The sequence below is a fragment of the Patella vulgata genome, chromosome 6 (assembly GCF_932274485.2).
Source record: "Patella vulgata chromosome 6, xgPatVulg1.2, whole genome shotgun sequence".
Classification (NCBI taxonomy): Eukaryota; Metazoa; Mollusca; class Gastropoda; family Patellidae; genus Patella; species Patella vulgata.
Window position 1 is genome coordinate 53,752,688 of NC_065884.2, and position 144,179 is coordinate 53,896,866.

A 144,179-nucleotide genomic window follows, 5' to 3' on the forward strand; every position below is an offset into this window, starting at 1 on the left:
CAAATGCCCTACGTACATATAGCGTATTGATCACTACGTTGTCACCCGCTCAAAACTTTGATCATGTTTTCAAATTTTCCCAGATCCCAGCGCACCTCTGCGAACCGCTAACAAACACAACTTATGCCATACGTGTCACGAATGCGTGTCAACTTACATGAACGTACACCGGAATTTCCAAACACACGTTAGCTCTATTCGCAACAGTGTGACATGGGCTTTACACATTCTCTCAATTTACGTTTTTTAACTAGCATCATGGAAGTTGGTGAAGCAGGACTATTTATATATGAAACAAAATGTATTCTGTTAATCCAGGTATTTAACAAAAGGTATTCTTTTTCTGGGCATGTTACTAGTTATGTAGCCGATGAAGAAGATCCTTAATGACTGGCCAATCCCCATGCTCGAAAGATTTGCATTCTTGTGCAAGTCCGTGTTTGTAACAATTCAAAACGTCTTGTTATTTGCCCTTATTTAATCCAATCCTCGATGCTGCACCATATGAATGCAATAAAGCTAAATAAAGGAATATAGATTCGGACACCGAGCACTAAACCACGCCCAGTGGTCACTTCACAAGTTTATACTATATTGCGCGTGTTTACCAACACAAATATAAAGAAAAGGGAAAATGAACATTTCTGGCAAACCCTTATCAGAATTTGGCGATTGTTCCCCATAAAGGTCTGTAGATATGTTTAAATTATAACCAAACAAAATGTCCTGTTCTGACTCCTCCTTTCTATTCTTTGAAATACGATGATAGATTCGACTGTGTGGTAAATTAATGTATACCGATATTACAAATGTCAGTTATTGTACTATTAATTCCGAAGAGGCTTGTAAAGTGTCTTTACGCTCATTCAGTCTCGATATTTTTGTCGCAGGACAAAGCATAAGACAACAAAGTGGACAGGATTATATAATATAATAAGTCAACTTTTACATATATGATTGTTAAAATGTACCCAAATCTGCATAAAAACAACCGAGATTTCCAGGCAATGTTTCAAAGAAACATACATGCACACCCATAATATGCAAAATTATATGGCCATGCTCGTTACATAACACAATTCTAATATCGGCTTTATATCTATCTAAGATGTATAAAACTAACCTGACTGCTAATGCCTAGTAGAAACGGGGACTTAATAGTAATTATCTTGAATGGTTTTAAGCAAATAGTCTTTGCCTTTTTCCTGGACATTCCGTTTTATCGACTTCATATTTATCAGATGAAACGGCTAATAATGAAAATAAAGATTTTCATCCTTTGAATGTGAGAAGGGAGGGGGCGGGGGGGGGTGAGTGGTTTAACACGTGGACGTTAGACCATAAGGTATGTCATTGAGTCAAAGGGCGTGGATTCGATACCGTACTTCTACGTGACAAGAAGTGTGGTCGCCTGCCTAACCTTTTGGGTTCCCTCCGGCTTCTCCAGTTTACCCCGCATGACCTCGTTTGTGTTGTTGAAACCATAGTGTTGTTGAAATGAACGTTCAGTAGAATTCATTCTCGTGTGAAATTTCCTCCATTTCTAGCGGAAAGTAAGCAATTAAGCAAACGGTAATTATTATTTAAAATCATAAAGATATTGTACATAGGTAGGTAAATATCAAACATAACTTTAGTTCTATGGATTCGGCATGGGACAAAGTATGTTATTTATTTCCTCCACAACAATTGTAGGTATACCCATATACACGCGCACATACTCGATATATGTATAAACTATATACTCCCTAAACACATACAAGAGAAGAGTGTAGATACCTGCCATAATACGTCACCTGACCGGTAATACGGTACTGCAGCAGATACCCGTGCCAATAGCAGACGATATTATAACATGCGCGAGCGTGGCGAGTCGGGATACAGTTTTACGAGTTCCTCTCGTCAATACACATCAGTTTCCTAGAATGGAACGGAACCAAGGATTGAATTCCGTATCGTATTATTTGGAAAATATTATGAGTGTGATATGAGTGTGATAGACGGAGTGTAAGGAAACTCGACGGGAAGCTTGAGAAAACTTACGGATAGTTGTTTTATGTGGTTTCGATCGCAATAGGATAGGATAGTATGTGCGTATCCCGGATGAAAAAAGTTACGTGTGTGGATTGAGCAATAGTTACCTATATCGATTTCATACCCTGTATTGTTTTAGAGAGTTGCTTTGCGTTGTGTGCATTTTTTGATGTTTTTTATATATTTTTTTAATCCGCAAAAGTGATAATCGTTTTTACAATGGATACGTTTTAATAAATATTTGAGTTAATGAGAAAAGGTAATGAGTTTTTCATGTGTGCAATAATGACCCTCTTTCCATAAAAATGAACTAAGTGACTATGATGGAAGAGGAAAGCGTCGATACAACAGCAAGTCCTGATGGGACCAGACCCGATGATGCGACTGAATCAACCGAAACTGTCGCGAAGGCTGCTGCCCCCGTGGATATTGATCGAAAGGATGTGAAAAGACGTGAAAAATCGAGGGGTAGATTTAGACGAAAGAGGCATTCCAAAACGCAGTCAGTCCCTGATCTTGATACAAAACTAAGACAAGACGGCACTGCACAGTTCTTGGAAAGCAAAAAGGCTGGAAATGATGGAAAATATAATTCAATGCCGAGGAAATCGCGTTCGCGGAGTGGATCTGCCAATCGATTTTCTGGGTTGTTCAAACGGAAAAGTAGATCAGCTAGTGAGGGACGAAGTAGATCCGAGACCGATATAGTCGGAAATTTAGAACATGAAGCTACAAATAAAGTGGAAACGAATGACGACGGCAACGAAGAAAAAGAAATAAAAAACAATTATGAAGAATACGTTTCTTATGTACGATATTCCCCAACTAAACAACCGAGGAATCGTTTAAAACGAATGACAGTGCGGGATGCCGTTGTGGAGAGGCGACTTCGAAATACTTTGTTTGTGCTTAACCAGAAGAGTAACGAAGAGGGGAATACACTTTCCAACTCCCTTCCCGATGTGAGTAACATTGACTCGAACGATAGTAGTTTGTTAATTCAAGCAGTCGGAGACGATACTGACGATACATTTAATAAAAAGAGTGTGACTTTACCGAGGGACAAAAAACATAAAATTCGCAAAAATATAGATACTTCCAAAAGTGTCTTTGATGACAGAACTTTACTGATTCATTGTGATATTAATGGCAATGGGGCTGGTTCGTCTCCGGAGACCGTGTCTTCACCTAGCAGGGTTGAAATTCGAAATGTTACGGGCACTAAGGAGTCTTCTAAAGAATCTGAAACTAAGTGTGACTCGGACAATGATTCTGACGAATTCTTTGAGTGTAGCGACTCTATCGCTAGTCCAGCAGTGGACGATAAAATTGAAAGATCAGAAGCTCAAAATTCATACCGATCTAGCTTGTCAACACAGGACGTGGAATCCGAAACGAATGCCAAAGCTGTCGCTGATATTGTTTACAAATCATCAAACGAGAACATTCAAAAACTCAGAGAAGAATCTCGATCTTTGTTTCTAGAACTAAGTCGAAACATTTCAGCACGCAAAGATAGCCTAGTCACCAGTCGTGATGCATCGCCGCATGCCAGATTAACCGATAAACGGAAATATAGCAATGTGGCAAGTCTGTCACAAGATGAGAAGAGGGGTTCATTAATTGGCCATAAAGAACCCATTACAAAACACTTGCTGCCTGACATATCAGTTCAAAATAAAGATCCATCGCTCCTTACTAAAGATACTACCAAGTCAAAGCCAGGTGAAAAAACCGTTAGATATGCTGATCAAATACCTGACGAGTCTCCCGATGTCAAAGACCCCGAAAAGAAAACAAATTCCGGGGAACCAAGAACAACTGATTCCCTGTCTTCAAATTGTTCAGATACATTTGGGAATTTCACGTTGATATATCAACCTGTTTTAGCGGGTTACAAAATGTCCCCGGGTATAAAAGCTGTTGATATCAAGCCAAAAAAAGGCAAAAAGAAGAAAGCAGGAAAGGGAAAACAAAGTAAAGATGAAGCCCTACCAGAGGTAGCACCCGATCTAAAACCCGCTACCATTGAAAATGAAGATGACAGAAATATGAATCCGGAATTAAAAGACAATAACACAGAAGTCGGAAATATCCAAAATGAAACCATGAGCTCTAACGAAGTTAATGTAAAAGGCCATGACGAAAGCGACTTTCAAGCAGCCCCAGATCTGAATAACCTTACTATAGAACAGGGACCAAATGCAAAACGGTCATCTGATTCACACGAGTCGGTAATTGATGAACGGATCGACAATGAGACACCCGAAAATAGTACTAACATGACTCTAGACACCAAATCCTTGGTGGATAAAAATATTGAAACAAACATGACACCCGATCTTGTTTCAGCGTCCTCACCAATACCAGTAGAAGCCAATCCTCCACCACAACCGTTAATAGACAGGGAAAACCTTTTGAATATTCCAAAACCCCGCACGGACAGATCACTGAGTGACGGAATCGTGGATTATAGCAACGGTGAACGAAAATCCCCAAGAACCTTTCAAAGAAGTTCTTCAGCAAAAAGTCCACCCCCAACGTCAGCCGAGTATCAAGTTTCGGAAAGCGAACATAAAAATGTGCCAATCATGGGTACAAGTTTATCTAGGAAATACCGCAGAACATTTTCCCCGCAAAGGGGAAACACCGACTTTCTCCAGTTACCAAAAGGCATAACATTATTAGACCCATCCACGTCTCCTAATGTCTCTTCGATGAATCGTGAGAGTCTTTCTGAAATAAATAAATCGAAATCTAGTTCTCCAGACGAAGGGATTAGTTTGCATGGTGATGATGACGGTGATATCAGTATGGTTACTGGGGTAGTGCATAGAGGGGTTACTGATCAAGATAACCAATTTTCTACCCAGAAGAAAGCGAAGATAGGACGCACATTTCGTACATCGGAGGAAATGGGGGGACAGAAATCACCAGACACTAAGACTGTAGACGAAAAACAATCTGCAAAAATACAGAAGAGTCCTGAAAACGTTTCTGATGATCGATTTGTGGAGATTAGCACCCAGACTAACGAAGATGACATCCGAGCTGCCATAAAGCTTATGATTAAACAAGCAAAAGAGCAGAAAAAGCGAGAAAAGGCTTTTGCCAAACGGAAAAAGGATTTCGTTTCTATAGTCGACGAGCCTAAACGGGAAAGAGAACAACAACAGCAAAGTGTAGATCCAGAATCGTCTAATGCCAAAGAGGCTATTTTCGAGGTTAAAACAGCTTTACCAACTCCAGAAATACGAGTGGCCGATGATGATAATATAACAGTATCGCCATCACTATCTGCAATAGAATCTCCGGTATGTCCAACTGGAGAAACACCAGTTGCACATGACGTAATAGATACAGAAGAAATTCCAAAAGAGACAAAGGACGTAAAAGGGGGTAAAGGTTCTAATAAAAAGAAAAAGGTTAAGCATAAGTCTATACTGAAAAACCGTTTCTCGAAAAAATATAAAAAGAAGAAAAAGAGTACAGATAGTAAGGAAGTCCAAGAGGAAAAATACGTAGATGCTCCAACTACAAAGCTGGAAGATGATACATTTATTTTTATTGAAAATGAAATTAATCTGAGTAAACTTGCTGAAATTAAAGAAACTGACATCTTGGATGATGACATAATAGAGCCGGATGAAAGTATTCAAATACCCACAAAACATTTAAGGTTTGACACCATTAATATACAGCCTATACAAGGAGAAGAACCCCTTCCACCCCTTTCCCAATCTGGGCGCTTATCGCGACGTAGGGATAGTACTATGCGAGAAAAGCGAAAGAAATGTTTGAACGCATTTAAGACATTTGTTGCCTTTTTATTTTCCCATATAGGATTGTGCTCATTAGTTGTTGGCTATACTATTATGGGGGGCTTCGTGTTTAAGGCCATCGAAGGGCCGTATGAACGCTCTATAAAAACGGGGATCCGCGAACAACGAGTGAAATTAATTGACAAACTCATTCAACATGCGTTTGAATTACAAATGTCTAAGTCCGGTCGGGACGATTTTATGGAAGCTGTGAACAAGGAATTACTGAAATTTCAGACTAAAATTCACAGAGAGACTAAAGAAAATGGTTGGGATGGGAATGATGCCAAGGAATTCTCGGATATGCAATGGTCTTTTGCTAGTGCTTTGTTATACGCCATTACAGTTATGACGACAATAGGTAAGCTACTTTTATTTTTTTATATATTTTATTAATATTTTGTAAAATCATTCACTATCAGAATGAATACATGATGCAAGGCGAGCCCCATGCCATTTAGAGATTAGAGAATTAATAAAAGTATATTTTATTCTCCCGAGAATAGGTTACACAAGACGTCCTTCTTGATATGTATTTTTCTATGACAAGTGTTGCTGGTGGTGGGGGGGGGGGCGATTCCTTGGCTGTACGTGACAAGGAGTAGGCTCGCCTGTCCAACTGCGTGGGTTTTCTTCTGATTCTTCTGTCTCCCCCACTGCTAAAGACCACTACGCACCAGCGAATTATTGAAATATGTTAGTCCCGAAATGACCTAGTTTGTGTCGAGTGGACGTTAATCTCTCCCCCCCCCCTCTCTCTCTCTGCAAATCAAAATATGTTAGTCCTGAAATGACCTAGTTTGTGTCGAATAGACGTTAATCTCTCCCCCACTCTCTCTCTCTCTCTCTCTCTCTCTGCTAATCAAAATTCCGTTTCTCATTTTATCTTGCTCAACAGACTTTGAGGGGTGTGAAATAAATCATTCATAATTCCCGTTTAACCTCGCAAATCATAAACTATGTGTAAACTGTTATATCTTGGGCAAAAGCACTAATACATTTATATCTTTGACTTTCATAAAATCCAGTTTTTCCTCCGATAATTTTAAAATATATCAAACTTAGCCGATAAGATAAGTCGGGTTTATAGAGATAATTTGTGAATCAAATGAAGTTGTGAAATCTAAATTGGATTTCCCATAAACTTAAGCTATAAATATAACGTGGTAATTCGAATTGTTTAGCTTCATTCCCCGGTTTCCGATAGCTATAAATATGTATTTAAGACGCCAAATAGCCTGTCAGCGTAGCGAGTTGAAATCGAACATCAAGGGGCTGTCATCGCGACAATTTTGTAACATAATGAACACATAATATTGCAGGCTAATTATAGGGATTTCGGGTTTCCACGGCCCTGGCATGCGTGCGTACAGTGACCTACTGTCTTCACAGATCTTGCATGATTTGCGTGATTGGGTTCCAAGGGACAAAGGCACACACGTTTCAAATGTTTGGTACATTTCTATATAAATAACAACTGCAGAATCGGTTCATTTAATTTCGGTAAGGAGAGATATCCCTCTAAGCTCTAACAATATGCCTTTTAGAGTTTAAGGGTACAGCACTAACCGGATATACACTAGGTCAGCACCTGCCCCGTAGAAAGCTTCAAATTTGAAGCATTATGGAGATATTAGAATTAGTCAGAAATATAGATCAGTATGTTGTAAATATTCTCTAATAGCGATTACACAAATTGCGTTATTTTACGTCATGATTTACTTCTAAACACGATACATAAAGGCCACTATTGGCTTATATGTAAAACTTGACCATGAACATTCTGGTTACAAATACTAGCTGTAGGGTATATCCAAAATATCAGTATGATCGTGCTGTGTGGATACTTATATGTTAGATGTTCTTCCACTGACTGGTGTACCATTTTTATTGAATTTATATTCGAAATAAAATGGGGTTTAACGACCTACTTCTCTGCACCGACTGTGCTAATTAAGACAGGTAAACGCCATACAGTGTGCTTTCAGGGAAATTTTACCCGGACAGCTGCGGAACTGCCTCTTCTTATTTCGAATTCCATCGTCAGGTTTTTCGTCCCACCTGAACGACTAGGCGCTCTCCTTGCAAGGCCCTCCGTATTACGCCAGGGGAAACCACACTGGAAAACTTCCGAGGAACTTTTTCGGCCAAAACCTGGAGCGAACCCAAAACTTCCTGGTTAGCGTGCAAGCGTTTTATTCATTGAGCCACCGCGGCTCTCCGAATTTATATTTACGTGAAAGTAAGGTTTTCGCATATTACAGCATTACAGTGTTTTCGATAAGGGACAGCTTGGAGAGAAACGTTTTGTTTTTTTTACTGTATCATATTATATTTAAATTATTGTACGTCATCATATCAATATGTGAATTTCACAGAGTATCATTACGATTTCAGAGCAGAATATGTCAATTCATGAAGATGTTTCTACCAATCGTTTCGCTGAATTAAAGGAGAATGCTATAGTAAAAGTTTAATTTTATCATTTATTAAGTTCACGATGTTACGCATTTCAGAATTATTAAAAAACAAAAAAAAACCAAAAAAAACCCCGATCTTTTAGTAACAAATAACGTTGAAAAACCACTTTCGGAAACATCCGACAGTTAATAGAAACCTTTGGCAAGCTGAATTTTCCCCACAGGTCAAGTGCCTAGCCTACATATCCAGAAGTGAGTCAAGTCGCTCGACAGTCGCTGATGTGTTCAATAAAATTTAATGTCGAAGCTTATTTAAATTCTTCGAATTGATTTCACGAATGGTATCATTTCACCACAGAATCACATCGTTTTAAAATTTACATGGTCCCGCCTCCCTAAATTTAGCATGTAGATCAACCAGCATGCAAACATACAGGAAAACTACAAAAATTCCGGAAAAAAATCAACAAAAATAATGATTAAATTCAAAGTCTTTATCATGGTTAAAATCAGATCAAATATACGCCTTCGTCTTATAGGATACACATAGATCCATACAAACGCCATGGCACAGCATTTCAGCGTCTAAAAGTAGCAAAAAAGACGGTAAAAAGAAGACGATGTTTTACGGACCTTTTCCGTATGAAAGCTGTGTGCTGTCGTATCCGCGTGCCGTATCACGTATGAGAAATACACAAACATTGATGACGTCACACGGAAAATCGATCCACGATACGGACCAGGAATTCTTGCCAAAAGTCTAATGAGCTGAAGCGAAATCCCGTACAGCACACGTCTAGCAGTGGGTGCTTTTTCCATATTATCCGAAATGGCATCGGCAGAAAGTGAGAGCATGTCAGACATTGATTTCGCTCTAAATGTTCTTCCATATCAGAACATTCTAGCGAAGAAGAACAATCGCTGCAGGCGCAGGCTGTCGATGATGTAAATGTAGAGAGAATAGGAAATACCTGAAAGTTGATTTATTTTTACTTTTGTAGTATACAATATGGATTGTTTGCAACCCGTAAACAGTCATATTATTGTATTATTCTTTTACACCGAATTCGAATCGTAGCCTTTTGATGAATAAAACAAATTTACATATGCCTACCATGAAACCATTTCTTGTTTATTTCTAAATTCCGATTTTCATTATACTGTTACTATGCCCAATTCACTCGAAAACGGCAATTCAGATATGTGTATTTTTGTAGAGGTGCGGCTATGTTCCCATGACGACTGGACGTGAGAGCAAGTGCAACTTTTTTCCACCGACAAATTAAATTCTAAAACATTTTTTGATGTATTAGAAAAATAAATAAAGACGTTTGACGTATTTGTAAGTAAAAATTATTTCCTATTTAGTGTAAATGGTATTAAAATGACTAAAAGGTAGCATTCTGCCCGAAGCAGTAACGTCTTATGTAAACAATGCACGCGCCATTCAGCCAATGATTGACGCCGCGTGCTGTGACGGCACGTGTTAAAGGTTTCATCTTTTACGGAGATATTAGAGAAGACTCGTAATTCTCTGTGAAACAGATTGAGGAAATCCATGAAGCGGTGCATACGAATGGATGATAACAGCCCTTGTAAGGAATAACATGCTAATATTATCAGAGAAAAACTATGATGTCCAATAAGATAATCATAGCCTAGATACGGTATTATAATTATCTGTGTCCTAGCCTACTTTCTCTGTGCAACAAAAAGGGGGGCCACGTATCGCTGAAAAATGTTTCTGTCACTCAAAATATTAACCACAAAAAGGCATTTACAAAGTTAAATCTGACGGACATTCGACATCTATCTATGACCAACTGCAAAAATTTCGACATAGTTGATATTCCCTGGATTGTTTACATTTCGTTGCTATGGTAATATCAGTCATTTATATTGCTAGATTTTCCAAGCTTATCGGTTTCACACACTGAGCTTTTATGGGCATGGGGACACAAAGCGTAGCATGCAGTTTTAACATACCAACATAGCTATTGAAAGATAACTTGATCGACATAATTCCTTAGCGGATGACTGATGACTCGAAATGCTCCCAACAGAGAGAAGCATGTTTCGATGGAAACCCGTTGATATCGCTGTGTCCAGACTTTTCTGCGTGTTGCCTCTCTTGAAAATTTTTAAAAAATGACACGCCCTTCCACTTAGTGTTGTTAGTAGTAGTAATTCCCAAGCAACGCAATTGATCAGGTCTATTTCCCCCTTTAGTCAAATTGATGGAATGCAGTGCTTAGTTTCACTGCAAAAATCAAAACGAGGCTGCAGATATGTATAATGTCAGTAATAGGATTCTTGGTACGTTTTTCCTTTGTAAAAATATTCGTAATGACTTTTAATTTTTTGCGGGGCCGAAAATATGCTAATATTAAGTTTTAATTTTTCACATTAAAACACTCATGGGGATGGATGGCCGAAAGGCTAACACATGCGCGCTGTATCATAAGGTCTGTCATTGAGTCAACTGGCGTGGTTTTGATTCCTCGGTTGTACGTGATAAGGAGTAGGGTCGCCTGTCCAACCTTGTGGGTTTTCTCCGGGCCCTCTGGTTTCCTCCCACTGCTAAAACCCCCTAAACGCAAGCGAATTATTGAAATAAAATTGAACCATGTGTTAGTCTCGAAATGACCTAGTTTGTGTCTAGTGGACGTTAAACCCCAAAGTGACTCAGTATTTGTATTACACTTCGCGATAAACTTACTGTTTTGTACTTAACTGCAACTTATCCTGTGAAAGCGAAAAAATGAGAAATCAGAAGCACTTCATTTCAATGTTCATGGGAATCATTGTATTGTAACTCAAGAATAATCTAATATCTTTACAGGGGAAATAGAAACACTCCATTGCTATGTTCATGGGAGGCCCTAATAAAATACATCTATACGAATCTTAAGTCGCAAATTTGAATGGCATGTACATATCTTTTACTCTTGCACCTGACCATTTGAAGGTGAAAACTTGCTCACATTCGCATGTTAGTAATTACTTCACTAATCAGCCCATAAACCAGTGCCAACAATTAACTAAGTTACACCAGTATATACACCAAACATTTATAAAAAAGTGTTATCACGTCATTAAATTCTTTGTTTTACCTGAATCACAGAAATACATGTATATCTTTAACGCCACCTGCAAGAATTTAGTAATAATTACTTAACTGGCATCGAGGCCATAAAATTTCAACATTTATTACGGCATAAATTGCAAGTCTCTTTTTAATGTCTGTCACCATTTCAACAGTAATTATAGTATTCGTCTCCATCTACATTTCGGCCAAATGAAACTGTCAGTGTTGCCCAATCTTGTTCCCCATCCGTTCTATTAAGAAGTTATGTGCAGGTTTAAAGTGACGTGGGTGGGTAGTAAATTACATTGACATAATTGCGAAGATAAAGTGGGTGTACTCCACACACTTTAAAACGAGAGATAATAATTGGTGTTCGCATTGCCAAATACAGTTGGGCAAATCTTGAAACCGGTATTTGCCCCACTATCTCATTAACGATGGCTATTGTGTTAAGACAGCCTACTGTTTAATGGGTACATCTTATAGGCTTTTTAGTTACTAATTAATGCCATTTGTGCTTTATAATAATAGAATTGGGGGGATACTTTCGACCCGAAGTAAGTAAAAGGGTGGGATTATTTGCCAGTAATTATCATAATAACAACGCGATAGAATTGTACAGTTATTGTCGGACATGTATATTTTAAAATCAAATAACCGCTTATATAAAGTCCACCACCGATTAGTCAGTTTTAATAGAAAGGTTACATGAAACAACTTACCTGTAAACATACGTAATGTGTATTACAATACGACATTATTATATGATTATGGTAGTATGAAAGCAATAACAATGTCTAAATCGGGCAGACCATATGCCATATCATATTTATTTACTATAATATATAATATTTATTCAATATAGCTAATGGCATATTCAAATAACACCTGTCGATATTGTGCACGATGGTTTGAGCATCCATGAATACATATACCAAGACAATTCTAAAAGAAATGTGTATTTACAATTGACATCTATTAGAAATATTTTAATAAATTAGTTGTATGAATAGGTCCTTGGTTAAAGGAGCTAAACTTCTAGATGAATGTTATCCATATATTCCAAATTAAAAACACAAATTAAAATTCAATATTGGTCCATTTCAATCAATATTATTATCATACCGTGAAATTATGGGATCCGAATATTCAATATTTAGGACATATGGGCATTTCAAAATCAATACCCGACGTCGTGTACTCTATTGTTTTGAGCGTCATTTGTAATGAACAAAGAAAAACATATACGGTAAGACCATTTGAAATGTTGAATGCAAAAGCCCTAATATCAACTCATATTATATTAATGTGTGCTTTTAGAGCTAGTCTCGTATATTTTAAGGTTCGAAAGAACAGAGCCATACCCCGTTAAATGTTAAATATGTATTATTAGAATTAAATTATGTTGGCCTTTGAATACATATCTTAAAACAAACAAATAGATAACTTAAACGTTCAAAATACACCAGTCAATGAATGTCTAAATCAAAAAATGTTTAATGACTAGTGAACAGTTTAGTGTTGAATCAAATTAAGTTATAATGGACGATGAATACATCAATAAGGAATGATGAACAAATAAATAAATAAATAAACGGTGGACAAATTGGGTTATAGGTATATTAATACCGATACATAGATAATTAAATAAATCAATAATGCATGTCTGAAAAAAATCAATACAACAATATCGAATATATTAAATTGCAAAGTAGATTGAAAATTGAACGATGAATAAATCATTAATAAATGAATAGATGAGAAATCAATAGATCAATAAATGATTAATAATGCATTTACATAATTAAAAATCAATAATAAATAAATGATGAATATACCGATGATAGATAAACAATAAGTAAATGATTGGTGCACTAAATGATGATTTTAAAATCGATATTGGATATGAATAAATGTCCAGCAATGGTTAATGAATTTATGATCAATAAATTAAAAATTGAAAGCTAAAGAATAAATTATTCGAAGACTTTGCTGAAATTTGATATTTAGAAAATAAAGTGGTATTCATTTTAATTCCATAAATATTCTATGCGCATCAAAATTATTAAAGAATGTATATATTTATTCTGCAAGTTGGCATGAGGGGTATATATGTCGGTGATTCATGGATACATAATTGCATAGTGCATACCTCGTGTCAGTCATCATAGACCATAGTGCATGGGGAAAACATGATAATGCCATGCCCTTCATAGTAAGTATTGGTTAGATATTAGGAGAAAACTCTGTTTATTGTGCTAAGGTATTGTGCTGTACATGAAAATACGTCCGACTCTGTACATGTGTGTATTAAGACCACGGGAAAAAAGGTATATCCATAACGCACATCAAACATCGCTCCTTGACGTAATCACTCCACGAATGCAGCCACAAATATAACGCTAATTAGACACAAATTACACGCATGTGTTTGCTTAATAGCCGAATCACAGAGATACAAGAATAATGATGTCGGTTAAGAACGCGTCTTTTAGCAAGCGGATTCTTACACAATAGGCTACCTTGAGCTTCGGTTTCTTCAAACGTTCAGAACTAAACCACGTTTGCCAAATATTTCTTCCAAGTACGCTAAAGGCAAGCGGTAATACATATAAAGGTATATATTATTTGTTGTTCGGTTTTTCCAAATCAACAAGAAATAAACCAGTTTTAAAACGACGGCGATTGTTAAGCTAGTAAAGATAGGGAAAATAAACCAGTTTTTAAACGCCGGCGATTATTAAGCCAGTAAAGACGGGACAAAAAAAAAGTTTTAAAACGCCGGCGGTTGTTAAGCTAGTAATGATGGGGAAAATAAACCAGTTTTAAAACGCCGGCGATTGTTGAGCTAGTAAAGATGGGGCAAATAAACCAGTTTTAAAATGCCGCCGATTGTTCAGCTAGTACATATCAGCCAAGTAGACCAGTTTTAAAACACCGGCGATTATTAAGCTAATAAAGATGGGAAAAATAAACCAGTTTTAAAATAGTTAAGATGGGACAAATAACCAGTTTTTAAACGCCGGCGATTATGAAGCTAATAAAGATGGGACAAATAAACCGGTTTTAAAAAACCAGCTGTTTCACCTGTCTTCAAGAGGTTTGCCTTATCATTGTCGTATGAATGACTTGGTTTACAAATTGCCGGCCACTCTAAACAATAGCCATAGAGATTATATCCTCCACTTCTATACATTCATCCTCATGATTACCAGACTACGAAAATGAATTTGATAATAAATAAAGTAGCGAGCAATACAGTCTTCATTTTCTTTCAGTGGGTTGGGTGCCAAGCAAACCATAAATTTGTAACGAAAATGTGGCATACGAATTTCATTACTGTTTGAAGGAATTTGCGGTTGCATGTAGGATGTACGCGTGCGCAATTAACTATAACCTCTAACTGTGGTTGTTCGCTTATAATAATCTATATAATAATCCATGTGACCTTTCTACTCTCCTGCTAGCTTATATATATAGCCATCGGAACTTCACTTACGAGCATCGTAAAATTGATACACACGTGATTCAGCGGTCTTGATGAAGTTGTCCTAGTGTGGGTTTAACTATTAAAATAATCACAAAAGTATGGCATATTTATCCACTCTGAATGTTTTAGCTCAAAATATTGAGTCGATTTGGAAAAGTTACCAAAATTACTAAACGGTGTTAATTATCAGATTTGGATTATTATTTACGTGTAATCAATGGTCTAATGGCGACTACCATTATTCGACAACTTATCCAGACATTAGGCCAACTTTTAGCAAGAAAACGTAATGCCAGATTGACCATAGGTATTTTTTTCGAAAAATTACCAAGGTGCTTAAATATTTTCTTAGAATAGGATATTATACTTTTCTAATCATCTTAAATATATAGTTATTTTAGCAGTGTTAACTGGACTATATCTTGGAAGGTTCTTTTAAAGATACATTATGTAAGATTTAGATAAAGAGCTAGCCATTCTTGCTATATACTCTTGGTATGAACATTTAAAGTTTATATACTCTTCAAAAAAAAGTAGGGGATATTCAGAAACAATACAAAACTGCGGAAATACACTGCTGTTTTTATTAGAGGTAACCAGTGTATGTTAATAACAGGCCAATTGTCTACACATGAACATAAACAGTTCATGTGGGCAGCTTATCTGACGGCCCCATTTCACTCGCAAAGAGATACACCGTCAAAAGTGAAAATGGACGTTTTTGATTTTTGTCCTAATGAGTAATTGCTCCACCAATCCTCAGACATTCAGCCAATCGTCGTGGCATGCTCCTAATCAACCGTCCAATCACGATTTGGGGCAATCTGACCCAGTCCTCTTGCAGTGCCACGTCCAGTTCTTGCAGTGTTGTCGGTTGACTTTGACGTCGACGAAACGTCTCCCGATCAAATTAAACGTAACACACTAAACAGTAAATCTTATGCAAGAACCGATAGGAAAGCAAACATGGATTGGATAAACCAGCAAGCGGCAGTTTTCATCAACCCTTCCTTGAAGTGTCAAATTTGACAATGAATCCCTCCCACGTGTATGGCGTTATTGCCTGTCGCATGTGCAGCTCAGTGGTTCTGTTGGGGGATAGTTCTTCATCTGTGAACATACTCTCAAAGCATGTCAAGAGTCCATGACTATTTATCATATCACAACCTGCACAGGTATTTCCATTTCAATATCCCCTACTTTTTTGAAGAGTATAGTTTGAAAATAGGTAATGTAAAATGAATAATTAGTCTTTGAAGGTTTGACAAGACGTGTGGAATAATTTCAACCACCGTCTTGGCTGTTCGAAGCTAAGTCTCGCTCCTCCATCGAGAGTTGATTATGGCATGGATAAGTTAATTAATGTCTAATTAATAATTTAGAAAACATTTCAGGCATTAATAAAGACTAGCAATAGGCAGATTTAGCTCTTGCATAATTAATGTTTAACTGAACACTGGCTGTACATGATTATTGCTGGATATTTAAAAAAAAACCGAAAGTAACATTTTCATGAATATACATATAATCTAGTTATGGTGGCTCTTCATTATGTATGAACTTTGACCGTGGTAAGCTGTTTTCTTCATTAGGATACCGGGGTGGTTGATCTACTAACAAACATCATCCTGTAAGGAATAAAGCCCAGATTGTCTCTCAGCGGCCTTGTAGCAAAACACATATTCTTTAAGCACTAGAAAATTATTTGATAAACATATTCCCGTCTGCTAAATACAATAATTAACATGTACACCTTTCATCACATTTGGTTACGTCCCGTTTGGAATTCCGTAAAATCTTAAATAATAATTCTATGCGATGAATTTATGTAGCATAATCTATACCATAATTCTGTCGACTTCACTACAGAAATTGATTGAACGTATATTCTGCCCTACAACGGAAGAGAAGATCTGGTGGGTTTTGCAAAATTCATCTACATAGACAAATATTAAAATGAATTTAAAAATCAAAGATGTCTTTGTTTGAAACCAATGATGTTGAGAGAAAACGGGTTGACATAAATCAGGATTGTAAAAAAAATCCTTCTCTATATTAAATAATTCCATAATATGTTATTTAATGCTTGAATTTGAATTATCTCTGGAGCGTGTATTTGAATTCTGAGTAACCAAAATGAATATTGCATTTTTGTGCAATGTATCGCATCTGGCCTGCATCTGATGCTTTTAGCACCTTTCTCTTATAGACCTGTTTACCTGAACTTAGTAATTTTCGAGCTCCAAATCGATGTTGCGGAGGATTTCAGCTATAAATAAATATGTTGATAATATGGGTAAGTGTGTTTAATAGTCACATATACTGTTATTTCTCTGACACATGCTGCCAAGGACAGGGGATTATCTATAGCGTTATTAAAACTGGTTTCAATGTAGTTGTCTTCCTAGAGATATATGTCAGTTATCATGTACAATTACTTTATGGTTTTATATGAAGATTTAGAATATTCTCGATAAATTATTTCATTTGCATTTAATAACTGGGAAAAAAAATTATGTATTAATATAATGCAAAATGCCCACGGTGAGTGTTTCTTTAACACAATCTTACCAATATTCCGGCGTCCACAAATTACTGTTTTTCATTCTAATTTGTAAGGAAATCCGCACTCCATGTTATATGTATTAACAATTACCAGGATTTGTGACATATTTTACTGATCAGTGGCATGATTCTGGAATGCGGTACCATTTAAATATCGGGCCGGGGAGCTTAGTTGCTCTTCAAGTGCAGAATGTCCATACATACACTGAATTAAACTTTATCGCCTTGTTTTAAAGAAAAAATATTGTAAAGGCGAAACAACCTTTTGTTGCTACAGAGGGAAGTTCACATTCTGTGTCACTAATCCTGTTGAAATCGTTTAATTATTATGTATTGCTCTATCTTACCCCACGTCAAGTATAACTCCAGAAAACAAGGTTTGCAAAAGCTATTGTGTTATGGACTGAATAGTTCATAGACTTCTGACGTTTTCTTCATTTTATTAGTAACTTATGTCCCTAAAATATTTACGTAACTTGTCTGTTGCCCCGCGACAAAATAGAGCTGTGGCAGCTGAGATCCGGCCCACGGATCCATTCACTTGATTTTGTAGTTACATAATGACGTAAGTCTGTTTTCATGTTCGTGTGTTTGACCCGTGGGCTTCTATTTAATTGTTATGTGTGATGTAGTCCTAAAAGATACGAAAGGCCGGATTTAAAGTTAACTCATCTTGGAAGAATTACCATGGATATCTGGCTACCATAGGAGCAAAGGTGCTATAAATGGTTTTCATGTATGTGTACTACGAGTTATATAAAGACAGTGGTTTGGGTTATGAACTGAATATAGATATATACCAAAACGTACTACACCGGGTACCAATTGGTACGTTAAGGGAACACCCAGCTTCTTACAACTATATGATCTATGAGTATGAAATGTATCCACAAAACCCCTCGAGGCAATGTCGGTTGAGATGGTTAAATGTGATGACGGCATGGTACAGAAATAGTGTTGATAGACTAGGTGTTGGGAATGCCAGTCCAGTATAATATGTCTGTCGACAGGTAGCATTTCACCTGTAGATCGGCTCCTCTTTCACTCAGTAAGCCATCTTTAAATATATTACTTTGTTTGTATCCGTTGTGTTGAATGATGGATAGATGTAGAAGATTGTTTGTTTTCTAAAAACACGAAACATTATGGTTGAGCTATGGTAGTGCTGTGGCCAATCAAACAATTTATCTGGTCACCTTAGTGTTAATTCTAACTGATTAATAACCATGTTAATCTCAAATCAACAACAATAGGAAAGCACATATCCTATACTATCAAGTGGACATAGTCAAAAATCCAGTGAATGACATAGAAAAACGGAATATACCAGAGAAGAACTTTTGTTCAATTTAACTATTTATTACTAGATGAACAGATTAAGGGTTCTTCAATTTTAACTATAACGCCCAAAACTTGATTGACGTTATCATGTGTTCATTTATTTGAAACAGGAAAAAAATCGAAGAAATTAAAAGAGTAAAATTAGTTATATACGCCCATTTCTACGTTTGATGAAGACGACTTGATAAGCTAATCGTTATTTAGACAGTATAAACTTCATTTGATATTTTTAATTCACTGGAAACGTATTGATATAGGCTAAAAATTTATACTGATAAATTTATTTGGCACAATCTTCTTTTGGAATATTTTTGGTTTTGTTTTTCAAATTGTAAACCAGATTGATATTACTGATTATTTGAAATGTATTATGTATAGATAAGAATGTTAAATGTTCGCAAACATATACGGCTACAGATCACCAATTATTTCCCCTTTGACTTTAATGTTAATTCGCGTCTCTTTGACTGGCTCTGACTTTTCCCAAATGGTTGCTGGGTTGAGCACTTTCTACCACAGATGGAGCAACATGTGGCAACCTCTTGCTCAAAAGTGGGTGTGGGGTTCACCATGAAAAACTTAAGATACACAAACTGGAAGTAGCATACAAGTAACATGCAACTGTCCTCCCTGCATTTCAACCTAACCAACTGTATATTCAAACCTTTTTTTTTCGATCCTATACCAAAACGTCAACTAATATCGCCAGGGGAATGGGAGATAAAGATTAAAAATTACTTTGGCCCTTTCCTTTGTCATTGGTGCAGGATGGAGGGTTGACACGGACGAGAAGAAAATCTGTGTCCAGTGCACACATTGGAGTGCACATTACAGATAGATATCTTGACAGTTTTAATTTTATATAAGAGTATGCTGTGGCGCCACTGTCTGGATTTTCCTCATAGCACAATGCATGGCGTATGTCCGTCTTCGTTAATCCGAATGGAGCATAAACGTAGAACTTTAACCCCCATTTAATTTCATTTGTTTGGCAATTTGACATGCTTCTCAAATTATTTTGTATGCTTGTATATTTTATGTATTTTTTTTTTTGTATAACAATTTACGCGGATGACCATTGTTGACAAGGCTACCTTTTACTAAGACGCTTTAGCTTCTGGGGTCCTATAGGATTGGTGTTCAGATGAAGGTCTGCTTCCTCTTGCTGCATTATCTGATGCCACATCTCATTTATTTGTGGAAGTTCACATACTTTATAAATAATTATGAAAAGCATTAAGTCACCAAGTGCCAACAAAATTGGTGTATAGTAAGGTAGATTTTTGTATCTACATTGAACTACTAGAAAAAAGACCATTGTGTAACATGTTACAATAGTACGAATGATACCGGTAATATGGGAGGTCATCATTTTAAATAAACTGTGTTATAATCTATAACCGTTGTGAAGTAACAGAACCAACATTTTATGCTATATAATAAAATTATCTCTTAAAGTCGTAGATAAATGCTTTTTGTTTTATCATACATGCATGTATTACACGTTGTATTGTACATTATAAGGTGTTTTATAATCTTCTAAGTGCCAAGAAAATGGTGATAAGAACATGGATTCCCCTCTCAATATCTCTCTCATAACAAGATAACTTAGTGGTTTAACATGAACTGGCTAGACTCTTTACTGATAGAACAATTCACAATTATAAAATAATCTGTGTTTATCTAATATTGTATATTTGTAATACCTACCGGGATTCTAAATGCTACATTCTAGCTGGGGAAAATTGTCTTAAATATCCCTGACGTGGCTTGATACAATTATCTACAGATGGTTTGAGGATAATTACGTCCAGTTCTTTAATTTTAAGTAGCCGTGGTGTTTAGACAATGGTTTATTAGCGTAAATCAAAGTAAGAATTGGAAAATTTAATGATACATTAGTTAAAGAGTTTAATAAAGAGTTGGTTATTCTTGCTATAGTAATTTAAAAAAAGATGATAAAAAAAAATATTGAAAATTTCAGCCAAATTACTTTATTTTTAGCCAAATTATCACTGTTTATTGTTTTGACAAGATATGTGCATAGTGGTAACTAGCGCACTGGTATATTCGCGACTTAGCCTTCCCATTTTTAAATTAAATTTTCAAAAGGCGAACCGTTCTAATCTAGTAAAAATCGCAAGTATCCGATGCCATCGAGAGTTGATGAATTTATTTGTTAATAAATGTGTAATTAATAGTTTAAATAAAATTTCAGGCCTAAAGGAAGACCTGCAATAGGGAGATTTACCTCTTGCATAATGTATGTTTAAGTAAAATGCTAAGTTTAGCATATTTCCAGTATTTGAAGAGTGTTTATATTAATTAAAACATAAATAGTGTATGTCTAATAACTCACCATTGAGATGATTACTGATGAAATATTTAATATTCTCGTTTCTCCTTTTTTAAACCCCAAAAGAGCTTTGTCGAGTTATTATGGGGCGATAATACATTAATAATGACAAACGCCAATGTATTGACGGTCATAAATCATACTGCACTAAATGCCAACCACTAGAAAATACATTCTTTAGACATATCTTGACTGTTAACCTTGGCACGGAACTATCATCATCAATATGCTATAAGCACATGAATCATTGGCTTCAATCAGTAACACTTCTACTAATATTCTCATTTGTGTACGTATTCGTCAGGGTTGACTACTCTAACAAATACTATTAATATATTGTGGTAAAGATATCCAGATAATAATACAATGTATTTTGATATTAGTGAACCTTCAGAATAAGATGCCTTACCGATGCACAATGTCCATTATGGTTAAATATCTGTTACATGGTTGATCCCTTAAGTGAATTTCTAAATTTGTGGCTTATTACTATTAGATAATTTTCCGTCAAAACATTTTTCTAAAAGAAAACAAAAAACAAAAAATCCCCCAAAAGACCAACCTCGAAATATTGTGTATACATAGCCAGAATAGCCAGAATACATATATCATGTATGTTTATTCCCGGAGATGTGTTATATTTGGCAATGTTCTGCCACTAATTGGCCACTTTGGGTCGATTTTGAAATCAGTGCATTAACTGAAAATATTAATAAAAATGTCAACGCCCCCAGGAAAGAACGTTATTAAAATAACTTATACACCAACTGAAAAAACTAGCCAAAGATGCAGAGATTATTTTTTTTCATTATATTATCATCTAATCTGATATGTATTACTTATATTAACTACGATATCAAAAATGTATTAATTAATAGCGAATATTTATTACTACCGAGAGTGTTTAGCAGTGCTTAAGGTTTGACGGGGTGAATTAATTTAATTACTATTTTTGACAAGTTAGAAACCCCTGAATGGGCTTTCCGATAAGGTCACTAAATCCTGGTTTGCAATTGAAGTCCAACATTCAGTTGGATAAGAAAATCAAAAGATTTCTTAAAAATTCTTCAAACATGTACAGGCTTGAAATAACTTATTCATTAGAAGCGTACACGAATAATAATTATGCTAACGTTACTAAAGTAAGTCTGAGAAATCGATGAGAAATACTTCTCGATTTCCGTAGCTCGGACAAATTCGAGGGATATTATTTGATGAATTCATGCAACTCAAAGTTATAAAACTGTTAAATAATGTTAACGTATGTACCTAGTAACTCAATATTCGAAAAAGACATAATTTGTTTGCCAGGTTTAGGTATATTGTGGTCGAGATTTTTACAGGAAGCAAACTTGATTTTTGGTGACCAGTTGTATGGAATTCACCCCAGCGATACCGACAATAAAATGTTTGGATTGTACAGGAAATTCAGGTATTGTGTACATGTATCTATTGCACTTCAAATATTCACTGGGCGACGATTAGACAGAAACGTCTCCCTTTTGTGCAGGTTTCTTCACACATCAGTATTATGTTATTCTCCACACAACCGATATGCTATTTTGACAGTTAAAGTAAAATCTAAGCCATACTCTGTCCTGTTTCCTACAGAATGTGGTTGAGGTTTCCGTGAAGTAACTATGTATACGTATCCATAGAAATATGCGTGGAGAGGCCGATGGGTTTAGGACACTGAACTACAATAAAAATTGTCCCGGTTCCAAACCACAGCGTGAAGGAGAATCTTCAGGGTTTTTCATTTCGCAGTTGTCAGTGATGGCTCCTGTATGCCTAACAAGTAAAGTGTTCTAGTCTTTCGCATATGCGGAAATGCATTATTGTTATAATAGACGTTAAACCCCGTTACATTCTATTCCCGCCCATGTGAGTTATCACTGATGGAGGCAGTGTTTCAATTACCTATTAAATAAACACAGTTATGTATTTAACACCAAATGCACCTCTTTACTGCAGACTAAACACGAAATTATGAAATTAAACTACTATTAATAACTCTTTTTCTTTTTACTACACGAACGTTTTCATGTAGTTCGTGTTAATTTTATGAAGTACACATGCACCTTGCTGCTTATGAGACAAATATTAGCTTTAAAAATAGAAATTAGAACAGGTGAATGACAAATGGAATCAACAGCTTTGGTCAGGTGTTTTCATGAAAATAGACTAGCTTGATAGAAACAAACAGAATTTCTTGGAAATTAATTTATTGCTTAAGGCTCTGAACACACTCTTCTACAATGATGTACGATTTAAAATGAACATAAAGATCGTGAGCTGCCAAATTTGATCAGCAGTTGCTTCTCATTTTACAGATATCCTAGATTCTGAAAACATTTAATACTAAAAACACAATTTGAAATTCTACCGAAATGTTAACGGGCCTATCTCGATTATATTCTGGATACGTTTTCAAACAACTTAAGGACGTTGCCATGTCTAAGATTCGCACTAACTTTTCAAACCCATTTCTCAGTGGTACTTTAGTACCTGTTTCCTTTTCCCCTAAAAACACAAATCGTCAACAGACGATTGTTGGTCAAAGGGAGGAATCCCTGACCCTGGTTGATCTAAAAATAGTATCCGAATTTGTTTTGAACGTTTCGGTAAGTATAGTAGCTCGTCTTTCTTTGTTTCTGCATAGAAATATGCTTCTGTAGACTGGTTTTGGGCATTTCTGATACACAGAAACTGGACTAGGGGGAAGTCATTCGATCTCGAATAACCAGTCTTTTTGACAGCTAGGTGTCAATAACGAAAAAATGGCTCCATTCGTTTTCTTTGTTTTGTGGGACAAAGATCTCATATTATTTTTCATAAACTACACAGACAGGAGCGGCAAAGTCTACTCATTGCTAATTCATTATATTTTGTCCAATTTTTTACAAATAGTATTATTTATTACACGAGTGCGTCACGATTCGAAATGACCTTTTTTTGTAACCAATGAAAACTGAAGCTTACATTCGGAGGAACATTTCTATGCGACCAATTGAGATTATATGAAATAGATTTTATTTCAGACCAGTTTATATAACGACCTATATTTTTTTTTGATTTTCTGGAATTTTGGCATTATTATTGGCACCATGAAAAAACACTCCCGTAATTTTATTAAACACTATGTTTTAAAATCAATTCGCGACGTCGGGTTTTCTGTGACCTCTTGTGCGATTTGTAATGGAACTTTATGAACAAAGCAAAACACATATACGTTAATGCGGAAATAATTAAAAATAACTGCCCCACAAAGGACAAAAACACATGTCCGACATTCAATTTGAACTGCTCACGTAGTTCGCGAACACAACTGATTACAATAATATATATTTTTGAATAAATGTAAATCAGTTCATATACATTAAAATTGATATTACATTAATATTTGCTTTTTTAAAGCTAGTTCCCAACATTTTAAGTTCCAATTAATAGATTTATGGTTATGCCTGTCCATGTATACTCCCCAGACTAATATTTATTAAAGAAGGCTAAATCTCTGCTCTCGAAACGACTGCAATATCAAATACTGTTACTTTTCATTTGAAACATTATTGCTGGCACAGTTTCTTGTATGATGCACTTTGTAAACCACAGCTTAACAACTGTAGGAATATTGGCCATTTTTTTCACCATTAAATTAAAATGAATAGCCTGAAGAAATACACGTGTATCGGTAAATCAAGTTTTCAGACTGTGTGTAGGTGTTAGTTAACATATATTCTGCTGATATAAATTGCATTTCTTAAGTTTAAATAAGCTGTGTGCTTAGAAGTTTTAATATGGCTGTTTTACTCTTTATTCCATGACATATTTGGGCTTAGTTTTTGCGTATTTTAAACATTAATTATAAAGTCTGATGCGAAAGAATACCTGGAAGAAGAGGTTGGTTGTTCCATAGTTAATGCAAGATATTATATTCTTCTGTTCTAAAAACCTCGTCTTCTACAAAATATCGTTCTTTCATTACCCATAAAGTAACGGCCAATGTTGGTATTTTTAAAAATTTAAAAAAAAAAAAAATAAAAAAAAATGGATAAACATGTACATATGATACTACATGACGTATCGACAATCAAAACGCAAACAAAGACTTCAATCATTAGGTAACTTCTGAGATTACAAATTAGTACACTTTTAGTTTTATCATAGCAAATAAACAAAATCGTCCATTACTAGTTATGCTACAACAGGAGACACAGCATGATGAAATGCATTATGTATGTGTATAATTTACCTCTTAAGACTGGTTCAGTTGGCGGCGGCGTCACTTTAATACTACTGAATAAAGCTAAGAACGGTATTTTTAAGTACCTGGTATTTGGATTATAAAATACATTTAACAGATAGCAGTACGTACACCTTCGTTCATTCACGTTTATCGTTGAATTGAAGATAAAAGCACATTAATAACATGTACATTAAAATCTATGAATGGAATTCTTATTTTGAAAAAGCTATTGACGTGTTATAAATGAATTAAGATAAGATTTAAGTAGCCCAAAAGGGAATATAAAAACACATAGCTGTATCAGGATCATAAAGAAAAAAAAAACTACTGAAAAAACAAAATTTTACTAGCGGTAACAGAAACAACTCTACCTGAACAAAATGGTATATTATTTAAGTCGTTTGAATAGTCTATCAATAATCCATTGACGTCTACCTGAAACATGACAGAACAGGTGAACCAATACTTGTCTTGGGGAAAACACGGTTCACCACGCGTCCTATCCTTCAAAGTATTATCTCATGCGATTGATCGGCACTCGGCGGCATTCTATTCGTTCATTTCTGATGTTGCAAGAGAACACTTTAAGACAGTTTTGAACTGAAGGTGATTTTAATTCTTGCCAAACTTTTCTTATACTAGACGTACTACCTCTTTTATTATTCTATACACTATCGTCATCAAGTTCAACCATTCAAATGTTATTTACGGTTACTAAATATTGTACTGACGAAAAGTTTAAACTAACGAACAGTTAGATCTAATTGATAAGGCCAACATCATGTTTGGTCAAAGGTCACGAGATGCAAGCAGGGCTAGCGCTAGTGCTTATGTGGAGACTTAACCTCTCCCCCAAATTCTTATACCTAACCTACAATCTCGCCAGAAATCACGTGCCCTAACCTTATTTACATCTCAGCGACCTTGACGAAAATTGAGCTGGCCTTAACAAATACATTTAGCCCCGGGCACGCTTACTCTTCCCGACCCATTCTAACAGCTTCCCGCGGTAAATCATGAGAACTATCAATTGCTCTAATTAAGCATTATGTTTTGGAGTATTTTGATTTTGACAGCCCTTTATAATCTATTGAACTTGATTTCATTAATACAAATACTTGCAAATCTTGTTTTCTTAAACAAATATATAAATATCTTAAATTGCTCACCAATGCTTTAATAAAATGATCGACAATCATCTTGACGTTCAATTTGAACCAATATTTTCTTTTAAAAAATCCACAACTTGTATTTTGTAAAATATATACACACATCTGAAGATTAATATACATTTATATAACTAAGTAATTGGCTCTGTCTAGATATATAGAATTAACACAAACCATATGTTATATATCTAATGTTGACAATAATAATTGTCATGTTTAGATTGTAAAACGATCTTATCCATACTAGCAGTTTTTCGTTCATGTTTCGCTATTATATAATATAATAAGTACCATTAACGATAACTTCTGATATGATTTCTAATTAGTTTAGAATACCCTATCTGTTTAATTATTTATTTGGCTAGATTCATAATAACTATCGATGATAGAGCCAAGTGTTACATGCATGTGTGATGTAGACCTGCCAATAACTGCGGTCTACCATGCAATTAGGAATAATTGTCAGCATGTTCTGAGACGAATGCTCTGTTTTGCACTTAACGGGGCTAACAAAGACAGTCTGTCTCGTAATTCGGATTGGTTAAAAACATGCCTGGTGCACAAATTAGTAGTGTACTTGAAAGGCCGCAGTTTAAATGAATTCGATGACGAGCATGCGGGAATTCCCCCTCTTAGTAAGATGTAACATTACCGGATATTAGTCTCAACATGATGCCGACACGTTACGCCCATAAACCTGAAAAATACACATTTCTTAACTGCAGAATGCACGGATTGGTGAAGAATTATATGGAAATTGGGTAGTCCATTTAAAGGAACAGTCGCACAAAACAAGCGCATCCGCTTATACACACCGGTGAAAATATGCAAGTTAAGCTAAAACAAAATATGTTACGTTTCTAATTAATTGTTGAACAGTGTAATAATTTTCTGCAATGTTACTTATCATAATCGAGAATTCAGGTAAAGAATTTTTGCATATGGCTTATGTGTGACCAGATAAATGCGATAACCACTATTAATAAGAATTAAGACTAGTAATGCTTCGCCTGTTGAGTTTTACTTTTAGAATTGAAGAAAAGTGGTTGAATTTACATTAATTTCTGCCAGGTGTTGGTGAATGTTTAAGATATTGGGGCGGAAGGATCAGAGAGTAAACAGCCATGAATTGCGTCACTTCCTATAGATTCCTTTGACCAGAACTAGCAAAAATCGAAATGTACAACCCCTTTCAAAATTTTTTATCGGATTATTGTGACATGTTACGCTCTTTGTGGTTATAAAGACTAAGATAATCAGAATCTTTTAAATAAAATGTTATAGGCCAAGAAATGTCATGGATTTAACATTAAAGTCTGGGAAAACAATTACTAGCCTGACTTCACACGACAGCCATATTATATTTATGTTGCTGTAAAGAGCTTTGCCATTAACTTTGCCATTTTGAATTATCATTGTTGCTTTGTGGTTTTGTTGAACAGTGAGTGATCCACCGTTTACTAAGCACGATTAACCAGGTACTACCGCGACTATATGTTTGGAAATAAAACCCACCAAAAAGAAAAAGAACCAACGCTTGTCACCTGGGCCCGGTTCCTAGAAAATTCTTAAAGTAAGCACAAAGTCATGCTTCACTTTTTCTTACGTAAGAAACTTATAAAAAATACCGTCCCTAGAAAATTCTCAAGACCATTCTTACGTAAGCACAAGTCAAGTATAAGTCTAAGCACATTGGACTGGTAAAGTTTACCATAAACTGAGACTACGATGCTCTTTAACGTCATAAAAACAATTTGGTATACGAATTACGTCATAAATTTGTCGTCTGCTTCATTGACGTCATATATATATATATGGTTGATTTAGATGCATTTGACATGTCCCCTATACACATATAAAATGTGCCACAAGATAAAAAAAACGCAGACACATACAAATTAACTGAATAATTGTGAGAGTGCCTGATCTTAAAGTAGCCTGTGTGTTTGTAGCCTATTGTTTACTAATTGGCAAATAAATAAAATGGTTTCAGGGTAGAAGCGAAATTTTCTATAAGCCCCCTAGCATTCTTAATTTCTTCTGGAGAAGGATTTTCTCTGTCTTGTAATTATCTCTTTGGTATCAAAGGGTGTCGGAAATGCCGTCGAATAACTCTACGGTCAGCCATCTTTTTCAAACAGAAACAGACTTAAGGTTGGTAAGCAAGCCGTATACCCTGCTTGGGACTTGTGTTTAGATTGACTATGTTTAAGAACGAAGTTGTGCTTAAGTTTTTTCTTGGAACGCATAAAAACCTACTTGTGCTTACAATGAAGTCTACTTAAAATCTAAGCACAAGAACGTTCTTAAGAATTTTCTGGGAACACAAAATAAGGTAAGTTTACTTAAATGCAAAGTCTACTTAAAACCTAAGCACAAGAACGTGCTTAAGAATTTTCTAGAAATCGGGCCCAGTCTCCGTAAGACCGTGTATGCTTTCGATCATATAGTCCCTTTTTACCAGTATTTATTCACGGACCGGCTTAGCCCATCAACATATCTCCACAGAACTAACACACTACATCTATTCAATTCTGTCTTGGAATTGCATAGTTTGGTATCTGTAAGCTACCCCCCCCCCACCCAGACGACTAATTATATTGTTTCAGCATGGATAAGGTCCATGGTTTCAGGTAACCGAGTATGGCTATAGTCCACAGACATCACATGAGCAATCTGGGCCTATAACATTTTATATAAAAAAACACCATAGGGTAGAACCGTTATGTCTCAATCATATTATCAAACTCACGAAGGAGGTTAACTGGCTCGATTTATTTTTTTTTTTTTTACTTGGGCAGGTGTAATAAACCTATTGTGAAACCTATAGATTTCCCCAAAATGGCAGTTTATTTACCTCTCACCCTTCCACCATAATATCATAACCAATCACTAAAACCTGGGACTAAATCAAAATTCAAACCCTTTATATCAGGTTTAGATGGGCATACAAACAGGGAGAAACAGGCGGAGAAAAGATTTGTCTACAAATAAGTCGCACTATATTCGTGAAACTTCAAAATACACGTAATCCGATGCCTGACTCCCTATCAGAGGACATAAAATCGCAATTTTAGAAGTCCATTAGAAAACTATCTTTTAAAGCCAAAATCGATCAAACTCTCTTCATATGGAAAACGGTATTTTTTTGATAAAGCTCCAAAACCTCCGAAGCTTGGAAATAAAATCCCACTTGCTATTACAGTACGGAAGCCCATTAGGGGTCAATCAAATGAAAAACAATTCTGATTATCTTGTAATTACAAGATAGGCTATGCCATTTCAATTCCTCTGAGCACTTTATAAATATTATATAATGATAATAAGTTAGGAAATAACTGTTGTGTACAAGGCCGTTTAAATTACACATTAATTATTTTACGGTACATCATTTACGTAGATGTATTACACCATTTGGTTTTTACTGTCAACAAGGCTGGCACTATTATCAACATGCATGTTATGTAGCACAATTTGTTCCGCCTAAAATATATGTTAGATTATTCTGCCAAAAAGATATCTCTGGTTCTGGCATAAACCGTCAAGTCTCTCGGGTGTTACAAAAGTGAAGATCCCGTGAACCAATTGACAGTGAGCTTAAGCAGTTTAATTTGCGAAAATTATCCCGGATAATTATCTCTCACGATTCATACATAAAGGTTATTTAATTGGTCCGAGTAATCAAAATAGAGATTGTACGAAAGGTCTATCAATTTCCGTATAATAAAAAGTCTTTTTATATTATTTTGTTGAGATAAGGGTCCTTTACAATGTCTCATATAAAACGTAAGTATAACCTATCTTGTACACGGCACTCGTCACTACTTTGAGTACTTAGATTTCAGATGCCAATCCCCCTTGGTAAAAAGGTAACATTTGGCCAGTGGTAACCAATTCATAATATGACGAGAGTACATAAAATTCGTAATACATTTAGTAGCCACTGTCGTCGTGCACGATGTAGAGTATTCTTGTTTCAGTAGCCCCTGTAGATCACATTAGTAACATAATCAAATGGTGACGTCATGGGTCACTTAGCTTCGCCATTTTCGTTGTTGGGTAGCTATAATTAGAACATGATGGATACTGTATGTTGATTTACATTGCCAGAAAGTAATGAACATAAAAAAACATTAATTAGTCAACATTCTTTCGCACTAAGCAACGTAATGGCTTCCATGATGTTATAACGCCTAAACACATGTATTCACTATAGAACGAAAGGCCAACCACGTGCAGGATGAAATTCTTAGAATATAAAAACAAATATTATTTTATTTTATGGTCAGGTGGATGTATATTATGTATATATATGTACTACTTAGCGCGAGCATTTAAACTATCATAAAGGAGCTAAATCTTTAATTCGATATTTTCCATACTATTCGAAATCAGAATTAAATATTGGTCAATTTTAATCAATATTAATGTTGTTATCTTGCAGTGAAAATATAGAATCCTAAATCCAATGTTAAAGACATCATTAACATTTTATAATCTGTACACGAGGCGTGTATCCCATGGTTTCGGGTGCCATTTTGTAATGACAAATAAAAACATATCCTACAAGACTGTGAAAGTAATTAGTAAAGGCTGATTCAGTAAACGGCAAAATAATAATAAAACAAACATGTAGAATGGACTAAGCAGACATAATCGACTGCCGTTCAATTTGAACTGTTCACGTATTTCACCGAACATAATTGATTTAAAAAAAATTCAAAACTTGAATATAAATCACTTTACATACATTTATATAACATTAATAAGTGCTTTTCGAACCATTTTCGAAAATTTCCGAACCAATCTAAATAATATTCGCTCCTTTAGTTTCCTTATTTTATCTGATGTTATTTTACTTTTACTTCCGGACGGAAGTTGTGTTGCTGACTGGTTTAAAGTGTGTGTTTTAGTTCATAAGGTCCGTCATTGTGTCAAGTGGCGTGGTTTCGATTTCCCGCTTGTACGTGACAAGGGGTGTGGTCGCCTCTCCAACCGGGTCCCCCGGTTTACTCCCATTGCTAAAGACACATACGCACAAGCGAGTTAGTGAAATAACATTGAACCATATGTTAGTCCCAAAGAGGCCTAGTTTGTGTCGAGTGGACGTAAACCCTAATTTTTTTCTCTCTCCATTCTAAAAGGATCTCGAAAAAATTGTGTTGAGTCGACTAGATATAACCCTTTGACCTATTGCAAGATGTTCTTGCGGTGGAAGCCGGTTCGTTTTCCGGAACACATGACTACGATTTCAATGCGTTAAGATTACGAGGAAATCGAATGTGCCAACGGTAGAAAAAAATGATGCAATTACAAAACACATAGCAATTTGGACTTTGTGGTAAAAACAAATTCAGATAAACTTCCAACACTTTTCGCGATTGCAATATTGTTCAAACATAAAATACAACAAGGAGAAAAAAAAAATTGCATAGTGTTACCAAGATGTTGGCATAAGCGACATTATTACCAAATAGTTATCTTTGACCCTCTAACACATGCCTACATGCCTTAAGGGCTGATATTTTGCATCACGGCAGATTGGCATGTAGAGCATCACGGTGGAAAATGTCACTATCTTGCCAACACCTGTATAATTATTTAGGTGAGCGGGTTAATGAATTTCACGAGAAACAGTATAAACAAAATTAATTCGTTTCGGAGTATTGACGTCATACCGAAAATAAACGAACGATGTAAATAAATACGTTACCGATTGTTAATATATGGGAACATGAAAATATTATCATGTCACTAAGTTTAGACATGAAAACTAGTGCACGTGATTGAATGTTATCAAATGGGGTCGTACTTAACAATTTACAATTTTAAACACTCAATTTAAATAGGAGCACCTCCTATCGAGTTATTAATATTATTAAATCAATTCGTGCATACGTGAATAATTAATTCAAACATCTAAACCATTTAGCTAGATATTTCATGCATTTATACATTTATATAGATTTTAATTGCAATAGGTGTTTTAAGTCTGGATTAAATTACATCTACTTATGTCTTCTAAAAACACATTAATAGTTAAGATTTGTAAGGTCAGTAGTTCAGAATGTATACAGAACATGAAATAAAATAAACTTCCTAACCCTATTAGATGTAGAAGTGCTTGATTCCTATTAAAGAGGATGTTATAGTTGCTACGATGATAGTAAAGAACATTACCATTACGTTTATGGGCTATAACACTATGAAGAATAAGTAGGTATATTTATTTTATCGTCAACGCACCAATACTAATGTTCATTACCTGAAACGAAATAATTTTTTATCCCTCCTTTTTTTATCTGCCTGTCGACGCGTTTTAACTCAATCGCTGAATTTTGATATTATACCGGTTTTAGTGAATATTTATGATTATTGCGGCGGAAAGGTCTAGAAGGTAACTGGCGTCCATTCAGGAAATCCCCTTTGAAAAGTAACAGTTACGCTACAGTAGACCTATGTAGTAAAAATCGAGTCGGTTTAATTAACAATTGACGTCAACGTGGAAATCTAAACTATCGTTTCAAATAATTATAAGTAGTGACTGTGGTAGTGCACGAGGCAGAGTATGCCCACCTGGCAGTGATAATTTGATATACATGTGTATAAACCATACTCTGATGTAGGAAGCTTCACATCCTATGTAGGCTACCCATTGGATGTTTGATAAATTGTCCGGCTTGATTGAAATATTTCAATATACCTGAACTTTTATCTAAAAATAGTCCACAAATTCATGAAACCATTAATGGAATGCACTGGAATGGAAATTAATCAACGTAATACTCTTATCAGATTGACAATAACATATCATAACATCTTAATTTGCTTCCTCTTCTTCGAATTTCATGTGTCAATTAGGGATGCTTTACGTTCACGTGGATGGATTCCAGTTTTTTATTCATTGGATTGCTTGTCAACACCACAAACGCCACTTCCGGCGTTTCTTCTCGGCTCATTTTGGGATTTGAACTCACAAGTCCTAGTGGAGAGTTATAACCGCTTGACACATAAACTCGTTTCAGGGTTTTTTTTTTCAATTTGATTTGTGTACTTTAATTTACTATCAAATGGCGGCAATCCGTGTTTTTCTCATTGCCTTGGGTAGACGTGTATTAGATATTTGTGGGAGTAAGATCTAGTTCTTGCACCAGAACGAACTACAAAACCATTAAATCATTTGTCTGTATTCCAGAAATACGGACGTAATATTACGTCAGAAAAGCCACCTAAGACTCGTAAAACACACCACGTGCCTTTCAGTGTAACAGATAAAAAATACAATGATAAAAGTCATTATGAAAACATAAAAAAAACATATTTATATACATGTATCTTCTTTAGTGGGTGACTGTGCGTTTTTTCTGTAGCATGCAGCCACTCCTTATCTTGTTAAATGAAACTTCTGTAACCACGCCCTAGTTATACGTGGTATAAAACAATCTATATTAATATATAATCTTGTCAAAAATGGCAATGAAATACCCCTTCCTTAATAATACATGCTGTTTTTGATAATAAAAAGCCACAAAGCATGTTTCGGAAATCTGAAAAGAGACAATGCCAACAGATAGCCAATCTGATTAGTGCCAGATATTGTGTATTCGTTCTGGTGGGTCGATTTTAAGGAATCATAAATGCAACCAATTCCAGACCAGATCTGCATTTTATCTTATCTATTCCGTGTATAAGTTATATTTGATTAATAAATAGCATACATATGTATCTGGAATCAGTTACAAGACACGGGTCCAACTACTCCATCTCTATAATCTATGACTCAGGTCTCTATTGGTTAATGGTTTATTAAACATTTTGGCATCGGTTTCACCTAGGTAAAGAAGTAAAAATATTGTTTCTTGGTCAACACTTGAAAGTATTTCTTATTTGTTTGAGTAATTAAGAATTTTTGCCAACATATTTAAGCAATTTGGCTGTGGGCTTATTTCCGGCCTATCAATATATCGTTCGTACCCACGGGGCAATCGTCTATTTAGCCATGGTATTCTTACCCACTGTAGTGTGTGCAACACTTGAATGCATTGGATGTTTTTCTTACGGCGTTGTTGTCAAATTGGGTTACCCTGAAATACTCCGTTATTGCATGGGTAACAGGGTCTATTATCTGTGCAATTCGCCTGGGAGACAAAAACCTTTAAGTTATGGGCTGAATATCATGTCGACATATTTCTTTTCATTTTTATTCAGACTCGCAAACGTTTTGGCAATGTGAATAGGACAAAGCACCTGGATAATCGATCGGAATTGGCTTTTATCTCCCAGGCAAAATGCATCGTTATACAGTACCGTAATATATGGGCATTATCTCTTTACGGATACAAATAAAGCTAATTCATATACTGAAGTGCCAATTCAACTTAAACGCAACAAGTGCCAATCCAACACCGTAATGTTATTTCTCGCAGTAACTAATGAAAACCTAGAGACGGATTGACAGGTGGTCTTAAACTGTTTCTTTTAGTCACAAGTTTTATTATTTTTTTATGTTTAGCACGCTAGAGTTGAATAGTTATAATAATTAAACTGATGACAGAACCGTATTCTTACCTAAATATAGCCGACCCAGCGAATATAACCGTGTTCAGTTACGTAAAGGTAGTGTGAGGATCTGAGCGAAGAATTGAGCCAATCAGAGAAATTGAGACTAATCCTGTGGGGAATAGTCAGTTCTCTGTACCAGGTACAATGTTTGCTTTTGATTTTTTGTTTTGTTATTTTATCGTACACAACACCCATCCCCTTTGGAGATCAACAACCGCACTAAATTGCACGAATGGTTTGTTTATATGTTGGTTAATTAAAGCCACCTCGTTCATGGCCTCTCCTAGATCATTAAGAAAATATGGAAAACCTATAGATATGTATCATTCGATCTAAACAGATGGTGTAATAAGAAAAATAGATCTTTAAGTATGTGTAAACATGGAACCCAGAGTGAGCACTGATTCATAATATTAAAACAGATATTGATAACCGGAAGTCAAATTCTGTCGACAGTAAGCCAAAATGAAACTAAACAACTGAACTTAACTGTATGAGCTTGTCGATCGACCTAATGCTGTATTTCATTCTGACCTAAATATTGATATCAGTGGCGTTGAACGCAAAATCTCAAACTGATGACGCAATGACTCTAATCGAGTTTGGCTCCATTTAATTGTTAAAAAGCGCAAGACGGAAATGAGTTTAAGGGCTTCCTTCTGATTTAAAGTGCTAGACGATTAGAAGAATGAGACTTAACAAATCAGTAAAACAAAACATTTTACATTTCATTATTTCATGAAATATAGAAAAAAATAGTAGACGGTTACTTAATAATCGACATCGTTATCCAGTAGAAACTAGAACTGTATTTACGAAAACTAAAGTGTTTCAAGGATGCTAAATACCCATTGGACTAGAGATACCATTTGTATTACGATTTGAACTCTAAACCAGGGTTTTCTTTCTAAATAGGTACCTTGTTTCGGAAATACTATTATACTAACGTAATTGAGCCAAGGTTTCAGATTCTCTTAACATCTGTTAGTTCGTTTACCCTTGTGAACACAGTATACTAGATGTCACTTTAAAATAATGTTTAAGGCATGATTCATAGACTGTTGTCATTTACCATTTAAATACAGCTGGTTTAAAGGAGCTAATTCTCTATTCGTTGGAAACTCGAAATAGACACAATTGGGTCGCAACGCATATAATAATGTAATATGAATGTATATAAACTGATTTACATTCAATCGTTTCTGTCTTTACTGTTATTTCTAATCAGCTATGTTCAGCGAAATACAAGAAGAGCCGAAAATTGAATGACAGTCTTTGGCGTCTTGTTATTCCAGTCTACATAGGTAGTATTCCCCTCTGGGATATATTTAGCCTCGTTCATCGAGTCACTTCATTACAAAGCATTGAATCAGTGGAATGAACATTATTTATATAAAAAAAAAATTTTCATTTTTTTAGAATTTATTTACGTCGGGCTGAGTTGTATGTGAGACCACCATCTTTAATTTTCTTTTGTTTGATTATTATCTATGTTTTTCTCATAAAAGTGTTTAAAGATGTGCAATTTATCATTGTCAACACCCTAATACTGACTGCAATGATTAGATAAGAACCAGTGTATTCATTTAGCTCTTCAATTAAATTGTTTGACATCTTGCAATCAGGTTGTGTAGTATGTGGCATGGGAATATCTCAACAAACATATGTAAGACCCCACGGGGTGAAATATGTGTTCAAACAATAAAAGTTTTAATAAAGTGGTTCCACAATTATGCGAACGCTAGCGATCAAACACCCCTGAGTGTTCACTGGAATTTATCATTGGCACGTTTTAGTACTATGCACAGTGACGGATTTAGATGAAGACATGCCCTAGGCAACTTCCAGTGCCCCATCATCAAGAACATGGGAGCGTGTTTTAAACAAAATTAAGCAAAGCCGAGCCTGGTGACAAATGTTTAAGATTACCATGCATGCCAGAAAGGTATATGATAGTGTCAAAAATATGTTCTATTAGACTGGAGGCCCCCTAGATGTCGAGAGCCTAGGCATTGTCTATGCACGACTATGAGAGGGATTCTTATTGCCGAATTAATTTTGACCCGTTCACTGCTGGTAGGTTGAATGTGTTTGAAACCTGGACAAAATGTGTTACAGAAGAATTGGTTATGATATTAATTATAATGTTGATAAAAATCGTTTACATCTTACACATGTTTGATCAAATTATAGTCCACTGAATCCGGGGGTGGGTGGGTCCGAAAGATCTAACGCGTGCGCGCTCCTAATCCTAAGGTCTGTCATAGAGAAAGGGGGCGTGGTTTTCATGCTTAGCTTGTACGTGACAGTTGTAGGGTCCACTGCCCAACATCGGGGGTCTTATCAGGGTCCGTCGGCTTCCACAAACAGCTTATGATCCTTTACGCACAGGTGAATAATTGAAATTAAATTGAAGCATGTGTTAATCGCAAAATGATCTCTTTGTGTTGAGATGACGCTAAGCATTATTTCCCTCTATCTCTATTTCAATCCTATGTATTTCAGTGTATACCGAGTATACGGTCATGAAACTCATCAAACCCAGAAAACGTGATGATAAACTCTTGCAATGCCACTTAACATTTTTAGATTACGACAAAAATGCGTGAAGAACCGTGATAATCTTTATACCAAGAACAAGATCTCTGTTTTTGAGTCGATCGGCAATAGTCTGTGATCAGTAGGAATCAAGATACGGTCTACTTCATCCGACACTTGTTTTCCCGGTTGCTTTTCTCATCAGATAGACGCGTGAACTTTATAAACTTAAGACCGTATGTCTTCAGGTTATTCCATTCTAATATTGGCAATGAGGGTCTGATCAGAGAATGCAGATTAGTTAAAAATAGGGTTTAACGTCTCACTGTTCTGCACCCACTGGGCTAACGAAAACGGTCATACACCATAGAATGGGTTAATGAGGGAAATTTTGCCTGGGCAGTGGTACTACGGCCTATTCGTACATCGAATTCCATCTGTCATGGTTTCATTTACGTGCAAGTGAATGTGTACAGTTGTTCGTCCCATCCAGCACTACTGACAAGGGGAACCACGCTGGAACTTCGTGATGAACTTTCTAGTCGGCCACCGGATCACCAAGTTAGAGTGGCAGCCCACAGACTACAGTGAATTTTGAACACCTGGAGCATCTTTTGAGCACCGAAGCATCGGTTTCCTATGTTATGTTTCTGTAGCAATTAAGATATCTCAATATTTCTTGATAAACATTTACAAACACTGCGTGTTCTGACCAGATACAAACTGTTATGGTGGTATGCATTAGACCTTGATAAACACTACAGTATTTCAGTTATGCAATCGTTGTTTAGTGATCTTCATAATAAGCCACCGCCACCACTGTGATTTTTGGTCATCTCACTACAAGGTAGAGCTAAATCAGTCCCAGTTTAATATTGTATCATTTTGCCCCAATGGTCTTTGTGTGGAGTCCCCAGAAGTATATTAACCAAATATATGTTAATGTCAAAACGGTTGCCGGGACCATTCTAATTCAATTTATCTTTCATAGTCTGATCATCATTTAATAAGTTCTGTTAATAAATCTTTATATTGGTTATTTGAGCATCCCAAGGTTTAATAGGCGATTGCCTGTAAAGCCTAAACTGTCCCATGAATTGGAAAAAGCGTCACAAAATGAAGTGATTATTTGTGTGTAGCAAATACACATATATACTCTATGACTTGGTTATTTGAGATTTCTTGATGGCAGAAAACAGAACGGAAGTTTGAACTACTTTAGAAGGCAGTTGTAGGTTTTTTTACTATTCTGATAATGTTATGTCGGGGAATCTTGGCTACTGTTCTATTTGGCTAGCTGTACAGGAGAACGTTTTGTATGTAAAATTCTTTTGATGATAGAATAATACACGTGTATCGACACACTATTGTCTGTCTGCATATTATTGGACAGTGAAGGGCTTTGAAAAGTACCTATTTTTTTCTCTACTAAATATATTGTTCCAGCAATAAATATCTAGATCTAAAAAAAGTATCATTTATTTATATCCAAAGAACGAGTATATACCTATTTTAGGGTGAATGAGAGAACATATCTAAATAGTAGTAAGTGCAGGAGAATCGCACTACACGCCAAAACAATTAAGACCGATAAGAAAGACCTCCGGACAAGACAAACTACACAGGCATTGCAAGCAATAAACAACAAATCTCAATTCAAGTAGGGGCAAGTCGTTAGTGTCAACTGCGCTGTAGAGTCCCGGGCCTGTAAGTAAGTAAAGTGTTCCTTTTTTAGAAATAAACAATAATTAAATACAAATTAAAACAAGGGAAATACAAGCGCAATTATTATTTTTCAAAGTAAGCATGTTTTGTGAAAGCATCCTAGAACAAATATAAATAAAAGTTGCAAATAAGAACTTATAAAAACTCATTTTATATAAATTTCTTATGCAACTAAAAACAAATATACAAGTTTGAAACAAAGAACGATTAATCATACTTTTTTGTAAATACATGGGGGAACATTCAAACAAGGTAAAGTCTTGTAAAAGATGAAAATTATGGACACATTTAGCGAAGAAAGATAGGCAAAATAGAGTTCATAAACCGAGTGAAGAGAAAACTTTAGTTGAAATTAGCGTAGGAAATTAATTTCATCCAAACAATTTGAGGAACACGTAATATCAAGACTTAACATACACATAGCGTGGAATTCCTAATGTCAGTCACGACAATCTGTTCATAAGACAAAACCCGTCTTCATTAGCCCAGTATAGGAGCAGAAAAGTAGGACGTTAAACCCCATTTCATTTCATTTCATTTCATAAGACAAAAAAAAAACATTTGTGAATTCCAACAAGAACGTAAAACTTAAAACTCATATATGCCAATTTATTTTTACTTTATTTATGTATATTGAGTTACGGTTGTATTTTAAAACAGAAATACATTGATGGATTTCCCCCCGAATTATCTTGATTCTGGAATATGCCGACTAGATTATAAATGCACTTAAAAAATATGGACTACGCAGAGGGACATTGGAAAACACGAAGGACAATTTAGACAACGTATGTAAGTAACACAACACATATATAAACATCTGGTATCAAGATGAACTAATAGACAGCATATCTGTTGAACTGAAAACTTCAATAAATAGGATTTATTTTGTACATAGACATATTTTGTATAGATAACCAATATGGACATTTTTGTATAGATAATTAAGCATTTTTTGGATATAAAACAATAAGGACATTATATATAATATATAGGGATATTTTGTGCATGCATAATAAAGACATCTTTTGTCAGGATCTACTAAAAGTGAATTGTATGTCTGGGACTGTTCAAAGTCCAAAAACATTGATCTGTTTTGTAAAGCTAAAACTAAACGTTGTAGACATATTTTGCTTAGAAAAACAATATATACATGTTTAAAGATAGACAATATAGACATTTTTGTAAGAGCAGGATAGACATCTTTTGATAAGAATAACACAGAGTAAAGAATAAGGATATAGACCTTACATTCTGTTGTCAGTAGTAATGTTTAGTGTTAACAAGTTCTTGACTAATGAACTGACAAAATGACAAGAAGCCAAGATTAACATATGTAAAAACTATCAGTATATACTTACCATAGACCACAATTTCAAGGTGAAATTACAACAGAATTAGTATTCTCAGCTTGGCGAACTTTGAAAATAATGATTAAGTTATATAAAGAATGGTGTATTCAGTATCTTTCTAGAATATGATACATATGTAATAAATATGAGATTGGTATGCACATAAAAGAACCCTTGGCAGTTAAAATTGGTTAAAGAGTAGGTCAGGACGCTGATGATCACCCCATGATCATACCGTATGTTAGTCCCAAAATGACTGCAGTATTGTGTTGAGAAGTTAAGCTCAGTCCAATTCATAAGAATCTGATAAATACTATATAGACAACAAAAACCTATCAAGTAAAGAAATTACTAATATATTTTGGTAATATATTTCCACATGTTTTGATTTATGTTCTTCATCCACCCGGTTACTTAAATGGGTAAACAATAATATTGTACTTAAACATCGATGAAGATAAGATGGGTTTCTAAAAGTAGCAAGTCGCAAGCAGATCTATCTCATCAAGCACACATAACTCACATTCATAATTTTAGAGAGGTACACGTAGAATGGACTTAAAATAGCCGTAAAACAATCTAAGATAATTGTCGAAAACCTCTTAAACGTATAGAAATAGCCAGAAACTAATTGATATAGATAACTTTCTCCGCATCGTAAGCTTTCTTTATATCTTAAAGGCCAGATAATATTCTTAACAGCGTATGGATACTGGTATTATCTTGTCGGTATTTTAAGTATACCCACCAAACATGTGCCTTTTATTTTTGCCAAATGAATATCATAGGCGATATAAGTAGTTCTACATCTTTACAGCTTGGATGCGGCAGGGCGTAGCTAGCCGTCAGATTACATATCAAGATTAAGATACTGCTGACCTTTCGCTTGATGACATGGTAAACTTAAATCGTTTAGCCCAGCCACTTGAAACCTAAGAAATCGATTAGCGCCATATTCTAAACTACGATTGTGCAATGACGTCTGCTTCTTAAAAATATGTATGCTTTAGTTTATACTACCGTTTATATGAGTGGGTGCAAGATATCGTGGTTCAGTATTCGCGTTATGAATAACATTTTTACTCGTATGTGACCTTTTGTGTGATGATATGGTAGAGTTAAATTTTTTTAGCTCCGCTATTTGAAACCTAGAATCTAGATTTGTACTATTTTCTCAACCATGATTGCGCAGTGGTATCTGGTTTTTTTTTAAAGAAAAAGAATTACATTTGATTTAATTCTACTATTTCTATCAAATATAGGTGAATGGAAAATCACGGGATTCTTTATTTGAGGCAATAATGTTACAGCGGTCATAGGTAGATTTTAAGACCGTGGTCCAACAAGCGCCATGATGTACGTCATTGAAGCAGCAGGTGTGGCTGCGGGTTGGGGTGAGGTAAATTGTATTAATAGCTTCTGACTTTAATTTTCACCCCAACCAAAAACAAAACAAAAACAAAAGAACAAAATAAAATAAACGAAAAATAAAACTTGCAGAAACCTATTCACAAATCAAACTTCGGTATCTCCTGCGAACATTTACGCTGTTTAAACATTCATTATGCAAGAGCTAAATCTGCCAATTGCAGGTCTTTCTTTAGGCCTGAAATGTTATCTAAATTATTAATTAGACATTAATTAACTTATCCAAACCATAATCAACTCTCGATGTCATTGCTAATATGCGATGTTTATTGGATTAGATTCTGATTTGCTGTTCGACTTCCATTCAAGATTTAATCACGAAATGGATAATCGAGACTATGTTTTTTTTATCGTACCGACTTTAGTTATGATGATCAAGGCTAGGCCGAAAATTCAATCGCTAAAATCTCGGTTCAGAGTGGATCAATCTGATTGAAATTTTCAGCAAATTCCCTTTACATTATCTAGTTTATAACTATTATAGTGAGAACTGCCAGCTCATTATCTAATCTCCCGTAATGCATCTTCAATAGTAGGATTCTGACTTAAACTATGTATAGAGTAACGGGATAGTGAACGTTTTCGTATACTGGTATTGTCTTATTCTTTCAGAAGTTGAAAACGTTTAACACCTCTAAGTACTTTATTCAAAAGGTTTTGATAAATTCTATAGTAAACCATGGTATCAATTACAGATATGCTTAATTAAAACATCTGCTGTGATTTTTGTGAAAAAATCCCATGGTTCTGGCAGGATCCACTAAGATACCGCTGTGCATTTAGATTTATCAAGTTAGGCCTTTTGAGATTGTGAAGGAGTTGACATTACTGTTATATAATACGATAATGATTAACTATTGGTTAAAATAAGAATTAAAATGGCTAACCACGTCATCTGCCCACATCAACAATAAAATTGAATGAATTCATATTGTTGAAGGAACTGACTTGGAATCTGATCCTCAAGTCTTCTCTATCTGAAAATTGAGTTGACGACTGAAGTTCGGTAAGAAAAAATACAGCAAAATATATGTAAATACACTGATGGAATACAACGGACCTAAAGCATGGCCAATTTCACCCCGTAAGTTAGGCGTAACCCTGAACATGCATTGAAAAGCCAAAGAAGAGAAATTCCAATTTGTATTTTCTGATGAAGAGCACTAAAGTCGCATCGTACCAGATGGCTTAAGTAAGCTGTTTTCTGATTTGGGCTCATTAGCTGCAAGCCAGTTATTTCACAGAAACCCTTCATTATACTTCACCTTAATTCAATTTACCTGAAATGTCTGCTTTTATCCTTAAAAGAAATTTATGACGCAGAGAGCGAGTGGTTGGAGAGGCGCCAAAATATATACATTTTCTGTTCATCTTCGACTATTTCAGGATATCCCTCCTTAAAATCCACATGATTCCAATCAAAAGCTTATTGGCAGAAATAATGGTGAAATATTTCTGATGTTAATCCGTTATAAACTACATTTTAGTTAGCTGTTTGTGTATTTAGTCCTAGCAAAACCAAATGATGTGGAACAATAAATAAAGTAGATGTTTCTACATGCAATATGCATATTTAAAGGGATATCTCCCAAATTGTTAAACCACGTACTCATCTTGCTGCTCTTTCGAAAAAAAAAAACTACGGCCCCGCCAATTCAAATATGATCGACGTGAAACTTGCATTCCGGTTCCTTACACAATTGAGCATCGATTTACGGCCTTTGATTTTTGATATGACGTCACAATTTCAACATGTCTGCGATGACACCCTATTCGGTTCCGTGTAAATAGTACGCTATTGCTGGTTTTTTATCTTATTAAGATCTTCGTTTTTAATGAATGTACGTGCATTTTGTTTCGTGAGTCTTAAACCTCATCTAATGGAATTCAAACTCTCCATTCAACGATTATTAGGTATTGTTTACATAATTTATTTTCTCTTTCTTCTTAGTATTCAAATTATGTTTAGAATTTACGGAAATCCAAAACAATATGCTAAATACAGCCTGTTATATTAAAATTTACATTCCAGCAATAAGGAAGAGTGTTTCTAATTTCTATTTCAAAGGTGTGGAATTGAAGAAGCATGCAATCAGTGTTTATTATTAACAAATTAAATTACTTCTCTGTCTGCACTTGATGCATTATAAAGTAAATTATTTGAGTGTAAAGGGTACAGTAACGATACTGTAGTCTGTATATAGCATGGATTTATAAAGTTTCATTTTCGATCATTAACGTACAATTAGCTTGTATTAAGCGTGGAAAATGTCATTGTGATAACTTTATGATAAGGGTTGAAAACGTCGAAGTATCATTGTAATAACTTTGAAGTTTCATTGTGATAACTTTGAAGTTTCAGTGTGATAACTTTGAAGTTTCGTTGTGATAAGGGTGGAAAATATTGCAGTTTTATTGTGATAGTATGATAAGAGTGGAAAATGTTGAAGTTCCATTTTATTAAGATTGAAAACATTAATGTTTCATTGCGATACGGGTTGAAAACATTAAGTTTTACTGTAATAAAGTTTGAAAATTTTGCTATGATAGAGAACCATTAAGCTTTATCGTTATAAAGTTGGATAATATGAATAAGGCAATTCGTTGCTTTAGTCAATATCCTTAAATACAACTGAAGATATAATAACAATGTAGTCGAAAGTTTTGTTTATAACAAATTCACAAGGGCTCCATGATCATTCGTCCATAAGGGAATACGCTTTTTTGTGCTCCTATTTGATATTTTACTGTCAGAGTCAACACTATACATAAGTGATTGTCAAAATAACATTTATTTAAGTGAGCTAACAGAGATATAAGTATGAGTGGTACTTGCCAATATTTAGTATGATGAACAATCTGTTCCCGGTAGAACCAGTTTATTGTAATTATGTATCCCGACATTACATGGTTTTGTGAGGGATAGACCGAGACCGCTTTAGTTATATTCTTTAAAGGGTTGTGGTTCTATTTTTGGAACCTTAAAATAGACGACATGGGTCTAAAAGCATATCAATGTATATAAAGTGACTTATAATTTCTAATCAATTGTGTACGGTGAACTACTTCAACAGTCGAAATTGAAAGACAGTTATTTACGCCTGCTATGTCCATTCTACACGTTTTTTTTTAGTATTATGTTGTCGTTTGTGAATCCGCTATCACTAATTACTTCTGTATTGTCTTGTAGGCTATTTTTGCTTTGTCCATTACAATTGGCCCCGGAAAACATAAAATACACGACTCGTGTACTGATTATACAATGATCATTGTGTCTTAAATATTGGATATTAGGATCCATATTTTCACGGAAAGATAACACCATCAATATTCATTAAAATGGACGAATGTTGAATTATAATTCGTGTTTTTTAATTTCGAATAGTATGGAAAAAAGTGAGATTAGACAGCAGCGAGGTACAATATTTAACATAAAATATATGTACCATCGATCAAAGTGGATTCAACTTCAAGGTACATAAATCTTCTGTAAATATGCAATATATTTACATTACATATCATAGGCAAAACGATTATTAGGGCATGCTAGACTGACATTTAATAATTGTTTTGTTATTCTACAAAGGACAGTGTTACAGCAAAAAGAGATATAGGAAATACAATCGGGTTTTTGTATCAACCGCGATAATTAAGACAGGTGTGCTGTAGGGGAGATTATGTGTTGACTATGTCGGTTTCCAATCCAACTGTCCAGGGTTTTTACTTTTACGTACACGACAATGCGTACATGGGACTAGAGGAATGTTCCTACCACTGACAAGGGGAAGGCACGTAGAAAACACTGGGATCGAACCTGTGATTGTTCTAGATATGAGGCGGGGCATTTCATATCTATTGTTATCTCTAAGTTGTTTTGTTTTAACCTACGACAATACCGGTGACTTGAAATAATAATCTGAGATATCTGTAGTTTCGGAGGACTTTTGATTTATAAAATCTTGCTGCGCTGATAGTAAATCTAGTCCACCATCATGATAATTTACACCCAAAACATTTCTTGGCATAGTAATAAATTAACAAAACCTGTTGATCAAGTGAATTAATGCCTGATGGAAAAGTTAAAATGATAGAACGTTGCAGATCGTTTCTTCACCCTACAGGTATCAGAGACAGCTGTGTGGACTGGGAATTGTGTATGTAAGTGTTGCCAGATTCTACTATTTCACCTGTTTTCAATATTTGCACTGAACAGGCGACGTTTATAAACTTTATTTTCCATTACAGAGATCTAATACTCGTTAGCATAAAACGCCGCCCCAATAAAAAATGATAATAAAAAATTACAATATAGATTATTTAAAGAAACTATATTAAAATTGTTAAAAAAAAATAATAAAAAATTACTATATAAATTTTCAAGACATAAACAACTATATAAAAATTTAAAAAAAAAGAAATTAGCCAAAAATTTGAAATAAGTGCTCTTTTGGTGAACAGTAATTTGCCAAATATACATTTAGTATAAGTGTAAGGGATACAGGCAAACGGCCAATTAATTATAGCTAGTAATAGAAGAAAATGGAAAACCTAAATGCACATATCCCGTCCTCCCAGATTTGCCTCGAAATGTTCCCTTGTCGTTTTGTAAAAGTATCTGACCTTTTCTTTTTGGCCAACTTTTATGTTGATGGGAGAATGAAAACCAATGTTGATGATAATTCTGCAATTCATATTTATTATTATTCAAGTGATATCTATCTATATAATGTGTGCTTTCATATTCCAGTAGATATCACACGTACAAAACATAGCACGCATACATAAACACAAATCTTACATTATACTTGCTTATTTATAAGAGAGATAGATATTATACTTACTTATACTTGCTTATTTATAAGAGAGAGAGAGAGAGAGAGAGAGAGAGATTATACTACGTCGTTTCAGGACTAACGTATGGTAAAAACATATTCCAACAATTCGCTTGCGCGTATGGATCTTTAGCAGTGAGGGGAAACGGGAAAACGAGGATGGCCAAGCTTGGGATTGAAACTTCGCTACTTGACTCAATGACAGACCAATCGACCACCCACCCCCAGCTTATTTATATAGTAATTGTAGTCAATCCAAATAATTCAGAATCGTTAATGTTTCATTTTAGATGTCTTATATTACTTAGTCTTGTCAAATTATATTGTTTATTTCGTAAAATGTTTGTATATTCAAGAAGCTCAATTTAATGGTATTTAAAGCATTATTACTAACCTGGCTTGTCAGTTTATCGATTCAAGTTGTCAGTTAGTGTTTCCAAGTTAAATATAACGAGATAACTAGGTAGTATTGCCAATAAGTATTTTGCCACAACTTTAAGAAGATAATTTACAATATTAATATACACTGACGTAAAACAATGTGTATATATCATCATTAAACGATAAGTAAATGTAGATATTTACATAACAAATGGTGATGTGTTACCTACATGTTTAGGTATAATATACACGATATTATGTTTTTTCTTGTCGATGGAAAACTTTACTGGAAGTGATGAAGTGTTTCAGTGGGATTTAGTAATTAAACTTATAATACACTGGTCACAATGCTGTGGAATACAATTATTAATTATTAGTGAGCGAACGGTTGCACAGCAATAATCAGTATTTGTATTCAATACAATTGTGAACTGTATTTCATTCAACGCCCGCTTTCACCTAAGTGATATCGCCGACAATGAGTCTGGAATACTCTATATTTATATTAAATACAAAATATGTCTTATTGAAATTCAGATGAATTCTCTACTTAGTCATTTTCACAAGAATACTGAAAGAATACGATATGTTTGCAGTAACTGTTGGTCGTATTAGAGTGCTTTGGAATTGTTAGAAAAATTATTAGTTTAAACTCTGCTGTGCTGATCAGAGTTTTATTTTAACATTAATTTAATTTAACAACCATCAGATAACATTTTATGGATGCTTACATCCATTACGTCAATTGGTCTGGGCTGAAAAGACATCTGGCATCTTATTTTCTGTAACAAGACGCAAGTTGGATTTACGAGCAATCTGACTGTCGGAGATAATTCAGCCTACACTCGATGGGCGCAACATCCGGAAAATGTTTTCAAAGAGCATGAAAATGGTCTTAAAAATGAATGCAAATGTATAATTTGATTATTTACCGATAAGTTCTCCAATCTTTTGCGATGCATCAGTGACTATATTTTAGATGTCGACTGTTCTTTAATTGTTCTTGGGGCCGATGCTCTTCGAAAATCGCAAAATGCTCCGCCAATTCAAGTACGATCGACATGAAACTGGACTGAACCTGAAGCGCTACTCATTTATTTCTCTCTTCGACATTAAACGTGCCATACTTGTTTCTTTGACCATGGCACATTGATGGACGGATTCGAGTTTTGGTGATGTCTTGCTCGATTCCTCGTCCATATAATTTCTATCGTACTTGTTATTTAAAGACTCGCTCGTTCATGCTTCTAAATTTATTTTACAGTTACCATCAATCAAGTATTTATACTTTAAGTAAAATACCTTGATTTTGTTGTTAAATAGAGAGAATGTTTAGTATTTTTACATGTGGATAAAAAGAGCAATAATTCACAGTCTGTTCCATACAACTGTGTAAATGTAAAAACTGTTAAATGATGAAAACCTCTACTTAAACCTGTCTTTTAAATTTATTTTCTAATAACAAAGTCTTTATGGTGTAAGAGAAAACTTTGTTAATGTTTGTACCAAATGTACACTGCTTCACCACTGAAAGAGGTTTATGGAAATATTCGTAAAGGAATTGGCACATGCTAAGAGAAATGGTCTGGCACATGCCTGGGTATCGACCAATAATTTGGGGATGTTAATTCATCATAGAATTATAGATAGATAATCCCGGGTTTAATTATGCTTAGGAGGCTGATTTTACATAATGCGAGTACCAAATGTATATTTTCTTCAGCCAGCTTTGGTAAACCAGAAGACGTATTGTTACTTCTTGAGACCACTTAAAACTAGCGCACTAAGGACGATTTTATGCTCTCGAACACAAAACTACTGTTTTAAGGCAAACATAGCCCCGTGTTCGCTTACCAACCCGGAAATATATGTCGCCAAAAGCCAAGGACTTTTGTCGTTTGGATCAAACATATTTCAGTCTCAACAATAACAAAACTGGCTCCTATTTGCAGGTACTCAACAACAAAAGATTGGCAATAATTTTGTGTTCAATCAATCGCAATTGACAACCTCAACCCGGTAAGTCACACCATGTCACCCAGAACGAAGATGTTTCCTCGAGAGAAGAATGTAGATTTTGTATTTCAACACTACAGTCGTCCTGTGTGCGCTAGGTTTGAGGAAATTTTCCGTAAAATATGAGCCATACCACAAAACTGCTTAAGAAATTAAAAAGACACGTGCGAAGCAGTATTGACATTAATGCGAAGTTTCCGGAAACCGCGAACGTTTGTTTAAATCAACGAAAGAACTAAGATTATATATATATATATATATGTATAAAATGATATTTTTACTTATCTAAACAATTGTATGTAAAGATGCCTCTTTCCTCATGGCTAGCACCTTCTGGCAACAACCTGGCCAGATAGGTAAAGATTAAAACCTAATGACTATCACATTTTAAGAGTTTGCTGTCAAGATGAACTACATATAGATGCCAAGAAAATCGTTTCTAAATCTCTATATTGTAGATATAGTCTGCGTGGTAAACGAAGTAATAGTGATGTCGAAAAAAAGAAGTATATTTCTCATGAACATAATGAATCTATTTTGATTTTAGCAAGCTGATTTTCTAACACGATAGTTCCTCTCGGGTACCAAGATGTATGTCTTTATAGTAATGAATTTGCAGAACGATTGAAATCCATTACCAAAAACGCTATGAGACACGAAAACAGATTCTGAACTTCAAGTATGTTTGTTGATGCGGCAGAACCGCCCGCACAATGAAGGTTTCATTTAATATGAAGATACACAAACATCAATACATGATGTCGGTAGTGAAGGGAGATTCCAGCTACCTCCCTTTAACGATTCTCTCCGAATACAGCGTTTAGACAAATTTAAAGAGAAAATTAAATCTCAATAACAAAATAACTAATTAACCGCTTCTTATTTGAAGCGTCGTTAAATAGCTAACTCAATTGTGGGTTACTATTGTAATTACATCACTGGACTGAGCTCCGAGGTGATCTTCCACCAGTAACAGCTAGTCGGCTTCTGCAATTTAAGTCGCGTATGAGGCAAGTCATTTTCTAGAATATCAAATAATTTTGGGAGGTTTACATAGCTATAGCACACGTTGTATTTTTGTAATGACATGAAATAAAGTGAAATGGGGTTTAACGTCCTACTGTTCTGCTCTTAAACTGGGCTAATGAAGACGGTTTGTAATTAAACAAAATCATAGAATAAGCCCAGTAGTTGAACAAATTTATCAACGTATTCTGAATTGGCAGTTGGATTGGAATTCGATTTAAGAGTAGGCTGTAGCTCCGCTGTCTGGGCAAAATGTCCTTCATAGCAAACTGCCCACTCATTAGCCCACTCGGAGCAGAATAATGGGACTTTAAACCCCATTTCATTTAATTTTTATATGCGACATAAGATAATGTTAATGGATCAATCGATTCACCTTCGATAGACACAATTCCCAATCTTCATTTACACTTAAAGCAATTCAAAATGATATTTACTTTTATACAAGTTGGGCTTATTTAACAAAGTACACCAAATCAATAATGGCGGGAAAAAGACCCTTTTGACAAATTTTCATTTTATGGTTAGCTTAGAATTCATATTGTATCAGATTATACTTGCAATCTGATTAGAACATATCAAATTTCGTTTCGTTTTTTTTTAGTTCAATAGTTCGTTTTACATACCAGCGAAAGTATAAAAAAAAAAATGAAACGAAATATTGATGTCACTGTTCTCGCATATTTATATATTTATAAGCATATGCGATTTTCTTGGCAAATCCATTCACTCATTTGACACTGATGGTCTTTAAATGGTAAAGAACCTGAACAGACGGAGATTACAACTCGCTGTTCTAGGCATGTGGTGATATGGAGCGTTAATAATTGCAACGTACATAATGTTATTGCCATTATTTTAAGAGGTTTTTTTCTGCATGTTTGCCATTGTCATTATATTATTCTAGCATACGGTTTTGTTGGCATATGTCTTCAACCATTTCACAGGGATGCTCCTAAAATGGCAAAAACCTGGCGATTTGAGATTTACGGCCCGACGTGGTAGACATATGGAGTGTTAATAAGTACAACGCACACCATGTTACTGCCATTCTTTCTTACTTTTTTTCTTACGTGCTTTGTTCGGCATCGTTATTGTGTGGTGTGCACAGATGTATATCATAATGACGTGAACTCAGAACATCTTCATATGCTGCACACTTATTACAAAACACCAGAGAAAATGAGGAATTTCTTTATATGCCTTTGCACTTATTTCCACACAAACAAAGAAATATGCGGTGAACGCTTTGCTGAAGAAAAATAATATGATGCTGTTAACGAAGGATGTTATAAATTGTCTAAAAATCGCATTTTCCTTATGCTATTTATTTAATGTATTTACATTTAAACATTAGAGATGTCTGCTGTTCGATGGGTTTAAATATTATTGAGCAACATGTGTTTTAAAACAATCGAATAGAAACCAGTTCATAGTTTCGGGGGAAACCGATCCTTTGATAGAATGCCACCAAAGAACAGCGTGTATAGCTTCTTGCTATATAGCCTTGGCCGATATCTACCACCAAGGGAGCTTTCAGAGATACATGTAGACATCGTTGTATTACGACATGTAGAGTATCGGAATATTACAGTTTAATGTTTTACAAAACAAAATTTTTAAAAAAATACCAGAAAATAATTTTAAATTTTATTTTTAGTTTCTGCATACCTGTTAGAAGACATTTTGGCATTCGGGGTGAGATGGAGTGCCATTTTGACAATCATTCGATGAAGTTTAATTTTTCATTTAATGGAACTGACATTGACACAGTAGATTCTTACAAGCTTGGCATTGGCGATGCCCTGCTTTAAAATTAACTACACAGATGATTTGAATAATGTAATGCAGTCTGGCTTGGATTGTGCTTTTTCTTTAAAACCTTAATTTCTGCTACACCATGCCATAAAACTTACGTACAGCGTTTAGGACTGTAACTTAAATATGTAAGTCTTATAACATTAAACTATAGTACTTCCGGTCTGAAGCCAGCCAATCAAATGCCTAATTTGACATCGATTCCAATACGATTATAACAGCCTCAATATTATCAAGTGTAGCCACATTAATGCTGACGAAACAAACGGGTGAAGTCAAGATGCAAATGAAATGGGGTGGGCAGAAGAAGACTGGGGTCAAGATGCACAACACCCCCACCCCTCCCCGACATACCCTTCCCACACACAAACATGCACAATATAAATATATATATTTGTGAAATCTTATCTAAACAGCGCATGGAATACTTCTTTTGAAACAATTCCTTATCTCTAATCTTGACACCCACGTTAAGAAAAGATTGGAATTCTCGGATAAATATTTGTGTTCATTCTATTCTTATGCCAATCAAAATAATTTAAGTATAAGTGGTAATTTGCCAAGAAAATATGTGTTTTATTCTCTACAGGTTTATTTATGCATAAGTTTTAAGAACTGTGATGATTTATATATCGGGATCAAGACACAAAGACAAGATACGACAAAATATCTTAGTTTTTGTAATCATTCGACTCTAATATCTCTAACATCAATTCTGGAGAATGGGTGGAATGACAAAAGAAATTCGCAAAGAAAAAATTATATAAAATCAGACAAATATTGTTATGACAATATGAAACATCGCTCAAGCGTTGTTTTCAATAAACCATATATTTCGTATGAAATAGTGATATATTTTGTAAACACAGTAGCGTGTTTCGGATTTATTTTTTGTGGGGGGATTCCCCAGAGACGTTTACTATGACGTATGTAACATTAATATTGTTTTCACAGTATACCGGCCCAGTAATCTGAGTTAGGATGTTCTGAAAGTCAACACTACACTGGCACCTCCAATAAATAACACGGACCTTAAAATAAACTGTTTGTTTTTAAAACATCTTATGGGACATATGTAAATTCCATAATCCGACTACTGTGACATTTACTTTGTTGAAGTTGGTCGATGATAACTAAGCTTAGAGCAAGTTTCAAGTTTTTATTCACATAGCTGTAAGTCATTGACTTTTAGCTTTTAAACATAGTGCAGCAATGGTAACACATAAAATAGAAAAATTCATAACATGAGATTATATAGAAGTAACAGCTCACAGGGTGAGTAATGATTTCCGAAATTTGAAGGCTTCGAAGACATATTTACATAATTTAACTTGAAGATTTCCATTATTTGTAGACATTAATTCATTAAATTTATAAACAGTAGGGTGAAGTGAATAAAATTTAGGGATATATTTTGTTCTTAGGTGATTTAAAGATTTACAACACAGTGTAAAGTGAAATTCATCTTCTACAGACTCATGGCATAATTCACATATTCTATTTTGTGCTAATATTTTAAAATATCGACCTTTCTCAATAAATAGGTCATGTGAAGTACACCTAAGCCTGCAAAGGGATATACGATACTTTGATATACAATAATTTAAATAGCTTTCAAAACAAAAATCATTTTTAAATAGGTTATAATACTTTAGTTTAGATAGGTTCCTACGGCTCCCATTCCAGGATTGTATATATTGATCACGTATGCGAAGCATTATAGGTCCAGGTTTGGGTAAACAACACAAATGGTTAGTCCAGATGTAAGATAAACCTAGATTGTCGAGTAATGATTTAACTTGATGAGCCCAATTATTCACATTTTTGCGTTTAGTTGAAAATCCGGGACAAAGACACAGATCAGAATACACTTTATAAACAAGCGAGTCGTGGTCTGTAATGACATGGCACCAGTATTTAATAATTTCTTGAAGACGACGGATTTTTAAAGGGGACCTACCCAGCTCACCATAAACAACTGGGGTTGGTGTGGATTTACGAATAGCAAGAACTCTTTTACAGAATTGCAAGTGTAACCTCTCGATATCTAGGGAACTATTAAGACCCCAAACTGCGGATGAATACGAGAGAATAGATTCTACATAACAATCAAATAAAAACAACTGCTGTCTGACGTTAACATTAACTTGATCAAAAACATTATAGAGGCTATACAAGGCTTTTGACCCTGCTTTTGCCACTAATTCTTGATGAATGTCCCATTTGCCATCAGAGGAGAATGTGACTCCTAAATATTTGAAGGAGCATACGCATTCCACAACACTATCATTATATACAAAGTTATAATTAGATAAGGTTTCATCTTACTTACTTCGCTGATCAGCATAAGGTATACCAAATCAGTCAAAATGTATAATCCATTTTTAGTTCAATAAACACACATTCTCCATAAAGATATCTGGCCAAAACTGTTCCTGTCCCTCGGAAATAATAGTGGATGCCAGCTTAATAATACTTCATAACAGGTATATCCTCCATGAATTATATGATTTTGCAAGATATCTGAGACAGGTAAGGGCTCCATATCATAATTTTTGTGACACTAGCTAATTTTGCCTCAACACAGTGGACTCAAACTGAATGTGGTGAATTATTCAGATAAAGTTGTAGCAATGTGACGATAAGAAAAAACAAAACAGCTCAATCAAATTGTACATGCCTGACAAGTGGATGGGGGATCTTCTACTGCACAGGATCAATAGGACATGTGACATGTTACTCACGTAGTTACCATGTAATGGCGGCAATAGTACACTTGAAGATAGCAACCAGTCATTTGGTATCAATTTTCCATCCGACTGCAAATGGTTTCAGGTGCGTTCGTGTTATGACAATATCGGTGCCTAACCGGTCTAAAGATTTGCCATCGAGTAGAAGTTATCTGAGAAAACAGTAAAACTCCTGGTTTATTGTGGTTAATCTGTTTAAGGCATCAACACGCTATTTTCAATTAACAAAGGTAATTAGCAACAGACGCTTTACAAATCGGCGGCAATTTTTTATATCCAAATGTTGGCTACGGAATCAAGGAATATTCAAGAATAGGTGAAACAAACACGATCTTGAAACGAAATTTGGTTTATGTTCGACGGGATATCAGAACGTGCGTGTATTTTATAGGGATTAGTCGTTGAGGGGTGTGTTAAAAACAAAGATGCTCAACACAGCGCTATAATATCGAGATCTGATCCAAATTCCAAAACATCTGCAATTATAAGCAAATATGTCCCGATTTATGAATATTTTGTATTTTTAACAAATACAGCTCACTTACTTGTGTATTTGTGAGATTCAAAATATTACAATTATTCTTTTAATTTTCTAAAGTAGACACAGTTTTAAGCCAAAAGGAAGGCGGACTATTTTTCGGATGGAATTAACTCTAGTGATTAATCTGAGCTGCCTGCACTAGATGGTTTACCTTCTATGATTGATACTTTCCTGGACGTACTATCTATAGGTCAACATTGATTCAATATGGTGCCGTAAAGAAACTGGTTAGTGCTAAATGATAAGGCCAGCTCAATATTTCGTCATAGGTCACGAGATGTAAACAAGGCTAGCTCTAATCACAACCCTAACCCTAAACCTAACCTACTATCTCGCCAACAATTACTTGTCCTAACCTTATTTACATTTCAGCGACCTTGACAAAAATTGAGCTGGCCTTAACTTTTAGATTTAGCCAAAGAAAAACTTACTAGCTCTAAATGGGAGGTAACAGAAACTATTTGCACATGATAGGCCAGCCAGTTTTGAAGATCCGAGGTCCGGCAACGATTTCTACTCTTTCGGAGAGTGTTGTTACATTTATTCTTAAAAAACGAATGTAAGATTTTATTTATCATCCAGTATCTTTGAGGGGTCTGAACATATTTCACTATACATTCTATGAAAAAAAAAGAATTAATTCGCTCGCGAATAGTAATAAGGATGAACAAACTGTTATGGTGTATCTTTGTATATATTTTATTATATAATTTTAGTTAAAGTAGTAATTGACCAATGTCCAAATTGATATCTCACTAATTTTTCAAGTCTTTTAATTGTTTGTATTTATACTTAATGTAAAGATATATTACGTAATTATAGTTAACACGCGTTCTTGTTGTGTCCACATTTTCTTTTGTATTTAAACATCCTATGTTCAATTTAACATTTCTGATCAAATATTATTATATAATTATTTTAATCCTAAGCTTGTATATATTCTACTGTAACTTTAGTCTGGTGACCGGCTCGCCCTAGCGAAACCTATCTCGTTATTGTGACCGTTAGCCAGTTCTGGGCACTCGGCTACAACCCCCAGAAAACAACACTTCGGCAAAACGATAAACCCCATATTTTGGCGTGCACTATTCGACCGCGTTAAAGACAGCTACAATATGCGTATTTGAGGATATCGCTTTAAAAGAAACAGAGAAAATAAATTACATTTGATATTGCTAAATATGTAAACGATATTACAGTGTGAAATTCAGTGTTGGTTGTTAAGTTACAAAATGTTACACTCTTGTGTGAAAATAACACTGCTGTGGTTATGCCAATCGTTATAAATGTAGCCTACGCACAAACAGATACGGGGAATCAGATGTGGTATCTGGTGTTCTAAAGAGAGAGAGAGAGGGAGAGAGAGTAAGTACACTCTTATCAAATGTTGTAAATATTGTGTTTTACAACGAGATCGGCCACCCTCGAGAATGTTGTTCACGCTAGGATCAAAACGAGAAGTACTTGAACTCAGTTCTTTTGGGATCAGTGGGGCGTTCGACGAGGTCAAATCTGTTAAATGAGAATCAATCAGACCAAACTGACTTATAAAATAACAAGTATTGAATACTAGAGGTGAAAACAAGGGGTTAACCTTCTTGCGTTGCTATCTTGAGCAGGTCTAACTACAATCGTCTAGGGGTAATTAAATGCTCAAAATACTCGAAACGTGAAGAAGCACAGACAGAGAATAATAGAGACCACATGGCCTGTCTATATACTTTCGGTCGTTTTTCTAAATGGCTGGCAATGATTAACTAGTAATCTTACTGTTAGAATGAACTTCCATTTCCAATAAAACATATTTTTTCTATCATATACAAATAGTTTAAAGCATGCTTAATTTAATTTAAGTTCGATTTTTCTTACATTTTCTGCATATTTCTAGCTTTAAGTTTGGGTAAATATACCCCTGTAAGGTGAGTGGGTGCAATGTTTCAGATACAACTGTTTTCAATCGCTTAAACTCTATCCAATTTAAATTATATCGTTATTTCGTTTCGGTGGGGGGGGGGGAGTGGATGGCCGAACGGTTAGCACGTGCGTGCTGTATCATAAAGCCTGTCATTGAGTCAACTGGCGTGGTTTCGAATCCTCGGTTGTACGTGACAAGGAGTAGGGTTGCCTGTCCAATCTCGTGGGTTTTCTCCGGGTCCTCTGGTTTCCTCCCACTGCTAAAGACCCCTACGCGCAAGCGAATTATTGAAATAAAATTAAAAAACCATATGTTAGTCCCGAAATGACCTAGTTTGTGTCGAGTGGACGTTAAACCCATTTCTCTCTCTCTCTCTCTCTCTCTCTATTTCGTTTCGTTGTTGGTGCTGGATCTCCTTCAAGACACAGGAACAATTACCCAGTTTAAAGATATTCATTTAATATTTTATTAGCATACACATGGGCCATCTCCTTTAAGGCACAGGAACAATTACCCAGTCTAAAAATATTCATTTAATATTATATATATACATGTATATTAACGATGGAAGCTACCAGATTTGATTTTTTAAAAACACCTTCTATATCCCTTCACTATATCAATCCATTCACTAAAGTAAAGAATCCCTTTAATTAGCAATTAAATACGGGTGACAGTCAATTTCAGATCACAAACTAAAAATATCTGGATAATTTACTAACAACATGGCTATCATTGACGTCAGTAACACAATGATTGAGCTTGCACAGGGACAATTCTAATGTTGATTCGAGTACCTATATCTATTTTTCGCTTAGCGTGCTTGTATATAGTGTCTTTAGTTACAATCGCCTGTTGGTTCGCCTTAATTAACTATAACTTTAATAGAATTTGAAGAATTGTCTAATGTCAGTCTTCATAAAATCTATTCTAGTATATTATTGCAAACTCTAAACACTATTTAGGATATTTCTACGCTAACATAAGACAACTGCCATGTATGTTTTCCTATAATAATCCATGAACATAAGTACGTGAACTATCTACGATTTTCACTGAAACACATAAGATCTTGTTATGCAGCTATGGCAAATATCCTTAAAATCGGAACCTAAAAAAAAGAAAAAAAGTTTGTAATACATATTTGATCTCTTTGGCAGCAGGATGATTGGCGACCTTGTGCAGGTGTTAAGTCTTATTATTGTAGGTAGGCCGTATTTTGGATACATTCCCGAAAACAAGAAACATATTTTTTAAATCCACTTAAAATTAGCTTCTTATCGAGTTAAGGTTTCGTGATAAATACTGGTTGAAGATTTTTATATTGTGTTTTTGCCAAGTATATAGTAAGCTAATCCATGAAACAATTAAAGAAAAACAAAAAAGGCAGTGTGAACACTTATTGGGGAAATGCGAACCTGAATTCCTTTATTTTATAGAATCGCAGAATTTGGAAGATTTCCTTGATTGATTGAACAGAATATTAATGTGTTTGGGAGAATCACGTAATCAGCTAGAATCGTAGCAAATTATTGGCCGATATTACTTCCTAAATTTCCAACTGCAAAACATTCAAACATATCTCAATAAAACTTACCAGTTCCCACTTATAACCCCATATGGGCGACTCGGGATATTGTCCGATTGCAAGTTCGCCCAGCTAAATGTTTTGTATCGATAGTGAAGTTCAGCTAAGTTATGTTGTTGTAGGGCGCTTTGTCATTTACCGTTATATTGTATAAGTGTCGTGTTCCTGTCCGTGAGCAATGCCAGTTGTATAGTAACATTATACACTATGTCACTGTGATATTCAAAGCAACATAACTTTAATCGCTGTGTGATCATTAAAACTGATACATTTGCTTAGATCTGTGCCACAGAGGATATTGTCGATTTCATTTGGATTGCTTATTTTGATTTGTTTTGTGCGATGACAGTCTGTCTTTGTTAAAACAAATTTTAAAATCAACGACCTATTCAGTTTCATCCCAAAAATGAAACAGGTTTCCTCTTAAACTTTAGAAACAAAAATCGGTTATTCGTTGTCCCATCACATACGATCAGCACAATTAAAGACTTTATTAAATTCTAACTCAAAATGGTTTACCTACTTAAACATGTATTATGTAAGATTTAGATAAGCAGTGGACCGGTCTTGCTATAATAGTTGAAACAAAAAGGATAATGAAAAATGAATATATTGAAAATTTCATTCAAATTACGTTATTATTGGCGACGTTATGACTATTTGAAGCTGTAGCACAGTCGTTAATTATTGTAGCAACAGTACTTGGCATTATCCATTTTATTGTTGAATTTTTAAATCTCGCGAGTGTTCAAATCCATTTAAATCTCGGTCATCCGATGACCTAGAGAGTTGATTATAGGCTTGTCATGTGAATAGATGTCTAAACAATAGTTTATATAGAAACCAAAGAAAGATATGCAATAGGAAGATTTCGCTCTTTCAAAATGCATCTTTAACTTCTCAAGTACAACATCCTACATAATTATGTATATATTGTCTTAAACGTGACGGACTATTGTTGCCCTTTCCGAGGCACGCCATAAGGATTAGGCAGACTGGACAACTTTCAGTTGGATAACGGCATTACGCACATCATTAACAATTTTCATGATTTTGTTTTGTATCTATACCCATTGACGTTGTTTGTGAAAGCAGGGGCTACATTTAGATGTAGAAATCCCAAGTATTTTGTACTGGCTAATGTCTACACTTTAAACTTATCCTTCTCGACAGCTTGAAGAGTTCCTTGTTTTTGCGGCTTCTCTGATATCACTGCATATTGACGAACCAACAGAACATTGAGAAGCCAAACGTAATAAAATCTTTAAAGTTTAATGTTTCCATATTTCAATAAATGAACGTAAAAAACTAAGAAGTCAAAAATTATTCGGTGCAAACGATTGATTAGAATGTACTTTTGGGATATGTTTTTGCCCAATTAGAACAAATGCTGGCTCAATTAGTATTCGAGCCTAAACATTATCGCTAAAACTTCCTAATGTGAAATTATTTAATACCTATCGAATGTTTGACGGATCTGTAAATTTTTTATTTGAAAAGCATGGTCCGTACTGTTTTTGGATATTATTCATAAAATAGGTAATCATTCCACACAAGACTTGGCACATTTTATAGGTCGTTGATTATGCTAGATTCCCACTATCACGATTCGTGCTACGATTGAAATCGTGGTTTTAATCGTGGAGTAATCGTGGTGATCCTATCAGGTCTTATCATATATTAAAGTCAGTCGTAGTATTCGTGTTGATCGTATCGAAAGGTAGCCGAACGCATCTGCACGTGTACTCAATAGGGACAACCCTATCGTAACGCATCGCGAGGGTCACGTTGGCTGAGTGGGTAAGATCCCAGCATTGGCCGAGAAAGTTCATCCAGACTTTCCGGCGTGGTTCCCCTCTTGTCAGTGATGCAGAACGGAGGGCCTAACCAGGACAGCTGTTTAGTCGTTCGGATGGCATGAAAAACCGAGGTACCGTGTACACATTGGCGTGCACGTAAAAGATCCCTTGACAGTTGGAATTCGATATGCCCGTCTTCATTAGCCCAGTTCGGGGCAGAACAGTAGTAGGACGTTAAACCCCATTTCATTTCATTTCATCTCACGGCAGTGGGAACCTGGCAGTAATATACATTTATCACAAATAGTGAAAGTTGTTTATGGTTAATGTTGGTCTCTGTTGGAACAGATTCCTGTCTCCACATGGCACAAGGTTAACTGTTATCATGTATATTATACAGTTACTCAATCCCTTTGGTAAATATGTTTTTTTAACCCTTTTCGATAGTGGCAAAATTCGCACTTACATACATTTTTTACATCAGTTGTGCAATGCCAGATTAATTTGTGATCGAATCTAATTGATTTACAGAGATATTTTAAACCATTTATACTAGGCATGGAAAACGTGCCCTACCAATTTGAATCTGTTTGTGTTAAAGGTCGTGTACTTTCGTTTTTGTACACATGTGGACACAGGTCACCAATTATTCCTACGCCGTCACCGACGAAGTAAGGGCCAACGTTATTTTTAGTCTGTCTCACCCTTTTCTCCATTCTTCATGGCGATGAATATACATTTTCTGTCGGGCTTTGGTGAATATTCATGATTTTGAACCTCATACCTGCTTTTGAGCAAGAGGTTGCAACATTTTGCTCCATCTGTGGAAGAAAGCATTCAATCCAACGATAAAGTTAGAGTCGATCTAAGAGACGAGAATTAACATTAAAGTCAATGGGGAAATAATTGGTGATCTGTGGTCATGTATATGCCCGAACTGGTCTATAAGCTGGCTACGGTCAGGGTCAATCTGGAAATACGGCCATCCGCTCTGGTCGGAATGGGGTCTGTTCGACTAGTTCATACTACTACGAATTTAGCAGTATAGTTCCTAGTCCGGACTAGGTTCCAATTTCGAAGAGGGGGGGGGGGGGAGAAAGAGAGAGAGTGTGTGTGTGGGAGGGGGGTATTGTTATATCTTTATTTAAATGATTTATTTCTGCGGTCGAACCCGTGACCTGTATGGATGGCAGACACACAACGACTACCCAACACCTCGTGTGGATGAGGTATAATGTGCTTACTCTTTCAAGAAATACTAATTTTCACATTTACAACAGACATGTGGCTAACAATTTGTGTTGAACTTATATTAAGTCAATTCGGCTTCTGAAATCTGTCACTAATAGAACTATACGTATAGCAAATGTATGTCATGTTAATGAAAAGTATCTGCATGTAATTAATTTCACATATAACTAACGATTAATGTCAAATTATCTGTATACAGGAATTCATAAAACTACAGAATTGTTAACTTTTGGGCCATTTTACCTTATATAAAACTATGTATTAAAGTTTATTTAACAACAACCAAATATTACATTAAGGAAAATATCAAACGGAAATCAAAGCAATGCATTTGGATATAATGAAAACATTTATATCTAAACAAAAAGGTTGCACCCATGTTTTTATTTCTCAAAGTGAAACGTTGGATATTTTACCAAGTATTAAAGAGTTTGATGGGGCAACAATTCTTTTTGTTTTGTAACCACATGTAAAAACTTAGCTTTTGATGATATACCTGAGAACATTGGTGTTTACCGTTATGCCTTCACTGCGTTACATCTCTGATGCCATTCGACCTTAACATTAAAACAAATATTGACCTTAGCAGTGTATGGCTGGGTAGAATCTGATGTGGAACTCGTTGAAGCCCACGTTTAGTCTGAATCTAGCATATCAAGATCTTGTTATAACCTTGATTGTTAAAATATGTCATTATTGGACATAATTGAGTAAATACCGATGAATTTATTAGAACACCAACGTCGCTATAAGACAGAAATTACTATAACCATGCAGGGTTAATGGTCCAAATAATTACTCGACAATTAGTATTATTATGGGTGAATGAAAGCACATCTTGCAATAGAGGAAACGTTCTACTTCAAATGTTTGTCCATCCTTCATGTTATAACCCCTGCTTGAAGACGGGTTGGAATTAATAAACCGACGCCAATTAGTCTAGTATTAGATGAGTGGTTAATCAGTGCTCATCCTGACCTTACCTTGATTAACCTCTTAAACTGGCGCTAATTGATAAGCTGCATTCGCTGAAACAGCTTCGTTGTAATTCTGTTGATGACCGTATTTAGTGAAGGGGTGGGCTGGGTGTTATTCATTCAGTACATACGCGATCAATAATAACATTATCTTATATTTTTATTTCAATGATGACAAAAGGATGGATTTGGTACAATACCCCGCCCCCTTAAATGCTGAATGTAAATTTTAACTGGCAAAAGCATGCTGATGTGTAAACTCAGAATACATATGCCCTTATTGTTTCCAACACAAGACTTAATTTTTCCCCTGTAGAAATAATATGTAAATTCAAAATATTAATTAAAAATATGACGAAGGGAACCTACCCCAACCCCCGTATAAACACCTCTCCCCCGCCCGCCCAGCTAACCTAAATGGTGAAATGCAACAAACAATATATACTCAGCCAAATTAAAAACTTGACACTCGGGATTTTTGGGACTAGATTTTTAATATTTGGTTTAAGGCAACTATTTTAGTGTTATGTTGTGCAGAGACGACCTTGACATCAACAGAAAGCAAGAATACGTCTCGCCGAAAGTCCTTGACATTGATAACGTTCGTGATGTCATAGTACCCCCCAAAATGAAATTCACAGACTTGGAGAACAATCGGAATAAAGTGTTTAGTAAGGGTTGTGGCCTCCTCTAGCGTCTCGTACTGCCACACTATGGCGGGATTTAAGGGTCAAAACTAAATGTAAGTTGAAAGTGTTATTATACATCATAGAAAATACCTAATACCTAAGATGCAAAATACATATGTCGTTATACTTATAATGATGAATACATAATACCGTTAAAGTAAAAATCAAATGTCAAATTACAAATGTTCTTTGGAAAAAATCCACTAATGTTGCAAAGAACACAACATTTTTACATATACACTTCAACAAAGCAACTTTGCAAAATGACATTTGTCTTTTGTCTTTTAACGCATCTTGAGTTCTGGGGGTCAAAGGACAACGGTCAAAGGACATCGGGTAACATGTAAAATTGTTAAAATGAATGCTTCCATGAAGGAAAGATAAGCTTGTGGTCGTCTGCTTATTTAACAAGCTTGTCGTTGTTTGCTTAGTGACCTTCTGGACACTATGTTGTATGGATTTTGACTTTACCGCTTTACTTGTTATTATCAATTAATGGAATCTTGCGTCAATTTAAATGTACGCAAACTGTATATTTGGAAAGATTAAATATATTAAATGATTAATATGTACGATAACCTTTTGAAATAAAATTTAAATTTTACTTTGATTTTGTATCTGTTCTTTGTTGTAAATAGTTATTAAGCATATAAGGAGCTCATTTCATGAAAACAAAACGATTAGTCCATTTAATGAAATGTTCTTTAATTTAGAACGTAATTACAATGATTGATTTTAAAATGGTTCATTCAACAATGTTTTAAAGTTTTTACTGCCTGCCAGCAATCAAACATTTAAGATAACAAGAGATGGAAGACGTTTCATATCCCATCCCATATACTTACCTATGACTATTATAATGAATAATGCGAAACGATCTGATTCTGATTTAATATTTAATTTCATTTATTTATTTACTCAAGTGCAGTTTACGAAAGTTATCCGAAATATGAAACACCAATACCATAACTCCCCCAGGAATCTGTAATTTACTGAATTTACACAGGCCAATGACAATGGTATTTAAACAAAAATATGACAGCAAAAAAAAATAAGTGAAATGAAATGGGATTTAACGTCCTAATTTTCTGCTCCTAATGAATAATAAATGCCTATACATTCTGACAGTCAGCACGCCTGACCCTGATGGAAAGATCCATCTTTAATGTTAAAATAATTTTATATAGCCTACATTTAATTTAAACTTGTGTTAGCCCAAGTCACTCATGACACAATTCGGTATTTATCAAAAAAGTATATTTAAATTAAATTAAATTTGTTCTAAATATGTTCAATCTAGATGAAGGCTTATTTTGTGTGAAGTTTATAATTAATATGACTATATAGGCTAGGTGTATTAACATTAGCTAGTCTACAGTTAAAACCAAATTGAAATATATAGGGGTATATAATGTCCCACAAACTTCGTTTGTAAGAATGATTAACAGTAATCTTAATAATGAATGGCACCTTGTTTAGATTATACAAATTTGAACTATATAGTTAGCCTATCTAATATCAACATCATGACTGACAAGTCTCCAGATACTAAAAGAGGGTCCAGCCTATATCCGTTCTTTCCTTCTTAGGAGCATTCATTTTAACAATTTTACATGTTACCCGATGTCCTTTGACCGTTGTCCTTTGACCCCCAGAACTCAAGATGCGTTAAAAGACAAAAGACAAATGTCATTTTGCAAAGTTGCTTTGTTGAAGTGTATATGTGAAAATGTTGTGTTTTCCAAAAAACATTTGTAATTTGACATTTGACTTTTACTTTAACGGTATTATGTATTCATCATTATAAGTATAACGACATATGTATTTTGCATCTTAGGTATTAGGTATTTTCTATGATGTATAATAACACTTTCAACTTACATTTAGTTTTGGCCCTTAAATCCCGCCATACCACACAACGTCTTCTCATGGATCTCAGAACATTAGAAAACACTACCCGAGGAAGACGTCGCCGCTGCTCAGCAAGAGCATGTTGAAGGTCCTGCAACGTCAGTGGTGGATTCACTTGCTGACGAACACGTCGACCCAGTTCGTCCCAGATGTGTTCAATAGGATTAAGGTCGGGGCTACGCGACGGCCAATCCAGGACTTGGACACCGGCATTTCTTAAAAAATTCTGGGTAGCAATTGCTGTATGGGGTCAAGCATTGTCTTGTTGAAACGTTAGTCCAGGCCCATGTCTCTGCATAAACGGAAGAAGAACAGGTTGCAAAATCTGATTCCTGTACTGGACAGCATTTAAGTTCCCTTGGACAACAACAAGAGGGGAACGTCCATGTGCACAAAAAGAACCCCAAACCATGACGCTGCCGCCACCAAATCGGTCAACTTCTCTGACGCATACTTGAGCGTAACGTTCACCTCGTCTGTGGTACACTCGGACCCTGCCATCGGCAAATCTCAAAGTGAATCGAGATTCGTCACTAAAGACAACCGAATTCCACTGTCTTTGAGTAAATCTTATGTGTCGGTTACGGCGATGAAGAGGTGTCATTATTGGTCCATTATAGGGCCTCCGAGTTCGAAGACCAGCAGCCTGCTAGCGATTTCGAACAGTTTGTGCAGTTAACCTTCCACCAAACATCTATCTACTTGTGGAGGTTGCAGAGACAAATCTGTTTCTAAGATGACGTAATCGTATTGCTCGATCTTCCTGGGCGGTCGGCAATAGTTCCTGTTTGAAGCACTCTCATTCTAAGATTAATTATTGTTTGGCTTGAACAATTAAAGGCTCTTGCAACAGTGACCACAGACTGACCAGCATAGAGCCTACCTATAGCACGTAGACGTTCTACATTTGAAAGGCGCGAAATTTTCTAACAAAGATGAAAATAACAATTTTAATTTGTTTTTCCAGTTCAAGTTACGTGTGCGTGTTCAGTTTAAGCAAACTTGCATCGATTGACCTCACGAGTTTGTATTTGCACGTGTTTTTCAGGTTTTTCATCTTTATATGCTCAAAAGTCACGTGATCCACGTGACTTTACAATTTTATGAAATTAAAGGCTTCTTACTACTTACTATCGTTAGAAACACTTTAAAATTTATTTGACTTACCAGAAAAAAAAAATTGTTGAAATTCATCAGTGTCAAGTTTTTAATTTGGCTGAGTATATTATCAATGTTATAAACACGAATAAAAAACGGAAGACTCAATTATACCCAACATGTAAGTTCAAAAAGTTAATTATAAATATAGACTAGGTGATAACAGGTTCAATATTAATGTAATTGAGTTAGATCATAACATATGTGTTGATTGTACTTAATTATCAGTAATCTGAAATAACTAATTTAAATGGTCTTTATTTACATTATATAATCAATGAACTAGTTAAACAAACATTTCACATTTCAACCCTGATTTTCATGAATAATTTAGTATGATACATCAAAAATATCACCTTTCCATCTAATCCAATAAATCCGTCAAGGTATGTCAATATAAATAATCTGTATAATGATTTTAAAAGATTATCAAGTGTAGATATTTTTATTAGAATTAAACTGAATACAGAATTGAGCCACCTTTAGGAAGTTAACTTCTAGATTATCAATCAGGAAACAGCAGCATGTTTCCGAGATGTCTTTTTTACAGCTATTGTAAGGGATGACAGGCCTATTATTTTCAAATCATTTTTCCAGAGCCTTCGATGGATCGAAGGTTTTTAGAAAATTTTGCACTCGATCTATTGCCAATACATGGAAATAGATCTTAATTTTCGCCTCTCCGCTGATGTATTCAAGAGCTTTCTACGTTTTTGCTATTATAAGATGTGTTTTGCACTAATATCGAAGATTCGTCTTGGGGAAGGAAAATTCAGCTTCCTATGACCATCCGGTCGTCGTCAAAACATTAGGGTTGTTTGCAGATACGTGTATATCAATTACTTTTGATTTACTCTAGACAATATCAACCTATATACTTTGTAAATTACTTCTGAATAATATGATCAGCTTATATATTCAATAACTCTTAATAATCATATGTCGCTTAAATTTAAAGTGGCTTTAATTAAGTTATTTATTTAGTTAATTCAGTTAGGTTAGAAGACCGGTATCCCAGAGAACTTATTTTGATTTGGCGTTAACTGTATAACTGCGGGGGGGGGGGGGGCGAATGGTTAGCACGCGCGCGCTGTATCATACGGCCTGTCATTGAGTCAACTGGCGTGGTTTCGAATCCCCGGCTGTACGTGACAAGGAGTCGGTCGCCTGTCCAACCTCGTGGGTTTTCTCCGGGTTCTCCGGTTTCCTCCCACTGCTAAAGATCCCCTACGTGCAAGCGAATTATTGAAATAAAAAGTAAACCATATGTTAGTCCCGAAATGAACTCGTTTGTGTCGAGTGGACGTTAAAACCCATAACTGCGGGGCCGACTGGGAAGAGATAATCCTTATATCTGGTGAATATTTATTATTTGAAATTTATAACGTTAAGCCCTGCAACGTTTAATAGCTCTCTCGATTGATGCAATTAGTTATATACAAAGTGCCAAATCTACAAGTGTCGTTTTAGTTTGTGGTCCAAGAACAAAATAAATATTAATTTAAGCTGCAGTGATTAGCAGACGTATAATATATCCCGACATTCTTTAGTCACCTTTCATCTTGATTTTCCGACGTGGTTTCCCCTTGTCAGTGGTGCAGAACGGAGGGCCTGACAAGGACAGTTGTCTAGTCCTTCGGATGAGACGAAATACCGAGGCCCCGTGTATACATTAGAATGCACGTAAAAGATCCCTTGGCAGTTGGAATTCGATATAAGAGTAGGCCGTAGCGCCGCTGCCCGGGCAAAATTTCCCTCATAGCACACTGTATGGCGTATGCCTGTCTTCTTTAGCCCAGTATAGGAGCAGAACAGTAGGACGTTAAACCCCATTTCATTTCATTTCATTTCTTTAGTCACCTGAGTATGTGATGTCCATAAAGTTTCTTGAATGCAGATATAAGGTTGGCTGTTAAATAGCAGTCTCGCTTTAGCTTGTGGATCAAGAAAAAATAAATACAAATTTAAGCTAATAATTTGGCACGTTACTACCTAGAAATGGGCTATTAATATAATGAGACTAGAACATTAAAGTTGGATTGGTGGGCGGTGGCATGTTTGTGCCATGGAGGGGGTTGGATGACCGAATGGTTAGCACGTGCGCTCTGTATCATAAGGTCTGTCATTGAGTCCACTGGCGTGGTTTCGATTCCCCGGTTGTACGTGACAAGGAGTAGGGTCGCCTGTCCAACCTCGCGAGTTTTCTCCGGGTCCTCCAGTTTCCTCCCACTGCTAAAGACCTCTACGCGCAAAGGAATTATTGAAATAAAACTGAACCATATGTTAGTCCCGAAATGACCTAGTTTGTGTCGAGTGGACGTTAAACCCCACGTCCCTCTCTCTCTATTTGTGCCATGGATTATAACTAAATATTTCGTTTTAATATTGTCTTGAAGCGAACGGATAAGGATACAGAATAAATAATTATCTTATAGTAAAATACGTATTGGATTAAGTATAACCGTATTAACAGTGGCCTATCAGTATGGCTATAACGGTATTATTTTATGGTTAAATTTGTATTGGATTGAGTATAGCCGAACTAATAACATTACAGTAAACTGTTAAAACAACTGTTAGTATTCCAGACATTTCCAATATACAGTCATAACTGTCAAGTTTCTACAACTCAAGCCCACATCTTTACCTCCGAAAAAAAACACGCTTCACACATCCCCCCATCCACCTTGCGTTTTAATTGCTTGCTAGTAAATAGTTTAGTCAGATAAGATCTTTTGTCTATATATTGTTTAGAGACTGGTTCGTATCAAGCATCACTATCTGAAGTTTGAACAGGGTGACTCATATAGAAATATATACACGTGGTATATAATATGTACAGGCGTAGTGCGGTAACACAAACCACAGTACTTCAGTTAAAGGGGCAACAAAGTATCAACTTTTGATGTTCAATAAATGAAACAGTATAAGATTTGACTGATGGAATCTTTATTTGTTAGGCATCAGAGCCACCATCATGGACCAGACAAAATATGCTTATCCTTACCGGACTCCCAGTACACGAAGGAATTCATTACTTTGATGTATACCTTTTACTACTGCAAGCAACCCGAGTTTTGGCAAAATCCAGCATGTTAATGCTATCTTTTTATATCCTCAATTGTCACTAATAATTACTGGAATCAAACAATTACCTTGCCCGTCTTTATTAGCCCAGTCGGTCCAGAAAAGTAGGACGTTAAACTCTACTTCATTTCTTTCAATTGGTTATTTAGTAAGAACCACCCCTCCCTCCCTGAAACACACATGCCAGTGCCACCTTCGTTAAAATCCTTTGGTGGCTCCTTTTTAGCCCGACTTAATCAAGGCTGGGAGATTATCTACCGTTGATATATTGATTTCTCTCTTAATAAAATGTTTAATAATCAATCTGAGTATATTTTGGTGGGAATTAAGTATGTATAATATGTACGTACACATGCGCCGTAATTTTTTACGAAAACTACCGATTCTGGACCCTGGTTTACAAAGCCTTTTTAAATTCAAATTTCATTGGCTTTTGGCTAGCTAGCATTGGAAGGAAAATATTTAACTGAAAGCAGTATTAATATTTTACTTTTGAAACACATGTGCTGCCTCTAGACATATTGGAATGTAAGGCATAAGATATAGGTTACATATTGTTTTATCTATTGTATTTAACGTGTAAACGGAATTACATATTATGTTCGGATCCATAGCCTCATACCCTTCAATGTCAATGGTGGCGGGGGCAAGAGCGTCTTTTTACACTCAAGCAAAATTTTGTAAATTTTCTATGATATGAAGTGTAGAATATGCATCTCTATAACATATCTTTCCGTGTCGGCCCATTTTTGCAATATTATGGGTAATATTGTCGAAAAAGGCTCCTGTCGGTTATAAGTTGGATTGGTTATATTAGTTTCTATTGATTTTACGTGACCATCTTTACTTGTCTGAGGGGTCATTTTTAGTTAAATATTATGAACATTGCATTCATAAACTATTTATGGAAAATTCTACTTTGTACATTATACCCCGCTTTAACTATATGAACCACCTACGCCAAGCATGTAAGTCAATGCCCGAATATTTCATTCTCAGTTCAAAATTAACGAGAGCGAACTTGAGACTTGTTTAGGTACTAACCTTTTTGTTAATATGTTGTAAAGTGTGAATAGACAGACATATCGGCTTTTAAACAATTCAAGATGTGCGCCGTTAATCAAATACAGACGAACAGTGCTAGTTCTAATTTTTAAACCGTTTGATATCCAAGTTAATTAATTTCATTTCTAGACACAGGTAATGAATGTAACGGTATACAAATTAAATGAGCCTCATTTAAGTAAACATTGGCAATTTGGATACCAAAATATGCATTTGTTTTTTCTGTGGTAATGTAGCAGAAACAAGTTTCCATCTGTTTAAGAAAGTTTTAGGACTGTGTGATAGGTAACTGCCGCTTGGTCTAAACTCTTTTTATTTTGATCTAGTGTTAACTTTGTATGGCCCACACAGCATAAGAATACAACACCAGCATCAAAATTGACATACTTTTATTGGAAATAACCAACCGATAAATACTTTTGTGGGAAAGTATCTTTAAAAAAAAACATTTTTGCTCAAGTCAAAGCATCTGTTAGCTGGCCCGTCAGTTACACGCCCGATCCTTTGCTACGACCGGGCAAAGGAATCTTTTTAGCTCTAGCTTCATAAATCAAAACCTGGCAGAAGATGTTAATTCAAACCCCCATCTTCAATAATTCTAGACCAAAAAGCCAACACAAGTCTTCAATTCTAGACCAAAAAGCCAACATAAACGCCATCCAAAAGGGGGGCAGAGTGAATTGATATAAATAAACGCAATACTAGTCTTGGTCCATTTGCTGTTCGCAAATGTCTTTCATATTTCGTTTTACTTGTGCTTTTTGTGGTGTATCCAATATAAAATCATTTTCGCTATTTCACACGAGTTTTCTCTTTTTATGTGGCGGGTATTTGACTGCCTCATACACTTTTATTATTTTATTCCCGAATGGCCTTTTTCGACCTTTGTAGGGGAGGTAGAAACGATATGCCAAAACAAATCGTAAAACCCAGGGATTCATTTTTTAAATTTCCAGATAGTAGCTGCTTATTTCGCAGGCCAGAATTTGTAATGTACCTAATGATGTAGGCTACCAAATAATGGCTCGCGGTGAACGATTGTCATTGTCCTTTTAACGATTGATTAGTTTCTGAACACAAAAATATAACTTAAGAACAGACACAGAGGAGAGCACCGTTTACTTTTAACGTAACGACACCCATAAAAGTAGCCGGCTCAAAATCTCTTAGTTTCAACACAAAGAGTAGCTGGTCCAATGTCCACTGTTAGTGGTAAAACTGCTGACGTCTATACATGATTCGTGTATAATATTACTTTATAAATCTTCTATTTTCTATTTTCAGGATACGGCCACGTTGCTCCGAAAACACCGGAAGGGAGAATAGTTACTATTGGTTACGCAGTGTTAGGTATTCCATTGACGTTATTATGTTTAACGAATATCGGTGACGTCATGGCCACCGGGTTTAGACTACTTTATGGCAAAGTGTGTTGTGGTGTGTGTTGTAAACTGTTTAGTCCAAAACGGCGGAGGATTCCGGATCCGGAGAAAGGATTATCTCGTGTGGTGGACACGGGCGAGCAAGAAGCCGGGAAACCTAAGGAAGTTATTCATGTTCCTACGTCATTGTGTATTCTTCTCATTGCTGGATATATATTTTCTGGTGCTTTATTATTTTCCCTATGGGAACAGTGGGATTATTTAACAGGATCTTATTTCTGTTTCATTACTCTCAGTACTATCGGATTCGGGGACATAGTTCCCGGAACAGACTTACAAGCGTGGGCCGGAGAGGAAAAATTGGTGCTATGTGCCTTATATTTAGTGTTCGGATTATCACTGATTGCCATGTGCTTTAATTTAGTACAAGAAGACGTTAAGAATAAATGCCGGTGGTTAGGTATGAAAATGGGAATAATCGATAAACCGGAAGCCGGAGTATTAGAATAGTGACTCATTGTGTCCTCTGCACATCATGATAATAATATGTGCCGTTTTGTAATCCTATGACCAATCAAAATCTAGATGACGTATTCACTTAATAAAATGAAATTTATTTTGAAAATTCATTGTATTAAAGACTAATGAACATCAACGAACTTGCACATAAACAATTAAGAAGTTTAGCATTTCAATTCATTACACACAATTCATTACAAAGCACGGTTAGATTCAAAGCATCCACAATTTCACAATAAGGAGTGAACATGTTTTATATATATATATGAAATATATCTTAGTTTATCTATTCTTATTTGTATGTGTGAAAGGATTTTTTTTTTATACACAAAAAATAAAAAATGCTGTGTGTTGGTGAACATAGTGAATTATAAAGATGGATATCTATTTCTCATTTGTAATGTAAACATAGTTATTACATACAGGGATATCTCTGTTTCTCAAGCGTAATGTGCCTTATTTAATATCGATTAACATGTCCATTGTTATTGTTATTTAAGTCATTAATTTATATATTAGTTTCATAATTGTATATATAATACAAATAAACCCGATCATTGTTTTATTTAATTTAAGATAATTTTAATATTCGTTTCGTTTGTTTTGATCCCGATCGCGTTAATTCCAGAATTTGTGCATTTCCTGAAGCCAAGTATCATTATTGCACGATGTTGTTTTTACATTTGCAATATATTTATGTTGTTCACATTATTGTTTATTGTTCTATTATTACTACCGATCAACAACTATGATGGTACATGCCAAGGGAAAGGTGTTTCGCATTGTCAAAAACCTAAACAGTAAATATCAGACGGGAACTGGGGGTGGACATAACCCTGCGTTAGAACAAGATGATATTTTACTGATGGAAATGTCATCCAGCTTATCGGTGAGAGTGTCAAGACGTTATGGTTTAGTTAGAATTCTTTTATTCTAAAGAAGTTCACTAAACTTTCATGCATAAGTTATATAAGGCAAAAAAACCCAAAAAAAAACGGTGGGTTCGTTGTTCCCCAATTGCCAAAACGGCCAATTGTCAAAAATGAACCTTTTGGATCGAGATTTAAGGCTTCGATGAAAATAAATATTTGTAGACCTACGTCCTGATTTACGGGAATGAAATAAAATGTATTCGATTTGCTTATTTAAGCATATATTCCTGTCCTAATCCTAATATACACGAATGTACTACTACTTTAAAAAAGTAAAAAATTCGTGTTTGATCCCCCGCCATTTCCTGTCTGACGGATGAGCACAAGCCTATATATATGGAATTCTAGTGTAGGAGATTTGCATAGAAAATATGCAACTCAAGATCACTTCAGGCAGAAGGCAACACATTTTACGTGAAAATTTGTGAAATTACGCGAAACTTTCTTATTCCAAGAGTTTAGCCAAAATGTAATACTAATAAGTAATAGATAAGCCTAAAAACAGCAAAGTCTATCTAAACAATCACAGTGATAGGCTACCCCCCCCCCCCCCGCAAAAAAAAACAAACAAAAAACAAAAAAAAACATAATAAAACCAGGAATATATTTTATAAACATTTGTATTGCATAAGGGTAAATATTCACCAACTACGTTTCTCAAGAATATGAAATTATAACAGGGCACAATAATTAGACAAAAGAAAAATTCAAAGTCAAAAAACTTGAAATTTATTCTTGAGGTAGACTTTGGAAAATTATATGTACTCTCACGCAATAAAAGCGATGATAAAAGTATTGCTGATTTTATAACATACGAGGACGCATATTTCTGATTTTTAACAAAGCCTTCAATCCACCGACAAAAAGCAAATACCTTTTGTATGACGTTACACGACCGACCCTATTTTTTTAGCCCACATCGCCGACCCTAAACCTTTTTTTTTTTGTCAAATTTCCCCAGGTCCTATCAATTGATTTTGGAGTGGATTTCTGCAGACATTGTAATGCCGGTGTGTACAACAGAACTTTAATGCTAGGAAATAAATAGTAAACCCTTTGTGGTACTTAAAATGGCACCATGGCAAAAGCTTTGAAATACAATTGTCGAAATAGGTTCTTAAAATGTTTATTTATTAGTTCAATTTGATCTATCGGATCTTACCCCGCAACCCCGACAAATAAAAAAATGTGATTTTCCGATCGATCGACCCTATTTTTTGTAGACAGTAAATTCGTAAATACGGTTACTTTTTGATTTGGCCTAACAACTATTCTCCCATATTCAGGGATAGTAAGTCGGCTGCCCCCCCCCGTGTTAATGCAATGCGTGTCTGCCACGGAGGATTTAATCCTAAAACGAGTTAGCTTCTATTAGCCCCCTATTTAGCATCTGATGCCGATACATCCATCCACCCTTTAGATGGTATGAACTTTGTTTTCTATGAGCATAAAACAAACCTAAGGAAACAAAATAAATATTCTTCTGGGAAATCGACATGTATTTTTGTTTGGGTATACAATTTATCGGGGTTGGCAAGGAATAATGCTACTTAGTTGTTAGGTTTTACTAAAAGTATTGGTTCACTCCTGTACAAATTAGTGCACGTAAAAGAACCCGTGTAAAAATTGCACATGTGACCATATAAATAAAATAACCGTATCACAATGGCCGAAGTATTGTGTTGACGAGACGTTAAATCTCATTCCTATCCCCGTCTTCATTAGCCCAGTCAGTGTAGAAAACCCCATTTCATTTCCGTTCCTATCCTGTAAAATTATGGCTTTAAAAATATTAATTCGGTTTCACAAGAAGATTCAAGTCTAGAACGGAGTGAGCTAAAAGAACAGAAACTCTTTGATTTAGGTCGACTGTTATTTTCATTATCGACGACGTAATAGTTATAACGAAGAACGATTTTTATTTCAAACCACAAATCAAAACATAAAATTCAGGCATATCAATTTTTTTCTGGTGCCCATAATTTTACCGATGGACGAGTAAATGCAAGGTTACATTTTGTAATCATCTATTAGCCTAGACTTTATATAAGTATATCTCCGGCCCACTTGATGTAAAATTTTAGTTCATGTGACCCCTGAATCGAAATAAGTTTGACCCCCCCCCCCCAGGCCTAGAGTATTAGAAAGATGGGAGATATAAGTAAGGAAGCTGCGTGAACTTAGGAGCTGCATTTCGCCTTCAGTTTATGTTCTGTTCCAGGAATGTGCGTGTCAAGTGATCCTGTAGCAGTGCTTCCCACATAAAAAAACCTACACTCAAGAAGATTAATTATCTGCGATATCACTAATGTGAAAGCGAACTTTAAAGAAACAGGCCAGAGCAGACCAGACCAGATCAGATCAGATCAGATTAATCAAATACATGATAATACTATCAGTTTTCTACCACGGTTGCTTCAGTTATTCAAAGGGAGCCAACTACGTTATGCGCTAGAGCAAGAGTTGTTTTTCCCGGCAAGACATGCTGCCATCAACGACATTGTTCCAAGAACTTCCCGGGGTTCAGTGCAGTGAATCTGAATCGAGATTCTTCTTTCAGAAGCAGTAGTCAGAAAAGAATGAATACACAGAACTGTCCAGTTGTGTTAATTTCTATTGCTCTTGAAAATTCCAAGCACCAAAAGGATCATTAAAGACAACCGATTCAAACTACCGGGGACAATGGCTGACAGTGTCAACAGATTATGCATTTAAATATATAATTTATTTTTCCAGGTCATTAGAAATATCATTTCGTTTATTCAATTAAATTTTCAATTTATTACAAGGATCAGTGTTTCGCTTATTTATTTTCATTTTATCTGTTTAATTCAATGAATTTTTAATTCAATGAATTTTATCTGTTTAATTCAATGAATTTTATCTGTTTAATTCAATGAATTTTATCTGTTTAATTCAATGAATTTTATCTGTTTAATTCAATGATTTTTATCTGTTTAATTCAATGAATTTTATTAAATAAATTTTATCTGTTTAATAAAATAAATTTTATCTGTTTAATAGAATAAATTTATCTGTTTAATTAAATGAATTCTGTCTTGTTAATTAAATATAGAAATTCACCAAAAAAAAGAGAAACGACCTTTCATCAACCCTTTGACTAAATGACGGAAAATTAAACCCTACTAAGTAAATCGAATATATTCGCATACAATTAAAGAACATCTATACAATTAAAGAACAAAATGTTCCTTTCATCAATATAAAGAATATTACAACTGTATTAAATTTTAAAGTCCTGATGCGCCATTGGAATTTTTGCTAAAATATCTATATAATTCTCCCGGCCTATCAATAAATTGCCCCGTCAACAAAATGGCGGCGGGCTTATTGCACAGCGATCAGCATAGATCGATGAAATTTAAATTCCACATATCTTTGTAAATACTGAACAGAATTGAACCCAGTTTTGGGCTGATGATATTCCTGTTACAGATTCCTCTTTCACAATATTGTAGTTTGCAAATGATTCATAGGCGGTAAGATGGCGCATCGGGACTTTGGTCATACCTTTATAATTCACACGTGATATTAATATATACATAACTTCCAAAAATCTTTTCACTAAAAGATACGATATATTCTGGAGCTGTTTGTTAAGTCAGTACTCCAAATTTGGAGCCTAACATGTATGATCTTGGGTACACAGCCATGCCATTTCCCACTGCACTCAAACATTTCACGTAGCACTCCCAACTCATATGCAACGTAAACAGTATTAGTCAACATTACGGCAATTCTGTTACGTCTATTCGCGGCACAATGATTTTCTTGAAGGCATCGTCATCATCTTCCGTATCCAAAGAAATATAACTCGAAGTACTGTGTCTTTTATCGTACGAACATTCAAACCTGAAGGGTTCATCAACCGATAATAAGTCATTATTGACGATATCTGATCGATAATCGATACTGTTTAACGAGATCGAAGAGTTATTTGTAGTTATCGATGGTTTCCGTAATAATCCGGAATACATGCTATCTTCATATTTATCTGAGATACCCAAAGATTTTACAGATGGCGACCTGGTTCTCAATCCATCGTCGCATGTCTTCTGGTGAAACCTGAAAAAACGTTCAATCGAATTCAAATATCAGTAATTGAGGTATGATAGAGAAGTGTATAAAATGAAATAACACATGATATTCAATATGTGTCGTCAGTACTGTACACTTTGCAGAAAAAATTCATCTATGGTAGCTATAAAGGCAAAATCCAGGAAGACACCTTACTTGCGAAAATGGGATTTTGTTAAATTTTAGACATGCCAGGACACTATCAATTACTACAAGACTAAAATGCAAAACAGATGACTCACACCCTAGTCATTTTTGGAGCGCCAGTGAAAAACGACACAAAAGCACCACGCAAAAAAAAAATAGCTACCCCTTTGCTATATTTAGCAATTTGTTTTGTATTGTATCCTTTTTTAAAGTTAAAAGTGACTTTCTACCATTTGTTCTAACAACTTGGGTTTTATTTAGCCGCCGTTAAAAACTTATCATTACCAATAATGACAACTTTGATTACATTACCTGCATATATTAATCTCCCGTCAACAGGCAAAACCTAGTAACTCACTTTTTTTTTTTATCAAAATTGAGTTAGGACCAAATTTGTAGTTACTAGGGTATGTGATTCCTGTTGTTGTACCAGATATTCCAATCTTTTGATTTTGTAAGCAGTTACACCCATGACACAACCTAGCAACTTCCATTATTTGCCTAGTCTACCACAGCAAAACCTAGTAGTTTTTGCCTTTTGACGGGACAATATCATATTAAATATTATATACTTTATAACTTTTTGTTTTATTCTACCTGATATTTTATATACTTTATAACCTTTTGTTGTATATAGTCTACCTGATTTTTTTTATAATCCATTGCCATGGTGATCTATTATTTCACGTATGTATATATGTAGGGCTAATGTTTTACATTATAACCTTTGCTGACGCTCAAGAAAGAGAAGACAGATAGCTTATGATTTGATATATTTTTCATTTATTTATGTTTGTATGCATTTATATTTACCTTAACATGGCCTCTGGTAGGGCTTTATGGTAGGATTTCTTACCAACTAACCAAAATGTTTTCTGGACGCCTTTTCCCTTAAAACAGATAATTAATTTAAATAACAAGCTATGAAAATATGAACGTTATCACTGTCTGAAAATAACGTGACGTCGTTTGTTAAATAAAACGTAAATAAATTCCTTGCCAAAGATATGGCAGTAAATTTAAACATTACGTGACCACAATTGCTTGTAAGGAATATGGCAGTAAATTTTAAACCAGGAAAATACTGTAAAAAGAAGTGTAATTCCTTTCACAAATATTTTTTTCGGTCGCTTTCTTGTTTGCAAAATCTCTTAAATAAAAGACAAAATCATTGCTCCTATAAAACTAAGTACAATCGAATTATGGACTAGAAACTGACCATGTTATTAGATGAAATTCAAAATTATAATTCACCACATCTATGCAGAATTGTTCAATAAAGAAGCATGCCAATTTTCATGTGGATCAATCTTGAATTGACGGAGCCTTAGGCTTTTTCGAAGAGTGTCACCCCAAGAACAAGAAGAACAAGCGGAGTGGCGGTTAACGACCAGTTCCTGACTCCTAAAAATGGATATTCAACCATAGACCTTGGATCAACATTATCTCATTTACTTTGTAAAATAAACATTGAAATGCATGAAACGCAATTCCTTCAACATTTTAACAAATGTATATCCAAATGTCTCGTGGCTCTTTATTTAAATAAGCATTATGTTAGGTTAGATAAAGAGCTCACAGTTCCCGCGATACTAGTTAAAAAATAGATAATGAAAAAGGAATATGTTAAAAATATATGTCAAATTACTTCAACCTGACCTGAGTTATCGGTGTAGCCTTGATTTTCCATTTTTACGTTAAATCACTAACCACAAATCGTATTCAAATCTGTTGAAATCCTATGGCATCGAGAGTTGATTATTGTCTTGGTCAGTTAATCAAAGTCTAATTAATAAATTTATATAACATTTAAGGCCTAAAGAAAGACCCGTAATAAGTAGATTTAACTTTTTCATAATGTATGTTTAAAGACGTCCTTTCAAATTGTTTGGATCGACATTGTCATGGATTTCTGTATTCTAAACCAGGATGTCATTTGTACGAAACCCTTCACTCCTACATTTATGCATAAGTAACTTACCTTAACGTGAACATTGCCTCTTTGTACAGTTAAAAACCCTTCATCTAAATCTGTCAATGCTTCGTTCATATCAATACTCATGTGTATATGTAGCGCTAGAAGAAAATACAGTATTTATCAGTATGTGGAATTTGAAGACGTTTCAATCATCTATGCCGAATATAATTTGATGGCACAAGTGACCTGTAGTAAATCTAAATCGCTTTGCTAAGAGTGTGAAAATTACGAAATATATTTATTTTCTTAAGAGCTGCCAAAAAATTGCATGGTGTTGGCTCTATCTGAATATGTGACGGGCCATTTGATGATTTAGCACAGCGCTTCAATATTACCAGTTGACAAATACGCATACTCTCCGGGGTGCTCATTTTATAAATCTGATTCCAGTTACAAATTATTATGGTTTGGTTAAAAGACAGGTTAACCAAATCAATCGGGATTAGCCTAGAGCTCTAAATATTTTAACGTAAAACTTTATAACGACAATCCGGGCTACATTGTGTTACAACCACCGAAATTTCTTCTGGGCAATTTTACCAGAGATTAACAGAATATTGCCGAAAAAAACTAGTTGTGTGACAAACGAGGTTATCGAAAATGGCTTCAAACGTGAACATGGTGTCATGTAGAATATGTTAAACATCTGATTCTTTGTTCCACAATAACAATATTTTAACCACCTTTTAATATATTTAATCAACTGTTCGAACATTCAGGAAAGACACACGATCAACGGATTGTTACGTATGTATCAGTTATTAACAAACTGAACAGAATCAGATAAAAATAGACACACTCCATCAAACATCCTTTCGGCTCCATGTGCAGCAATGGCTAGACAAGAGAGTGGTTTCTCGGGCCATTGCTTGGGAAAATAACACGTACGATGGTTTATCAAAAACACTTTATATTTGGTGATCATAAGCGCTTGATGAAATAAATAAATATTTTGTTAAAATGATATACTTTGGTCACGCCATGAAATGTTTTCAAACAATAAATAGGGCCTAAAAACAATTTCCAAACAAATTTATTTACCTTTGCCCATTGATTCCATTCTAGACGCCATATTGACCGTATCACCAAATAAACAATATCTAGGCATGATCTGTCCAACTACACCAGCTGCGCACGATCCTGTATGTAGTCCAACGCGTAGTAATAATCGTTCTTCGGGTAAGTGACGGATCCGGAAGTTGTGCACTGCACTAATTAAATCCAGCGCCATATTGGCTATTTCTCCTGAATGACGTTTACCATTGCGATTGGGAACACCACTAACACACATGTAAGCATCGCCGATTGTCTCAACCTGTAATCATAAACGTCTTATGTACCTCTTTTATGTAGGTCAAGTAAAGTATTGAATATGGTTGATCAGATGTTTTATTTTGATTAGCCATGGGTATATTATATTGGTATATAATATGGATATATACTCTTCAAAACAAGTAGGGGAGAATGAAAGGCAAATACCTATGCAGGTTGTGATATGATAAATAGTCATAGACACTTGACATGCTTTGCGAGTATGTTCACAGATGAAGAAATTATCGCCCCAACAGAGCCACTGAGCTGCACATGCGACACGCAGTAGCGTCATACACGTGGGAGGGGTTCATTGTCAAATTTGACACTTCAAGGAAGGGTTGATGAAAACTGCCGCGTGCTGGTTTATCTATCCATGTTTGCTTTCCTATCGGTTCTTGCATAATATTTACTGTTTAGCGTATCTTTGCTTTGGTGTGTTCGTTTAATTTGATCGGGAGACGTATTCGTCGACGTCAACTTCAACCGACAACACTGCAAGAATTGGCCGTGACACTGCAAGAGGAGTGGGTCAGATTGCCCCAAACATGAATGGACGGTTGATTAGGAGCATGCCACGACAAACTGCTGAATGTCTGAGGATTGGTGGAGCAATTACTCATTATTAAGACAAAAATCAAAAAGTCCATTTTCACTTTTGACGGTGTATCTCTTTGCGAGTGAAATATGTCCATCAGATAAACCGCCCATATGAACTGTTTATGTTCATGTGTAGGCAACTGGCCTGTTTTTAACATACACTGGTTACCTCTAATAAAACAACAGCGCATTTCCACAGTTTTGTATTGTTTCTGAATATCCCCAACTTATATTATAAGATATTATATGGTTGTTTTCTTTCATTTCACAAGATTGAGCAGAATTCGTTTTCTTTAAATAATTTTAGTTCTGTAATTTGGGTCTACAGTGGAGCATAAAATAGATTATATATCAACATAGAAGTAACCTAAATATATCCACGACGACAGGTTGTCAGTCAACAAGAATAATCAACAAATGATGTGCAATGATATTATATTTGTGGCACAAATCAAAGTTAGCTACTACTACAACTACAATCATGGCTTTCTAGGCTGGGATAAACCATACGACATAATACGAAATGCATGTCTTTATTGGGTAGATTATACTGTTCAAGCGAACATTGCTACTTATATAAACAATCATATAAATAACAACAAACATATACCAATAACAAACCGCCTTAAACTTAAACTAATGGGAAAAGCAGATACTTTTTGTCAATACATTCAATCCATGGTTATACATGCAATAAACTTGGCAATCCAATCTGCTCGATTGACCAGTAATCGATAATCAATGAAATGAGGTTAATGCGGGTTACTTACTTTATAAACATCGTGTGTAGCTATAATACCATCAAAAGTTGTGTACAAATCATTTAATAAATCAACCACCTATAACAAACAAAAGGAATGGTGTTTAATGTATAGTCAATACAATGATTCGGGCAGTTTAAGGCTGGCCTTTTTTCTATGGTCATGTTTACAATGCTAAGGCGGAGAACTTGGCAAGGGCAGTGGCGTTTCCATATAGTCCTCATCGAATTCGACCTCTCAAGGGTCCATATGCGTGCATACCAACGTATACATGGGTGGGTCTAGGTTTTTCGCATCTTGTGAACAACTAGATATCACTTTACATGGACAAACGGGACCCTGCTCGGTCCTAACCGGGATTACAACTCCGGACATCATAGAGATTTACAGAAAGTTGTAATCTGCAAGAAGTATTGTCGAATTTAGTGGCCTTCCGAATTCGTACTGTGGATTCCAGATGTATTAGCCGATGATGATAACCCTTACCTGTAGTGGTTCACTAATACTAGCTAGATGTGTAAAGCCAACTATATCAGAAAAGAAAATGGACACCTCATCAAATGTTTCCGGTATTACTGGTCGACCTAATTTAAGTTGCTCTGCTACGGCGCTGTAAAAAGAAAGTTTTATACATATTCAATACATCCACAAGGTAAAGTTATGATCAATAACTAAGCAAATGTACATACAGTACCGGATTTACCGATAGTCTTGGCAGGCTGAAGCATAGGCCCCAAGAAGTATACGGGGTCTCCAGAAGATGTATAATATTACAAACACTGTGGTCTTAACCACCCGTCTTCATCCTCGGCTTTGATCGCTTGTGTTTAAAACACGCTTTCATATACATCTAGTAGTGAGGGTGGGGAGGTTGGGAGGAGCCTCATAAATGGAATAACATAGGGCATCTCCTCATCTAAATCCGACAATGTGTAGATACCTTTGGACAGGGGAAGTGCGAGGGCGGAGACCGATTCGCGTTTTTTTTCTATAGTTACCTGTGCAATGCGTAAATGGTGGGGGGGGGCGGTGTTACGGATTGTTCAGACGAAGCCGGGAATTGAACTCGGGACATTCTAGGTTGTATTCACGTATGGCACCCACACATTACTATAGCAGTCAAGATGTGATTTTCAGAAATAATTTATAAATAATAAATATAAAGACTCTCAGATCATACATAAAAACGTCTAAATTCTTTTCCTAAACATGCTTTTGATTTGGTGATGCCAACGTGTTTTCCCTAATGCCAGGTTCCCACTGTCGTGCGATGCGTTAGGCTATGATTGTCCTGTGGAGTCCACGATCTGCTACTTGCAGATACGATCGGATACATTTCGATAGGGCCCAAATGATTCCTTAAACTGACCTCAATCTACGATAAGACCTGATAGGATCACCACAATTACTCCACGATTAAAACCGCGATTTTAATCGTAGCACGAATCGTGATAGTGGAAACCTAGCATTAGGGAAATGACTATTGTGGCTATAAGGGTTATTTCGTGTTTTGTTTTATTTTTTAAAACTTACGGGGGTAGCATCTGACATAAAAGTCTTTCAGTTTTTAATTTTTCTTGTGCGAGTTCATCTGTTCTTTCTGCTACAAGGTCTTCTAGATTATTACTATAAGCTTCCAATAGTTGAATCATATTATCCATTATATTAGTTTTCCTGAAAACAAACAATGCATGTAAATTGTTCTAAATGTCAATTAAATAAGGAGAAGTCAGTCTCTATTTTAGCAATGCCATTCTTTATGCATGCAACTCTGCACCAACAGGGCTTATGACGAAGAGTCATGCGCCAGGCAATGTACAATGAATAAATGAAATTATTGTGTTTGCCAGGATTGTGGGGTTTCCGCAACGTGTAGACGGAATCTTGGTTTTTCGTCCAATCCGAACGACCAAACGCTCTTTATTGCAAAGCCCCACGTCATGTCCTACACCACCGACAAGGGAAAATCATGCTGGAAACCCCCGAGAAACGTTATCAGTCAACACCGGGATCGAACAGCAGATCTCCTCGTCGTTGAGCTGTAGCCTTACTCCCGTGGCCCCACAATATAGGGAATAAACAGGGAATCTCTTATGAGTCCTTTTTGATATGAAAAAATATCAACACAAGTCGATAATGTAAAAATGAAAGAGGCTTTGCACATTTTTTCATATCAAAAAAGACGAGTAGAAGATTTTATTTATCACCCACACAAATCAATAAATGTAATTCATTAGATAGATGTATGGCGATATCGCTCAGTAGAACATAAACGTTATCACACAAGCGATATCTACTGTGTTATTGGGTAATAAATTACCTTCCGCCATTTAAGTCTATTAAATGCTTTCTAATTGATCTAAAATCTGGACGCTGAGCAGCATCTTCATTCCAACACCCTTTCATTAAATTAACAGCAGAATCATCTGGCCTACAATCTGAGGGTATAACAGGACGGTACAGTGGCTCCGTCTTTTCCTTAACCTTTTCAATAATATCTGAAATGTTGATATTAGAATTCTAAAAAACTATTAATATAAAATGGGTGTTTCCTGGAATTCGCAATCAACTTAAACTAGATATTCCTCATGCTATACATCGACTTTCAGATCATAGACTATTTTCGAAAATAATCCCAAAGCAGCGCTTTAATAATTGATGCTTGTCAAATTGTTCTTCCACCTTGTCAATATATAACCTTATGAATTAAGCCTTCTATTAGTCCCACTGACAATGTATGAGCATGTGAAACAGAAGCATTTACAGACATATTCCCTCATTGGGTGAAGAAACGTTTAAACTCATGTAAATTTATGCATAAAAATACAAATATTTCGATGATGCCATAATAGTTGATAATGTGTTTATGTGTATAAGTAAGATCATTGTAATAATAAAGTGTGTATGTGTATAAGTAAGATCATTGTAATAATAAAGTGTGTTTGTGTATAAGTAAGGTCATCGTAATAATAAAGTGTGTATATATATAAGTAAGATCGCTGTAATAATAAAGTGTGTATGTATAAGTAAGATCGTTGTAATAATAAAGTGTGTATGTATAAATAAGATCGATGTAATGATAAAGCGTGTAATAAAGTGAGATCGCTGTAATAATAAAATAAACAACATAACTGAGAATGTAACCAAAGTAAAACAAAGTTATGGGTATTTACCTGTGTACGGAAGGGTGTTGTAATAATAAGGTAAACAAGATTCAGAGTATTTACCTGTATAGGTATGGGTATTGTAATAATAATGTAAACAACCTATTACAAATTTAAGAGTATTTACCCGTATAGATAAGGGCATTATAATAATATAAACCACGTAACACAACTTTAAAGGCATTTTACCTGTATATGGAAGGGTGTTGTAATAATAAGGTAAACAACGTAATAAAATTTCTTGTAATATTATAGAAAAACTATAAACATCGCCTTTCTGACTTCCTTTCTTCGGTATTTTACTCATTCGTAATAATTCTGGTGCTGTCCACAGCAAACCTACAATGACATAAAGGAAACCATTTTAAGCCACGCTAATTAACAAGGTTTATTTCTCCATCGGTGTGTTGAGATAACCTGACAATAATTTATCTATTTATCTCATGATTCTTAATATGTCGTTTCTTAGGGCCAAGCAGCTTTGCTTAACACGATACTGGTGAAACAGTACGGAAAAATGTCATTATAGAGTTACTAAAATTCAACTGATCAATTCTGAATTATCACAATCCAAGCAAAATATCTAACACATTTGGTTGAAATGTAAAAATGACGGAAAACATGAGCAAACAGATACGGTTTTGAGATAAAGTGTATATTCTTACGTTTGCTATAAGCTTGCTCGTCTTGTGTATCTGTTTTGTCGGTTTTACCCGTAAGGGCTCCAAAATCCGTGATCTTAACAACCCATCTACTGTCTATTACACAATTACTGGATTTTAAATTACCGTGAGACTTTAATGGGCATTTATGGATGTATTCCATACCCTGAAACAAAGTGATGCATATTATTATAAATGTATATCATTACTTATTTATGAATGTACGTTATGCCACGGAACAAAGTGGTGTAGTGTGGTTCTCCTGCACTTACTATTGGAAGGGTCGGTCCAGATTGTATGCAAAAACAATGTAGAGTGATATGTCAAAGGATATTCAAAGAAATTTTAAAGACCCGACAACGTTCCAGTTTCAGTTTCAATCATTAGTAGCTGCTCAACAGAAACTCAGCTATTGTCTAATTAAAAAAAACAAAGAAAGAAGAGTGATATTTTATATACCTTGGATATATCAATAGCGAAAGACATTTTAAACACCCAATCTAACTTGATATCATCGTTCTCTAGTACATCCTGAAACAATATACAAATCATTTTATGATCAATAGAACTCTCGATGGGCTCGTGTTGTAATTTGTTTTGTTTGTTTTCTTAAAAAAAATAACAACATATTTTAAAGTTTTAGATACTCTCGACTTGTTTAAAAATGCTGCAAGATACAATAATTATTAATTATACACTAATGAATTTAATCGAATCGACCGATAAAATTCTAAAATCATTATAATTGGTCTCGTGGTTCGATCACTAATGAATTTAATCGATTTCAAAATCATTATAATTGATCACGTGGTAGGCCGAGCAAGTTCCTCGGGATTTCCTAAAGAGATTTCCTCTTGTTGCAGGACATATTAGCGTCTAGTTTTTCAGATGGTATGAAAACCCGAAAACCCGAGGTCCCGTGTAAGTCTTGAAGGTGGAATTCGAAGTAACAGTAGACCGTATAACCGCTGTCCGAGTAAAATTTCGTTATGTCACGATGTATATCCGACTTCATCAGACCTGTGCGTGGAGAAAAGAGCGATAATAAATCTCATTTCATTGTTTTTCATGAATAACATGCCTTTGATAATATCTTGATACTGTATTATAAGGTATCGTAATCGACAAGGTTTATAGTTGGTCTTCTTAATTGAGCATTACATATTTAAGTTGTAACCATCGATTGTATTTATTGATCGTAATATATCATCAAAATACCCTGTTACGAACGATCATTTGCGTTTATCTCACTGGGATGTTACTTCTTTAAGTATAGTACTTACTCGTAGACTGCCTTTAGCACAGTATTTATATAAAATATAGCCAGTATCACTATCTAACCTAGCTCCTACAAACTGGTTTAAATTATCGTGACGTAATTCCATAATCTACAAAGAAAAACACAGAATAATAAGTGACATTGTGTGGTTTGAAATTAAAATGGAGTATTTGTATTTTAGGCATAATACAAGTTTACTTTATATCTAAATCACTGCATGAACCAAATAAATGATAAAACTAAGATTATTATGTAAAAATGACTTACTCTAGTTATATTTAATTGGATTTATTTTAATTTAACGAAATATCAAACCATGAATCATGTATAACTGTATTAGTTAAACGTAATATAAACCATGACTTACTATATTTAAATCGTCTATGATTGTATTAGTTTAACGTTATATTAAACCGTTATTTACTATGTTCAAATCATCTATAATTGTATTAGTTAAATGAAATATAACAATGACTTACTATATTTAAATCATCTATAGATGTATTTATGACAACATTAGTTAAATTTAATATAAAACCATGACTTTCTATATTTTAATCCATCTATTAGTTAAACCATGAAACCATGATTTACCATATTTAAATCATCTATAATTGTATAAATGTATTATAAAACCATAACTTACTATATTTAAATGCATCTATTAGTTAAATGTATTTTGAAGCCGTGACTTCCTGTATTTAAATCACCTATAGTTGTATTAGTTAAATGTATTATGAAACCGTGACTTACTTTATTTAAATCGTCTATAGTTGTATTAGTTAAACGAATTGATCGACCTTGTAGTTGTTTGACAGCTACGATAGAACCCTGAAATGATAATATGAATAAACGTGAGGGTTTTGAATGTGGCAAAGAATACTCAACCATTATGGAACACTGAATATCACTTATATATAAATACAATTTTATATTTTGCTACGGTATAACATCTCTAATATTATTTCGTTTTTGACTTGGTCCGCAATTTAAATATTCATACATCATCATATTTGTTTTTTAGATACAATAAAAACTTACTTTGAATTGCCCAACTGTTGTAAAATAGCGTGTTTTATCCAGACTCACATTTGAACCAAATCCCAACGTAGCGACCGTCTCCTGCAATTATTAGTAAATATTACATAATCATAAAATATATAATCAGTTAAATGAAACGAAATGAAATGAAATGAAATGAAATGAGGTTTAACGTTCTAATGTTCTGCTCCGACTGGACTAATGAAGACGGGCATACGCCATACAGTGTGCTACGAGAGAAAGTTTACCCAGACAGCGGCGCTACGACCTACTCTAATATCGAATTCCAACTGGCAGGGGATCTTTAACATGCACGCCAATTTTTCGTTCCGTCCGAACGACTATACTTTGTCCCTTGCCAGGCCCTCGGTTCTGCACAACTGACAAGAGGAAACCACGACGAAAATTCTCGATGAACTGTCTCGGTCCGTTTCATTCCTGATTCATTATCATCCATATCATGGATATTCAACAAAACCTGACAGAACACTCTTGTTCGATTCTAGACCAAGATGTAAACAAACAAATGTTGTGCAAAAGTCGGAAAATGGTTAAGATAAGGAACTGCTATAAATAGACGAATTAGATTAATTCATCAATAAAGGGGAAACAGTTTATAGTTTTAATCTTTCTGCAAGTTATGGGAAGATCGTGTGCTTAATAAGATTTGTCTTTCAAGGGAAACGATATGATGTTCTGGAGCTGGTTTGATTTGCATAAAGCGTTAAAGGGAAAATTCCCCAGGTTTCACCGGATAACCGTTTATAAAAGTAGAAAGATTGAAATAAAAACATTGAGCCTTTTCGATTTATTGTTATAACTGTATGCGTGGCCAGACAATTTGGACGACAACTTTTTACCATAACGTCAGCAAGCATTGTAATGGGTCTAGGATAAAAGTGTCTAAGAGGCTTTCTGCCAGTTTTATTCGGAAAATTATATTGATACTATTATAGATTAATTTGTTCTTCTGAAAGTTGTCATTGTTTCCATCCTATTACGTTAAAGTAGCCGCGGTTGCTCAGTGAGTAAGGTGCTGGGTCACTAACCAGGAGATCAGGGGCTCGATCCCGGCGTTGGCCTCGAAAGCTCACCGAGATTTTCTAGTGTGGTTTCCAATTGTCAGCAGTGTCGGAGTGAGTGCCTGACAAAAATCCAGGATCCCGTGTGCACGTAAAAGAAACCTTGACATCTGGAATTCAAATTAATAGTAGGCCGTAGTGCCGCTGTCCGGGCAAATCTCCCTCATAGCACACTGCAGTAGCCCAGTCGGTGCCGAAAAGTAGGACGTTAAGACCTATTTAATTTCATTTATTATTTTGTAGTTAATTATACAGCCACTCACCATTCTAACTAAACGTCGTCGTTTTGGTAAATTGTTCTGTGTATTATTACTTGTTGCAGTTGTAGCTGGCGATATTTTTGTTACTTTGTCTCGTCGTAATTTGAGTTCCGGTCCATTTCTACCCCATAATCTGTTCACCGTCTCCTTTTTGTGGTGACATTTTCTGTTAATATATTAAACATAATGGAAATTAGCCATGTAAACTTCATAATTAAATATAAATATACAATGGCATCTGATGTTCAAGAAATATTTAAAATACTCTGGAGAATGAATGGTTGGGGAATAGAATCTAAATAGAAAGAAGGTTTATATGAGGCGGGGATGGGGGTAATTGCGTAGCTTGACGCTGATGGTGTTCATAACCCTAATGCCTCAAACCAAATTTGAATTGAAAACAATCCGTTAAAAACTGTAGGCACTATCACGTTCAAAAGATTTACAGAAAAGGACGCGTAACTCTGGAAGGGAAGGTAGCAATTGATAGGGTGCAAAAACTGTAGAGCGTTAAACTCTATTCTATGTGTTGTATATCAATCATATAATCGCATGGACGAGGTCCCTAGACAAACAGTTGAATCAGTACGTGTATTCTCTAGTTATTTAATATAATAGACGTAATGCTTTATGTGATTGTTGAACTGCGAAATATGAATCTATTTACGGCAGACCATAATCAAAATCATACTCTTGATAATGACTATGTTTAGCCCCTGAGTAACAACATGACTGCGGCCATGATGATTGATGAATATGTTAGCCGAGTTCAATAGACGCTTATTTGATACAATAACAACTTTATATCAAACATAATAAAAATCCAATTGTTTAGCGGCGTACTTTGTTGGTACGCCATTGTTTTACTTTTTGTCCAAATGTATTTTTGAACATTGATCACCATCAAACATATTGCTACAAATCAACTGCAAAGTTCCTAGTTTTGTTACTCCCCAGAAATGAGTAAGACGAAAGCTCGCTAGCCTGGAGGTCGTGGATTCGATCCCGGTGTTGGCGGTGAATGTTCATCGGCTTTTCCAGCGTGATTTCCCATCGTCAGTGATGTAGGGCGGAAGGCTTGACAAGGACAGCTGTCTAGTCGTTCAGATGGTACGTTAAACCAAGGTCCCGTGTACACATTGGCGTGTACGTAAAAGACCCCTTGGCAGTTGGAATTCGATATAAGAGTAGGCATTATGTCTGTATGGCTATGTACGTCTTCATTAGCCCAGTCGGAGCAGAACAGTAGGACGTTAAACCCCATTTCATTTCATTTCATGCACACACTCCTAATTCTTTATGGGTCCATTGTCATAAAACATGTATTTGCTCAGCTCAATTGTACTCAAATTTCAATCCGCTTTTGTTGATGCTCAAAGTAAATTATGCAATTCAAAATAAGATCAACCGTTTCCCCTTTGAAATATTATATATTACATCAATACGGTGCTAGGCGTGGGGTGAGTTTTAAGCAAAAATTGAGTAAAAAAGGTTTCATGACTCGGGGCCTCGTAATGTTTATTTTTGTATTGAGATCAACATACTCACTTGTATAATAAGACCATAAATATGATGACAGCTACAGTTGATAGAGTTCCTATTACAGAACCAATAATAACTCCTATGTTACCTACAACATAAAGTAATTATTATGTGGTAATATTACTAATGACCAAATAAATAATAATCCAATATTAATGTGCTTAGATGACATTAGCATCTAGTAAGTCGGATTGCATCACTATCCGAAATATGGGGGAAGCTCACTAGTCCGCGGGTTCATTAGTCCACCGATATCTATTATAGGGGTTGGGTTAGGGTTAGGGTTAAGGTGCACTAGTCCGCGGGTTCATTAGTCCACCAATATCTATTAACAGGGTTAGGGCTAGGGTTCGGATTATGTTTTTTGATACCCATATTTATATTATTTCTTATAGCGGCGGACTAGTGAACCCCTCTTCCGAAATATGGAGCAAAACGTTGTGTTATTTTAAAGATGCCTTCACACGTACAAAGTGTTTGATTTGATGATAATAATATGGTCTAGAGTCATATTTAAACTCATATTTAACGTTTGCCTCAAATCATTTTAACTGGAAGAAAAAGTACATTCTAGCTCTGCCAACTTCCGTTTCCATCGTTTAATCGCAAAGTCTGCAGTACGTTTATGTCTAGCCATTCGATCAACAAAACCAAGCGCCCCCTACACCATTCAAATTGACAACAAGAGACATGCAGGCCATTAGTGATACACTTAAAGTTTAGTCCTGTGCGCTCTTGATTTTCTGGTACGATTGAGTATCTCTACTTTTCATTAACATTGACCCTATAAATACTTTTGTGGGAATGCATCTTGAAAAGTAAACACAAAACGTTCAAGAAGTTTAAACAATTTCTCACAGCTTTATTCTGAATTCTAATTTTAAATTTCATTTAAATCCAATATTGGTTTACGATATCAGTGTTTCAAACTGTCGAAAGATAAAATTATCTTATGTAATGGGTTAAATCATTAACAATTTTAAATGCTCTTCTTCGATGAACATAATGGCTTACGTGTGAATTTTTTTTTTTTTCAACCGTAATAAATATTACATAATTTACATAATGTGTTTACTTCGTTTGTTTTGTTTGTTCTGTATTTCGAAATAGATTTTCTTTGTTTTCTAGTGTTATGGAGATTCCAGAAAAGATATCTCTGAGTGACGTAATCATTGACTGAAATAGTTATTTACATTAACCTTTACATTGTTCTTAAACCAAAACGGATACAGAGAGAATGTTTTTAGATCTCTTTTAGTGTGTGTCATGAATGATTACGTTATCAACTTACTTTCTGTGGTGCAACAATCCACGGGCAAAGTACCAGACGGCCAATCCATAACGTCAGAGATGTAATTATATCCCTCAGTGACCATACCTATGACTTGATGTTCATTATTTTGGTAATGGATGATACTAAAACATGGCTCCCTGACTCCTCTATCGTCATATTCAGCAGGACCAGTAAGGAAATCGCTGTCATCTATGACAAAAGAACAAAACTTCGAACATCAAAATGATTTGACTTGTAACGAAGACGTTTTAAATACGATTATGATATTGTGATAATCCCCCAGTCGCTAATCTAATTATTGCCTGTTGCCTTCATTGATTTGTAATACATTAACCGTCCTATCAGTACATTAACCTGGTCAACACGCAAGCATGGATAACGACGTTAATCCCAAATATTGTTTTTATTAATTTATCAATCTGTGTAATCCATTAACGCTTGTTCATTTATAAACATGTTGATATTAATTATAATATTCACTTCATTTAACTTCAAATTTATTTCAATATCCCTTAAATTTAAAGAAATGACACGTTTGATATCGCACACTGCTGTAGATATTGGATATTAACTGTAGTAGTGGTAGAAGTAGTTGTTGCTGTAGTTGTGGTAGTAGATTTAGACGTAGACGTAGTAGTAGTAGTGTGTTAAAAAACTAGCTGGGTTCCATAACTTAGTTCAGCAACTGACTGATAATACCTTAATACGTATTATTTATGTTCAAGTATATATTCAGACTTCAAGAATCAGTCGATGTTGGTTAAACCCGAAGAATAATATTTGTATTTGAGCTACAGTAATGTAGGATAACCTGAAAATGGCATATTTGTCGATATCCTATACCCTATAGATTTCACGGATCAATTGTATATGATACATATCATAAACCACATAAAATAAACCTCTGACATTAATGTCAAAAGCAATTGATAGCTTCCCTGCTAGTTTTAATACACGTCCTAGACATCCGTAAACACAGATTTATATGTGAATTGATCTTTTAATACACCACTTTCACTGGATGTATTTTCACTATAGTTCAGTTCTTTCCGTTAAATCCGGAACTAACAAATTTGCATACCACTAAAATATCAATGGTCATTAAACGTTGAACTAAGACATTTAATTCCTTTAAAGGGTGCACCAACGAGTAATCAGTCTCGGCTTCTTTTTTTGGGCGATAAATATTCCAAATTTAAAATTATTTGCTCTTTCGAACACAGAATACCATTCGAAAAATTACAAATGTCAATCGTCAATCTCCATCAACACAGCAAGCGTCAAATGCGTCAGTATTATGAACACACAAATGCTATCGACGAATGCATTAACAACCACAGGCTGTGTTTATAGGTCCTCCCAATATACCGTGTAAAAAGCGATCGTTGATCGACAAACGTAAATGTCAATTCATTTGATAAAAGAATAGAAGAGTGATGACTAATTCAATTCCTGACGATATAGAGATGTTTTTAAATTTTAACAACCAATTAAAATATAAAAACACGCTTTTATTTTATTGTTAGAAACCACTATCCTGAACTTCCTGCGAATATGTTTTTCGGGTCTGGTTTTAAAAGCTTTCTATAAGTACAAGCTATCACCGGAAATCAGAATATTCCTGCAGTATATTTCTATAAATATGGACGATGCAGCATAAACAATTAAGAGGTGGCATTAAAGTGAATTATTATGGGCCTGTAAGAATAGGGCACCCGCATTTTATCATTCGAGTTTTAGTTTGCGCTATCGTACATTGGGTATCAGTCGCGACCTTTACGCGTAGAGATGTACATAGAGTATTTTAATTGGTCAGTAATTTTAATATGGAATACTTCCCGTGTATATTTGTCTGCGATATAACCTTTTTTGGAAGTAAAACCAATGTAATGCTCCAACCCTTAGATACTTCATAATTGAAAATCTAGGTTACAATATGCTAAGATGGGGTTATTCCAAATTTAACGAAAATCCAGGTTACAAAATGGCAGAGAAAGGGAATTCCATATTCAACGAAAATCCAGGTTACACTATGGTAGAGTAAGGGAATTCTATATTTAAAGAAAATCCATGTTACAATATGGTAGAGTAAGGGAATTCCAGATTTAACGACAATCCAGGCTACAATATGGTAGAGTAAGGGAATTTTATATTTAAAGAAAATCCAGGTTACAGTATGATAGAGTAAGGGAATTCCAGATTTAACGACAATCCAGGTTACAATATGGTAGAGTAAGGGAATTCCGGATTTAACGAATCTAGACATGCACACTGGCTAGCGTATGAGTATCGTGATTAGTGGTGTTGCTATCGCTGTGTGCAGTTTAGTATCAGTTAATTTTAAATAAATTAATTTACTACATACACAATCCAGTTTATTACCAAATAACACAATTTGGCGAAGTCGAAAGCGGGATAATGGATCGGGAATTGCTGATTCCTTTCGAATTATTCCTGATCTCCCGATTTAATGATATTACCGCCTAGAAGGGGATAATAATAACGAAACAAATCGGTCCATAAGGAACTTAACGGCAGTCCGTTTTTTCCCATTCGGTACATTTATAACCTCAATCATGTAGACAAAAAGGTCCAATATTTCAGAATATGCGAATCTTATGGTGTGACGCATTTATTTTAGTCAGCTTACAAGACCCTAACCCTCGTGAAACATAGGTTCACCACGCACACTTAAATCCAGGGAAAGTCGAGATAACTCCACAAAAAGAAAATAATAGTTGAAAATATTATGAATAACTGAGCCTAAAATATACGAATTTAACGTCCACTCGGGACAAACTAGGTCATTTCGGGACTAACACATGGTTCAATTTTATTTCAATAGTTCGCTTGCGCTTAGGGTTCTATATCAGTGTCACGTACATCCGAGGAAATCGAAACCACCCCAGTTGACTCAATAACAGACCCTATGATGCGACGCACACGCTAAACATTTGGCCATCCACCCCTCTCCTTCTGGGCGTTTTTATGACAGCATAAGCTAAGGTCGAAAAACGAACACGAAAACCAAAAGGAGAGTCCTTCAGCCCTGATGTACGACGATAACCAATACTCAACTGCTTGTCAGACAATAGCGTGATCTATACAAAGAGGGATAAATCAATAAGAATCACTTTTACTGTGTTGGATAAAAGACAAAAGATTGACTAAAATAGAATCATCAAGGTTCTAATTACTCTTTTGTTAATCAATTACAATCAATCATATAATACTCTATTGTGAGATCTATAACAACGCAACCAAACAAGCACCGTTATATCTTAAATGTACACATTCGCGTAAATATATACGTCACAGGCCGTTCTTAATTTACATCATGAATTTAATTACAATTGTATTTTTAGCTACGCAAAATTTTCAAATATATATCAACGTGCGCTTCCACCCAGGGTGATATCGCAGACAAGTTGTATTTTTGTTATCTTAGCGCACGCGCAGGGATCTTTCCTTAGGAGGAATGCCAAACAGTAAAATACTCATCGCCCAACGCTCCTTTTGGGCAGTAGCATCGAAACGTTGGAAAATCATCTCCTTTAAAACAAGGACGAGTTCAAGTTTTGGAATCTTTAAAAAGAACCTACTCCAAATGGCAACAATTCTTTCTTCCGGTTTCACTTTGGATTTTGTTCAACTTCTTTCAGGTGACCTAACCTTATAATGACCCTTGACCTTTGTATATATGATGAAAGTCATGTCCACTAACAATTAATATCAAAAAGTTCGGTCTTGAAGTATAACTTCTGGTTTTATTAAGAGTTCAAAATGACAGCTGTTTTCCACTTTAATAGGTATTGGATGTTACTATACTCAATAATGCATGGTGTAACTTGATTGTTGACGTGACAAGGCGTGACAAGGCGTGACCTGACGTACCTACACACGTCAGTACTCCTTCGGAGTTCTAGCTATTATTATTATTATAAACCAGATTACCCGGAGTACACCCCATACGCTCACACCATGGATCGAGAGCATGACCACAAGCCAGAGGTGACTGGCCAGCTGGATTTTGACCACTAGGCGACCCATTCCCCTCGTAAACACCCTTACATGAATACTACACTTGAAGTTGGATATTTGGTAGTCCTTATTACTCAGTCCGAATGTATATTAGGTTTGGCTGCAACGATTATTGGTCTGTACAAAGAATTGCCTATTTTGTGTATGGCAACTGTCTGCGTATACCGTTTACACAAAAGCGCATGGAAAGTGTAGTCCTCTTTACTTGAGATTCTTTCGTATAAGATTGATAGATTTTTTGCTCTTTAAATTAATAGCATTGTATTAATAATATATCTTTGGCTAATTGTTGGGTTCACATACATGTGTTGTGGAGAAGACATGTCTCACGCACTTCAATCAAAATGAGTGACGGATAGATACCTAAAAAGATTTATAAAACCAAAACATAGCCGATTTTAGGGTGAAACCAGAATATTATGTTTGTCACTTGTGTCGGAAAATTCCTATTGCATCATTAGCCATGTTTAGTTCAATCATATCAGTAATTGCACAGATCCAAGGTCTTGAATAGTCTGACCTCAGCGTGATAGGCTTCAGGGTCAATGTCAGTAGATCCCCTTGATTTGTAGGAGATCCATATCCGTCAGTAAACTTGATCTGCAAATTAGGGGTGGAGAAAAAGACTAAGTTAATTTTAAGTATTGTATTGTAATCTATGCTTGTAACTTATGTATCCAGAGATTAGTATAAAATGTAGACGCGAACTGATGCATTGTTATTCCTGGTAAGACAAACGTCTTAACTACCGAGATAGTAAAAAGAATATACACAACGTGACTCCTAGCCAAAAGAAGAGAATAAAAAATATAGCCAGAGATAATCTCGAGTATATTAATATATATAGCAGAAGAGAGTGTGCTTCACACGTTGGATGTGGGGAGTTTCCGGCTTACCACATCTAGCCAGAGATGCATAACACTAGGCATAATACTACACACCTCGATCGACTAATTATTCAGTCTGATCAGCCGCCATGATGAATCGATATTTCATCAAAGACAAAGTCTTCAGAAGTTGAAATTACTCAGTGATAAATGTACTAATATTATTATTTGTGGGATAATGATTGTATTATAATAATTATTAGCCAAAGGTTCAATAAGATTCTGTGTGTACTTGACCAATTTGACCAAGCATCGAAAAAAAAAAAAACACGTGTCCTGAGTCAGAGCAAAGCCTTCTATCTCCATGATCACGTAATGGCGTAAGACAGCGAGATAGCATATAGTATGTGCTGGACTATAAACTAGAATTGGTCTACAGATAATATTGTGACTATTTTTAATTAAATAAACATAATCTTCATTTGCCTTCACGCAAACCCAAAGGTATTAAGAAAATAAACGATATTTTACCATCCTTCCGGACGGACTGGTCATTTTTCGGCAAGTAGGCAAGGAAACTCTGTACACATTTTCAATATTCTTATTTATACGTAAAAAGAAAATACTTCTGGCGTTTACCTTTAACCTAATCGTCGTGTCATCCTTATAAAAAAGCTAAAGGTACAATCTGTAATACCTTGCTCCAGGACAAGAAAAGGGTTGGCATATACATGCACTTGAAATATAAAAATAATATTCCATGGCCAAACATTCCAGAACAAGTTCGAACAATCTCATTGCCTTAAGAATGATGTAAGGTTTATCTGTGTCTAACGTACCTCGCGCATTCCCGACCTTTTTTTATTTAAGTATATTTGACATTTTGTAGCTATAGTTTATAGGCATAGACATTACAAGAAGTTTATTGGTGGAATAACAAGTAGGCCTGCCTGTATTATATAATATGACGAGTACACGTGTACTTGTTATACATCTCAACAGAAAAAAGAAAAATAAATAACCAAGGTCAATTTGAAAGTGTCGTTCTCGGTATTATATATCATATATCATAGAGTCTATGGGATATACGCACAGATTCAAGAGAGGGGCGGGGGGGGGGGGGGGTATAGGCATAACCTGCTTCAAGTACGAAACCCGCTAACATTAAAAGCTATTTTATGATGCATTTTTGACAGAGTAAAAATCCTTGACATATATTCAACAACTGACCCACATATTTCAAAAGTTAAAAAAATTGCATTATAGATCAAATATTCAATACATCGAACTAACTAATAATCAAATAATATGGTTTTGGTCAAATATTCGGATAAATAAATGGTGGCATTTGGGATGGGACTATCAAACTATGCAGGTCTACTTGTTCTCAAATTAAAATACAATTTATAGTGTTTGGTGTATCGACAACATTGGGAGCAACCTTCTTCGTTAAACATGGTTTCAAAATTAAAATGATAACTATGCATGGCCTTCTGGCGTCGAACTTTACTGATAAAAACGTGCATATTTTCGACAATAAACGATTCGTGCGTTCGAACCTCTTTAATATTTTAATAACTGAACGTGTTTAACCCACAATGTACCATATTGTTAACCAGATAGGTGTTTCGATTATCTAGACGTTTACGGAAACGTCCATAAAGGGGGAAAAACAGAAAATGTTCAAAGATCACAAAAGTAAATAATGGACTTAGCAGTCCATTTATTAAAGACCAAACAACTCATTTATTGAAGTATAGATGGTCCAAAACATTAGATTCTAGGACCAATGGGCATACATTGCATACATTAACCCCGGTTTAATATGTGTCAATATCCCCGTAATTCTTGTTATCATCAAAATACCAGTATGTCGATTTGTAAACATGAGCAGAATATCATTCAATAGTCCTAATTCTCAAACGTCATTCATCTGTCAAAATCTAGTTACGACAAATATATAAACGTAGTTGGAGACGAACTACGCAGGTCAACCGCATGTCAAACAAACAATTATATTAAAAGAATTTTGTAAACGTTGAAGATAATTGATTGGGGATAACGGAATTATGTTCTTTTATCAATCAGTTATAACAACGTGGCGGGGTCTCGTGTTAATACAATTCAAGCATGGTTAAATAGACAAAAAATCGCTCTAATTTTTAAACCGGAAGTGATTAGTATATTTAAATTAATAATATCAAGGCATATTTTCAGTTAAAGAAAGGTACAAATAAATGAATGGCATTACCATTAAATGATTTTGTATGTAAATATTTCATCAAATCATTGGACGTCAAATCATCCGTTGTCCTCTTAAGCTTGTCGCCTGAAGCTTTCAGCCATAATAAGATGGCGTCGTGTAGAAATGGCAGCCATGGGCCGTTTATCTGAAGTTATAGAAGGAATAAATATAAAGCCCTTAAGAACAAGTCAGTTGCAGAGGTTATTGAATGTCACCTAGATTTATTGTTGACGGGTTCCAACATGGTAATTAATACAAAGTAACCAAGTCTCTAACTAAAACGTCATGTTAGAATCTCGGTAGGCCCTGGATTACCCTTGATAATATTTTAAGACTGGAATGTTGCAGTCATCGTCAACTATTATTCTCATCGTGTCGTAATATAACGTAGAAGGAATATAACAAAGTTGCGCATCAGTGACGGATCATGACGAGGGTAACAGAATCAAATTCCTTGGGCCCGGTCCCCAAAGGAAATGAAATGAGGTTTAGCATCCTACTGTTCTGTCCCGACTGGGAAAATGAAGATGGCTGGTCCCCGGTGTCAAAATTAAGTGTTTTACGTTTTGTAGAAAAAAATAATGATTACCCATTTCCTCAAAATGTGGGGCAGCGTTGAATTTTCCCGAAGACCTTTGAGGTCATTAGGTTATAGGGTTGGGCAGTGGTGAGTTGATGTCAGAAATTTGCCCGGAACATAAACTGTTATGACTTTGGGGACCCTAGTATTGTGGGTAGTCAAATAGTTTCTGTCGGGGCCCGTTTCTCACTCAAACCGTACTCGGATGCTCTGACTAACCAAGAATCGTGGACCTGTGTCATGAAGCTCGTCAAGCATGCTGCCTTCTGTTGGTTTGGTAGGAGTCATGCCAATTAGCGCACGTTTCCTCCCTCGAAATCGCCTATAAACGTTGTGACAATTCATCATAAAGGAATCCACATATGTATATACTTTTAACTAACACTTTTATCTTGGCATTGAAGTTTTCCAAGAATCAAATAAATTTCGAAAAATCTTAAATTTAAACATTGGCCCTTTATGGGCTCCTACAGTCTGTAGGCACGTACAAATGTGAGGGTCTAAACCACGTCACCTGACTAGTAGGGGAATTCATTCAATCGTGTAACAACCTGTCATTTGTACTTGATAACGATAATATGATACTTATCGAAACGTCTTGCTTGTGTATAATAAAACAGTGATTGTTTATATAACTATAGTTTGGTTCCCAATCGTTAACGGTCACGAAAGGATTACAGTCCTTATAATTTAATCTCTAGATTCTACAGCGCACGCATATACAATTGGGTGACTCAAATGAAATGAAATGAAATGGGGTTTAACGTCCTACTGTTCTGCCCCGACTGGACTAATGAAGACGAGCATACGTCCTACAGTGTGCTATAAGGGAAATTTTGCCCTGACAGCGGCCAATGTTTGCACGGGACCTCAGTTTTTCTTCCCATCCGAACGACTAGACAGCTGTCCTTGTCAGGCCCTCCGTCCCGCACCACTGACAAGGGGGAACAAGCCGGGAAATCCCGATGAATTGGTTTGATTTTTTTTGTTGAGAGTGATAATAGATCTTTAAAATTCATTTGAACAAAGCCTGACAAGGACAGCTGTCTAGTCGTTCGGATGGGACGAAAAACCGAGGTCACGTGTACACATTGGCGTGCACGTAAAAGATCCCTTGGCAGTTGGAATTCGATATAAGAGTAGGCCGTAGCGCCGCTGCCCGGGCAAAATTTCCCTCATAGCACACTGTATGGCGTATGCCCGTCTTCATTAGCCCAGGTTAGGAGCAGAACAGTAGGACGTTAAACCCCATTTCATTTCATTTTCATTTCATTTCATTTGAACAAAACATGGGGGAGAAGAAGAATATTTAAACCCTTAACTTATGCATTTCTATAGCTCGTCTTTAACTGGTTCTGAGATCTCCATCGGTTTATGAAACATTAACTTTCAATTTGACATGATTTGACATGATATACATTTACATAGGGCTTGTTCAAATGAGATTGTACAAGATTGTAGAGGGTTTCAATGAGTTTAACGATGCAAACTACTTTACTTGTAGGTCATGTAGTTCAACGCTCGGATGTTCGGTAATTAGCAGTGCCTATGGTAGTTTTGAATATGATAATACATTAAATGTCTTGGCGACGGTTACAGTGCCTCTTTAACTGAGGAAGAAGGAAAAGATGACAGTCTGTACCAATTTAATTTTGACTCGACCAAACTAGCAAACATAAGTATTTATATTTTAATAAATAATACAAGTCAAAATCTTAGAAGATATTTCTTTAAAAATCATTTACCTGGATGTCCTGTATATTTGATCCAATTTCTTTTGAGCGATTTTTAATTCCTACGTGTTCTGTAAATTCCCGAAAGCTTTCACCAGAGACACGGTGTCCAATAATCTGGATAATTGTAGGCAGAGATCGAATGAAGGATTCGTCTACGTCATCGCCTCTCAAAATGTCTTGGAGAGAAAATGCCACGCTACCGAATAAGAATACATGATCGCCTGATGTCAATCCAACATCCTCCGCCGCAGAGAAAAACCTGTATAGACTTTCTTTCGAAACACAGAAGAAAATAGCTGAAAAACAAAGTATTATAAGAGCAGATTACTGATAAAGAACCATTGTCTTCAATACATCGGCTCGCACGCTCATTTAAACTATATTAAAGATACAGCAAGCCAAATCGTTAAAATATATACCAAAGTAAAGACAATATATAATTATATACTATCTTAAAGACTTGTGTCATTATATATTTAAAAAATAAGAGATCACTAATAATTTTTTCTGGGAGTACGAAAAAGACAGCCAAATTAGTATTACTTTACTTGTTTAAGGCATATAAACGATGGTGATGTGAAATCAGTAGAAACCAATGTAAAGTTTAAATTTAAGATAAAATTGAGTGATTTTAATACCTTCTGGATAAAATATATAATCTTATTCTGGCTTATTGGGGCTTTAATAAAAAGGACAATCACATCGTAGTCCATAATTACAATAGGGTTTAATTAGTATAATATTCGATCTTTAAAAAAAAAATATAGGTTGTTTCTATATAAAAAAAAATATACTTAAGAATATTGCTGGAAAGAAATGAGTAAGAACAAGTAGACAACTAGATAATAACAATTATTATAGACAAATGGGTTACAAAGACAAATTTCTCATGTCCTTACAAATCACAACTGTGTTCCTACACCAAACAAAAACGTTCTTTCAAATCGGAAGCGTTTTTTTCCGAGCAAATGCTTTAAAAATGCAAATGAATGCGATAAAAATTATTTTTAATCCAGTCAATTTTACCTGTCGCTTCTTTGGAGGAAATCCTCAGCGTTTGTGTAAGATTGGATGGAGAACTCATATTAACAACGTGTTGGGTAGGCGCCTGTGCAAATGTCCAAGAATAATAATTGAGATGTTCTGCTAATTCTTGACCATAACCATCTTCTAATATGACCGCTATAGATACATGTATATAAGTAAAAGAATATTGTGTTAGCTACAAAATACACACCACTACATTTACTTCATTAGATAAAACCATGGGCATCATTTACATCATGTAAATCTTAAATTAATTAGTCATGACGTCTACACACAATAGATCATGCATGAATTATCGACTGGCATCGGTGGCCAAATTAAGATTTACATTTCATTACTTTTACCCTTATATTTAAAATGATCTTGATTGTATTGTGACACCAAGGCATATCAAAAGAGGGGTAATGCTGGCTGAGTAAGACGTTTGCTCGCTAACCTGTAGGCCCGTGTTCGATCTGGCTGTTGGTCGAGAAAATAAATCTGGATTTTCCGGCGAGATCCCCTTTGTCAATGGTGTAGAACGGAGGGCCCGACAAGCGACAATGTATAGTCGTTCGGATAGCACAAAAATAGAGGTCCTGTGTACCCATTGGCGTGCACGTAAAAGGACCTTTGACAGTTGAAATTCGATATAAGAGTAGGCCGTAGTGCCACTGTCCGGGCAAAATGTCCCTCGTATAGTACACTGTATGGCGTATACCTGTCTTCATTAGCCAAGTCGGAGCAAAACAGTAGAAGGTTAATTTAACCCTCTTTCATTTCTTTTCATTCATATCAAAAGTTAATATTATCCCTTAATTATATTTGCCCTTACCTAATTTATTCCAGTAAAATTGATCTAAGACATGTTTAACTGCTTTCAGTAGATCTGTGTAAGTTGTGGCTATAGATATTAGTCCAGAAGTACCACTTTGTTCATAGACTTCATTGTGCATTGGTGTCCAGGATAGAACGGTCACGTTCCAAAACGACGCAACAAGAACAACAACATGGCTGTCTGAAATGTTTAAAAAAATAAGTAACACTTACTTGCTCAGACTGTGGACATCTCACCAATGTGGAAGTTTGAGATATCAACATTAGATTAAACCGATTTCCGGTTTTCTGTCAGTTTGGTCCATTTTCGTTAAACTGATTGTATTAGCTTGGTCAAAATACATTTTTGTCAGCCTCGTTACATTCGAGGGCATGCACATACCTCTCATGCCAATAATCAGGGTTAAAAAGTGCATGGACTTTTGCCATACATCTGTCCACCTAAGTGGGGTCTATTGCTCTGTTGTTATGTTTTGTCAAATGACTACTATGTCCAAACACAAAGGGCATCTGGGCTATGTAATTGTACCAATATTGCATATTTATATCAGGACACCCCCCCCACCCACCCAAATAATTTACGTTGTCAATAGACCCTTTTAATGTCAATTTAACTGTCTAATAGTCGAAAAACTTGCCCGAGTTTGTGCGGGTAATAATGTCCAAACCATCTTTAGAACGCATAGCAGATTCACGAGCCCAGGGTTGGCCTTTTAAACTTACCATCTTCTCTGTAAGGACTGATGAGAACATCAACATCTCTATGTTGTAACTGTTTTATAGCTGACACGGTTATTTCTTGTTTATCACAGGCACTACAAGCCCAAACAAAACTTATATTATAACCTGGTGGCAGATACTGAAGACTTTTATTCCCAGCTAAATACACCGTTTCTTCTACAGAATAACCTTCGGTTGTACTACTGTTCTTTGGTACCAATAATCCCACATTTAAGTTCTTCAATACTGTTAAAGTAGTTGTTGAAGATATGCTAAACACCATTAATAAAAGAGTCGTTTCTTTGGGGGTTTGTTGGAATAACATGGCTGACGAGTTTCAAAGACACCAATATTTTTAAAAGATTTTTCTACCGGACTAATACTTGAGATCAGCCTAAGATACTGCTTATTGCGAATGTTGCTACAAATTCTGCGTCCCATCTACCAGGAAAACATTTCTTTCATATTAAAATCGGTATAATCAAAACTCCACAATTTTGTTTATTTCAATAATGATGTCCACACCAATGAAGATATTGCTCGGATTGTTTTCTTATGTGAATAATAATTCTGTAATGTAATACAAAACGACCAAATCTCAGCTTCCCGTTACAAAATCAAACAAGACGTTATATGATCACCATCGACGCCTTATCCGTATCAAATTTAGCTGAAAGTGTTGATTCATTGTAGAAGACGGACACATGTATATCTATTTATGGGGTTGTTTGTAAATACCGGAACTGCATACCACAAATTATTCCATGTTGATATATAAAGATAATCATCGCCAGATCCCGTACATTAGGGGGCTTGCTTTAAAATCAATGAAATTGGTTGTACGGAGAACAAAACACGTTTAAATTATAATTGTTTATGTTATATTATCAGACATCTTGTCAGTATTGCTATCCATAAAGGGATATTAGGTGTATTGTTGAACTTCCATATAAAGTTGTTGTTGAGTGATTATCTCCTCATAGATACACGGTAAGCTAATATAACATGTAAGGAATCACGTTTTAGATAAAATTAATAGCGGGATCACGACTATTTGATGTTAATGATTTCTTAAGACTCTTCAGATTAGCCCCTTTAAAACCACAGTTTTAACAAGTCCATTGGTCAGAAAAATCCATTCACATTATTTAACATTTATATACACCCTTGCCTGATCCAACAAAAACAAAAATCTTAAACGTGAGAGGGTATTTTCTAAAATTAATTCGATTTACATTTACATGGTTCCGTCTTTCTTTGTCCATTTGCAGATATTATACCTGAAAATATACCTGCATGAAATACCTCTTCGCAAAACTGCATTTGAAGATAAATGATTAAATAAAAATTCGATGGCTTTAATATTCTTCAGACCTGATCCGTTACAGGTTTAAAGGTGTCATCTGTAAAGGATGTAGATAATCAACTGGGTGTACCTAAATGGGTTATCATTATCACCTAATATAAATGGTTTTAAGGGTTTTTTCTTATCTATACCGGTGATAAAATGTTCTCGACTCACCATGAAAGAATTTTCTTCAAGCTTAATACACTTCAGCTCCCGTATGAGTCATATATTTATTAGTATAATATATTAATAAACATAAACTATTTCTATTCGATCCCTTCTTTCTTCTCATAGGGAGTTGTATCGAAAGAGTAATTGAACTCGAAGTTTCCTTTCAAATTATTTTGGGTGTTTCCCCTGACAAAAAATGCCAGTATTGGTACCATTACAAAGCACAATTTGGTTGCCCGACTTTCAAATAGAAAAGGAGACTACTTTTATGTTAAACATGTAGGCTAATCACATTTTGGTTGTTCAATGATCAAAAACTTGCCCGACTTTCAAATAAAAAAGTGGACTACTTTTATGTTATACATGTAGGCTAATCAAAATTTTATACGATGGACGAACAATTTGTTATTGCATAAGTATGTATTATAGTTTATTACTCTGTCCAGTTAATAAATGCCTCCAAAAGATTAGTCAAATATTTGTTTTTATGAATCGTTTTATCTTTCAGGAATTAATTGATTCAAGCTAAATTAAGCATTCCGTTCCACTCCATTGACACTGAAACCTGTAAGCGAGAGTAATAGCCCGTCATAAAAAGCATCTTTTAATCATCCTAATTGTGGATATTAATTTCGAAATTTTAACAGTTTATACGCTCCAGTACTTGCAATATTCATGAATAATATCCATTGTTCATCTCTCTATAACTTTACTTACTGCAAAAAAAGTTATGCTGGAGGCCAACCAATCTAAGAATTTTCAAACGTTGTATTTGAGAAATGTGAATGTTTGTTGAGGACCATAATGTGACGTGTTTACTACATGGAAAGACTGGACGTTGTTGGTTTATAAGTTAATAAAAAAGAATACTGATTCTCTAAAGACATGTTGCGAAAAAAAACAAAACCCGTCTTGGACTAAGCGTAAAAGTACTAACCTTGATTAGCCAGTTAGGCTGGATAATCAAAACCGTTATAAAGCCTTAGCGGAATTTTATGTACGAATGGCTTTGATTGGTAGGTTTAGCTGGAGTTGACTAATCACGTCCCACGCTTTACTGAACATGCCTTATAAAAGAACATCTTTAAACCAAGATAAATTGCACTAAACAGGAAAAAAATAGAACAAAATGATACACAGACCCCATGACATAATTGATTTACTCTAAGACAAATTCCTGTTTGTAAGGGTGTTTATATCTAAAAAAAATTCAGACGAAAGGTCAAGACTCGTTTGGGCTGAATTATCTTCTATTGCGCTGCTAATCAGGTACATTGAAATTCGATAACAGTTAAAAACAGTTTTGCATTGATCTCGACATTTATTTTTCTAAATGAGATTTGCAATTCAGCATGACATTTGATTGTATTTAGATTTATAGTCTTTGTTATCAAGCTGGCTGCACGGTCATAAACTGAAATGAAATGTTTTCCGTTTTTAATGGCACCATATGTTATTTACAGTCTGTTCCATTTAGTTCAAACCATACCTTGTGAAAAGTTGACGTGGCTGTTTTAATTAGTTATTCATATATCTCCGATTTAAAGGCTATTCAGAAATAAAACGATCGCTGCAAAACGGTAAATATCACGTACAAAATGTAATTACGCCGTCTGATACAGTTGCAAATTTACTCTAAACAAATGTTGTAAAAATGCCAAAACAACCCAAGAAGTTTTCTTAATATAATACACTATAATCCTTTTAATTACTTTGTAGATGTTCTTGAAAGAAACCCTACAATTGTGGCCAGGGGACGCGTCCGTTTAAATTAACATTAAATATAATAAATCAAACTGGAGTATCGCAGCATATAAACACAAAGGAACGAATACGTACACCATTTTGATTATCTATAATTGAGATGTGGTCAACAATTTCAGAGAGTAGCCGTTGATAAAAGTGGGTTTAAGGATACGCATTAAAGGAGCTAAATCGCTAATATTTTGGACCTAGAAATTGACACAAATGGGTCGCAACGCGTATAATAATGTAATATGAATGTATATAAACTGATTTACATTCAATCGTTCCGTTTTGACTCTAATTTCAAATCAGTTAGGTTCGTCGAAATAAGCCAGAAGTCTCAGTCGAATAGAAATCTCTGGCGTCTGGTTATTCCAGTCTATTGTGCATGCTCCAGATAAGAATATGGCGTCAGCGCTTGACATGATTTGGAATATCTAATCTCGTTCTTTCTTGATCCTTGTGAACCAGCAAGAGATGGATAGAGAACAAGCTAAATAAAAAGCGATTTTTCTTACAATCAAGGGTCATAATTCAGGACGTTACGATCCGATATACGCGAATATCAACAGGAACCAAGATCTTTGGGTTATAATGATATATTTCAAGTGTCATCAAAATCGGATCAACATTATAACTTCTAGAGGGTACACAACCTTGATATACCATATATTTAACATTTCAAGTTTCATCAAAATCAGAAGAAAATTGTGACCTAAAGAGGGTCCACAACCTTGATATACCATAATTTTACGCTATTTGAGAACGAGGGGCGGCCATTTTGTCTGTCAGTTTTGGGCCGATTTCCACGAAATTCAAACTCAACCATCCTTACGGTGATATACTAAAACGATTTTTGTTAAATCGGATAAAAATTATGACCTCTATAGGATCCACAAGTTAAAGCTAAAGAAGAGATAAAGCTATATTTCAAGTTTCGTTGAAATCGGATAAAAATTGTGACCTATAGAGTGTCCACAAACAATTGTGGACGGATGGACGGACAGGGGCGACGACAATATACGTCCACATGAAAATGTGGGCGTATAAAAATGACATTGAAACGCATTATGGGACACGATTCGTGTACCAATGGTAAAATGTTTATTTTGTCTTAAATATTGGATATCAGAAGCCCATCTTTTCCCGGTAAGACCACAACATCAGTGTTGATTTAAATTGACAAATAATTTGTGTTTTCAATGTGGAAGATTTTAGATGATGTTGAGTTGGAGACTTAGCTACTTTAAGGGCCATACTTTGAAGAAATAGCCGAAATGGCAGCTCAAATTATTGAGCCGTTTGTGAAGTGACTTGTGAATTTGCTTAATCAGCGGAATTCCATTGTTCAATTAAAACGTATGAGTGCCGTGACATTTTAGCTAGATTGCTTATATGTAGTCGATTCAGTATGCCTACTATAAGTTTTATTTCTTTTATAGAAATGACTTTATGCCCTAACTTTGATACACTTGCATTTTTTTCACAAGTTCATAAATTTTAAATTCATTTAATTTTACAACAATTCACGAAAATGGTGATACATGTAAACGTGTTTTTCTTCATAGTGCCCTCATTGAGATTTGTTGTAGCACATAGCCGATCATGTTCCGCACCAGAGTGGTACACAGTTTGCAAAATATTCCTCTTTTTTTCCTGAATTATTTAGTGTTAATTTGTTTTCATTTGAGTAAAACCTGTATCACTGCAGAACCCGGACTGCAAACCGCAGTGGAGGCTAACTACGACTGACGCCGGACCAGTTCACTTAATCTGATATATACGTTTGTTGATTGAAATGTCTGCGTAGATTTGTCTTACATAACTATTTGTGTAGGACACCTACTATTATTACCACGCCAAATAGAAACTATCGGTTTGCATTTCTGAGTAAAAGTATCACAAAGAATGTGAAGGACCAGGATGAAAGTTTCCACATACTATTATCCAGTTTGATTTAATAAACTATATGTGGGACAGCTGATCCATGTTCTCGGTAAACTTCAAGCTGTCACCTCATAATAGTCATTTCAAGATAAAATCACAGACACTTAACAGAATGCTCCCCGCGCTTATTTTCCCCCTGCAATCTGATTGGTCTTTGAAACACACTTTACTTCCAGTAAATGGATATAGATAAAACAAATGAAACGGGGTTTAACGTCCTGCTTTTCTTTATCGACCGGGTTAATGAAGAAAATACCCCAATTGATTCGCACGTGAAGATTCACGTTATGTCTTCTATTTTTGTCTCCTGTTCCTGCAAGCGTTATTTTCTGTTCAGGATTCCTGGCGCTAATTCGCTAGGAATCTTTTTAAATGGATTTTGTCCCATCCAAAAATAACATAAAAGAGATGAAAATATCGTATTTTTAATCGTTTAATCAGCATTTCAGAACATTAAAAAGAATCAGATTTCATTTTAAAAAACAAACAAACCAAACAAAACACAGATCTTATGACATTTGGATTATAATTTCATATTTGGAATTTGAATATTGTTATGTACTTATGTACGTTAACTGTTTAAAAACAGTAAATGTACATAACTGCTGAATAAAAAGTTTATTTTGGTCTGGTATATGGACCATGAGGAACACAAAGACTATGCTGTGACTGCCTTATCATGTACCATATTTTGCAGTCTCAAATATTTGTCATCTTAAAATCTACACTTAATTATCCAGACAATTACTTTCAGTCAAAAATAAACTGGTTTGATCTAATGGATTTACAGTTTAACATGAAGCAGCCAATTAATTTAATGCCAATAGGAAGGTGTAGTTCATGCATGCAATTCATAACAAGTCCTAAATCTCCATTTGAAACCAATCAATATCACTACAGCTTCAAACTACTAATCATGCATAGATAATTGTCAGTCTTTCTTTATGCCCATGTCAAAAAAAATTGTGTTTATATTTCAAGGCTGAATGTATCTACATTTGAAAAAAAACTGACCAAAACCAAGGTGGATATAGGGAAACACCCACAGTTCTCAGTTTACAATCCTGCCAATCCACCAATTTTTTGCCTATTTTGAGTCTGATAATATCACTAAATAGACAAATGGGATTTTGTAAGTATTAGAAAGTACATTGTGTCTTTCCATCAAATAATTGAAATCCTAAATGAGCCACATAGTCAATAATCATTTTTTAAAATTTAAACTTAAAAGGGCTGAAAATTTTTCTTTGGATAGTAATCTTAACGATTCTAACAAAAAAACGAGTTCAGATACCATCTTGAACTTGATGTTCATAGATAAAAATGAATTCTCCTTCAGACCTTTAGTAAGATGACAGATTGAAATAAAATTATCTTTAAGATGACTAGAATTGATTGATCTTAATAACTTTAATATGATTTTGGTGAAACTAGTGTTCACATATGAACGTAACTGCTAATTTAGTCGGGAACACTTAAATGATGGTAACTCAATCTGAATATTTCAAACATTTGCACACTTCACATTCATTTTATCACAGTTAATGCCTTTCTCAACTCAATTAATCTTTTATTACTAGAAAACAAATCCCATCAAATTATTCTGAAAAACAAAAAAACTATTAAAATATCCCTTTTGAACAGGATTTTGGATAAAATTTATAACAAAGGAAAATATGTAACAAATAAAACTCAGTCCTTTATACTCAATTGAACATAGCCATTCTCACACAAATTAGCATTACAATATCTCAATCAATATAATAAAAACATTATTAGCAAAAAAAAATAACATAGTTTAAACAAACTTGATTGTTATTTTTTTCTTCTTCTCAATATCTTATAAATGCCATAAAATAAGGACATTAACATTTTAAAAATATGTTGGTTTAAGGATAATTAGGTCATCCACTGAAATACCCCAATCTTACTTCTATAGAACATAGGTGTGTATTTGTCTTTATTAGGTCATATATAAATACTATGTAGACTAACAATTTCTATATCAAACTGAACTGTATTCATATAACAAAATTTTTGTTCACTTCTTGGGTATGTGCCTTACATTTTTCATGAACTCTTATATATTAAATCCAAGTTTACTAAATGTCATTGTGCTTGATAACGATAAGAGGATACTTGTCGAAACGTTGTGCTATTAGAATAAAACCAGTGATTGTTTCCTATAAAAATTGTGTTCTGTTATTTTTCATATACTAAAAAAAAAACCCACTACAATATAAATATACACAAGCAAATCAAACAATTAAAACAAAACTTATTGGCACTTGAGGGCAGTTAATATGGATAATAATACATATATTACTAAATAAATGCATACATCTTTAATTCACAACACATATATAATACTTTCATTTGGCTACTGTATACAATACATTGTAATTACATTGTTCTTCCATACTTTCATTTCACTACTACTGTATTGAGTACCATTACATTAATCTTTAATACCTTTATTTTGTTGTATCTAGTGGTGTGACTCAACATCACAACTATTTACAATATGTCTAAAATATGTATTATATTTTCCACTGACCACATTTCTAAAGATTTTTTAGATCTTTAAATTTCCCTGAAATTGAACTCAATTTCTAAATCACACCAAACTGTCTCACTCATTCCAGGTTTAAGTAAAAAGTCTGTGCACGACTTGGACTTTCATATAATTATTGTATATTATTTGTTGATATTACTAGCTGGAGATTATATTGATGACAACAAGCACACAAAGCGTAGATATCTAACAATTCAGTCACAAAATGAAATGAAAGGGGGTTTAACATTGTATGTACTATTCTGCGCCAACAGAGCTAATGAAGAGGGGTGTATGCCATGCTGTGAAGGAAAATTTTCCCTGACATCGGCGCTACAATGTACTAATATTTCGATTTCCAACTATCACTATCAGTTTTTCTTAATGTGCTGCCAATGGTATACATTGGACATCTATTTTTTCGTTCCATATGAAGGTATGGGGCGCTTTTCATTGCTAGACCCTCCATCATGCACCACTACCAAGCAGTAACAAGACCAGAAAATCCCAAGGGACTTTCCCATTAATGAGTCTACTAATCACTAAGCAAGCCACCCACATATATAAATGAATAAAATGCATCTTTGATATCAATTTATAAGTAACATTGTTTAACATATGACTGGCAGGATAAATTCACAAAAATACTATGTTCAATTTAGCATTTGATGCAAAACAAACACCACATCCAAAGATAATTTAATTTTAACATCAAGCATGCCTGCAGATCTCATTCAATAAATTCATTTAAACACGTTCATAAAATAACATATAGGCTTCAGAGTTCAACACCTGTGTAAAGCTTGTTTTGCGTACATTTTCATCAGAGGTGAATAACCACTTAGATCCCATGGGATCTTTAACGCATGGCACTGGATTTCTGCGATAGGAGACAAAATGACCTGAACACTCATTACCTTGGTGACTAACTACCGACGCTAATTTGTAAGTAAATTCAACTCTGGGCTTTATTTCTGGACCATTGTGGTTTTCATCAGCATGAATATTATGCATGTTTAAAGAATTAGGAGGCTGGACAAATATACCATTCATGGTACTGGAGTCATAATTCAAAGCTCTTAACAGATTAACTGGAGCAGATTCCATCATTAATTTCTGGTTCTGAGTACCAAACCTGGAAAAAAAATGTCCAGATGGAATTTAGATGTCTCAATATATATTATGCATGTCACTCAGGCTTATATTTCTAAATAGTTCATTTTGCTGTCCTAAATTTAAGAGTTTTAAGAGATGAAAAAGTTGACTGTGCTTGTACGTACTAAAATCATCACCACAAAACTAGACTATTCTCTAATTCTATGTTCATTTCGAAACTAACAAGGAATTAATGGTAAACCGGTTGATTTATCACTTCTTCAAGTCAAATTTCTAAACAGTGGTCCCAGATAGATATCACTGGGCAACATTATACATTTATCCAAGTAAATTAAAATAAATCTGCAAATCAAACTACAAAATGTAAAACACAAGGCCAAATTAGAGAGAGAGATGGGTTTTAACGTCCAATTGACATAAACTAGGTCATTTTAGGACAAACATATGGTTTAATTTTATTTCAATTATTTGCTTGCGCATAGGGGTCTTTAGCATTGGGAGGAAACCAGAGAAAACCAACAAGGTTGGACATGTGACCCTACTACTTGTCACATTCAAGCAGGGAATCGAAACCACACTATGTGACTCAATGACAGACCTTCCGATCCAATGCGCACATGTTAACCATTTAGCCACCTAACCTCCCATTCTCCAAAGAACAAGTCTGCTAAGTAACATGTTGATCGTACTAGAATAGGCAGATTACGAGATGTTTGAAACAAAAAAATACATCTGACATTGTGCCTTCAAACCACATTTCTTTCAAAGGAGTGACAATAAACTCAAACTCATCTTACCTCAAGCTATCTAAAGTATCATCATTTCCTCCAAATAATCCATTTCTATAACACAGATTCTTTTTATTAGCTTTCATGTAAACATAGTTGTCCATATGTAGAATTTCAGAGAAGGCTATGTGATCATAACGTTTTACAGGTACATTGGAATTCAACCATTGTTTTCGCTGTATATGAATACACAGACATTGAGGTAACTAAAAAAAAACAACACACAATTGACGGAATAAAATGAGCAGTAATTTATGTTCGAATAAAATGTCAGCAAATTATTTATACAAAATCTAAATTTTCCTAATGGATTTAATTTTACAGAATTATAGTTATATAAATTACAAATGTTATATTATTTTCATAATATTTTATTTGTCATAACTGTTTTACTAACATCTTGGAAGACATCGAAGTTAAAAGACACTAAAAGCTGCTCAATATGCCTGCTTTAAAGGAGGCAAATCTTTAACTCAATATCATCCACAGTCTTGGATTAGTAATGAAGCAACTCGATGAACGAGGCTTAACATATCCCACAGGAGAATACCACCAGTGTTGACTGGAATACCGTTTCAATTCTCACTCTTCGCGTATTTTGACGAATATAACTGATTAGAACTTACAGTAAAAACAGAAACGATTGAATATAAATAAGTTTATACACAGTCATATTACATTACATCCCACTTCTACCTCGTTGCCAGTGATAACCTTTGATAAAACTGTCCTGTTTATTTCCAATACAGGCATAAAAGTATCCGTGTATCAGAAATGAACAGTACGCTTTCCATAAAGAGTACTGTTCATTTCCGACAAACAAACACTTTTATACCAGCTGGATGAAAACAAACGCCTAGAAAGTCATAAATTTTATTACAAATAAATTTCAAAGGACGAACCATCCACCGATGCACACTTCACCAGGATTGACCAACGTTGTGCAGTGTCCTTTACATTTAATATAACTGCAGTCCTCTACGCCAGGGACAAGTTGTTTTGACGATGTGGTTGGCTCTATGTTTACTTACTTAGTCAAAACAACTTCGTCTTTCAATACGGAGTGCAGTCTAAAGAAAACATGTGACTGTTTTACGCTCAGGGTAACGCAGCAAGATGAACATGTAAATACTGCGAAATCATTCTACCACGAAATGTAACTCGAGGCACAGAAAGGGATAAATGAAAGAGCAGAAAGTATTTGTCGCATTTCGCTTGACACGACTCGATAATAAATACTATTTTTCACATTTCGCTTCACAATACTCGATAGAAATGTGATGTAGGTGACTTATTAGCGCCTTTCCTCGGTGAAGATCAGGACAGCTTTGGTCGGGGGCCGCCTCGGCTGGGCCCATCGACCAAAACTGTCCTGATCTTCACTGATACACCTCAGAAAGTGTGCTAATAACTACTACTTATCATATGCCTTGCGTCCATTTCTAGGTGCCAAAGAATAGCGATTTAGCTCCTTTAAGAGATCCGACAAGCTCTGCAAGATTTATTTTTGGTTTTAAAAGATTAAGCCATAGGAAAGAGAGATTTGAATTTGGTTGCCTTTAAGAGATCTAACAAGCTCTGTAAGATTAATTTTTTGTTTTATAAGATTAAGCCATACGAAGGAGAGATCTGAATTTGGTTGCTATTTCTTCAAAAATGGTACACTGAGATGAATATGGCTATAAACTACATACAACTAAAGATGCACCTACCTTGCCTATTGTTAGTTTCTTTTTAAAACTAAAGATGCTCCTACCTTGCCTATTGTAAGTTTCTTTTTAAAACTAAAGATGCACCTACCTTGCCTATTGTTAGTTTCTTTTTAAAACTTGATTTAGGAATATCTTGTGTTTTTAATATTTTAGCACAGCCAGGACAATCTACATTATTCACTGTTTCTGGACATATAAAATGTCTTAATAACTGGTCTAAGGTAAGAGGGCCCTGTGTAGTAAAAATAAATGTTAAAAATTCATCCCTTTTTAAATATTACTGAAGATCACATACTTCATACATGTACTCCAAAAAATATCTAATATGAATATTGTAGAATTTAATACATTATTTTAAGAACTTCTGTAAAAATTCATCCCTTTTTACTGAAGATCACACTGTTTCATACACTCAAATTTTTCATATGAATATTGTGAAAATGAATACATTATTTTAAGAACTTTTGTAAACTGACTGAAAAATCTAACTCACCCAATATTTTTGTGGGAAACTGAGAGAGAGGCTGTCAAATAAGTCATATTTCACTGGATAGCGATATTTACATTTATAACATTCTAATTGGCTTGCTAGTAAGCCACGGAAAGGGTGATCCATTTCTCGACGAGGGAGGATGGGTAACTTGCCTTGACTTCTAATAAAAGCTACACCATCAGGTTGATATTTATTACATGGATTCTGAAATGAGATAAAACAAAACATATAAAATATGCATTCACAAGAACTTAAAGGGTCATTATGGAAGAATAGATAAAGAACTGGCAGTTCTCAATACAGTCAAATTCCTCCACTCTGAATTTTAGGGCTGGCTTGATCATCATTACTAAAGTTGGTACGATAAAAAACACAGTCTCGATTATCCATTTTTGGATTTAATCATCAATGAGTGTTGAGCAGCAAATTGGATTCAAATCCAGTGAAAATCCGACACATAAGATGGCATCATGAGTTAATTAAGGTCTTTTCATGTTAATAAATATCTAATTAATAGTTTCTATAACATTTCAGGCCCACAGAAAGACCGGCAATAAATAAGCAGATTTAGCTTGTGTATAATGTATGTTAAAGGGAGGTAACTAAGAAAATACACCAACAGATTTGATCCAAAGACAATCACACACAGCTGAGACGACCATTGGTTATCACGATTTCTTGACTATAGTCGAACCAACTGAATCTGAATTTCATTTAGTCCGAACTTTATGGTCGGAGTAGTTTCAAGATAGCGGGTGTTGATGAAACATAAGTGTAAAATATTTAGAAATAATCTATTTTTGTTTAGCATATGATTTTAAAAAAAAATGTCTGAAAGAATTTTAAATGGTTGCTACTTCTATGAGCAGATATTTCTTGTCTTGTGTGTTATGTCTAAATAAATGTAAGTCTAAAAATGAAGCATAATTTCAATATTTGTGCTATGCAAAAAGTAAAGTCAAATTACAAGGAATTTAGTCCACGGGGCCAGCCATCCTTGAAAAGACGACGGTCTGGACAATCTGCATTTGTTTACAAGTTCCGACCACTAGTTGTGAAAACATTATAACCGAAGGTCGTCCAGTATAGCATGTAGATGGTTAGTTGAGATCTTGTGTTTAAATATTTGAAGCATGAGTATTGTACCTGTAAGGCTTGTACATCAAATAATGATACAACACTAGGATATCTTGATGTTTCTTCTTCTAATGTTTGGGTTAAAACATGAAATAATTCATGACTATCCTAAAAAAAAACAAACAACCACAAATAATAGCAATTTATAACGATAAATAATTTTCGCTATTTCCATAATCAGATTGCTAGGTTATTAATGAACACATCCTCACACATTGACATTACAGGCAAGTTGAAATCAGCTTCCATTGTTTATATTTGTATATTTCATGCAGATATTCTTTTGCTGAATGGAGTGGTAATTGGTACTGGTTATGTCAATTCTTTAGAGGTTATCGCTCGATTATGGAAATCAGTAAATGACAGAAGTACATATCACATACAACACTGCATGAACAACTATTATTCTAGTAGGTCTACATAAATGATCTAAGTTCTACATATAAATTTGGGATGTTTATGTTTTGCTGAATTCAGAAAGCTTCATGATTCATGCTTAAGTTTGCTATCAATTCCTATCAATGTTGAAATGTGAAACATCACAATGTTTAAAACAATTTTATATATTTTGTTATGAAAGTCATGTTACCTGTTCATCAGGTGATATAATCCAACCCCTTCTTCTTAAAGCTTCAAGAACTTCACCTGGACTAAAAGGATCTAGTTCACAATCACCATCATTATTTAATACTACAAAACAAATATAATTTATCTTACAATTTGTAACTGCATTTCAGAATGAGATATTTATGTAATACTGTGTAAAAATAACTGTTACTCATAGAAAGCCAATTTCCTAGTCTGAAAGTCAAACAAGGAAAATCATCTGTTATCATTATCAGGAAGATGAAAAATCAAGATTCTATGTACAACACTGACAAAAAGTGAAAGATCCCCTTAAACAGAAGTAGGTTGCAGTGCAGCTGTCAAGGTAAAATTTCCCTGACAACCACAGCACACTATCTTTCACATGCTTGTCTTCTAACTGTCAGTAAAGCCTCTACCAAATCACTTGCGAAGTGTAATTTTGAATTTCAATAGCCCATTTTTTTTTTGTTTTTTAACAATTTGAGCTGGTCTGGAAAACTATTATAATAGCCCTGGTACATTGTATATGTGTAAGAAAGGAAGGTCTATGCATTGTGACACAGATTAGAGGTTACTCGCATTCCATTTGCTTTCACAAATAGAAAATCTGCTTTGTTTGATACAAGTTAAATTCAAAATATATTTTCACAACTACTGATTGCATTATTTCTACTTACAGCGTAATACTTTTAAGATAGTAGCAGCCAGGTATTTCTTGACAGTAGATGTTGATACATGACGAGATAAGAAATTACCCAACCACACTGATACAGAGGGACAAGCTGACCATGATTGTAATACTGCATTTAGAAAACAAGTATTGCCAAAGTTAACTAAACCAGGGCAATAATCTGAAACAATAAAATATCATTGAATTACAGCCCAAAACAAATGAAAATATTACCAAATGGTGTGAACAATGTATTGGATGATATCATTCAAATCCTAATTGTGAAGTCCCCTGTGTGCGTGTTAAAGTTAAAGATACAATGGAAGAATAGATAAAGAGCTGGCAGTTGTCACTATAACAGTTAAAATCTAGTTAATGTAAAGGGAATATGCTGAAAATTTCAGTCAAATTGTTCCACTCTGAACCGAGGTATTAGCGTTTGAATTTTAGGCTTAGCCTCCATCATCATTACTAAAGTTGGTACGATAAAAAACATTATTCTTTTTTGGATTAAATCGGATTCAAATCTAGAGAAAATCTGACACATAAGATGGTACCGAGAACTGATTAAGATATTTTAATGTTAATAAAATGTCAAATTAATAGTTTATATAACATTTCAAGCCCAAAGAAAGACTTGTAATAGACAGATTTAGCTCTTGCATAATGTATGTTTAAGTATATTACATATCCCTATATTTTTTTTCTTTGACCCTCTGATATCAGCTACACTGACATTCATTGTCCGAGTACCAATCATTTTATCCTGGCTATAAGCCGTGTTGACCACATTGAATCCAGAACCAAATAAATCATTTTTGGGCCTAATATAATAATAAAATTGGACCTGGTAATATCAACAGTTTAGGTATGGACTATGGTGATCAGAACCTACGTAATCATACTACTGTAGTTGTTGCTATTCCAGGCCTAAAATTTGGTCCGGTTGCTTGGTCACCCAGACAATTCACTACGTGTGTGTTGACCCGGCAACTGTGCCCCACGCAATGAACTGTTTTTGCTGCATAAAGTATAAAGGTAGTTTTAAAATAAAACAATCAAGGAAAAATTTGATTTATAACTTTTGTTCATAATATTCAATATATATGCTTGTTAGTTTTAAATTTTAAATAATGAAAAAAAAATATGTTTCTGAATCTCAAAATTCCACTTGAAAATAGTATTGCCATTGGATTTACCATATCATAATTTCGTTTCACTTGCAATTTGATTTCTTTTGGCAAACAAAAAAGAATTAATTAACAAATACTGAAATAGAAGATAAGAACTTCAATATAGTCTTAAAACAGAGGTGGTGATAGACTGGGTTTTCATATTGCAGCTTAAGAAGGGACAGGGAGGGTTTGAGTTGAGGGCAGACGATTTTCCCAAATGGCAACACTGTCTACTGGCGCAGCAGCAACCTAATATAACAAGACTCAAGTCACTCAAGAGTAACTAGTTACTATACTTGTAACGTTAAACTGTGTGTTTAACGTTACAATTGATACAGTCTAAGAATCCTTACGCAAGTTCAAATAGGTTCAAACGCACAATTGTCAACACATATCACTACAGTTTGTATTGGAATAAGTAATTCTATGACAAATAGTGAAGACTGGACCACTAAAATAGTTACCGAACAGTTTTTCTTTGTGGTTATGCGTTCTACATTTGCATAGCGATGTTTCTTATAATGACATTTTACATAAGCCGCCATGACACCAGCCAGTTGAAATTTCGCGTAGCAGTTGGGTTTCATCAAATCATATAATTATGCGGCAAGGCTTCACCTTTATTTCAATAGGAATTGATTTATTATTAGGTGTAGTACTGTTTTGGGTCAGTTTATGTGTAAATTAAGGGAGCTACATGTATAGGCCAGTAATCTTTTTGTAGTGATTTCACTAAAAAACTTGGGCAAAGGAACTCTGTAGGACGAGCCACTACTGTGGCTGGAGTAAGGCGGAAGACATCAGAGTGGAACCATTTCTAAAGAGTTACGTGAAACTGAAACGTCTAAACTTTTTATTGTAATTCAAGTAATTGTAACATAATTTTTACCAGCTGTTTTTTTCTTCTTCGGAGGCCCCCAAAATATATAGGAACCTAGTGCTGCGACTGCTGCCACGCCACTAATTATAAAAGCCGGTCTAGCAAACATTATGTTCACAATTTTCGATACTTTTTGATATAAAACAAATGTTAATCAGACGATATCGTACGACATCAACAAATTTGGGATTATAAAAATTTCCAACTTCATCAACAGAACTAAACGAAACTCATTGACACGTTGTTAGAAGAAATATATGTTTTGAGAAAAAAAATAAAAGATAAATTTAAATATATTGTTATTTTGCAATTCATGAAAATATATCAACTAATGACCAATGCATTGTTTAAATAAATTATATGAACATAGTTTTGCGTATGTCGCTTACAAAATCCAAAATCCTAGTTTTGATAATCTGAATTAGGATGAGGCAATTTCAACACAGTGACTGCAGGTTATATTAAACAGAACCTTAGTACCTATGTCAGGTTGTAACAACTAATCTAAATAAAATATTTTGTTTTTCTATGCAAAGTATCATTTGGAATAAGATGTCTAAACAGCGCATATAACTTCTGATTTGATTTGTGAAAACCTCGAAAGCTTTCAAATTTAGTATACCCCCGTTATAAAAATAGAATGTCCTAAGTTCCTGTGTATCGCTAGAGGGCGGGCGAGAGCGAAACTAAAAGTAGAGATGTCAGAGACGGATGAATTGAAGATAAAAGTAATATTTAGTGCTTTATTATAACCCATTTAAACCATATTAGTTGTGTATTTCTTTTAATACTTTTACACCAGATTTTAATTTAAACATGTTAGATAGATAATTATTGTACAATGTTTTATATTTTCATTCAATTTTGCAAACTCTGTTGGTTTCTGTTTGTTGTGATGCTGATAGTGATTTCACAATTCGTTGAGATTTCTGAGAAATTTCCTTTCAGTCAGCATTTGGGGATCTATTATTAGACCTTAGCTTTTATTATTATGATATCGATTTTATCAAATAAAAGGCTTAAAAAATGATTTGGATCAAATTTAATTTGTTTGATAATAGGTACCGGAATACTTTTTAAATTATCTCAAACTATTCACTTACAAATAGGAAAACATGCCCTTTTCCATGACCATGCTGTCCCATTTCTATGGAATAAACTACCAAAGTCAATGAAACAATTAACATGTGTGGGGCGTTGGCTGTTTTAAATCTTGACTCAAAACAATCTTGTTTCAAAACCCTGATACATGTATGTAAATAATAAGTGAATTTTACAACCAACAGTGCCTTAGAAACTATTTGTCAGTATTAGCACGCTTTATATAAATGATATTATTATTATTATAAATCCAATGATTTATTTATTTGTACAAGTGTTTTTCCTGCTTGTTATTTTAAACAAGTCATTGTGCTGATTATTCAGTTGCATGGATAAACACCATTAATATGATAGTTATTTGGACGCCAGTTATTTGTCCTGTGTATCTAATTGGTAGCGTTAATTATGGTGTATTTTGTGAAAAAACTGAATTTGTATGGTCTGACAAATGCCTGATTTGAAGACCGGTGTAAGGACTCATACATGTAGTTAAATTCTTCACCATGCTGTCATCTCAGCTGTATAAACAAATGCACCTGAAACTGCTGATTTTTAATAATCACATTGTTGAAAATTCATGGCTATTTTTTTTTTATTGAATATTCTTGACCTAAGAAATCACTATTTTTTTTAATTTCCACGAAAAGTGCCACAAATACATGTATGATTGACCTGAAGCTGGAAGTATTATTAATTTTGGAGCTTCTGCTGATTGTAAACCTGGAGCAGTGGGCCTAGGGGTTAACATTATGTTGGACAATAAAATTGTTAACTCTAATATCAGTACATCATATACAGTACGTCTCACTCTTATATGAAATTTTTATTGTCAAGGATTCTTTTACGTACACGTCAATGTTTACTCAGGACAAACAACAATATGTTGCCCCTATCCAGGCCCTACATGTACGTCCTGCAAAACTGACATGGGGGAACCGTGCCGGAAAACCCTGATGAACTTTCTCTCTCAGTCAACACAGGGATCAAACATGGGACCACCAGGTTAACAAGCCAATTTCTTACTCACTAAACCACCATGGCTCCTCACACAATCTTGGAAGTTTTATTCTTTGGGATCACCAATTACAATTTGAGCTTCCTATGTCTTAAGGTTTACAAACAAAAAGCACACTTGTTGTTCTTCTAAAAAGCTTTCAGTTTCAAAATTTTAAGTTTTGAAACTTTAAACGAAACTTTGTTCACAACACTCCAATACTATTCATTTATCAAGACAGCCTTAGTAAAGATATTTTTTCACATTGGTAATAATTTAGTCTTATTATTATTTCAGGTTAGTTCTATTAGTGATGATTATAGTATATCATGGAATCACAGTCTTGGTACTGGTGTAAGTGGACCTGTCAGGTAATAATCATTCTATCAACCATTTCTTGGAATAATGTAATATTATAATTGTAGACAATATTTGAAATATGTAAAAAGTGACTGTTATTATTATGTAATTCAGTACATCCAGGTATAGACAAGAAATTCATTGGTCTAGCTTGTACAGAATTATTGTTGCATTATTTGTCTAGACCGATAAAGATGGCTTTTTGAAATCAATAGAAAACGATAACTTAAATGTGTCAATAGATTTTCGTTATTCGATTTCAATTGACTGACACCAAAAGAGTTTTTGCTGGTTTTTTTTTGTCTACAATGAATAACTTACTAATATTAATTCAATGAAATTAACTGATGTTAAAAACTACACAAAAAGATATATATCATTTTAAAATATTGATAGTTCCTGGGAATGTCTCAAATATACTAAAAACAGTTCAAAAATTTATCATTTTAAATGAATATCAGAAAGGCAGTCGGATAATGAAAGAATATTTGAATAGTACAATCACTATTCTGTTGATGGATTTGAATTATTTTGGACCAAATGTTTTTAATAAAACTACTTATAAGTTATGATGTTTGTGTATGGTCTTAAACTCTATAATTAACCATTAATCTGGCCTTCTGGGGGTTCCTAAGTTATTTTTTAGGCTTCCTTTCTCTTTCACTTAACATATGAAAACTGTCAAAGATCAAATCAAGACTGATATTAGCATTATATTGAAGTGAATGTAATATTGTAATAATATAAACACATATATTATATTGTAATCATTTTACAGACAATGTACAGAAGTATCAACTGGTCAAAAGTTTGCTGTGAAATGTATTCCTGACAGTGCTAAAGCTAGACGAGAAGTACATATTCACTGGCTATGTCGAAGTCATCCAAATATAGTTGATATGAAAGATGTTTATTGTAATAAAATTAAATTTCCTGATGAAAAGGAACACAAGTATGTAGGAATTTTAAAAATGGCTTCTTAAACTGTCTAGCATGTCTGTTTCTTTCTTTGATTAGGAAATGAAATGAGGTTTCAAGTCCTCCTTTTCTCTCAAACAGCTGGACTAATGAAGATGGGCATACACGATACAGTGTGGTACATGTATGAGGTAAATTTTGCCTGGATAGCGGAACCACAGGCTACTTTTATTTCAAATTCCAAATGTCAATGGTTCTTTACGCCATGGCCGATATGTACACAGGGCCTCTGTTTTCCATCCCATACTTACGACTAGACACTGTTCCTTGACAGGCCCTCCGTCCTGCACGACTGACAAGGTCTACATTAGGTCTATGTAGATCTATTACATAGTGTAATGATATCCAATGATATATATCCCTTAGTCGTTTAAAGGAACTAAACTTATTTGATGTGGATCAAAATCAAGATTTTATTTTGGTTGATTTCCTTTTATTTTGATAAGTGTTGGAAGAAGCTTTATGCAATTTAATGGTCACTTTTATAGATGAAGTAAGAGTTCTGCTCAACTTTTAATTTCATTTTTTATTTATATGTCTGCAGTGCAACACAAAATTTTTCACATCTTGACACAGGTTTTATCAACAAAGACAGATTGGCAGCCAAAGAACAAATTAATGCATAAAATTCAATGTAATCAACCATTTTAGTTTTGACCCATTTATGACAGATTTTAGTATTTAGATTTCCTAATTGCTATTACAAACTACAAAACAACCATGCATGGACTTATATAGAATAAAAGATAGAATTAATTAATTGACCCAGTAACAATAAAGATGGTGGTATAAATCAGTACAAACCAATGTACATTTTAAGCGGACATAATATAAATGAGAAGTGATTGTTTCGAATAATCTTCAGACATATATGATTTCTGGTAAAAGTATTTAACATTATTCTTGTTTGTTGTCCCTTTAATTTGAATGATTTAAGTTAATTTATCATGTTCTTTACTTTTGTGCAGATCTCGACTGTTGGTTGTATTAGAATTAATGGAAGGTGGAGAATTGTTTGATCAGATTAGTAAACAACATAATTTTACAGAGAAAAAAGCTGCACATTATCTACTACAAGTAAAGAGCATAACATTTTATTTTCTGTCTTTGGCTTCTATCATTGGCATGTGTACTTCACTGTCCTGTAAACCTTATGGATTTGTCAAATATGACTCCCTCTTGTACGTATCAAAGCTTTTCTAAGGATGGGAACTCTTTAATCTATTTTTCCACTTGACACAAACTAGGTCATTTAGGGACTAACACATGATTCAATTTTATTTCAATAATTTGCTTGCGCGTAGTGGTCTTTAGCAGTGGGAGGAAACTAGAGGACTCGGAGAAAACCCACGAGGTTGGACAGGCGACCCTACTCCTTGTCACGTACAACAGGGGAATAGAAACCAAGCCAGTTGACTCATTGACAAACCTTATGATACAGCGCTCATGTGCTAACCATTCGGCCATCCACCCCAGCTGGTTATATATGTAATGAGACAAAGTAATAAATAATAAATATAAGCCAATTATTTGGATTTGTCTCCCCTTACTTGTGACTTTCAGAAGGATAGAAGAGATTAATGCATACACCTGGCAACATATAATATGAACAGAGCACTAGTGACTGTTTACCATAAAAACTGTGTTCTGTTAATGTGTTTCTCATTTGCTAAATGCCACTCAAGTGTGATATGAAGTAATTGTTTAATGTTTCAGATATGTCAAGCTGTCTTCCATTGTCACGCATCTAATATTGCTCATCGAGATCTTAAACCAGAAAACTTACTGTTATCTGATAAAACTAATGTAAGTACAAATAATATATAATATAATACTAGAATAATTGGAATGGATACAATCACTTTGTTTATTACATTGCAACGTTTCAACAAGATTTTACAAGTCATATTCGTACCAAGTCATTTGCTAAATATATCTTTAATGAGAACAATAGATGGGGGTGTAGTATCTTAAAGATACTTTCCCAGAAAAGTATTTATCGGGTGGTTCTTTCAAATAAAATTATGTTAAATTTGGTACCTGGTATATATATGGAAAGTATAGACACTCAATCTTACTAGAGAAATACTGGATTACTGGAAAAATGCTCATGGGGCAAGCACTGGACAAAATTGTCAGGGTATCACTAACTGACAACCCGACTGTTATCTGGCAGCTTATTGTGTGCCAGCTTAAATGAGAGAGCGGTTGTTATTTCTTGATAAAATGGTTAGGCAGTTTTGGGAACATTGAGGGGTGTCAACGTACAAAAGACTCTGCAAATAAACTGCAGAAAAAGAAGCGTACAGAAATAATTAAGAATTTACTTAGGCCTCAATATGTATCTTAAATGTACAGTAAGTAATGATAAATACATTCTGAAAAATGGCCCCTCCCACAATGAAGCTAAGTTGACAGACATTGCATCTAACAAAAGCTTACGTGTAGCTATAGGTATCGCGGCGAATACAAAGTTTTGAGAGGGAATTGAAGCAAATTTTTGATAGATTGGTTACTTTGAATATGTTTATAGTCAAAATATATCATCAAATCACAAAGTTTGTACACGGGATTGTATCTTTAAACACCCAGAGATAGTTCTGTGTTTGTGTAATCTGTGTAGCAACTGTATAAACATCATAGAATTGATTGAAACTATTTATTTGACCTGATTTGAATTACATAGATAGAGACAGTGTTCAGATTTATCCATAATCGGAATAACTCTTCAAATCAACCCAACCAAATAGACTTTTTTATACCCCAAAGAGTTTATGTTCCTTTAAATTAGAGCTAGAGACATGCTGTATTGTAAACAATTATTTTTATTATGAAATTTACCTTATTTTGTATTATTTAACAGAATGCAGTATTAAAGTTGTCAGATTTTGGTTTTGCTAAGTTTGATGATGGAAATCTACAGACTCCATATTTTACCCCATATTATGTTGCTCCTCAGGTATGTAGTCTTATGTACATTGCATTCATGTGTTATATTCAGAATGTATCCCATAAATTAAAATGTTATATACATGTAATTATTATTTAGACATTCATTCACACAATAAGCCCATAATCAACCCTCTAGATTAGATTAGACAAGGTCAGGTCTGTCATATCTACCTTTAAAGCTAATATGGCAGTTAAGCTGAATTGTCTGAAAATGTATGACGTCAGTCACAGAGTCTGCTGATAAAAGGCCGAATAATATCTAGTTATACGCATCTTTTTTTATATATTAAAAGTCTTATTTGGATTAAAATTAATACATATTTAATTGCTCCCGCTGTCTGAAACCTGATATAGGTAGCTATTCATAACTTTGCTCCAAATAAAGAAATTTAAATGAAATTTTCAATATACAGTGTATTCATTTTTCATTATCTTTTTTTGAACTATGAAAATCCAGCTCTTTATCTAAATCTTACATAATGCCTTTTTAACCGTCTCGTTAGTATTAATTTGGATAATGGCATCCATCTATCCCTATGAACCGAAGAAAGAGAACCCTTTTTTCAGGTCAGGGATCTAAAAATATCTGTTTGAAGTTTCATTCTGAAATGTGAGACAGAGAGAGAAATGGGGTTTAACGTCCACTCGACACAAACTAGTTCATTTTGGGACTAACATATGGTTAATTTTATTTCAATAATTCTTTAGCAGTGGGAAGAAACCTGAGTACCCAGAGAAAACCCACAAGGTTGGACAGGTGACCCTACTCCTTGTCGCGTACAACCGGGGATTTGAAACCACGCCAGTCAACTCAATGACAGGCTTTATGATACAGCGCGAACATGCTAACCATTCGGCCATCCAACCCCCCATTCTGAAATGTAGCTTTAGACAAATGTCATGTTTGGTCAAAAGAGAAAAAGACATCCATTTAAAAAAAAATCTTTTATTTAAACTCTTAATCTTTTCACCAAGATATCAATGTAATGATATATTTCTACTTTTTATTCAAGTTCTCAGAGTTTAATCATCATGATTATATTTTTGTAGGTTCTGGAGGCTCACATACAGAAACGCTTGATCCGTAAAGATCCAAGTGCCGCAACTAATAAGAAGCCATGTTTTTATGACAAGGTAGTTTCTTGATTTAAAAATACAAATTGATTATTCTTTCCATAATTTATTTAATTTCCCTCCACAAAAAATAAGCTAGACCTAAAATTTTCAATAGACAGTTCAAGAAAACAGCATGTACAATATATATAATGATTCAGATAATTTCTGTGACATTAAGTGTTCAAGAAAACTAAGTATACTCTGCCCAATGCATGTCTTCAATCCTGACTTGTAACTATGAAACCAAGACTGGCCAGTAATTATAGAATGACCTAGTGACATTTGAAATATTTTCTTGATGCCAATTGTTGTTTTGTTATTTGAGAACTTAACTGATGATTACAAATATAGTTTAACATACACACTAACTACACTAACTGATGATTACAAATATAGTTTAACATACGCACTAACTACACTATCCGATGATTACAAATATAGTTTTAACATAAGCACTAACTACACTAACTGATGATTACAAATACAGTTTAACATACGCACTAACTACACTAACCGATGATTACAAATATAGTTTAACATAAGCACTAACTACACTAACTGATGATTACAAATATAGTTTAACATAAGCGCTAACTACACTAACTGATGATTACAAATATAGTTTAACATAAGCACTAACTACACTAACTGATGATTACAAATATAGTTTAACATAAGCACTAACTACAGATTTATTTTATTTTTCAGAGCTGTGATATGTGGAGTATAGGAGTCATATTGTACATAATGCTGTGTGGTTATCCCCCCTTTTATTCAGAAACACCGTCCAATCATTTAAGCTCGAAAATGCGAAAAAAAATCTTGTCTGGTGATTATGAATTTCCAGAAGATGATTGGCGGGATATATCTAAGTCTGCTAAAGATATAATTAGTAGGTAAGTTATTATTCTGATATCAGGGCATATGATAAGAAAGAAAAATTGATTAGCAATTATTGGATGTTTTTAAAGTGAAGTGCTAATCAATCTGAACAATTTCTAAAGGCCATAATTTTTACCGGTATACAACTTATATTTATTTGTGTATGGGTGACTTTTATTCCCTTTAACAGACTTCAACTACGAATAGTTTTATGTTATGTATCATATTGTGTTCTGAATACAAAAAAAAAAATTGGTGCACCTCGCTATTTTCCGTAATTCAATTCCCATACAGTATTCAAATTTAAGTCTGTAATATTCCTACAAAATTAAATGTTTTCATAATACGATAGAATAAAAGCGTACAGACCCGTGGCAACCTGCTTCAAATTCATGACCATAAAGTATTCCTCCAAAATTACAGGGCAAAAAATGAAAGCAAAATATCTGTGATAAGAAAAGTTTGTGATGTCAAAACATGGTTTGTCTTCATTATAAAACAGTCTTTTAAAATTACATCGTCGAATCGAAATCTGTATGCAATGCATGCATTGTCGCCATGTTGTTATTTGGCCACATGAACTTTTTTCCCACTAAAATAAACCAAGTGCCATTTTAGTAGCAAAGTAGTTTGTTAAACGACTAAAAATTAGACTGGTTATCAAATTTAACGTTTGTACTTTGTACTAATTACTTAATTAGATTATGAAACTGACTGACTGTAAAAAGGTTAGCTTACAATTAGTTTATTGACTAATCTAGTTGACAGACTTCAAGGAGATTAGGATTAAAATGTCCGTACGCAGTTGAACGGTAAATCATATTTGGGACAAGAAACTTGATTCACAGATTCTCTGCTAATCAAATCAATATTTTGATTCACATTTACGTCATTTTTGTTTAGCAAACTGCGATGCGATACCGCTTATCATAATCCCTGTCTGATATAGATATGGAAAGGAGAGAGAGAAAGAGATGGTATTTAACATCCACTCTGAACAAACTAGGGGGGGGGGGGTTGGATGGCCGAATGGTTAGCACGTGCGCACTGTATCATAAGACCTGTCATTGAGTCAACTGGCGTGGTTTCGAATCCCCGGTTGTACATGACAAGGAGTCGGGTCGTCTGTCCAACCTCGTGGGTTTTCTCCGGGTCCTCCGGTTTCCTCCCACTGCTAAAGACCCTACGCGCAAGTGAATTATTGAAATAAAATTAAACGATATGTTAGTCCCGAAATGACCTAGTTTGTGTCGAGTGGACATTAAACCCCATTTCTCTCTCTCTCTGAACAAACTAGGTCATTTCTTGACTCGCGCATAGGTGATTTTAGCAATAGATGGAAACCAGAGAACCCAACCCGGGATATGTAAATGAATGGATAACAGTAGACATTGCACATGAATTTGTGCAAAACGATATTTAGGTTATTCTACATGTTTCAAGTTTTTAGCTATTCATATGATAATAACACCAAGAAAAATGGTACATTGGCGGGGGGTTAAAATGGCCTAGTCGGTCACCTCTGATTTGTGGTTTCGATCCCTAGTGTGAGCGGATGTGACTTGGAGATAGGGGTGCCTTCTCAATTTCGCGTGTTTACTCCAGTTTCCTTCCACATGAAAACCCACTTGTCAGCAGTATCACCCTCAGTGGAAGTGATTGTTAAGACCTGTAAACAAAATAAATACTAGCATTCATCCGGAATCTGTCAATGATAAGATTTATTTGCTGAAGGACATATTCGGAGAACTGACCGCTCATACTCATATTGTTGGTACTATCTCACATACCCCACCGTTTGACAGCATTTGGCTGGAGAAACTGACACTTGTATTGTAGGTTTTACTACTATGTCTACACCTTAAATCTGTTGGTTACAAGAATTTGTCATATGTTGATTTATGATTGAATTTTTTGAACAGGTTACTGCACATCGATCCCTCTCAGAGAATGACCATAGATGAACTAATAATACATCCATGGTTATTAAATCCTCAAGATACGAAACTCAGATCTCCTGTAGTATTAGCTGACAAGGTATAGTAAACTCAGTTCCTCTGTGGTATTAGCTGACTAGCTATAGTAAACTCCATTACCCTGTTGTATTATCTGACAGGGTATAGTGAACAGAATTATCTTATGGTATAAGCTGACATGGTATAGTAAACTCATTTCTCCTGTAGTATCATGTCGTAGCTGATAAGGTCTACTAAATACACTGAAAAATAATGTGTCGTACTAGCTGATAAGGTATAGTAAACTCAATGCTGCTGTATTAGTTGCTGTATTATTTTCCTGATAAGGTATAGTAAACTCAATGCTGCTGTAATATTTTCCTGATGTATAGTAAATTAAGTGCTGCTGTATTATTTTATTGATAGGGTATAGTAAACTTAATATGGCTGTATTATTTTCTTGATAAAGTATAGTAAACTCGATTCTACTTTATCATTTCCTTGTAAGCTGTAGTGATCCACAAAGATTTGAAAATAAACAAAAAGCATTGAAAAAGATCTGATCGAAAAACAAGACATGATTGACATCAGTAGATCTAATCAGAGTTTAATCTAAATCTATTTTACTTCAGGAAAGTTTAGAAGATATAAATCTAGCACATGGTAGTGAGCTAATGGTGATGAGACTAAATAGTACAAAAATCTGTCTCAAGCCAATCTCTACAGCAAATAATCCTATTATTAAAAAAAGACAACGAAGGTAATATATATATATTGATAACACAGATATTCAGCTAACAAGGCATTCACAAGGAATCAGAGATATTCAAGATTAGGTTAAATTGAATCTTTGAACGATCTGTGGCCAAAACTGTATATTGATTACCTTGTTTGTGAAACGAATCTAATTATAGTTTCAAGATAGCAGATCATTAGGTTGTAGAGGATATCACATCTCACTATACTTTGTAATAACACTGACCTAAATATAAGATTTAAGATAACAAGGTCAGGTATTGAGTTAAGAGAGTGAGAGTGAATAAAATGGGGCTTAATGTCTACTAGACACAAGCTAAGCCATTTCGAGACTAACATTGTCCATTTTTATGAGAAAACCCACAAGGTGGGACGTGTGACCCATTAAACTATTCAGCAACCCAACCCATCTATTGAGCTGAAGAGTAAGATTTAAGTTTTTGAAGTTGGAGAGTAAGATTTAAGTTTTTTGACCGCTGTGGGACTATTAAAATGTGCCTGTCTGTCTGTCCGTCCGTCACACTTTTTGGGACACAATAACTCTCCTTCTAATTGAGCTAGAATGTTCAAACTTGGTGTAGGTAGGTGTTTATTAGGTCAATGCCTTGATGGAGTTCGAAGATGAGAATTTTCTGCTTAGGGTAAGCAGAGATAAGCAATTTGATTGGTTGATGCTTTGGGACACAATAACTTTAGTTCTAATTAAGTGAGAGTGATGAAACTTGGTGTATAGTTTTATCACATAAATACCTTGACTAAGTTCGATAATGAACACTTTCTGCTTACAGTAAGCAGAGATAAGCAATCTGATTGGTTAATGCTTTGGGGCACAACTTTGATTATAATTAACAATTAAGTGAGAGTGATGAAACTCCCAGTATAGATTCATTATATCATTACCTTGACTAAGTTTGATTTTGAGAACTTTCTGCTTAAGCTACATTCTGAACAAATGAAACACGCTACCTACGGAGAAGTATCTCAGACACAGTCAATAGATTCATTATATCATTACCTTGACTAAGCTTGATTTTGAGAACTCTCTGCTTAAGCTACATTTTGAACATCTGAAACACACTACCTACGGAGTAGTATCTCAGACACAGTCAATAGCCATGATCTACACATCACAGGTCATGACATTGATGTCAATGGGTCATGAGGTCAACAACACGTTACATTGTAAACAATAGGTTTATCTTCAGCATTGTTTCCTTTGCACCCATAAAGACTAAATAATTCGTCCAGTCCCAACATGTTCTCTCTTCTTCCAATGATTTTTCACAAAAATAACATCTACAACTCATAGAATTGACGTCGTCTTCAATGAGATCAATTCTGTTGACTAATAGTTGATTTATTTCAGTTCTAAAACAAATATTTTAAACTTTAACGCAAATTTACAAAATAGCCAAATTCTGGCTGGGATTACTGAGCAAAATGGCCATTCAATTAAGCTAAGGATTGACAAGCAATTTGATTGGTCAAGACTTTGGACATAACAACTCTGCTTTTAATTGATGTAGATGTTCATTAGGTGAATGTCTTGACTGAGTTCAATGATTAACATTTCGAGCTAAAGCTAAACACTTTCATTGGTTGATGCTTTAGGACAAGATAACTTTGATTCTATCTGATAGAGATTGATGAAACTTAGTGTATAGTTGATAATCAGTTTGATTGCTTGATACTTTTGAAAAAAATAAATGTACGATAAATTAATATGTGTCATCTATTTATTTTAAGTTAAAGAGTAAGATCTAAGTTTATGAAATTGGAGAGTACAATTTAAGTTTATAAACTTAGAGAGTAGAATTAAAGTTTATAAACTTGGAGATTAACATTTAAGATTTTGAAGCAGAATGCATGACTGGCACATAATTTGCTTTATCTACAGAGGTAAATTTTTGAATGATGACTCTCATCTCACAAAACAAATCAAGACATAGTATTCAAAGTTTCAATTAAATTAGCAATTTTATTATTCGATCCAAACCAGAAAGGTAGTCTTATTTTAAGGGTATTTAATTTTTTTTGTGAGCAGATATTGGAGATTTCTATATAATTTTTTCAACTGCCAGTTGCAAAAGAATGTTTTTCAAACATAAACTAATCAAAATGTATCAGATATTTGCAATGAGCCAAGAAAGATAGAGTGTTGGGTGTACCAATACTATCAACTGGGATAGATCTCAATGTAAATTTCAATTTGCACAAATTATACCAGCTGATTTTAAAGAAAATTGAGTTTGCTAGGATTAAATGTATTTTATTTTAATCAGACTATTTCTTAAAACTACAATACAAGTCCTTAGGCTGGACGTGTGGGCAGAGGGGGCATGGGATAAGATACTGGACCGTTCATTACTTTTAGAGTTATGGACTGTGCTTACTTTTAGAATCCAGTGAACTCTCCAGCAACAGAAATTACCATAATATGAAGAAGAAGCCTAGAAAATTTCAACAATTTTTGTTTTACTAGGATTAAGACCGTTCTTATTTTATAGAATCCTGTAAATGCATTAACAACAAATATCATCTTCTTATCTACATTTAAATTTATGAATTTGTTTCAATTATTATTATGAAATTCAATAATTTCTAATAATTATTTCTTGAGCATTGAACATAATTATTAAGTATCAATGCTCCATTCGTCGTTTATGAAAATTTCGCTCTTTGTCACCTAACAAATAGCAATGTGGCAACCCTTATGGAATCTTTGGACAACTTAGCTGCTGTGATATTTTGTTGTCTACCACACACCATTAAAAATCTGCTGTGATCTGGTTACCTAGCATGATGATGTGTGAGACCTTAGCATAAAAATATTTTTCTTAGCAACTATTGAATTAATGTAAGCATTCCCTACAAAATGTGTGTATTTGGATTATAGCAACAAAAAAAAATATATTTGAATAGACACTGTTGTGTGCATGAACACGTAAAGCCCACATGTCTATAAATGTATTACAGTACATTGGTTGGCCTTCTTTATAGTCTTATTTGCTTAAAGTGATTCATTATGTGTATTGAAAAGCCCTGGTCATATTTATTGATTATTACCCGAATTATTATAAAGCTAATTAGACTGATTCTTTATTTTCATTCAAAGAAAAATTGAGCAATTATATTAATTAGCAGTTTGTGCTAATTGTGTGTATTGATTGACTAATAAATTGCTTTTGTACTATAGTAATGATATTTGTCTTTATATAGATCTTCTGTAGAAGAGTCTTTGGGATTGGAAGAACCCCCATTGAAAAGTCCTTCATATCTCAGCAAAAACAGGTATATATTTCCATTATCAGTTAATTGCACTTTGTAATATATAATAATTGGACTGGATTCAATTGAATGGAGTCTAACGCCTTATGAGCCATTTACTTAGGTCATTTTGAAACTAAAATACAACAATTTTTATTTCTATGGATAGAATGATTTTTCCCAGACAGTAGGATTTCAATTACTCTCCTTCAAATTCCAACTATTAAGGGTACGGGGAATGGTAATTTGTCATTTTTCTGAAATTCTCACTTCCCAAACACATCCACTTGGGGATTTGTTCATTGGGTCTAAAGACATAATTTAAAACCATTTTTGTATATATATTTCAAAAATTAGACCCACCCTGGGAGTATTGCCAAATTGAAGGCAAATTCAGCATGTTTTCAATATGTTTCCCTCCAAATTTAAACAAATTGAACCTTTTTAAGATAATAACTCGACTTAAACAGCTTCTAACAAGGTACCAAACACAACTAGATACAAAACAGATATGCTAGTACCTTTGTATGATTATTGCCTAAGCAAACCCTGCACCTAGGCAATTATCGTAGGAAAAAGATGAAGTTCTTTTCATGTTAAAAATTTGATTACATTTTCACAATTTCGTACTGCTTAATTTCTCATTACTTTGCATCTTAAAGACATAAATATGTAGAACATGATTATTACAAAGCAGATTATAAATCAAGCTAAATATAGCAGTTTCACGGCTGTGGTCTGCTTCCTGAAAGTTGATAAAAATCAGTTATTTGCCGTATTTGACCTGGCAGCGGCGGGCTGTATTGGTCCAGTGAATTCTTCTGCAAGTGGACGTAAAAAAATAATTTTTAGGCCCTGCCCCTCCCCATTAAAGGTTCTATTATGCACACTCTAATCTGAACACTGGACCATAATTTTTTGTTCCATCCAAATAACTAGACACCCTTTCATTTTTTGCCTCGATTCACCAAGGCTAAAGTACCAGACTTTAATATTCCTAAATTCTTTTTCTCTGCCTACCTTGGTAGTCAAACCCAGGATATTCTAGTTTCAATGCTCCTGAGTGCTTGACTACCATAACCACTTATAAGGGAGCCACAGTGGCTAAGTGAGTAAGGCATTGGCTCGCTAGTCTGGAGGTCCTGTTTTTGATCCATGAATTGACCGAGAAAGTTCATCAGGAAGGCCTGACAAGGATAGCTGTCTAGTATTTCGGATGGGTCCTGTTAATATTTTGGGGTGCACATGAAAGATCCCTTGGCAGTTGAATTCAATATAAGAATAGGCCATAGTGCTGCTGCTCGGGCAAAATTTCCCTCATAGCACACTGTATGGCATATGCTATCTTCATTAGCCCAGTCGGGGCAGAACAGTAGGATGTTAAACCCCATTTCATTCCATCTCAATTTTTAATAAAAGAAGAATCTGTTATTTTTAAAAATCTGGAAGCTTAATAGATTTTTAAACACTATTTTAAGAAAGTGTAATGTGACTCTTTATGAAAGTTATTTTAGAGGATGACAACCAATGCTTTGGAGCCATGGTTTGTTATGACACTTTATAACCAACAGTGCATTATTGTTTTTACCCACTTGAGATATTTTTTAGATTTTAACATTTAATTATAAATTAAATTTTTTAAATTTCAGTTGATATGAAAAGGGTTTTATTGGATCAGAAGAAATCAGTGCTGCCACCTATTGTATCTTAACAAAGATTTAAAACCAGAAAAAAAACCTATTTTAGTCCCTGTAAATAACAGTGTTCAACCAAAACTTCTTTTTTGAGTAGTTCATTATACTGCTGGGAACATTTTGTTGATATGCCCTTTTTGTATGATATTAAATACAAATACCAGTTTTTTTCTTTTTGTATGACATCTTTTGTGTATGGTATGTCCTTTTTGTATGACATATTTATATTGTAATAGAACAAATTATTGATTGACAACTGATTAAAAATGGAACTGACATAATTCAAATATTTTAACCTGCATGAATTTATAGTGGCCTGTGATAATGACAATTTTTAGCATAAATAATATATAATGGCTTTTGGCTTTCTTTGCTGTATATAACTTATGAATATTGTATAATTTCTTTGCTGTATATAACTTATGAATATTGTATAATTGTTGCCAGAGTAGTCATAGTCATTGTAGAAATTGTTACTATGGTCATATAAGATGTATATTATGTAATTTTTTGTTTATTTAATAGACTATACTTTAAACCCTCCGTGACCCCCCCTCCCCTCCCCTCTCCAAAACAAAAAAGAACAAGGACTAAGCTTCAAAAGTATCCTAGAACAACCCCTATTAGAGATATGGTCAGTATAATCTCAATCTACTCTAATTAAAATATAGATCTATATTTCGTTTTGTTTTTTATACTTTCGATGGCCTACACTACATGTAGATCTAACAAGTTATAGTGCGAGTTCACGTTCTATGACGTCAGGTACCAAGCAAGCGACATTTGACCCGATAACGTCTGTCATTCGATTAACCAATTAGCGACCGCCATGCTTTTTTAAATCTACTTTTGCTTTGTTTTGATTTCTATGCTGGTAATGTCTACCCACAGTTCCGGGCAAAAAAGGTCAAACGCTCTATTCGTCAGACCATTTGATTGGCTGACCCCTCATTTCAAGCAGAACACGAGATAAATAACAAGTCTTCCAGATCCAAGTGTAGTAAAGACAAGTAAAAACGAAATTTTGAACTATAAAAAACGAAACGAAATTGGATTGGTATAATCTTATTGGGTTGATTTCATACCTTACAGTTGACATAGAATTGTTACTACTTATTTATAATTGCATGTAGATATTTTTATAACATATTATTTTATTATATATACAACCTTGTTTTAGTCATTAATGAACAAGCATAGTGATTTTACACCATACAATTATTTATATTTATATAGCCTTAATGATTCAAGTTATATTTTATAGGATTTTAAAAAGGGTGGGTCACATTCCTGATATAAAAATAGATAATGAAATAGTCGTAAATGGCAGATGAAAACTCTACTCACAGTTCATGTTCTCGATAGTCAAGTACCTATGCCATTATAATTGATCAGCATTTTCAAGCAATATTACCGTTTAACGCAGATATGGTGGGCATTGACTAATCCACTCAATATATAAGCCATTGGATTACGTAGAGAGTTGATTATGGGCCTGTCATGTGAATAAATGTCTAAATAATATTTGATATAACATTTGAGGCCAGAAAAGCGTCTTGCAATAGGCAAGTTTAGCACATAAAATTATGATCCGAAGTGTTTCTTCAAAACTCATTTCCTGTCTTCGAGTGCACTGTGAAAATATCACTGAGACTTTAATCGAAGGATATATATCAGGGTTCATTAACTTATAGGTTCTGTGGGCGCTAGACAGTGAACCTTGTCTGGTTGATGAAATGTGTATTCATGTAGAAGTTGTGTGTGGTAATGATCATAGGTTTCTAGTGGAGGTTTATAATGTCTACTTTAATAATCATTTAACAAATCATGTTATTAATGCACGGCATTTACTATGGCTATTCTATTATAGACTATCGTCAGCTAGCTCAACCAGTACGCAGTTAAACGAAAATATTGACTCGCCAATGGAAGGGTTTAATATTGAGGTGTTCTATCCTTGTTTTTGGAAGATGCCTATTTCTGGTAAACCCCATCTTCAATAGAAGGATTGATCTCGCTTAAACTCCGTACATTTTATAAAACTCGCGGTCATTGCTGATATAATCATTTCTTCTTACAAATTGGAGGGATGGGCGAATTGGTTATTTTAAATTTCTTAAATCCTAAATAATGCCCGGGTCAAATTTCCCAATGTGCCTTCATTGGCTCGGTTGGTGCTGTGCGGTAATACGTTAATTCCCTTTAACTGGGACTCGGCTTACATTGTATACATTGTATAAATCCTGTTACTTATACATTAAAAATGCATAATGTGCGATTTAAATAAACAGCTGACTGTTCTTACTATAATAGTTCAAAAATACCGGTTAGCTGGCCTGTTACCGAGACTATTGGTTTATTGACATGAAACGGCAGGCGAGTTGAAGCTATTTTTAAAAAATTTAATGGTACATGTATAGGCAATACTTACCTTTTAGTGCCTCTGATTGTACTTTGTTAGAATTTATGTTTTTATTAAAATTTAAGATTTTTATGTATAAATTTTTTTGATGGTTTTATGTAAACTGTGCGTAAAAGTGAAAAAAAAAAATAATAAATTGTAATTACACTAAATTTTGTAATATTATTGTTTCATTTAGTTTTGTCCGTCAATTATTGTTTATCAAGCTGTAGAATAAATGTTTCAATAGAACTGAACAAAACGCCCTATGTGTCTAACGTTGTCATATGGGGATGTGGGGACCCAGTTGTCTGAGGCATGCGCTTTAGATCATAAGGTCTGTCATTGATTCAAGTGACGTGATTTCGATTCCTAGCTGGTGACAAGGAGTGGGCTCGCCAATCCCACTCCGTGGGTTTTCTCTCTGGCTAACACATTTTCCAATCTGAAATAAATTCCTGGATTCCGCATACTCCTCACAGTCATTCGTTTGATTAGACTTAATCCAACTATCTGGCTATTGGTTCAGGATTTCACAATTTGTTATCAAACATTTAAAGAATAGAGGGGGATCTGTCCGCCCATTGCTTCAGGAGTATGTTAGAGTGGGATCTCCCCGCACATTGCGCTAGAAATATGTTGGAGAGGGATCTCTCCACCCATATGTTTTAAGACGGGTCTCTCCGCCCATCGCCTCAGGAATATGTTAGAGACAGGTCTGTCCGCCCAATCGCTTCAGGAATATGTTAGAGACGCAATCTGATTAAAACACATTTCCTAATTTGGTTTCGATTTTATAGTTCAAAATTTCGTTTTACTTGTCTTTACTACACTACGATTTGGAAGAGTTGTTATATTACCGGCGTTTTGGTTGAAGTGAGGGATTAGCCAATGGAACGGTCTGTTACGGCGAGTTCTTGGCGTGCGATGCACGGAACTGGGTAAACCACTAGAAACGTCAACGCTGATTGATCAATCAACATCTGACGTCATAGGGTCAAAGAGCCCTCGTACGACCCCTGACACGACCTTCCAGTACAATCGGTCAGATTCGTGTAGTGTAGGCCATTGAAAGTATAATAGATTGAGAGACGGGTCTGTCCGCATATTGCTCCAGGAATATGTTAGAGAGTGGTTTCTCGGTCCATTGATTCAGAATGTGAGATGGATCAGTCGGGTTAGTGCGTCGGCAAATTGATGTTCCAGCATCTTTGAACTCATATGCGTTATTCAAACAACACACGATAATATAGCTACCTCAATATAGATGTGTTTATTACAAACACCAGATTAATAAACTGATAATAAAGGAGCTAAATATCTCACTCAATCTTCATCATGTTCGATATTAAAAACACGAATTAGAATTCAATATTGGTCCATGTCAACCAATATTGATGTTGCTATCGTACCGTAAATATTAAAAACCGTACAAGATATCATGGGCTCTATGGACATAATTGTTTCGAGCTCCATTTGTAAGTTACAAAGAAAAATATAGCCCAGAAGACAACACAGAAGTAATTAAAATGGCTGATTCACAAACGACACAATAATGATAACAAAAACGTGTAGAATGTACTCCACAGACGCAAACGATTCCAGTTCAATTTGAACTGTTCGCTTATTTAATTAGACATTTAAAAGATATGATAAATTTTTAAAATTGAATGTAAATTACTTTATATTATACACTCAAATTACATGTGTATTTCCTAAAATTGACAACTATACATTTAATATTGTTCTAATAAAGATGGGGGCTGAAACTCAAAAAAACATGTATGTATCATTTTAATGAAGTAATCACAAATTTTAAGTTTACGGGCTATACTAAAGTTTTCAAAAATATGGTTATGTATTTAGGTTCACGACAGCCGAGGAAAATAAATATCTTTAATTTTCAAAAATGTAGTTATTCTCATTTTAAAGAGTTCTGGTAAAAATTTATCTAATATTCCAAAATTTTTAAAACCCAATTTGCATAATCTATCATTTTCCGTAACAAATTTACTGGTTTCTAACTGCAGCAAGTTTTCGGATCACATCAAATAAAATGCCTTTAAAATTGTGTAGTGAAATCCCAAATTAACACACTTGAGCCATTTCCAAATCCGTCTAAACAATTCCACCAAATCCTATACAACACCTCAACACGTTCACACCAATTTATTCAATCAATTTCGATCTTGTCATGAAAAAAAAATCCCCTGAAAACAACTTTTCAAGCTCGTAGTTCTCATTTCCTGAGATCAATAATACAATCTAAGAACAATTCACACTTGGTAATCGTAATAAAACTAACTGTCGATTTGTCAGAGTTTGTCGACACGTCTCTTCCCGATACAACCATTTTCTCATTACATTACCAACGGTTAAAATAAAATGTTTTGGCGTGAAAAACAGATTTTTTTTCTCAGCTTGTAAGTTACAGCTCCAGGGTTGATGCATTGCATGGTTTTATTTCAATATTTGTGTTAAAAGCCCAGCTGCGTCCCCCACCCCACCCCATCATAAGTATTATAACAGGCATTTTGTTTTCTTCGCGCAGTAATACCATCGGTGACATTGCTCTTGTAAACACTTCAATGCGAGGGTGAGACACTTGACCAGACAGCTTAGCTCTTGTCTACCATTATCCGCACTTGAAAAATTCAGCCCATTCCCACCCCAGTTGCATTATCCTACGGCACACTGATCAGCATTGAATATTCGCTAGGCCGCTACAATCACTGAGAGGGATGACATCCGTTCGAGTTAATTAGCTCACAATATTACCTTTTTTTCCATCTGCAAATTTAATTCTAAAACATTTTTCTGAAGAATTAGAAAATAAAAAACGAAGTTTGAAGTATATCTAGATAAAAAAAAATATTTCATATTTAGTGAAAATAGGTATATAAAATGAGTAAAGGGCACCATTCTACCCTGACCAGTTAACACAACAACATCTTATATTATAATGCACGCATCATAGAGTCGTGATGTGACGTCACCTGCAGAAGGTCCGTCATCTAATACACATATATAAGAAGGCTTCAACAATACCTCTGTAAAACAGATTGAAACCACGGCATATCTAAATGGCTGCATTTAGCTTACTGTAAAACATGAAATTCATACGTGACGAAATTACTGCTGTCTGAATTGTTAACGCCAGAGTATAATACAACAGCCCCATAAAAATATGTTAGTTATGTGAGTTCTTCAAATGTGAAATGGCGTCGTGTCAACTGAAACGTTGCGCAAAAAGTTTTTAAGGCTAGATATTGTTTAGCCACAGACAATAATTATAGAGGTGACGAATAAACGCGTGAGAGGAATGATTTCAGATAATAGTATTCTGTCGATACAAACCATTTTCCATTACAAGACTAAATTGAAAATTTCTAAACTGTCACACTTGTGTCATAAACAGGAGCAGAGTATATTTCTCTGAATTGTTTCTCTGTCTCTATTGTATTCTGGCACATTGTGTGATATTATTGTATATCCATTATTTTCAAAATACTTGTATAGTTTTCTTCTTCCTGAATTTTATATTCGCCCAGGTTCGCTAGGCGCCCTTTTATTGATCTTTAAGTTCCAAACACCCCAATCTTGTTTTTCATATATCTCCGACCTATCGTCACATTTTATTCCAAAATATCAAACTCGACAGAAACTAGATCATTTCGGGACTAACATATGGTTTAATTCTATTTCAATAATTCGCTTGCGCGTAGAGGTCTTTAGCAGTTGGCGGAAACCGGAGGACCCAGAGAAAACCCACGAGGTTGGACAGGCGACCCCACTCCTTGTCACGTACAACCGGGGATTCGAAACCACGCCAGTTGACTCAATGACAGGCTTTATGATACAGCGCGCACGTGCTAACCATTCGGCCATCCACCCCCCCCACCCCCTAACATTCTGTAACCTAGTAGATTACTTCCATAAAATCAGAAACAACTGTATATAATCTGGATATGAATTTATTTGATCAGCAACAACATTAAAATCAATTTACAGCTAAAAGGGAAAGAACAAGACGATGTGCATTCTTTCTGATAAAATCATATTTATCTTCTATATGAAACTTGGGTGTAATTTATATGACTTGGTTGTTAAGGCACTAATCTCCAATAGTTTCTAAGGTAAACAAAATGTCGCCACTAGTGACTTATACTAAATAAAATTATATTAATTATGAGACAAAACATAAAGGTGTAGAAGGAGATTAATTGAATACTAAATCCTTAAAACAAATATGCAATAAAACTTCTGTTTGTATAAGATTAAAAAAATAAATACATTTAATTATATTGAAATAAGTGTAGGAGATTAGTGTCATAGTATAGGTATTACTGGTCTCAATTTACAATGTATAATATTGTGTTATAATAAAATGACAAA

The 144,179-nt window shown here is 34.8% G+C and overlaps 4 protein-coding genes across 5 annotated transcripts; 2 read left to right on the forward strand and 2 right to left on the reverse strand.

Annotated features, from left to right (window-relative positions):
- The first annotated feature begins 1,865 nt into the window (after positions 1 to 1,865).
- LOC126825305 (uncharacterized) lies at positions 1,866 to 74,200 on the forward strand. The gene is made up of 2 exons (XM_050554892.2): positions 1,866 to 6,216; positions 72,224 to 74,200. The coding sequence occupies exons 1-2, from the start codon at positions 2,355 to 2,357 to the stop codon at positions 72,829 to 72,831; spliced, it is 4,470 nt and encodes a 1,489-aa protein (XP_050410849.1). The 5' UTR covers positions 1,866 to 2,354; the 3' UTR covers positions 72,832 to 74,200.
- A 2,678-nt stretch (positions 74,201 to 76,878) lies between these two features.
- LOC126825312 (retinal guanylyl cyclase 2-like) lies at positions 76,879 to 93,114 on the reverse strand. The gene is made up of 17 exons (XM_050554902.1): positions 92,989 to 93,114; positions 91,704 to 91,785; positions 90,159 to 90,321; positions 88,814 to 88,894; positions 88,526 to 88,603; positions 87,777 to 87,881; positions 86,953 to 87,024; positions 86,497 to 86,659; positions 86,021 to 86,170; positions 84,988 to 85,165; positions 84,201 to 84,341; positions 83,154 to 83,277; positions 82,677 to 82,745; positions 81,037 to 81,310; positions 79,999 to 80,093; positions 78,831 to 78,907; positions 76,879 to 77,858 (listed from the first exon to the last, which is right to left on the reverse strand). Exons 1-17 carry the CDS (start codon positions 93,071 to 93,073, stop codon positions 77,522 to 77,524), a joined length of 2,274 nt encoding a protein of 757 aa, XP_050410859.1. The 5' UTR covers positions 93,074 to 93,114; the 3' UTR covers positions 76,879 to 77,521.
- Positions 93,115 to 110,632: 17,518 nt separating this feature from the next.
- Positions 110,633 to 121,520, reverse strand: LOC126825308 (ubiquitin carboxyl-terminal hydrolase 30). Its single transcript, XM_050554896.2, has 8 exons — positions 121,338 to 121,520; positions 119,281 to 119,454; positions 118,605 to 118,705; positions 118,025 to 118,123; positions 116,879 to 117,082; positions 116,474 to 116,617; positions 114,683 to 114,879; positions 110,633 to 113,904 (listed from the first exon to the last, which is right to left on the reverse strand). Exons 1-8 carry the CDS (start codon positions 121,435 to 121,437, stop codon positions 113,517 to 113,519), a joined length of 1,407 nt encoding a protein of 468 aa, XP_050410853.1. The 5' UTR covers positions 121,438 to 121,520; the 3' UTR covers positions 110,633 to 113,516.
- A 224-nt stretch (positions 121,521 to 121,744) lies between these two features.
- On the forward strand, positions 121,745 to 139,957 carry LOC126825309 (MAP kinase-activated protein kinase 5). 2 transcript variants are annotated; one of them, XM_050554898.1, is made up of 12 exons: positions 121,745 to 121,817; positions 123,721 to 123,794; positions 124,562 to 124,735; positions 125,730 to 125,838; positions 126,478 to 126,567; positions 127,625 to 127,720; positions 128,764 to 128,847; positions 129,538 to 129,725; positions 131,634 to 131,748; positions 132,299 to 132,426; positions 135,642 to 135,713; positions 137,339 to 139,957. In XM_050554898.1, exons 3-12 carry the CDS (start codon positions 124,683 to 124,685, stop codon positions 137,340 to 137,342), a joined length of 939 nt encoding a protein of 312 aa, XP_050410855.1. In that variant the 5' UTR covers positions 121,745 to 121,817; positions 123,721 to 123,794; positions 124,562 to 124,682; the 3' UTR covers positions 137,343 to 139,957. The 2 variants fall into 2 exon arrangements, with proteins under 2 accessions (XP_050410855.1, XP_050410854.1); XM_050554897.2 differs by lacking the exon at positions 121,745 to 121,817 and adding an exon at positions 121,922 to 122,056.
- The last annotated feature ends 4,222 nt before the right edge of the window (positions 139,958 to 144,179 follow it).

Coding starts and splice junctions, on each gene's coding strand:
- LOC126825309 (XM_050554897.2), top strand. CDS start 122,027: ATGTCAGAGACGGATGAATTGAAGATAAAA. Junction 124,736..125,729: donor CCTGATGAAAAGGAACACAA/GTATGTAGGAAT, acceptor ACTTTTGTGCAG/ATCTCGACTGTTGGTTGTAT. Junction 132,427..135,641: donor ATTAAAAAAAGACAACGAAG/GTAATATATATA, acceptor GTCTTTATATAG/ATCTTCTGTAGAAGAGTCTT.
- LOC126825305 (XM_050554892.2), top strand. CDS start 2,355: ATGATGGAAGAGGAAAGCGTCGATACAACAGCAAGTCCTGATGGGACC. Junction 6,217..72,223: donor TACAGTTATGACGACAATAG/GTAAGCTACTTT, acceptor TTCTATTTTCAG/GATACGGCCACGTTGCTCCG.
- LOC126825308 (XM_050554896.2), bottom strand. CDS start 121,437: ATGTTTGCTAGACCGGCTTTTATAATTAGTGGCGTGGCAGCAGTCGCA. Junction 118,124..118,604: donor TTATATCACCTGATGAACAG/GTAACATGACTT, acceptor GTTTTTTTTTAG/GATAGTCATGAATTATTTCA. Junction 117,083..118,024: donor TTGATGTACAAGCCTTACAG/GTACAATACTCA, acceptor ATCTCATTTCAG/AATCCATGTAATAAATATCA.
- LOC126825312 (XM_050554902.1), bottom strand. CDS start 93,073: ATGGTCACTGAGGGATATAATTACATCTCTGACGTTATGGATTGGCCG. Junction 90,322..91,703: donor TTTATGGTCTTATTATACAA/GTGAGTATGTTG, acceptor ATATATTAACAG/AAAATGTCACCACAAAAAGG. Junction 84,342..84,987: donor ATAGACTTAAATGGCGGAAG/GTAATTTATTAC, acceptor GTTTGTTTTCAG/GAAAACTAATATAATGGATA.